This window comes from Manacus candei, unplaced genomic scaffold (assembly GCF_025592945.1).
Source record: "Manacus candei isolate 608988 ecotype Guabito, Panama unplaced genomic scaffold, ASM2559294v1 h1tg000043l, whole genome shotgun sequence".
Taxonomy (NCBI): Eukaryota; Metazoa; Chordata; class Aves; order Passeriformes; family Pipridae; genus Manacus; species Manacus candei.
Window position 1 is genome coordinate 2348346 of NW_026138091.1, and position 144179 is coordinate 2492524.

A 144179-nucleotide genomic window follows, 5' to 3' on the forward strand; every position below is an offset into this window, starting at 1 on the left:
CACTGTGAAGGAGCTTTGGTCACAGCAGTTAAAGTCTCTGGCATTGGGAGTGTGACCACCAGAGAGTCTTGTGAATGGGCTGGGAAGTTTCCTTAACACTTGCTTGCCTCTTCAATGTGATTGGATCATCCAGAGACTGAAGAAAGACAGTAAGAGAGGTAGGATGACAAGAGAAATTAAGTGCTACCAGATCTCTATGGCAGACCTTTTTCTACGCAGATTTGTTTCAGAGTCTCAAACAGCTAGCAACAGAGTCAGAGTTGTTGTACATGCATGTACAAAGCAGCTCATGGAAATCTTGGAAGTCTGTTCCCTCAATATGTGCAGATCGATGCAACAAACTATACTACTCTCACAGCCTCCTAGAAGAAAAGAGAAGGAAGAAAGTGAAGGGAGGACATCTGCAGCATATTGATGTGTGGGCTCAGTTGTGGAACTATTTTTCAACTTCAGATCTTACCCTAGCTAATCTCTTGCCCATCTGTCCACAGCAGAGTCACTGAGGTTAATCTCCTTTTCCTCTGTAGTATCCTCTAGACTGGATAGTGTATATCAGGAATGTGTCAGCACTGGGCTGACTCACTGCACCAAATCATACGACCAACAGAATTAACCATAACTTGTGAGCTTTCCATAGACAAAATTTCATAGATCCTGACTTTCATGTCAAAATGAAAGTTTTGGAGTGCCTAGATTATTCACCCAAGGCTTCCTGTGCATCCAGTTAGAGACAGGCACCCTGAAAGAGTAATTTAGGTTGTAGGAGGACTAAATTGCATTCCTTGACTATGGGAATAAGAGAACTTAAGATATTTGGATCCTTAATTTAGCTGCCTCATTAAGTGCCTATGAGGTAATGGAATGAATTTGGGCAAAAGTGTTCATGTCACTGCAACAACAGGAGCCTGGGAGGGTTGCTGCTTGGAGAAAGTCTAGCTCATCATTTTCCCACAAGCCTTTGATCTCATCTCAGTGGCTCTGCTCAAGTCACTAATCCCCAAAAGCACAAAGCATCCATTTCCAATTTAGAAAGAGAGTGGGCGTATAAATGAGTGTACCAAAATGGGTTTGGGAAAACCAGAGCAAGATGGAGAATATAATTTCAAAACCCTGTTCTCTGCAAGGGATGCGCTTCCTTCTCCTCTTAGATGATTTAGAGGAGAACATCAGACTTTCCGCTACTGTTGCAGAGGCTGAGTGTTTAACAAAACATACTGTTGTCTTGCCTGAGGATCTCTGCAACACACAAAGTGCATTTTAAGACATCATTGCTTTTATTGACTGCAATTATTCAGGCCAGTAAAGAAAACTGGAAAGGACTATTACCCAGTACCTCCCAGCTATCAAGATTCATAACAATCAGCACCAATTAACTAAGCTCTAAAGCAGATAGTTTTAAGACAGCCAGAAATATCCAGGGTAGGAGCGTAATTGACCAAATTCTCAACTTTCACACAACACATTCATAACCTTCTGCTTGCCTCATGATTTCACACTAATTGATCTTGCCTAGGGAGGAAGATGACTCTGTATAGAAAACTGAAGTACTGTCTCAGTTTCACACTGATATATGTACTAGGGAGTGGAGTCTTTCTGTTATGGCCCTCACCACAAGGCAGAATTAACTTTTGTTTTTCTGCTAATAAATCCCTTGGAGTGAATTAAAGTAAATCAATACTAGATGATCAGTGTTTGCATATACATATATATGTGTGTGTGTATGTGTATATGATTTATTTTAGATTGCAAAGGAAAACATATATGTAGCCGGTTTGGTTGTTATTATCTATAGTAATATGGCACTATAAAAGTATAAAGATATCACCCAAGAAAGTGTGCAAGGGAAAAGAGAGAAAGAGAAAGAGTAAGAGTTAGAAAGACAGAAAGAAAGACAGGAAAAAAAAAGTAAGAGTTTATATTCACCACCCAGAGGTCTCTGATGAACTTACTTGTTGTCATCGGTGTCACCGATGTCTTGGTCTGTTGGGGAGTGGTGAGGGAAAGAAGCCCATGAAACATAAAATTCAATGGGTTTATATACCCTCAGAAACTCTCCTGGTACCTCCCCCACATGTGTGTGTGTGCATGAGGTGCTGTTTTTGCAGAGGCTGAAAGGCTGGTTTATCACAGTCATTTTAGGCTTGGGGGAGGGGGTGCTTTAGAGGCACCCCTGCTAAGAGAGAGGCCTCCTCCAGGGTAGAGGTGGGTGTGTGCACAGAGGGCCTCTTTTGACACAGCCTGGCTCATAGGAGATAAGCATCACTCACCCAGAGAGTGGTCACTGATCTTCTTTAGGCCCTCCACAAAGGTAACAGTTTGTGGGCTATGGCCTCCTCCCCTCAGCTTTTATTTTCTGTCTCCTGGTAGGAGGCTTTTTTGCACAGTAGCAATGTTTTAAGGAAATTAAAAAAATCCAATTCCTCACACTTCCATACGTATTTTCTGGGAAGAACCCAGTCATTTATTGAGAGACTAAGCTGCTGTTGAGATTGAAGCTGTAGGATCATGGAAATGTGGGTTGGAATATACCTTTAAATGTCATCTACTCCAGTCTCCTGCTCAAAGCAGGACTGTCGCCATCCCACCACTCTTCCTAATGGAAAGCTACATTAGGTCTTGTTTTATTTGCAAGTGAGATAGGGGTTGCCTTATTTGCAATGAGAGTGCCCTGTCAGCACCCATCCACCATAAACACCCAGAGCTTTTTGAGCAGGGCTACCACTAGTCAGTCACTTCGCAGTTTGTGCTGATACCTAGGGTTATTCTGCCACAGATGCAAAACTCTGCATTTCTCCTTGTTAAGTTATTTGAGCTGTTTAGGTTGGCCTTGTCCTCATGTTTAGCAAAGGTCTTTTAGATTGAAGGTCTGCCACTCATCTTGTCAAAGATTTATTCTAATTAAATATCTTCTCTAAATTCACTGATGGTTCATTCTGTGTTATCATTTAGGCTGTTGATGAACATGTCAAGCAACACTTGCAGTACTCCTTTCATAAGTGACCACCAACCAGATGTGAGCCACCCTTTGAGCCCAGAGGTCCAGCTGCTTTTCAGTCCATCAGGTGTTTTGTTTCTCCAGCCCATATTTCTTCAGATTCTAGGTGAGAATGCTGTAGGTGATGACATCAAAATCACTAATAAAGTGTATTGTACACATGGCTCTCACTTTCTCCACACAGACAGTCACACTTTTGTAGAAGGCAATCCATGTTGACTATCTCTGAGTATCTTCTTACCCATCACATGTCTTTGGATGGTTCCAGGAAGACACATGCCCTAATCTTTTCAGGAACAAAGTTAAAGTTGGCTAGCCTTCACACAGTGAGTTCCCTAGATCACTTTTTCCCCTTTCACTTCTTAAGGACTTACTACTCATTTTTTCGCTGTTGTCACAGACCTTTCCAAACCACCATGATTTGTCAGAGAGAATGGGCAACAGACTATGAAATTACATATGCCAATTCTTTCAGCACTTTTGGGAAAATATCATCCAGCCTCACAGGTCTGAATGCATCTAAGTTCTCCAAGCAGTACCTACTGTGTTGTTCCCCCACTGTTGCCTGTCCCTCCAGTTTCCAAATTGTGCTGATATACACAGTGCTCTGGGAGTAGGTTTTTCTTGTGCAAACCAAAGCACAAAGTTTTGTTTCTCATCCTTTTCCATATCATCCAATACTAACTCATCTCCTCCAACAGACCTGCATCTGCTTTTGTAACCAGTTCACTTGTAGGATTCCTGGTATCCTTAAGATCTCTCACTAATATCAGCTCCATGACTTTGACCATTTCTTTAGTCAGAAAAAATACGGGAGTATAATAGAAGTAAGGGCTCTGCCTCTGCTATATACTCAAACAGTTGCTTTTTCATTGAGACTAAAATCCTTTTGTTTTGCTTGTAGCCTGCACCTTAGATTGGGAAAATCAGAATCCCATTACCCTTGGAAGAAGGGTCTCCTGCAGCCTTAACAGCTTTTTGAATCTTCTTCCTGTATCTTAAATCACTCCCAGCACTTTCAACAGTGCTGTGTTTGTTGGCCTGCTTCCTTATCTTACACACACACTGAGTTTCCGTAACTCCTTTCAAATGAGTTTTTGAGGTTTTCTTCAGCACTTTGGATATCAAGTTATCCATTAACACTCCTTGCTGAGGCTAAGACTCAGTGGTTATACTTAGCGTTGTTTCTCCAGCCTCCCTCCCTGACCCGGATGTTTATTTTCCATAAGACTCTTACAAGTTTAATCTTCTCAGTGGAATTTGCGTTTGTCTAGTGAACACAAATTCCCTCCCACTGGCACTCGCTAGCCTCTAACAAGGTATGCCGTTCTTACAGGATGTCTAGCTCTCAAGCAATAGACAAAATCTCTTCTACTTAAGATCCCTTTGGCTTTTGGAATGTGCTAGTTCTGGAAACATGTTGATGGGGGTGCTTTTTGAAGAGACTTGAGGGTGCTCAGTTTGAAGAAACAGTACCAGCTAGCTTAGCCTGCTTCAGCCAGCTGCTTGTGACTTTTGCCAAGAGGAGTGGCTGTTTGCCAAGAATTACCCTTCTTAGCAAAATTTTTATAAGGACTTACCAATAACGGGGATTAGTCCTCATCTGATCTCTCAGGAGACCAGACTCCAGTACAGACACATCCATGCAGTCCCCAGTGCACAGGAAGAACCAGCTCCTTTGGCACCCAAAGCCTGTCCCTGTTTGAAGGTGCAACCTGCCCCACCAGTGGGAAGCACTGGTTTATGAGGCTGTGCTCAGGACAGCAGCAGTAGCCCCCAGCATCCCCCAGCATATGTGTTATGCCCAGTTTGGAGCCAATAACTCTGCCTCCAAGGCCTCAGCTCAGCAACTTGCACAAGAAGACCTAGTTCAATTCCCCAGGTAGATGCCAAGCGCTGGAAAGGGAGTTGCTGTTATACTTTGTATACGCTGTACTGGCAAAAGCACTTTTGTTTGCATGTCTGCATCTACACTATGGCAGTTGCTGGCACCAATCTTTCTATTAAAACACATGCCTCTACCCCAGCCAGCATTCCTGTTGCAGCCAATGTTTCCAGTGTAATCCTAGCTGGAGCTCCCAGCCAGCTGTGATCATATGCAACCGGCAGCATCTGTCTGCTCTTTGGTGAAAGGTCTGTTCTGGAGCACGATGATCTAGCAATGGCTCATTGGTAATACTTATCCAGGCATGGAAATGCTGCTGAGTTTTTCCATCTTTCAGCCTAAAGAAATGATCTCAGAGTAATGGTAGATTTATAGTCATTATATTGCTACCTTTCCCAGTATTCCTGCTTCACTGGAAACCTTTTCTGGACCTCAGAGAGAATGGAAAGTTTGGAAGAGAGTTGTTTTTAAAGCAAAACCTCTGAAATACCCATCTTCAGCCAAACAGTAGAGGTTTGGCACCATCCATCAGAGTCTAGCCAGCTTCCAGCTGCATCTGAGCATGCTTGCAAGAAACAGCCATACAGAGAGACAGCTACTGTCACATACAGTTAAGGAAAATGAAATACAGGGAAAAGCTCCATTTCTCACCTCCCACTGATTCCTCAATGATAAATTCTTCCAGAAAATTAATTAAAGTCATTTGTGTATTGAATTCTATATTTGGCAGCAATTCTTTACACTTACGTATTCTGTAAGTGTCACAGGGAAGAAAAGTGTTGTAAGTTGTTGTATGTTACATTGCAGGAACCCTTTCTTCCCAAGGCAGTAAAAATTACACTTACTTGAGCTTAATCAAGCTATCTTGTAGGTCTCGCATTACCAGAAAACCTTCCTGAGGTTAAGCCAATGTTCTAATGAGATTAAATATGTGCTGCAATGATGGGTATGGACAGGCAGTATGAACAAGTCCAGGACACCCCTCTGGGGAGTACCCATTTCAGAGGACAAGGACAAAGAGATAGATCAGTCAAACAACAGCAACCCCTGGCTGTCAGGCAGGGGTAAGAAAAGTTGGGAACTATGTGTCTTAGAGGGTCTCCAGCTGTTCCACTTGTGCTGGACTCAATGTAGGTCTTCTCCCAGTGAAGATGATAATTTTGGTGGCAAGACTTTACACCCCATACAGGAGAGCAGTGAGAGGTGCTCTGGGGAGTCATTCTGAGCTGCTATTTATGGCTGCTTTATGCCACTGCCAAAGGGCTACCACCAAGCTCACAGGCACGAGGACAAACTGTTGTCCAAGCCCATAGGGAGACCTTGCTTTGAAGAGGAAGCACAGCTGAATGGCAATGATGTTCAGGGAAAATGGAAGGGAACCAATCCATTTAACACTCAGGATATAAGACAATAAACTACTTAAGGAAATTTTGTTTTACATTTCCAGGATTTTCTGTTTTTTCTTTTTTGATAGTCTCTTAGTCCCTGCCTAGTGTTAGTGTGCATAACACCATTCACCTAATTCTGGCTGGGATTTAGCATTTTTCCACAAAATCTGGGCCGCTGTCTGTGGAGCAGAGCTGCCAGTAGCGTCTTCTGAACAAGCAAACAGACCTAAAGTCACAAAGATCTGCTGCAGCATGACCAGCTTTCAGCTGGCTGCCTTCCAGAGTAGGATTTACAGTCTCTGACTAAGCCAGCATTGAAGGGTAAGAGGCAGAAACCTGAGCTAGCCAAAAGGAAATGCTTAAAGGAAGGGTGTAATACAACCTCACCCTGCCACACTCCTCCTGGGCTTGGATGTTTTCCCATAGGCTTCTTGAACTGGACTTCCAGCCCAATCCTCTCTAGGCTCGCTGTCTGGCCAGGGGTGCATATCCCTCTCTCAGACACAGTACTTCATGTACAGCAACGATGTTGCCTCCTCTTTCCAAACCATGTCTAAGCAACTCATGCACTCAGCTCTGACCTCCCTTTAATTTCTTCTGCCCCTACTGCTCACATTTGGTACTTTGTTCTGCCGTCCTTTGCAGCACTCTGGCAGTGCACTCTTGGGAGAAGCTGGTCTGTGCCAGGGGTGGTACCTCAGAGGGATCATGACCCACATCAGGGCAGGGACACTCCTGCAGCTGGTGAACAGATGAAAAAAGTAAGATGGGACAAGTAGTTGAAAGAAACCCTTATGCACAGGTCCATCATCCAGCAGCGCCCACCACCTCACTGGAGGAGCTGGAAGGGACTGGTTGTGAGTGCTGGCAGAAACAAGGGAATCTGAGGCTTGAGAGATGCCTGGCTTAAGCTGAGTCAGGGAATGGAGAGAAAAGGTGTTTCCCTATGTGTTTGTTTAATTGTCTTTTCCTCAAAATTTAAATCAGTAATTAAAATTTTATGTTGATCTGCCAAAAATTAAATTAATAAAATTCCCAAAGTCAAGACTATTTTGGCAGTGACACATTGAAAACTGCCCTTGTACTAGAGATAGATTTGAAAAATAGTTAAAAGCCCCCTAGATGACTCAATTCCTTGAAAAAGCCATTTAACCCTTTTACCTACTTCTGTTCTTCGCAGATCTTTCAGTTTCTGAGTCCATAATTATTCCTCTTAAAATGTATGGTTCACTTCCTCTGTTATTGCATGCTGCCTCAATCTCAACAGCTTGATGCACATAGGTTGGAGTCAGCTAAGCCGGGTTTCATTTGAGAACGGCCTACACACACATACACACATGCTCAGTGACTGCAGTAGCAGGTCTTTTCCTGTTCTCTTTTTTTTTTGAGGGAAAAGCTGTTGAACAGACCAAAACCCATCACTTCCAATGGACATCTCTGCATGCTAAAGCTTGTTCCCTTCTACAAGTTCACTCCTCTCATACCCTCACCTGTTGCACAGTGATGAAGGTACAGCCCACCTCACCAGGTAGGAGGTATTTCAGTGTGTACAAAGAACAGAATCACCACACACACCAATACCTCATTTTATGCAGAAAATGGGGAAATAGTTGTGCAAACCACTTATGCATATGGAAACTATCATCCCCAAACCTTGGCTAGCTTCACTGAAATACCAAAAGTCTTGTCACCTCTCCAAGGACTATTTTCCTGTAGTGTTTCAGTCTTTACTTGCTCCCACCCATCTTGACACCAAAGCTGTTCAAAACAATCCATCACTGTCTTCTTTTTTCCTTCCACTGAAGGGAGAATATTTTCCCTGCCTACAAGAATAGCTGCGTTTTGTTACTCAGGCATTTAAACGAAATTAATCCAGGGTAGAAACCTGGTCTAGAAAGTTTAAGCTCAGAGGCTGAAAGTTTCAGCAAGTAATTAGCATCTGAAAATAGAGCCATTAAACAGGAACAGTTTGACTGTGATATTCCAAATATACATCCCAATTAAGAATGAGGGGAAGAAGCACTCTGCTCCAGGCTGAGCACAGATACCTATCCCAGTGGAGAAATGGGGGGAAAAAAAGCCTCTAGTGAATAGTGCCACTTCCTCATGAGCTCAAGCCTGGGGAAGGACTATGCCTGCAACAGCTCTGGCATTCCTTAATTGGTGGATTTTAGGTACTTTTATTCCTTTCCATTTCTATTGTTGAACAACTCCTCCCTCTTCAGCATACTTAGCATATCTGAAGCAGAAAGCACTATTTTTTTCCCCCTTTAGAGACAGAGTACTCTAGGACAGGGATACTGAGATCGGAGCCCTCAAAGGTATTCTGGTTCCTAATTCAAAGGAGATTCAACAACTTAAATGCATAAAAAAGTTTGGGATTAACCAGCCTTCAGAGGCTGGGTACCATCTCCACGGCCCTGTTGAGTTTTCTGAGCCCCGGGCTTGTGTTTCAACACCTAGAGATGCTTTCTCCTGTTACATCTGTTCCCAAATTCAGTGTACTTCCTTGCTGAGTAAGGGAGTGGGACCAGTGCAATACAATACAGACAGACAGGTACAGGGCACCCCTCCACTGCAGGTTTCCACCTTTGATGCTTTGGCCACAACTCTGCATCAGCTCCTCATCCACTGTAGTGCTCTGTCTCTTTGCCGACAGGGCAATAGGCTAGAGACAAGCACATGGACACACACACTGCCCTCACTGCCCCTGCTGACAGGGTGCCATTGTTTTGCCTGACCATAACCTCACACTGCAAGCAAAATTTGGCATTCTCTCCTTGAACCTCCTTCCCAAAAATAGAAGAAAGAGGTGTACTTCATCAACAAGCATTTCTTCTCCCCTCAAACTTCTACAACACAGTTAGACCCAATGGCAGCAGATTTTCAGAGAACTAGTTTAGGTGTTTTAGAACCGAGCCCTTTATAAATCTTGGAACTCCAAAAATTTATTCCTAAAATTGTTTCCTGAGAATCACACCTTGAACCTCCAAAGCACAAAAGGTTTCTTTTGTTAGAGGATTTAACTACTGCTTAGATTCATTAGTGAAGGTAATTTTGGCCTAATTAGTCTTCTCATTTCTATATTATCCCTTGTAGGAATATGCCCTCAGAAATTAATAAAATTACTTATATGCTAATCACTATAATCTGATTTGTCTTTAATTATACGTGTAATGGGAAAACTGATTGGAAGATAAAGGGTATTCTGAAGGGCCAAAATATGTAAATCAGGAAAAGAACAGAATATTATCAATAAGCAACCAAAAAAAATATGCTTTTGATTATGTGGAAGACTATTTGCTTCCTATAACAGAAATATCAGATTGCTTCACTTCTTTTATAGCTTCATATTGTAGCAAAACTGATTCATAAATCTAATAACAACTGAGGTTTTGGCCTTACAACATCTGCCTGGCCTGAGACAGAACACCTAATACAAGGACAAAAATATGGAAAACTTATTTTCAGAAGAGAAGACAAAGTATAAATAAAGTTGTAATTTATACTAGTGGTCTCTAAATGAAATTTTCTTAATTCTAGAATTTCCTGCTGGTAGAAAATATGTCACTGAAGTTTCCTCTGTGTTTAAAAACCAGATTGAGCTAGTGGGTCTTTTACCAACTTTGCAGTGTACTTTTTCCCCGTCCATAGATTTAATGGACAATAACAGTAAAAATAGCAATTTCCTGGGCATTTATTATTTCTGCTCTTGAAAAGTACATTTGGTATGAAATACTGTCAAATTCTGTTCATGCTTTAAATGTCGCAGTGTAATGTGACTTTACAAAGCACAGCACAGAAGGGAGAAAAGAAATTATAGCTCTTCTATAAAGTTATCAGAAGGGAGTAATTTAAAAATATCTTAATACACAAAAGGACATAAATCACCAAAAATGAAGATACTATAGCTATCCATGTCTTTTTACATAAATATTTTAAAGGGTAAGCGTTTTTTCATCTTCTGCTTTCTGACCATAAAAGAATTGAGATGTAGAATTTGTCTGGATGAAAACAAGGGTTTTGTTTAATAATGGATTTTATTAAGGGGTATTGTTCAACTGTTTCTTCCCTGTTGTTAGACTAATGTTGACAAATTGCACTTTGACTATTCCAGTTCAATAAGTACATCAGTTAACTCTGTCTTTATTAGTAGAGCCTACTAACGGGCTGTGACATGAATGGGGGAAGCTGATGCACATGCTCTGAGCCTCTCAACCCAACAGATTTGACAGGATTTGTCTCACAGTCTTACCTGTGCCTCTTGGCCTTGTGCCTGCCCTGGAATTGCATCTATAAAGTCTTTTCTGTTATAAAAGACCAGCTGCTAATATTTGCAATGATTTTCAAGCATTCAGTCCTTATCTTGGCTGATCTCATGGGTAAGATACACACCTTTGATCAATTATGGCATCCATATCAGATTTTCAGGTATTTTAGGAAACCTGAGTTATCATTGAATTGAATGTTCAAATACACAGTGAAATCTGGCACATCCATCTGGGCAGAATCTTTCAGAAACCAGAGAGACACCTTGGCTCTTCAGCTCTAGCCTGCAAACCAGCTTCTGTAACTTAATGCAGAGGGAAAACTGCTGTGCCCAGGAAGAGCACACTGGTACAGCCCGCTGCTCTACCTGGTCACGTTCTCATCCACAGAAAAATTAGACCAATACATCTGTGCTTTGCTTGGGTACAAGTTTGCTTTCATACAAAATTTCTCAAGGAAGCTTCACTGCATAACAAGCTGCATGTTATTTTTCAGAAAAAATACATTAGCATCTAACATTGTTCTACATTTCAAAACAGAGTGCATTTGAATTATAAGAGAATCAAACATTCAGAATTTCTGTTTGGTAACTTCAGTGGCCACACCAAAGTCATGAGATGGAGAGGACACCTTAAAGCAGAACACAGACAAACAACCTTACCTACATGGTTAACAAGTACAATGTATGATGCAAAAATCTCATTAGCGCTGACCTTTGGCATTTAAACACAAAATGATAATAGGTGATATTTTTATTTTGAAATAAAAAGTCTTTGCTAAAGGTCTTTCTAGATCATTAGAGTCTGTTGCATTTTTTTCTGCGGCTTTATATCAGCAAAGGATTTGAACTAATGACTATCATGTACATCTCCCAGTTTAGCCAATATCAGGACCTCTCCTAACTTAGCAACTTAAAATATCAACAACTATATTTTTTAATGACTCATGCATATGTGAGGGGAGATCCCAACCTTACAACAACTGGCAGTTGGGATCCCAGCACAGCTAGGACTAGAATGCCATCATGTCTGCTAATCTTCTTAAGAGAACTAATCACACAGTGGGACGTGCCTTAAAGCTTCTTTTTAATTTTTTAATATATTTTATTAAATAGGGAATTGAGGAATCAGAGCACATTCATGCTACTTCCTCTGTCAATAGGATAAAACCAGGCCAGCTACACAAAATAAATTAAACATGAACCAGTTGAAATATTAATTTAAAATAATATTCTGTACAGATGTGGACCTTTCATGATGACAAAATATTCAAAAGATTTTCTAATTGTCTGAGAACTTGCAACATTTGCTGAATAATTTGAATAATTAACCTTCCCATGAGGTATTACAGATTGTTTCAACTATCCACCAGTCTTTTTGTTTGTCTGATAATTCAAGTCATCTGGTATTGATTACTGCTGTTGGAACTCTTAAGTGGCAACAAATATAAGCAGAACCAACCTGTACCTGCTCAAAGTAATGAAACAGCATGATTAGAATTGAGAGGCCTTCAGCATAGCCTCACAAATAGCTGGCAATTTTCTGAACACGTACAGACAACAAACAACATAAGCAGCACTAGCCAAGCATGAAAAGGTTTGGGTTTTTTCTCAACAATCATATCACATTATTAAGTATTCCCTAGCACAGCATTGTAGACACTGACACAAGCCATCCCTGCGTGGTTCACCATGCAATCCAAATGCCATCACTGCTCATAACCTTGTTTGTTTCAAGAAAGTGTTGACTGAACATATTTAAACCCTTACATGGAAAGGGGTCTGTGAGGATGCAATCTGTCTACAAAAGAAGCCACAAGCCAGAAGATAACTTCGGTACTTTTAAAAGATGAGTCAAATGGGAAAGGTACTCACTCATCCCTGTGGCTTCATTTGACCTTCATCTAATGTTTTTCCGTGGGTGTATAATTGAGTGAGCCCAAATGTGGCCATACACCATAAATTATGAAAACATGCATAGAAAAGATGCAGTGGAGAGGAGAATGATATGAACAAATCTGGATGACATTTAACATACGAGTTAATGGTCATATTGTTCTTGGGTTTTACTGAAAATTACCAGGCGGTCTCTGGAAAATATGCACTGTTGGGAATCTGTTCAGAGTTCTTATCAAAGCTTTTTTGCAATTAGTGGCAAATTATTGTTCATTCCTCTGGAATTCCTTGAAATAAGAACACTCTGATTTCAGCCTTATGCTATTCATAGCCTGGTAATCTGCAGCTCTATGGGAAGTTTGTTTTAATAATAAATGGAATATCAAGTATTTGTGTGGCAAGCAGCAGTGATAAAGTGCTAGTGCCGTTCAATAGCATTTTCACTGTCAAGGGACTTGACTTGCCAACTTTAGTCTTTATAGCTCCCAGTGAGGTGGGTGTGATCAGTTTACTTCAGTAAATATAGTGATAGAGGCAGCTAATCTCTCCATCCCAAGGCTGGTGGGTCACACCCTTATAAGCACAGCCCTGGCATGGGCAACATTCGGCAACTCGCTCCGGCGTCGTGGAGGTAGGCTCAGTTGGATTTAGGTGCTGTTCAAATATGCTGCTCTTTTCTTGTTCAAGTACTTCACAGCCCTGTGAGTTAATTATTACACCTTTTTTTTCTGGCCAAAGTGAAGGCAAACACATGGGATTTGCTTGCCAGGGTGCTGGAGCTGAGCTGGGAGCCAGGAGTTTAGGGAGCCTGTCAGCCTTGTCCTCCCAGTGCTTGCAAAGGTCCCACTGTAAACCTGACAGATTTTGGGCTGTTTCTCCACCATGCCTCAGAAAGGGGAAAGATTTGACTTTCCAAGTCCAATTTCTCCCACGTGGTCACCTGACTTCCTGTGTGGGATTGGAATTTTGGGAACAGGCTGGTGCAGCCTGGCCAAGCTATGGAGGGTGAACGTCCTTGCTGGAGTTGAAGTGGAGCCCAGGTGCAGCTCTGCTCCACCCTTACTCCTTTCTTCCCACCACCATTGCTATCAAGGATGGCAGGCAAAGGTATGGAAGAAGGAAAGCAGAGACATCTGGCCAACCTTTCTTACTAGGGGAATGTTTCCTTGTGAGTGTCATCCATGGGCTGTGCCACTTTCTTTCCAAGAGGACACTGCAAAGCCATTTCAGTGCAAGAGAAAATTGGAATTACATGTTCCTCTATTGCAGAGCTGCACAAAATCTTGATGTAGCAACATCTACCTCATCTACAAGCATGATGCTGATAGGCCATAAGGGTACACTAATAGATTATTATTATTAGCTACACCATTGAGGAAAAAGCTGCCATTAAAAGTATTATAAATATCTGGGTTTGTTTTTTTTTTCAAAGCAAAGGGGTATGAAGCAAAGAAAATTAACCATGAGGGAAATAGTTGGAGTGGTGTCACTACTTTCATGGTTATTCCTAGCAGCATAATTGCCAATAGCATGAACAATGGGAAAGCATTGTTAATTGCAAATATTTTCAAGCAATTCAGTGAGCAAAAAAACAGCCAGAGTGAAGGCATGCAGTGATTTTAAAGGTAAAGATGTTACTAACAGTTCCTTTGAATGGATGGGATGCATACTGTTTCTTTTCCTCAAATAACAAAAAAATGTTACTAATTTGATTAATTATGAACCTTCAGAAATAAAAAATGCAGCATGGAAATCTTGATTAGTAATCATTGCTACCCAAAGTTAATGACTGCTAATGATTAATTAAAAATTGCTCAAATGAGTTCCTGCAGCATTTGGATGAAATTATATAGGAAATTACTGTGCTATGGTACACTAGACAAATGATTCCCCTAGTGTGTATTTATAGAAGTAAATTGCACAAAGCAAGCAGCAGAACAATTATCAAAACTAATCACTCCTGGAGCTTGGGATCTTGTTTACCTTTTATCTGGGGCTGTGCAACAGTCAGATAATAACCATGAAAACCATATCACCCATGGCAAGACAGCATCTGGTGATGGATGCTCACCCAGAGTGCCAGCATTACAACAACATATGCTTTTCATGCTCCCTTGTAACCTTCTGGTTTTGAAGGAAAGTATAAAAACTGTGGAGGCTGATTTCTACAGTGATCAGGGTCAGGGACTGAAATGATGGCTTTTTTCTCTTTAAGGACTTTATCCATCAGAAAAATGCAGTCAGGCAACTTTATGTACAGTGTGACCACTGGTTTCAAGGAGCACTACAGATCTATTTGCACTCATCCCACTGCCTGATCAGTCTTGGTCACTGATTTTACTGAGGTGTGCTTGCAACAAAGTGAGGATGGAAACTGCTTTATATTACACTGAAAAGAAAAGGAAGAGGGGGTAAAGAGAAAAACCAATGCAATCATTAGAAAATTATTTGAAGCAGCAATAAAACATTAATAATCTAATGGAAAGGGGTGACAAACCTACAAAACTTTTGACATGGTTGTATTTTGTTTAGTAAGAGAATTTAGTTTTAAGTGAATGGATGATTCACATGGAAAAATATGTCCTAAGTATTCGTCATCTGTGGGAGAGTACTGTTACAACATGCATAATGTGGTTTCAAAGAGAACAGTTTGGCTTTGTAATAAAGATGTGGGCTTCAGTGGCAAGAAAAGTCTATGGTACTTTAAAAATCTGTCAAAGTTCCAGAAATTAAACTTTCATTAATGGAAAAACATACCATCGTTATTCCCAAGCTGTTATTACAACTTGGTCTTGTCGTGCAGAGAAATCTGCAGTCAGTTATCCATGCTACTCAATCATTTGATAGTCTCCTTGAAAGATACCATCCCATCCATTTTATAACATTATAGCAACACAGCTATAGTGTAATCATATTCCCTTTCACAATATATGAGAGTTGTAACACTGTAGTGGGGAAAAATGTCCATGTCCGAAAACTTTCATTGCTCCTTCTGGACTATAGACTTCTTGCTTACAACTGCTGTTGTATTCACTTCTGCTTACTTCCTGCGTTCATTTGTTCAAAATTGAAATCTACTGGCAAATAAGCTTCTTAGTCAGTTTTCCAAAGGCAAAAGCTTGTTTTGTGGATGCAAAGGGAGGCCCAAATTCACTGCCTCATCCAAAACCAGTTCAGTCAATGATTGCATTTGATGGAAACCCTTGGACCAGTGTTTATTCACCATAGGACGTTTGTACACAGTACATGGGGAAGGTATGTGTGGTCCTAGGCATATATCAGCACATTAGTGTGATGTAACCACCAGTGCTTTCAGCTGGGGTGACATACTGAAATGGGTATCAGAGACACAAGTAGGATGCAGCTTCTCCATAACTCAGAAATGAACTCAGATGAGTACTGAATTGGAAATAGATGTACAAAGTCTTTTTTAAATACCCTTTTCTGAGAAAAAAAAATGTAAAAGCATGACATTTATCACTTTAGTTGCTTGTTCATTTAAAACATTGCAAATGAAGTGATTTTCTGCAGCAGGAGTACAGTTATTGCTTCTACAGCATAACCTGAGCCAATTTGAATTTCCATTCCTAACTATACTACTACCTGGAAACAGATAACTTTTCAATTTTGCAATTAATCCGAGTTACAAGTACTTAGAGAAATGGATCAATAATCTGAAATGAATAGGTGAGATGGGAAAAGAAAAATAGAGAAAAGGAATCTGTTACTGCAAAACAGCTATTACCAGATCCATGCATTTCAGGTTGCCAGAGCCCAAGATGGGAGAAAATAACTTGTTGAATTCATTAAGAAAGAAAGCAAAGATGAAGCATCATTTCTGCTCTTTGATCCCAACTTTCTGAGGAGTATGCTGGTTTTGGCTGGACTAGAGTTAATTTTCTTCACAGTGGCTAGTTATGGGGCTCTATTTTGGATTTATGCTGAACAGAGTGTTGAAACTATAGAGATGTTTTTGTTATTGCTGAGCAGGGCTTACACAGAGCCAAGGCCTTTTCTGCCATGCTGGCAAGGAAGTTGGGGGTGCATGCGAAGCTGGGAGGTGACACAGCCAGACAGGTGACCCAAACTTACTAAAGGGATATTCCATACCATATGACATCATGCTCAGTATATAAAGTAGGGGGAGGAAAAGGAAGAATGAGGGGAACATTTGAAGTGATGACTTTTGTCTTCCCAAGTAACTGTTATGTGTGATGGGGCCCTGCTCTCCTAGATATGGCTGAACACCTGTCTGCCCATGGGAAAAAGTGAATTAATTCCTTGTTGTGCTTTGCTTGTATGCATGGCTTTTGCTTTCCCTATCAAACCCCCTTTCTCTCAACCCATGAGTTTTCTAGCTTTAATCCCTCATATTCTCTCCCTGATCCCACTGGTAGGGGAATGAGCAAGTGGCTGCATGGTGCCTGGTTGCTGACTGGGGTTAAACCACGACAGAGAGTAATGCTAACAACTAGAGCAAAGATTAAAATGTCCATATGCCTCTCATCCCATCTGAAAAATCTAATACATTTAATTTCCCCACAAAAATGAGATGCTAAGAAATCTTCATAGGAAAATGCATCCATTTCCAGGTACTGTAGAATAGTGACTATATTTCTTCAACATTATTTTCCTATTAAAAGGGATAAAGAATGCACACTTCTAATTTTGCATCACTTTTGATCCAAGTTGTAGCTTTGTTTGATAAACATCACTGACAGCCCCATAAAATATCTATCTGGCAAAAAAGGCAACCCACTCAATGTGTATATCTTGTAAGTAATAATCGGGAAAAAAATATGAAACTGAAAACTCCAGAACACTAGCAGCCATGCTAAAGGAGAAAAATTAACCTTTTAGCAGTGCTTATTCTAGTGACTTGTATCAACAATCTTGATCCAGACTGCTAACTCTAATACATGTTGCATAGAATTTGGAAAGATCAATATTTTGACACCTTTCTTTGGCTAAACTGCAATTAAGACCCAAATCCTATGCATTACAGAACATTCCCATACCATATGGAATGCTCCCACTTGCCCCTGCTCTCAGTAATTTAAAGCCCCCTTTAAGATAGATGTTTGTGCAGATCTATTTAAATTAAAAGAAACACAGGTTCCAGAGTCCTCTTGGGTATCATTCTAGGCCTGGGGAAATTCAAGTCAGGTAGAAAACTTTTCTTCTACAGACAGGAGAAATTCCATGAAATGAAGCTGCGCACAAGTTCCCAAACATCGGACAGCTGCACCAGATTTGGCATGTAACCAGGGTGCACAAACTGAGCACTGTCCCTAATGATGAAGTTCAAGGAAATGGCCTTAATTACGCCCTTTGAAAATGCCAAAGAATTGAGTAAAGTTGATGAGCCAATGAAGACCATGGAAACAAGCTGCTACAGCCAAAAACAAAGTGAAGAGTTGGCCAAAACTCTGAATAAAAAGGCAGCTGAGTCTTCTTGTACCCGCAATGCTCTTCTGTGTTAAAACCCATTTTAGCTATAAGTCAAGAGACCTGCCTTCCTGTCCAACCTCTAATCTCCCTTTTGCCCTTCAAATTGTTTTTTTAAAGCATATTCTTTTGTAGAGTATTACATCTCCCTCCCTGGCTGTAAAACATCAAATACTGATGCTCTCATTCTCTATATACCTCACCTCATACAGACAAGCCCTCTGATGTTAACTGCCTGTTAGAACAGATAGTAGCATGAGGACTTCAAGCTCTGGCCAGGAATAGCATACACACGTACCTTTCAAGCCCTCATTGATATGTTGCTCACCAGCCTGCCCCCATCAGCTAACTGCTGCTCTCTTTGGATGACCTCTCTTTTTTCCATCCAACGCTCCCTGTCCTATCACCTCACATGAATTACAAGCAAACCAAATGACATCTCCAAGATTTCAGAATTAGGGAGTTAAATACAAGGATGGTGGATCATGTCCTCCCTCTCAGGCCCTCCAGAAGGTGGGGGTACAGTCAGGAGTCCATGCCTCAGGAGAACAGAGACATGAGGGTACTGCACATACTTGTGACACAGCACTGTCCACATCAGCACCTTCAGCTGAGTTTTGGAAGATCCAGATGCCTAAGCCTCAGGCAACCACTGATGGAAGACTACAAAGTACAGCTCTACATTTAAAGCAATGCTGCAAGCTGACATTTAGCCATCTAAATTGTACAGACTGGGCACATGCTGGATAAAAATTTATCTATTGCTGAAACATATTTTCATCCACAACAGAGTTCACAGCTCTCACTCTTTCTCATTCATCTAAAAATAATTTAAACTTTTGTTATCAGAGCACCTGCAGCACAGGGCACCAGTGACACCCACCTGCTTCTTTCCTGAGGACTGGAGTGAGATCCATGTTCTGCTGGAGTGACACTTCCAAACAAATGCTGTCAAACCATTATAAGTATTTCCAATACCAAAACACTGTGTTCCGGCTTTTCAAACACATGCTAATGCAAGCCAGAATTGTACTCAGTGAGGCTCCCTTGAGACTTTAAGTAAAATTGTGGGTTTGTGTTTGCTGAGTTGGGTCTTTTGCAGTGTAACTTGGTACTCATGATGAATGAGGAGCCGTCTCCTGGAAAACTGAATTCCTGGGGACATTTTCATTGATTGGCATTTTAGTAAGTGCCTTGAGAAAACATGGAAGTGCTTCAGTTCAAAAGGCTGAGGAGTGCAATATATTTTATAAGCCTCAAATGAAAAAATGTTTTAAGTCTACCACCTCTGTTGAACTGTCTAGAAAACATGCTGTGGTGGGAGAGTACAGAAAGACAGCACAATGTCATTACTGTACTATACATCCAAAGGGGTGATCATGTCTTCTGCAAAGAATCAAAGCCTGAAATACTCACTCAGCTCCAAGACCCGAGCCATGGTGTGGCAATACCAGCCCTTTCACCCACTGATTCTGATACCTGAGCAGGGGCAGTGAAATCAGGTCCCGAGGTCACAGCTCTGTTTTGCAAAGCCACTATGGGGAATCTACTTAAAATTCATTCAAGCTGATGGAACTTAAGGTATGTCCTTAAGTGGGTATTTTAACAGGGATCTTATTTCATCCCTAACCAAATGAAATATTGTTGACAACTTCTGCAATAAAAATAATCCAGCAAACTGCTCTGGACTGTAAATCAACAGAGCCCACTGACCTCCTGAGCTTCACAAAAGTCTGTCCCAGCTGTGTAACAGGATGAAAGTCTCAGCTGGGATCAGCCCACAGACCTGGGACTGGCACAGATGCTCAGACCCCTTTGGGTGCTCTTACAGGGAGTAGTCCCTGGGTGATGAACTAAAGCAGTTCTTGGCATAAGGAAGCTCAGGGTGGATAATCCATCATCCCAACAGCGTAAGCTCTCCCCTTCCTTCTGCATCCACAAGTGGCAGTCTCGCTCTCACAGGGCAGCTTGGAGCCTGGCAAGGGGACTGCTGGCATACTTTCTGCCTGGAAAGAGAACTAAATCCACGTTTCCCAGACTCTTGTTAACGGCTCTAATTGCAAGGTTATCGCACACAATAGCACCACAAGTTGCCTTCAGGGAAGCTGGCAATGGTATTTCTGCAAGAACAATCCTGCCTGTGTACTAAGTACGGCAATGGCTGTTAAGCAGGAACATTATGCTTAGGATCCCAGCTGGTCTTGGGTATCCTCCACACCCTGAGGTATGTGTGCCAGAGTTGGGGCAGCTCTGGGTCTGCATAAACATATATATCCAGTAACCTTAAAATCAGGAACTGAGGAAGCTTTGCAGTCAGGTAAAAACACACTTTTCCTTTAACTGTCCAAGTCTTCTACCGGATTTGACTCCAAGTTGTACAATGTACAATGAGGTAACACTTACACGTGGAAAAAAATATGATTCAACTTCTTCAGATACTATTATATAATATGAAAATCATATCTGACTTCTAGTGAACATCAGCAACAGTGATGGCTGCTGGTTTTAGACAAATTCAGGAGTGCTGACACTGCAATGTACAAACACAGTATTGTACAATATCTGCATGTGTCCCCCTCCCACCCACCTGAAATTAAGCCTTCTGGGAAGACATCCAAGAAAGGGTACACCTAATACTCAGGCCTCTTGTCTCCTTTGACAAAACCCCATAGACTGGAGTAGATTTAAGAAGAACAGAAAATCTTAAACAAAACAAAGAAAACCATTTTTAAGAGCTACAGTGAGTGCCAGAAGGCTAAACAACAGCTTTATCTACTCCTAAAATAACAAATTGGTCCAGTGCCATGAGTCGTCTAGCGGTTCTAGAAAGCATATCATTTAATGCCAACAATAACAGACACCTTCAATCAAATATGACCCTTTTACAGAAATTTACCATATATGACTAATTCAGACAGACAGTAGTAAATCAGAAATCTGTTCCTCATCTATACAAGAAGTTATTTATAACATAGTGAAATTCTAACATTAGAGTGGTATATTGCACAATAATGGTCTTTCATATATATTTATTTTTCCAACATTTCTTCCCTGAAGTATAGTTGAACAAGGGAGAAAAGAATCAAACTATAAAATACTGTGTAAATTCAACTGCAAACATGCTGCTAAGACAAACTAAAACAATACTGAAACTTCACATGAGTTATTCAAAAAGGTCAGGGCAATAGGTGTGAGAAGACATAAACCATGTTGTCCTCCCAGTCCACATAAAAGTAATATGTTTGTATGTAGATACATATATGTGTGCACATGTATCTGTCCACATGTGTGCATTCTGCACCAACTTGTGGAAAGCTCAAGCAAGGAGGAGTAAAATAAGCAGACAGAGGCTTTGTGGTGGAAGGTGCAGGAAGACTGCAAGGCAAAGGGGGAGAAAAAAAGGATTAAGCAACATGGTATGTCTTGCATTTTCCATACAATCAGGGCAGGAGGAGCAGAGAGACAACGAAAGCAAAATGAGTATCAGAAAATGTTTGTATAAGTTAGTGAGTAACCCCTGGAAACTATTTCCATACAAATTACCAAGGTGATTGGCATAGAAAACACTAAGAAAAGATTGCATTCACACAGATTTGATTTTCATACAAAGTTACAGCAGCTAAAACAACTCCAAGAATCACTGATTTTTTCTCATTTAAAAAGGGCTTGCCTGGTTGTACAAGTCTGAAGCAACAAGAGCACTGCCCTAATGGTAGCCAAGCTGTCAATGGTCTCCACTTGCAGGATCAGGCAACCTATTGTTTCCTCAATTATGTAAGTTTATTTCAAACAAAAACGCCCCAGTGATGTGCTGACACCCCACAAACATCCAGACAAGTGCAGGATCTCTGTCCCCAGTGGCGAAAGCCATACTGAGCTGGCACAGGCTTGAGCATGTATAGTCTGATCCTGAGCTACCACCACAGTGAACAAAACACAGGCAAACAGGATAGAAAATGTCTGGCTGAGTGCCCTGCCAGCCCTGGACTTATTGTTGGGCTGTGAACCGGTGGGCTGGAAGCAAGGAAAGAAACTGATAGGAATCCCATACACCTCCAAGGTGTCCAGGTGCTCTACAGTTTATAGGATTTGGTGTAAAATGACCGAAAACTCATTTAGTGTCTAACCAACCTGCTTGTCATCTTTCCAAACAACAGTTGTACTCCTGAAGCACACCAGCACTTAGGTGTGCTTCAGGAGTACACCAAATGGGTAAGAGCAACCCGGATGAGGTGAGAGACAAGGCAATTTATGCCTAAGAAGTCTTCTGCTGTGCGCCCTGAATTTGGCAAGTCCTCCGCGCAAGGAAAACAGCCACAGGCTGCTGGAAACTACCAGCGTTTGTTATACCAAATGTGTAATTGGCAGCAAGAGTCTCATTCAATAGTTAAGTGAACTGATTTTCCTATTGGTCACAAGAATCCAAATGCACCAGGGCAATGGGATTGCCCCATTCCCTTCTCTGAGTTTTAAAGACCATCGCCAAGTCTTTCGGAAGTATCATCATACAGTAAAAACTGTGCTAACCAACAAAGCACTTTTATTTGACCTTGCATCTTTTGCAAAAATAAAAATCCTCTTCTGGTTGTCATAAAATAAGTGCTTTTTAGGAGAGCTAATTACTTTTGATTTCTGTTAACTTTTTGCTGGGAACACAACATGTAACTGAAAACAGTATCTGGTTGCATGACAACAATTACATTTAAATAAATCAAAACAAATTTTAGTTGTGGATTTTAGGCCAACATAATTATTCTTAGGACATTAAAAGTCAGGTTTGGAAGAATCAGTACAATGCCAAGAGGCCTTTAAAAGGCCAGTTCTCACCAAACGACCACAGGCTAGCAAGAAAAGTCTTTTATTTCAGTTGTAAAGCAAACACAAAGGTTAGATTTTGGAATGCAAAATGAATATGAAGACTTTTAATGCTGCAATACCTGCTGAAATTTTTCCATGCTTGTTACACTTTTGTTCCCTTGCTGTTTCTGCAGGGTTTGGCCTCAGTTGTGCTTAAAATTTGCTGTTGGAGAAACTGAAGTTGTGGCTCACTTCAGGAATAAGACTGAAACCATGTATGGTGGAGAGAGACAGACAGCAGGTTGCTTGCTAAATGACCAGCACCACAACAGTAATGCCTAGCATTTCTTCTTCAGACTGGTATGTTGTTGACCTTTAATTAGTGACCTTTAATTATAGTTGCAACCAGCTGTTCCGGCGATATGGCTCTCAGTAGTTAAAACTTATTGTGCCTGTTCAGCTCCCACAATGCTGGCTGCTGTTATTCTCACTTTAGAGGGGGATAAGACTGCCAAGGAGAAAGAGTGAAAAATGATCCAGGCCTCAGTGAAATTCATGGGCCTCTTTTAGTTACCATGGCAGGGGGCTTGGAACTAGGTGAGCTTAAAGTTGCCTTCCAATCCAAACCGTTTTATGATTCTATGAGTAGTAGGTTCTTGATTTGGCCTCAGCCTTGGCTAGACAAGGGCATCATCTACTCTTAGGAGGGCTTTGCAGCCCAACAACACCATCAGAGCCCTACCAGCACAATAGCCAGAAGCCAGAGCTGCTCTAGCACAGCCTACACCAGCCACAGGTAGAGAGAAATGCCAAAAAATCTTTTGCTGTTCCTCCCACTCTGGACCATGTCACTGAGGCTGTTATATTCACACAAAGCATACTATTACTGCAGAGCACAACATTCATGGGGTTTCAATTGACAGTGGAAACTTTTAGGTGATTTACACTGGACTGGTGGTGTGTAGTTGCACTGAGAAAATGATAGAGAATAAATAATAATATGTGTAACTAAGGACCAAAAATGACACAGACATCACTATCATAGAATAGTTTGAGTTGGAATAGACTTTCAAAGGTCATCTACATCCCCTGCAATGAGTAGGGACATCTTCCACTACACCAGGTTGGTCAGAGCCCCATCAAATCTGCCCTTGAACAACTCCAGGGCAAATCTGCCCTTGAACAACTCCAGGGATGGGGCATCCACAACTCTGGGCAACCTGTTCCAGTCCCTCATCACCCTCACAGTCAAGAATTTCTTCCTAATATCTAATCTAAACCTATCCAGCTCTCTCAGCCTGTTTTCACAGAAGATATACTCCAGGCCTCTGATCACTGTTGTGGCCCTCCTCTGGATCTGTTCCAACAGGTATATTGACATATACAGAGAGAGAGAGAGAGAGAGAGATACATTTCTGACTTAAAATTCAGTATCTGAAAAAATGCACTAATTATTTTGAGTTGGGAGAATAAGCCTTTTGGTGGTAAAGAAAGACTACCATTAAATCCTAACATTTCAATTAATGTATTCTTTATTAAACCTTTTGAACATATGGACTGCTGCAGGAAAAAAGATTTTAGGACAAAAAAATAAAATCTAACGGTACAAGAAGTACTGTAAGGAATACAGAAAATACACATATTTCTGCATCTCATAGCCAGTCTGGAGTTAATAAACTTATGAAATTTAAAATCATTTTTTAACCTAATTCTAAAACCTCTCTCTCATGGTGATGACTGTCTCCCTAGCTCAGTCTTCAGTCTGAAACATCAGTTCTTCTCCTCCAGAGACCTTTTCCACTAGGACCTTTCATATTATCTTCCTACTTATCATAGAATCAGTTGGGTTGGAAGGGACCTTCGAGGTCATCAAGTCCAACCCTTGATCCACTACCACTGTGGTTGATAGACCATGGCACTAAGTGCCACATCCAGTCTTATCTTAAAAAGACTTATCTCTGTTCAAGTCTCCCTTAATACCACTCGTTTCCCCCATTTAACCTTTTTACTCTCTTTGCTTCCTATGCTCACTGTGAGCTTCACACTTACATCTACAAAACAACATCCAAAACCTTTTTTTTTTTTTAATCCTTTTTTCATCCCTTCCTTTTAGGCAATAAATCTCAACCACCTCCCCTTCAATCTCTGTTAGTATGGTTTCTCACATGTTAACTTTTGGTTTAAGCAGGCTGTGTTCTCAACCTCCATACAACCTCTTTCAAGGTATAATGTGTCTCTTAGTTAGCTGTTTGGAAGAATCTAGCTTTCAAGCAAGACTAGATATGAACTAATTTTTAAAGTTTGTGCAGATAGCTATCTCATCTGTACTAGAAAAAATTTGCTGTTGCCTAACATCTAGATCTGCTTTGATCACAAAGCAGAATCAATAAGAAGCACAGCAGCCTCATTTCATTGCCTTGCTTAATGAAGTGTAAAAAACAAACTGACAGCACAACAAAGAGAAAAGGATAATTGATTTTTAAATGTATTCCAAAAGTGACATTTGTAATCCAATTAAGGAAAAAATTGGAAATTGTTTGGGCTTTTTCCTGACCATAGAATTCCACTGTTGTTGATGCTCTGTCTTCCTTTCTGAGTGGTAAAATTTCTGTAGGTGTTGCAGTTCGAGGGGTTTCTGGGGGGTCACTGCCGGCCGCTCTGTGAAGGTTTTCAGGGCTGGAATCACACCCCGCTGCCCGTCCCTCATGGCAGGGACAGGCAGCAAAGGTACTTAAGCCAGGAGACAGAGACCATGCAGGGAATCCAGCAGCAAAGAAGAGCCTTTATTCAATTTTCCCACAGCTTATAAGGGCTGCTGGGCCAAAGAGGGGATTGGCCATTTGGCTAGCCAATGCAAGGAGACAATATAATAACTATGGCAACACAGAAACCAATGGTAGACAAGTCAGTTAGCAACTTCCAAACCCCAGCATGTAGGAATCCTTTCAGCTCTTGCACTGCTTTTTTACACCCATATTTCTTGGCAAAAGAGATTTGTGTTTTACAGACGCTGGTCTATCTTAGCAGGACGGTGTGTGGCTGTTACAGACCACGTGCTACCTGATGATGGTTGTCATAATCTGAATGCAGCATTAACAATAATGACTAAGCCAAGCACTGAAAACTGACCATTGGTGCCATGCAGACGAAGTTCTGACACCCTGTAGCCTCCTAGTGCTTCTGTATTTGTGCCAAGAAAAAGGGCTCATTGCCAAGATTGTGTGATGTGCAAGAGCTGGCCAATGTGCTCTTCTTAAGCACAGTTGTTTTCACTCGCTGTGTGTGGAAGGGGGTCATAAATTTCTATCCAAAGAAACCACAGAAAAGCAGAGTGCCTCACAATGATTTGTTGGTGATGATGCAGCATTGCCTCTAGGTATGATTTTTGCACAGTTAGTTTTAACTGGGAACCATCGAGCACCCTGATGAATGCTGTGGGTCATAAGAGGGACAAAGTCTGGGCAGGAATGGGAGTAGGAAAGAGCACTGGGGCAAAAGGACAAAGTGCTGGTTGATGGATATCTCTGCTGATGTTGGGAAGCAGCATCCCAGATGAGCAGTTTCTGCTGGGCAGCTCACATCAGGTGCTCACTGTGCACTACAATGGCCCTTATGTTAATACAATCACAAACACATCTCCAAGTACCCTTGCATATAATCAGCATTTCGGTGGTACTGTTATTATCTAGTTTTACTGGTTCAAATAATTCAAATAATTATTTAGTGATAGAGGTAATTAAAACACTGCAACCAGTGATGATAACTGGATTAATTAATAGCCAGCATTATCTAATTCAACTCATGAGGTATTCTTTCCTCTTCAGATGGCACTGAGGTGAGCAGTTCAGCTTCAAAACGCAGATATGAGGTATAACTGTTGTGTCACACAGCTGCTGCCATGGATCCTGCACACCAGGGATATGTCAGAGACAGAAACAGGTCCATCCAGAGCTAATGGAAACTTGCTTTGGTAGCAGGAGCTAATGCTGCCTCACCTGTAGCTGGTATCCACTGGAGACAGACACCAGAAGTGCTGCTTCTGGTTCACTGCAGTGGCTCAGACTGACAACTGCTATGCACCAAACCAGGAAGTCCGTAGGCTGGGAATCTCGGGCACAGGTCTCACTTGGCAAGATGCCAGCAGCCAAAATACCCTTTTTTGGACAGACTGCTGCAGATGTCTCGTTTTCAGGTAAAGGAAACAGAGGGGGGCTGTAGCCTATGGCTGGCTCCTGTTCCTGCTACAACATCCAGTCTTAGAAGCATCACTTAGCTGGTGACCAGGGTTACCTATTACCCCTGAAAAGGCTGTTAATGAAGCCCAATCACATTTATGGAGAGTCCTGTCTTTCTCCGACCAGGACACTCAATGTGAGATGAGTTATACCTACCCTTTCCTTTTCTATTGCTGGAAAAAACAGGCTTAACTGTAGGCTCACACACTCCCAAATAACACGTGATTATCATTGGCATTACAGTCAGCTGCACAGTAGCAGTCTGATGCTCATGTTTTGTTTATGAGAACAAAATCCCACCAAGCCCCTCTGCAGACAGTCAGGGTAATTAAAGCATTGCTGGCTGCAAGGCGACATGTTAAAAGTTACCAGCCCAACTACACTCAATAGCTTATTCTCCTTCAGGCTGGGTAGGTTTTCTGTCAGATTTTTTAATCCCTCTCCCTCAATCTGATGTTCCTAGTCTGAGAAAGGTGAAGCATCATTGCATCTTAGCATTTTCTGGTGTCAGGGGGAGGGACGCCAAAGACACAATGGTTTCCAGCAAGCATCAGCACGTTGCTGGGTTTACTGCTGACCATCCTCTAGCTGTTTCTGTGGAGTCTGAAATGCTTTTCCTTTGATGTAAGGATGCCAGGAACTTCACACAATGGCAACACAATAAAGCTTGGAAACAATCCACCCTCTTCTTTCTCACAACAGTTAGCAAGGAGCTCTGGCACAAGACTGCTAGTGACTCTGATGAAGGTTGTTTGCAGGTGTTGTAACATCCTGACATGATTTGCCTTTGAGCTTCCTCTTCTTATCAGGACAAGTAGCTACATGCAGAGGTGCTGATGTGGTGGAGAAGAGTTTAGAGTCCTAACTATTACTGGGAAAGGGGACAATGGGAAAAAATATCACATGAACTCAACAAGCACTGCTTTTTGACATTATGTATTTGGCAAGATTGCCATCTGCTATCTGGGTAATTCCCTCAGCAGCCTGATGGAGCTGGGAAGCTTTACAAAAACAGCAGAGTCAGACCATTTCACCTTGTGATCCCCTCTGCGCCTGCTATCTAATACTAAACACATTTCCTTGCCCTCCTCAAAATCAGTAACAGTATTATTGGAAAAAGCTGTGTGGGTCCTCAAATTTTGTCCTGCAGTAATGATACCCTGTCAGTCAGCAACAGAACTTGTACATGGTTGAGCTTACTGAAGCTCTTGCCTGCAGGTTTTTCCATGGCACAACACAAGGGATAATCTGGCCTTGTGAGCGTATGGTGAATAAATCGAGCTTTATTAAAGAAATCAATACTTTCAGCCTAAGTTATCCCTCCTGCCAGCAAGGTGACATCATAACTAGTCCAGGTACTAGTGTTCTGCTGAGCTGGCATCTGAAATAGAGCTCGCATTTCGCAAGCCTTTTCAGAAACCTCTATTCAAAACCCCAGAACTTCAATGTAGTAATTTCAAGTTTTGCTGTGGTTTTACAGTGCTGTCACCAGATAACTGCATCACCAGCACCCTACACTGTGCTTTACCTCACTAAATGTATTTAGGATTAGATGCAAACCATGCATTTCTTTCATTTAGATAAAACTCACATCAGGCTGAAGTGTTGCATGCAAAACCCTGGGAATGAATGGATCCATCCCCCTCGGGGACCAGGAACACATTGAGTCCCGAAAACTTTGCTGAGCTGGAGAGAAATCTGAGAGCCTGTGAGTCAAAATCCACTGCTCAGCCTTCTTAAAATCCCACTAGCACCTATACTTCCAGTAGTGGGCAGCTCCACAGCTGCCTCCATTTCTGCTTGGAGACACTAAAGCAAAGTAAAATAATTTATAAATATGGCAAATAATAAAGCAATCCATAAGCTTAGAAAGCACAGTCTTCTCCTACCTAATGTCTTCTGGATCTGTACTTTGGACTTAAAGAGCTGACTAAAAAAAAAAAAAAATCACAGCTCTGGTAAACTCTAGAATTGTCTGCTGCATTTTCATTAATTTGTGCAAATTTCATTGATTTATCATTATCATATTTATAGTAGAATAAATGTATAGCACTCTTGAGATGCATGAACATTTAGATAAGGAAATTAGCTCAACATATTGCCTTCTAGGATAGGGCAAATCTGGGTAATGCTGGGCACAAATTAATTTTTCACTAGCTGATATTGCATATAAGTCACTTGAAAATCCCTTTTATTAGGGGCAAGTTAGAGGGATGGCCAGCGAGAAATTAACCAAGTACCATGGGGACTACTGCAAGGCGGTTTACCTTGCAGGCTGGCAAACAATAAACTCTAATGCTAGCTTCAAAACACCTCTCCTGACAGGAAAAATAGCTAAAATTATGCTCTTCCACAAACATAATTAAGGGAGGTCTATAAGTTGTGGTAGCATTTGGATAAAACTAGGTATGACAAAAACAGTGTCAAACTATGACTGGAACCCCTGTAAAGTAAAATCTAAACTAACTAGAGTAAACTTTCATAAAACAATAGCAAGGATTATCAGCAGAGCAAGTAGACTGACTGCCATAAGCAGACATGGGACTATGCCTACAAGATCAAACAAGGATAAGATAATCCCAGGTGACTGGAAGGTATTTAGTGGCTGTAAAAGGCCTGAATAACTGATGTGTGACAAGTCTTTTGAAAATTAACTAGGTCAGACAAGCTGACAATTTACTCAGCTCTCCAAAACATGGAAAACAACTTTTGCATAAAAGTTGCATAGCTAAAACCTTGAAAATTTTGCTCCGAGATGATGAACATACTTTGGGTCAATTTTACAAGTGAAGGGAGAACTAGTTTTGTGTAGTGCCTCTGGGCTTTCCCATGGCCAAGGAAGCAGAAGAACAGAGAGGCAAACACCCTGGGTCACAGAGCTGCCAAATCAGCAGGGGAAATTAACGGGAGCTGCTAACACACTTGAACACTGTTTCTCAGAAATAAACTGTCTTAATTATACTTTGTGGAGCTCAGAATGGCAGAAGCCAGACAAAAAGCTGCAGAAGCCTGGCTGCCTACAGGGACCTGGCACAGTGAGTGGTTAGGTGGGAGCTCCTCCCCAGACCAGTGAGAAGAAGCATCATCTGAGATTTTGGGCAAATAAGTCAGAAAGAGGAATTTATGGAAGGTGTCAGGCAGGAACAGAGGGAAGGATAGGGTCAGGAGGATGACAAGGAGGGTGAATTGGGTAGTGGGGCTGCTCGATGAATGACAGGGATTCTCAGGGTGCCAGGATGAAGGACTGCAGAATGGCAAGGAGCAATGCAGCAGGGTTGGATTCAGGCTTTATCTTACATAAATTCTGAACTATGCCCTCAGGAAAGACAGACAGAGAAGAAGAGATATGCTGACGAGACAGAATAAGTATGCTTATAAATAAAATAACTATGTATTTAGAGATATACACATGCATACTTATATTTATAAAATGTATTTATGGAAATAGTCCTTATCAATAAAGTATGTGATGAAAGTTTTCATTCTTGGTTTTGTTTTCATTCATTACTAGGTATTAGTCCCAAGTGTTGCAGTAATGTATTCCTTATTGTTCCTATAGTAATGTATTTAATGATATATTTATGTTTGAACCTCATAGTTACTCTGTTTCTGACAGACTAAGTACTAAACATGAGTAAAATAAATGTTGGATGTCAGACTGTCTTTTAGCTCAGTCAGCAGCGCCTCAACACTGAAGATCGTTTTATTTCATACCAGCACGGACCCTTAGCTGCAGTGAGAATTTCCTTTTTTTGTGTACAGTCAGTCCTCACTAGGACTGCGATGCTTCTCCCTTCCCTTTATGATCTCTGCTGTTTATTTTTTATAGTCTGTAGGAAATGCTGTCAAAAGGGAAAATCTAATAGCTTTGGAGGCTACCTGAGGAGACACGGTAAATAACAGCATCATCACATGCAGCTCCAGCAGAGCTGGGTGTAGGACAGGTTGGACAAGAGAGCATAGGCCTTTCATGCAATAAATGTGGTCAGCCTGCTGTGACTCATACGCCTCTTACTTGTCTGACTGCAAGAGATCCTCTCCTTCCAATTCGAGAAACAACATTGCTAATACTTCTGCTTCTCATAGTGCTCGCTTCCCTCAAAACATAGACTAAAATTGTTGCTATGATGCTTGAGGTCAGACTTTTGGTTTTGCTTACAGCAAACACCACCACGTTCCACAGGAACCAATACTGGCTTCACTTATGGAGCAGGGCTCCAGGATGCGCATAAATCATGCACAATCTGGTCATTCATGATTCATTGCAAATAGAAAAAGAAAATTATAAACAGGAAGGAAAAAATCTCAACAAGTTGCAGCTGTCAGCACACAGGCTGCAGCAGGCTGGAAGAACATTTTAAAAGGAGAGGACAGCTAACCTTTTTCATTCCCAGGCTTGGTATGGAGGTAATGTGTGGCCTCACAGCACAGGCAGTTTGGCCCCATATATCAGTCATTGGACAAGGCAGGTTTCATTCCATGCAGCTGCCTGCACCAGCAGCCCCACAGCATAGATTTCGCACCCAACCTGCTGTCAGCCCATCTCACTGTACCATGCTTGCACTGGAGGGGTTTTTTGTGAGGTGCTGAGGAGGCCACTCCTGTTGCTGAAACAGAACAACCTGGCACTCCTACAAGCAATGAGTAGATTATTTGGTATTGGGTTAATAGAGGGGTTAAACCTGCATCTCCCTCTAGACACAGGGAGCATAATCCTGAACCGATCCAGTCAGCACACAACAGCCCTGGGAAACTGGGAGATGGGGACGCTTTTAAAAAGCAGCTCAAGCTCTGCATTGTTTTCTCCAGCAGGAGCTGGCTGGTGTGGACAGCGTTAATTGCTGGCCTTCTGTGAAAACTGTTTAAGGCCCATCCTAATGAGTCCCCGCTGGAGCAGTGGTTCAGCGGGAGCTGCAGTGCCGACTCCCTGAAGGCTCCCACGGCCCGGACAGCAGCTCCCGCCCCAGACCGCTCCTCACGTCCACGTAAAGCTCTTTCCGAGCCCGGCACGCCTTCGCCGTGCTCCGGAGAAACACGGTCACGGTGCCTGCAAGAAGTTTAAAATGTAAATCAAAATCCTAAAAATGGATAAAACCACGGGCTGGGGTCCTGCAGTCCGAGGCTGCAGCTTGGACGTCCCCGGGGTGGCCAGGGCAGGGGCGAACCCTTGTGCCTCCTCGCTCTCGGATGCCCCGGCGGTGGGGCGAGAGCGGGGCTGCCCCGCGGGGCCGGGGCTGGGCCGGGAGCGGGCGGCGGGGCTGGGCCGGGGCCCGCAAGGCTCCGCCCCGGCTCTTTAAGCGCCGCGGGGCCGCGCTGGGCTGAGACGCGCCGAGTGGAGCCGAGCCTTGCGGTGAGTGCGGGGCTGGCAGCGGGAGGGCGGGGGCTGCAGGGGCTGGGCTAGAGCAGACCCTCTCCCGGGGCAGGGCCAGAGCAGACCCTCTCCCGGGGCAGGGCCGGGGGTAGTGAGCGCCACAACGGGACCCGGCGCCGGCGGGAGGGGAAGCGGCGGGCGGGGGGCGATGCTCACCCCGTCCGTGCTGCTCGGCTTGTTGTAATGATCGAGCTGCCACGCACAGGGCTTCGCCGGCTGGCCGCCGAAAAAGCCGTCCAGGGTAATTGAATAGCCTGGAATTTCTCAATATCTGTCTTGGGATGGTTTAGGCCCCTTGTGTTTAGAGCTGCTGTTAACAAACGGGTTGGAAAGGACCTGGCGGCTGCCGTGGCTTGCCCGAATAACGTGCTCCCCTCTTGGCTGGGTTCAAGCAGCTGCCAACAAAGCTGTTACCGACAGTCAGAATTGTTGGTGCTGGTAATGAGGTCACCTGGATGTTTAATTACTGCTCTTGAGCTCCCCAGAGGCCTGCCTGAACTAGCCAAAAAGTCTTCAGGGAGCAGGGAAGGCTTAAGGCAGCACATGAGGTCTGAATCTGCTACCTGTGGAGCTCTGGGAGGAGATCAGGGCAGTGTGAGGCTGTGGTGCTGAGAGAGTGGCTTGTGGGCAGGGGACAGGTTTGTGCACTGTCCTGTAGCAGAGCTGCTTCAGGTCACCAGCCCTGTTCCCCTAAGGTGCCTCCTGGGCACTGCTGCCGTAAGGGCAGCTCTTGCTGTTGGGTGATTGAGAAAATATTGTCATTCTTCCCATGCAAGCTGTCATGGGAACATCAAGGGGAGGCTAAATGGAAATACTTCCTGTGGAAGACAGTACGGTCACCTTGAAGTAATTACTTCAGTTCCTTTTTGTTTTTCATTTAATGAATTCTCAGAGTCCTTATCAGACAATTTGAGTCAGCTAAAGGTTGCTGGATCACCTAATATTTTGTCTCCCTTGGGAAGAAAGGGTGGAGCTGCACCCTGTGTTGCCCAATATTACATGGGAAATCTGGGGAAAAGCTGAAAACCTGATTCAGGTCCTTGGCTCTAGTGTGCATGAAAACTATTGTTTACTAACAAAATGGTTAAAATTATTTAGGCTCATGTAAATACCCAAAAGAACATGAGTGGGGATGGTGAGAGGAAAAGACATAAGTACTTCTTGTACCAAACGCTATTTACATTTTGGAAAGAATACAGAGTGAAAAGGAATCTCTTCTCCATTTTTCTTTTTTTCCAGTCCATGCATTCCTTTTCCAAAGCTTTGTGCAGCCTATATTCGCTTTAACCAAGGACGCTCTTTGCCATGATTAATGTCAGCTGCTGTGCAGTAGCACAGCCAAGCACTTGAATAAAAGAAATGGAATCTTAATTTTTAGACTCTACAGTTGTGCCAAGAATGACAAAAGCAAAGTGGGAAATGTCATAAAACTAATTTTATGAGCTCGGTCAGGGTATTAGTGCTAAACCATGGAGCAGTAATGATGCTAATCCTGTGGAAGTATTAAACAAAGGGCTATCTCAGTAATTGGTGTCAGTGTGCAAATAGCACTGCTCAGCCAATCTGAGGAAGTTTCCTAAGCTATTGCTTAGGAATGTACCTAAGATGCCCCGATTTAGGTTAATAAACTAATCTTATTTTGCCACATGCCATGAATGGCTGGCTGCTTGTCTTGGACAAAGGTCTTGTAGCAGCTACCTGGCAGCATGTCTTGGGAACCACACAACCTACCATGCATCCCTAAAACTGCTGAACTGCTGGTCATGCTGCTTGGACAGGAGGCTTGTTTTACCAAGCCATATGGGTCACATAATTCAGCCAAAACTGCTGCTCTCAGTTGTTATTTATGAGTCTGCTCTACCTTGCCTGAGGAGCACAAGGTGCCTCGCTCTGCACTGAGGCCTGTCCCACACATTACTTCAAGATCCCCTTTCTTTAAGGGGCTTTTCTCACCAAAGTGCTCCTGTCTGGATCCCTGTGGTGGAGCTTCCAGTTCCTCTTTGTAGGCCAGTGGGATGACTGGAGATTGGTAGTCCTCTGCTTCTGGCTCAGAGGGATGAGTGGCAAAGCTGATAAAGGCAGCAGACTGTGGGAATTGCGTGTGGATGCTGTTGTGTGTATCTTCTCCCTGTCTGGCCAGTATAGGAGAGCTTCTAGAGGTGAGTTTTCCAGAGAAATGTCAGAAGCTCACAACAAATTCCTTCCCTCCCTCCCTTCCTGATAGTTGACCTGTACTGCAGTGCTGCTGTGGGGAGTCTGCAGGGAGGGAATGGTGGTGCTGGTGGGGTAGGGTGGCAGTGGGCAAACCCATGGTCCTCTTCCAGAAACCTTCTCTGAAACGAGGATCAGTAAGGAGCAGTGAGGGTGATGAGCCCTAAGCAGCTCCGCGGGGTTAAGCTCGCTGAATCGGTAACCCTGTCTCTGGCTGCTGTTGGCCTCTGTGCTTGCGAGAGGTGGTCCTTTGGTGGTGAGCTGCAGGAGAGCAAACCAGCATTACCCAGCAGTCACAAGTTAAGGGCAGTTCAGGGATGACTAGGAGATAAGTGTTCAACAAACACTGCAGTGTTATCTCATGGTGGTGGCGGGAGGAGGAAAACCCCAGAAAAGCCAAAGGTGACGGGCAGTGCTTGGCTTTGGTACTTTAACCCGGGATGGTTAATGGGAGGAGCAGGAGGAGCTCCCAGTCAAGCTGAGTGGGAGCGGCTGGTGGTGGTGTTGGGAGTGCAGGGGAGCTGGGGAGGGGGCAGCTCAGCTTGAGATGGGACGGTCACTGCTTCTGGCTTTATGTAGGAGACTGTCGGTTCGCACAATGGGTGAGGTGCCTGTCCCTGCACACTAGCCATCTGAGCGTCCATTCCAAGTAACATGTAATGTGTGAGAGGGAGTTTTACTTCCTTTTAAAGCAGCTGTGGCTCCTTGAGCAGTTTGGTTTGGTTTATATACCTGTCTGGTAAAGGTACAGTTGATGTAATAGCAGTGAGTCCCTGGGAAATAATCTCCCTTAAACTTCTTTGAAGTACAGGTGTGATCTCAAAGGAGTTCACAATGTTCCTACAGCCCTGATAAGTGGTTTTCTGGTGAGGTGAACTTTGGCTCGTACCACATCCCAAATGACAGGCCCTGCAATAAAACTAAATGCTATTGTTGGCACAATTGGTTTGCTTCTATCAGATGAGAGGCCCAGCATTAATGAAGCATAGAAACTGAAATTATATCGGTCTAGGGGGCATTCATTCAAGGTACAGTAAAGCCCTTGTGCATGGAACTGTAATTTGGGCATATCCAATTTATTCAGCTTTCAAAATCCGCAGGCAGGGACAGAGGACATGTCTCGTGAAGACTGTGTCTCGGTTTTTCTTGCTGTTCAGCAGCAGCAGTCTCTGTTCCCCTTGCCAGTTCATCTGCTCTTACAAATAGCCATAGAGAGCCCATCTAAGCCTTTAAGTCTGGTCTGGGATCTGAAGAGCGGGGAAGTTGAATTGATCCCAAAAACTTCTCATGCAGTGGAAGGTCACATTTTTAAACAGTTGGTGAAATCTCAGGGTTGTGCTCTGATACATTAACTTTGCAGATCTGGTTTAAAGGAGCCTGTTACACCAACAGTCCTGGGGCCAGGGTGGTGGAGGACACTGTATTTAACAAATCTCTCCCCTTCTCCCTTCCTTCCTGGCTGGGTACACAGAACCACCATGCCGAACTGGGGAGGTGGCAACAAATGCGGTGCCTGTGGCCGCACTGTCTACCATGCTGAGGAGGTGCAGTGTGATGGGAGGAGCTTCCACCGGTGCTGCTTCCTCTGCAGTAAGTATTCCCCTCCAAAATCTCTGCTGGCATAGCTGGGGGGGATCACAGCAGCAGGGTGCTGGTCCACAGGAGATATCCCAGGCTCAGCTGGCACCCATGATGGGGATGGCAGTGCCCTGAGATGTCTTTGTTTATCACATGTTGGGCTTAATTCCTGCTTCCTCACATGCTTCCTGGGCCTGGCATCCCAAAGGGAGAGCGCGTCTCCTGGAGAGGTATTATCCTACCTATCCAGTGTGTAAGGAGTGGGATGCACCTCTCGGAGCACATCATGATTTTTCTCTTCCATTTGCACTCTTGCCAGCCTTTTCCTCAAGAGTCTGAGGGTTCTTTAGGTTGGAAACTTAGCTTAAGTGTTGCTCATGCAGAGGAAAAAGCCCAGTGGCAGAGCTCCATTTGCACTGATCTGAGCTCAGCTGGGCTTCTCCTGGTGGTCTTGGGGCTGGCAGTAGCTGAAGGAACAGTTATCAAACTGCTGCCCTGGTGTCCTGCACAGACCAGGACACCAGCGTGCTTGAGCACAGCTGAGTTGTTGATGCTTTAGCTCAGCCAAAAGCCTAAATTTTCTTGGCACAGGAGCCTGTGGTTTATTTCAGATGAAAGGAGTCCAAAGCATTATTTTCCAGTCCAACCAACAAGCCTAGCGAGGCATTGAAAACTGCTTTCTCTGCTGAAAAGACCTCTGCTTAGATGAAGGGAACAAAGGGTCCCTGTGAATCAGAGGCTCCTACTTTGCAAACAGACAGCCTGTCTGTCTGAATCAGAGAATTTTACCTTGTTGCGAACATGAAGTAGTGTTTTGCCCCACTTGCTGGTGATTAATACATATGGGCAGAGCTTGGGTTTAGGTCTCTTCATCTAAGCTGCAGTTACAACTGTCCCCCTCAAGCAAGTTTACTGTTAGTCTGCTGCCCAATGTCAGCACGCTGTGCTGGCACTGAGAGCCTCAGCACACCTATGCTCCTTTCCCTTAGCTCTACTGCAGTCACAAAAAACAAAGATTAGATGTCTTGGCTGCCTCATTTTCAGCCTTTTATGGGAGTTACTATTAAAAGAAACCTGGAACTTACAGTCAAACAATGGCTCTACTGTGTCTGAATATATGCTTTTCCTTAGTGCATAGTTCTGTTGGGGTTAAAGTCTGTAGACTTAACAAACATGCATTAGTTGATTTATTTATTGGATATTTTTGTCTTATAAAAAGAACCTTGGAGCTAATGAATGCCATAAGCAAAGGTCAGCCAGTGTTTTGAAGACACTAAAATTCTTTTTAAACAAAAAATTCATAAGGCCATTTCTTTATTTTCATCCCAAATTCTTTATCACGGGCATAATGCTGTTGCAGATGGAAAGAGCATGCAGTTGGCACACAAAAGGAGGTTTAAGAAGGAAATAGTTCTCCCTTCTACTGTAACCTTGAGTAGAGTGCTTGCATTGTGCCGAAGGACAATGTAGGAATGCCAGAAAAGCACAGCCCCTCCGGTGACAGCTGTGAACCAGCCCCAGCTCAGTCCAGAAGCAGAACTGAGGCAGATGAGGGTGGGGGAACCTTGAAGGTTTGGTTTTTTTCCCCAGCCCCACCCTGGCAAAAAGGGCAGGACAGGGGTTCTTCTGTACTGATAGGCTTTTGCTTCATGCTGTATGGCATCTGTCAAGGGAAACTGCTGACTGCCCTCTCTGGATTTCTGAGCAGCCTCATTCATCAAACCACAGCAAGTTTCCAGGCTTTAAATGTCATGGTCATGAAGAGGTGGGAGGGAATACAGCCCTTTACAGAGCTAAGCATAATTCACAAATTCAAAGGGCAACTTGCTCCCTCTAATCTCTGGTGGTCCCACAGCCCAATGAGAAGAATTGTGGACAGGGAAACCCATAACATCACTTCTCACTTGATTTTTGGCTTACTATGTGTGCTGATGGAAACTGCCTTAAGGCAGTTTAACTCTTTTTTTCTTCCAGTGGTCTGCCGGAAAAACTTGGACAGCACAACTGTAGCGATTCATGATGCCGAAGTTTACTGCAAATCTTGCTATGGGAAAAAGTATGGCCCAAAAGGTTATGGATATGGTCAAGGAGCAGGAACACTGAACATGGATAGGGGAGAGCGACTAGGCATCAAGCCTGAGAGGTGAGTGAACTGAGTTCAGAGGCGCCCTTGTCCTTTAGTACTGTTTTCAGAGGAGTCTTTCAAGCTGGATTTTGTTTACTTCATGTTGTTTGGAATTGGAATGCTGCAAAATACACCAGTCTAGCTCAATGCAGGGCATTTAACCTGTGCTACACAAAGCTCCCACTGGTGACTATGTGAGTAGGAACAGTACAAGCAGGAGTTAGTGCAGGCAAGGATGCACTAATCCTATGCATGAGCTATAGGGGACTGGATTACGGAGCTGCTGATTGCTCTGCATGAGCCCACAGAGGTGACTCCCAGTGTCGGGGCACTCTCCTAAATAAGCTGGAAATGCGAATGTTCAGCATTGGACATGGATTTGGACAGCTGGGAATCTGGGGCTACAAGAAGAATGAATTTTTAACTGGCAAATGAAGAACCATTTGTGCTTAATGGTAGCCAAAGTCAAAAGGCCCATTAAATAGTAAACATTCCTAGTCTGATTAAGTTCTTGCTGTAAAGCAAAGCATGTGGAAAGAAGCTGAGGTATGCCTGACAACTTGCTTCATGCAAGTTCTCAAATTATTGCTTAGTGTTTGTATGATGCATGCTCACCAGCCAGGTTCAGTGATCCGTTCAGGTTCCAGATTATGATCAGTAGACAGAAATTTAACAGAATTATTTGTAGTTTACTATGTGAAAAATCCATGTCCTAATACAGAATTCAGCACTTCTAGATAAGTGAAAAGGGGAAGGTTCCTCAGAAAACTAGCCTTTACAGGAGCTTCTTTTTATCCTCTGAAGCATGGCCATTCTCTTTTTGTTGTTGTGGTTTTGGCTTTTCTTCCCACCAGGTGTAATTGAATAGCCTTGCTGCTAACTTACTCCTCCTGTTTTGCAAAAGTACTACAGCACTTGTTGGATGCTGCAACACGTATTTGTGTTGCTAAAAAGAGCAAGAGGTCATTTAGTAAAAGAGTAGAGACAACAAATGTCCTATTTCTTTCAGCACACCTTCTCCTCACCGGCCCACTACAAATCCAAACCCTTCAAAGTTTGCTCAGAAGTTTGGAGGGGCAGAGAAATGCTCAAGGTGTGGTGATTCTGTTTATGCAGCAGAGAAAGTAATAGGAGCTGGAAAGGTAAGGAACTGCTTGTGCTGTTTTGTACTTGCTGCATGGACTTAAAGTGAGCAAGGTGTGTTATGTGGGTCCCAGTAGGGAACCAACTGCAGGGCTGTTACCTTAAAATCACATTTCTTAGCATCGGAAACAGTCAAATCAATCAACTTCATGGAACAAAAAGTACTTGAAATGCAGGTTGATGAGTGATTTCAAAGGTGAAGATTCAATATCATCTCATGCCAGACTTGAAGCAGACTGCAGAAGCCCTCTCCCTCAGAAGAGGGAACAGTCCTGTGGGGTGTGCAGCTTGTGAAGGAGGCTGAATGTTTCAGCAGAAAGGGAATGTTCTCTGAAAATACCATGTAAAACCATGTGTCAGGCTGCCAGCTGTCTGACTCACTTGCTACGGAGAGCCAAGATCTGCTCTGAATTGATCAGAGCAAGCCCAAACCTTTCAAAATGCTGCTCTGAGCAGGATGCTGTGTGGAATTTGAGGCTTTGGGCCACTCACAGAAATGCAGATGCTCTTGTCTGCTACTGGTGCACTTCAACTGGTTTTTATTGTACCAGTCATATAAAAAGAACACTGATGCAGATATTTCCAGTTAATATGGGGTTTTTACCAATTCAGATATCATGTGTACTTATACTATCTTTCTGCTTTTTATTTTTTCCCTAGCCATGGCACAAAAACTGCTTCCGATGTGCCAAGTGTGGAAAAAGCCTAGAATCTACAACCCTAACTGAAAAAGAGGGAGAAATCTATTGTAAAGGTGAGGAAAGAAACAAAGGTCACTTGTTTATGGTTCAAGGTAATATGTTACAGGGATGGATTGTTAGTTTAGTCCTGGTATAAGAAACTTTCAGGCTCATGTCAAGATGGAAGTGCTCTGTAAGTCATAGGAATAGAGCTGAAAAATGAAATAAATATTACTGAAGCTGCTGATGCTGACATCTGCATCAAGCAAAACATCCCATACTGAGTGATGCAGCAGCTTGTGCCCTGTGCCTGGGTCAGAGAGCAGATCACAGTAAGGAGACAAACCAGCAAGCATCCTGCCATGCCTTCTTGCATGATATTGTGGATATAAACTTGATATGTGATATTAGATACTGTGGTTTGATGACAACAAATGCCTTAACAGATAACGAGCACAGAACCAACATGTGAGTTACCTTCACAGAGTGGGTTGAGAGCTACATGGACTGAACAGGCCTGGCTACTGAGTTCAGTCAGGGCAGTTAATGCAGTTTAACAAAATGTTTTTAAGTGTTGCGTCCCACGGGGATGTTCTAGTGACTAGGGGGAAGCAGCTGAGGGCTTAGCCTAGACAGTGCTGTTCTTAATTAACGTGCCAGAGAAGACTCAGTTACTACATGTTCATCTTTCTTGCAGGTTGCTACGCAAAGAACTTTGGCCCCAAGGGATTTGGGTATGGCCAGGGAGCGGGTGCCCTTGTTCACGCCCAGTGAGGGGGCTAAAAACCCCTTACTGCTCTGCTGAGATCCTGCTAGAAGGAACAAGAGGGTTTCCTTTCCTAACTACTAACTACTGTGAAACAGATACTAGTTACTGTAGTGCTTGGGTATAACATTCTGAAGATGATTTTAAAAAAACCCACAACCACTGCTTTTTTCCTTGCTTTGTGTATCACACTGTAACACTTTTAATACTGAGTATCAATTCAATAAAGCTTTGCTTGTTGATATATCCTAAAGTGGAGTGTTGCTTGCTTTGTCAGCAACAAAGGTGAGGGGAGTGTTGCTGGGGCAGCTCAGGGGTGGAGATACAATGCTTACAGACTTGGTGCAGACCTTTGCTGAAAGCTGGACATACAGAGCAGGGGTCGTGGTCTTCAGAGGTGAATGCCTGTCCTCCAGTATCACACCATTATATATGCACGTGCAAGGCAACGAGCTGCTCACTGCACAGTAGTAAATCTTAATCTACTGCTCTGTACAGTGACATAGCTCTGAAAGTGATAGATAATGGGTAGCTGTGTGCCTGAACTGCTGCATGTCTCTGCCACAGTCTCTAGTAAATGAAAAACAAACCATTTGCACCATAATATTCTGTGGGGTTGCATGTGCTTCAGTATTGAGGTGCTGCTATGCACATAATACTCCACCAAGACAGCTGCAGATTAATACCATCCCTCCTCAGCAGCTGGCCAAGCTCTGGGCTATCATATCCAACTTGGGTCTAAGAGCAACTTTTGACCTTTTCTTGGTAGTGCTAGGACTCCTAGCTCCCTGAAAATGGGGGAGGGTTTTGGCCTCTTGAAGACAATACCTGACAAAGCAACTGCAGCCCAACAACAGAGCAGAAGAAAATTCTGCCTTCAAAACGTGACTTGAACTGAAGGTGATGAGCAAGGAGTAATTGCAATTAAATGCATTGAAGGCAGTGTAGATCTGCTCCCTGTGAACACAGCAGGTGGGTGAAAGCCAAACTAGGGCCTTCACCCTTCACTCTGCTAACCCAACGCTTTAGGAACTGTTGCCAATAAAGGTCTATGAGTAGGGGACAACTACTTGTGCCTTAGCCAGATCTCGAGTGGAAAGCTCACAGAAGAGCTTGGCTTCTTTTAGCAGCTGGAGCAGCCCCCACCCGTAAGGCCTGACTGAGCTCACAGCACCCACACTTGAACTTCTTGTGAAGCAAGCAGGAGCCACCTTCTCAACAGGAGAGAAGTTTCAACCCTCATTGTGCAAAACAGAAGTTAGTTAAAAAAAAAAAAAAGAAAAAAGATTCTTTTTTTTTTTAGGAAAAAAAAGAACCCTTCACAAGTGAATTTATGGAAACACATTCAAGACTGGGAATGCTGCAAGAAAACATTAAGCAAGTGAACAAGTGTGTCAGTGTGGTCTAAGGCAGTTTCCAGCAACCGTGGTCTGAGGCAGTGAAGCAATGGAAGCCAAAAGCCTAATCAGAAAAATACATATTACTCAAAATAATACATGAAAAGCATTCTGTACAGGTTACAAAGGAACCATGTGGATAGGAGGAAAAACAGACTCAGTTCACAGAGAGGGAAAGATCAGAACTGGAAAAGACAGGCAGAAGCAGCACACATTTCAGGTGGGAGCAAGCAAAGGCACAGCCTAGGAAACCTGGGCAGAAACCTTTGACCCTGCTACTCATACTGCAGGCATTGCTTTCATAGCAAAACCATCTGATTTTACTTAAAGGCAGCTAATGGGAGGTCAAGGCACTGAACTCTAATCAAGCCATAATGAGGATGCAGAGGGCAGGCTTCTTCCCAAGTAAAACAAACCCAAGAACCACCTTTCAAGTCATCAGGAGCCCACCCATATCTCCCAAGCGCAGCAACTGTTCTGATGGAGCACTGCAAATCTTAAATGGAGACCTTCAGCACAGAAGGTAAAATGTCTTTTTTTTTTTTAAAAGTACCTTCCCTGGTCTTTACCAGACAAGCCAAAAGGGTGGTCAGCAGAGGTGAGCCTGGACACAGCCTCACCAGGAACATTGCTTGGGGGAGAACAGCACCAACAATTCTCAGTGTCAACACTGAAACCACACTCAGTAGAAAACAGACTTTTTTCTCCCCTTTAGGTGTGCTCTTAAGTCCTAGCCTTATACTTTAATATATGTTCCTGATTATAAATATCTTGATTAAATTCCAACTTGGACTGTTACCTTGTTTCTATTCAAACAGCATGGACCAGAAGAGTCAGGGTAATTGGTAGTCTGTCTCTTGTAAGTGCCACCTAGAAGCATACATCTTGGTAACACCTCCTAGCCTTATGTGGATGTCTCTTTTACCCTTAGAATACCTCAAATGTCATTAAATACATACCTTTGGCCACCTGAAACATTCCCTAGATGGAATTCTCCCTTCAGAAACATTACCTTGCCAGCATACTTTGCTCAAAAGACAGGAATATCTAATTAGTGAATGGTAACTTTAACTGGTAGTACAAAGGTATACTTTACCAAAATCCAGGGTAGTAGCTCACAGGATCTCACATCTGCACAGAACTGGGTGCATGCTATCTGCAAGAAACCTGTATGTCTTTCAGAAAGACTTTACTAAAATAAGCTGCAAGACGACAGCTATTTTTTCACGGTACGGCTTCTGAAACTGGGCAGAAACAACACTGTATGAAATCACATCCCAAGTCAAGACAAACACTGCATCTAAGAGTCAATATTTATTTGATTAATAACTTACAAAATTTAACAGATTTAATTTATGTAAGGAGAGCTAATTTATTAAACATTTTACAGATTTTTTTTTGTTCACAATGTAATACACATCAAGATCCTGACAGTATTAAAATAATACTTGGCACAGTTATAAATAAAGAATATACAAAAGAATCCATAGCTTAAAATGTAGTGATGCTGTTTTACACATTATTTGAAAAAAAAAAAAAATCTGGTGAACATCAAAGAATACAAAAACCTGCAAAGAAACAGCACATGTTTAGGGCCAAGACAAAATTCCTATTTATTCTACCTATGTCAGATTAAGTTGGTCTGATCTGCTGTTGGTCTGGATCAACTTTGTTAAGTTTCAGAAGCAATGCAGTTTTGGTTCAACAAGTGAATTTTAAGTTTGATAACTTGACAGAAAAATGCATAGTTGGCTCCGCCCTGCTTGCTTTACGATTTCATAAACAATTCAGTGTTACTCAAGACAAGTTCTATTTTGCACTGGAAACATCATACATCCCAAATCCATATATGCATGTTACTTTTCACAATTACCTACTATTGTTCAAATTCTGCAGGTCTCAACAAAACTGTCACCAGAGAGCTACTGATAAGTAAATAGTGCAGAACTTACTATGTGCTTCCAAAGGTCACCTCTTCTTTTAAAACATATTTGACATGGAGTGCATGACACAATTCATGGCAGTTAATGCTACTGGGCAACTAAAACCAAAACTTGTATCATGTACTGAACTGCTCTCCTGGTGGCTAGGCAATATTTAATAAAGTGTATTGAAACTCCTCAAGTCAACCGACCCCCAACAGAAATGTGGAAATAAAGAATAAAAAAAGAACAAATATGCAGAAGATCATTGGTGATTTAAAGAAACTACACTGTAAAGTCTTCATGCTTTTTTCTGATTAGGAAAAAATATGAATAACTGAAGTCAACTGTTTTCACTGAAATAGGACGTGTTCTTCGTTAGGATTACAAATTTTGTCTGACAACAATAGCAAAAGCTTTTTGCCACCCCTATACCCAAACCTCTCCTGTTAAAACTGTGTCCAAGAATGATGTTGATTTTTCCAGTATTAAACATTCAAGTACTGTAATGCTGCACTTCTGTAAATCCTGATATCTGGTACTTGCAAACTAAGTGTGTGTCTTGAGATCAATGAACAACTACAGAAAAAATGTTTACTTGCAAATACTGAACATCAACTATTTACAGTTTCACTGCTTCTCTTACTAAGGCAAGGGCCGGGAATACCACTAGATTGCTTTATTACCTGTAATCTGCATATTACAGAAAACGCTAATTTTGCCAAGCATCAAACATGCAGTGAATTTGCAGGGCATAATGCCTATTAACAGCAATACTGAACATCACTAAAAGCTCATTAGATATCTTCCTACACTTTTTTGGTTGAATAAAATGAAAATGAGCAGCTTTAAATACACTAAACACACACTCACAGAGAGAAAACTATTTGATAAATTATTTATATACAGATACACATTCTTTACACTGGTCTCAGACATCTGTTTTCAGGTCCCTCCCCAAACTCCCCTCACAGGTTCCTCGAACCACTGGGTTGCTACAGCACTTATAAGAGAACTAACCTGATTCTCAGTCTCTGTCTCTCTGTAAACAATAGTTAAGGAAGCAGTGAACAATTCACTATGAGTATATGAAAACACCATAACAAAAATCAGTGCATCACATTCAGGAAAAGCCCCTTTGGAATGCAATTTCAGATCATTCCTTACCTTCCAAATCTATCTGTAGCATGAGAACTTAAAAATAGAAATTAAGAGTGATTTCCACGTGCCAGTACACCATCTTCTTCAGAATGCTGGTTTGCATTTTCTGTGCGTGTGTGCAATTATGGGGATTCTTAATTTATTTTTTTTTAAAGCTTGGTTTCTGTTATTTCGCATCCAAACGAAGTAAGCATTTCAGGCTACTTTGGGTTCTTCTTCTGCAGTTGCATTCGATTTAAAACTATCTTGTATTTTTATAACTGAGACTTTTGCTTTCACATCTGTGGTATCCTCCATGCAATTTCTCTTCCAACATGTCTCCAAATACACTACACTGTACTGTGTGAGGACCAAACTTAACACTAAAACATTGCTAGCTTGTAAGTCGCTCATACAATTACTTCAAAGATAATGATTTCTTCCCCACTTTTTTTCCCTGAACATTATATACTGTAAACTAATTTTACAGGTGTATCATGCATTTAAGCAGGGCTTTAACTTTGACAGAAAAGCTTTCCTTATTGGCACAGTTGTTTATTTCAGACTACATTATTTCAGAACAGGGTTAATACAAGTATTTAGTTTTACCACTAACCGGTGGCAATAACAATCACCAAAAAAAGTGGGCAATATATTTTTTCTCAACATTACCTGACGTGCCCTACTGCTATAACTTTACATGTTACAGGGGATCCCCACCATACAATGTTTTTAACAGTACTAAAAAGCACATTTTTCAATGTACATCATACTACAGAAAATCTGTATTAAAAAAAAATCACATTACAGGAACTACAACATAGCGATCAGTGAACTCTGTAAAATGAAATTTAGTTTTATATTCTAGATTCTTGTTTCAGTGGAATTATTGATATTGGGATACAAATTTTTTTGCTCAGCACAACATAACTACTTATGTCAATACTTCAATAATCTCATGCTCCATTGTGAAAGACCTTAAATAAAAAACCCAACAACAAATACTGTGAATATGCTGTCATGAATAATTCTCATGTTATGAACTGTTAAAATCCCTTTTTGATCTTCCTCCTCTTCCGTATCAGGTTTGGCAGTTTATTCTGTCCATTTTTACTTTTGTTAATAAAATTCTGATGAAGAGAAGGTACCTTTATGATTCATCATCAGCCCTACACATAGCATGCTACTCTTCAAGGGATGCGGATTCGAGAGAGAGAGAAAATTTTTCAGGCACCACTCAGTATGATATGCGCACAGGATGAAGGTGGTGCTACACTAGCTGGTAGCCTGATCCTGAAGTTTGGTCATATTCTATTGTATACTGCCTTGTCCAGTCCACAATAACAGGCCGAAAAAGACCACAGCATCTGAATTCAAAGAAGTCTATAATGTTCCTTATACATCCATGGCTAAAAACAAAACAAAAATACACGTCAGTAAGCAATATCATGGCTCATCTAACAAAGTACAACATCTTTTGCCTACCTACAAATTTGATTATTCACCCTTTAAGTTCTTAAATTCAGAAAACCATTTCAGTTCAGAATCATCTTTATTGATGAGCAAGTTCTGAAACAACAAGTAGTCACCAGACTGGTTAATGTTTGATCGTTGGACATAATCAAGACACCAACTTTCTTTCACTATCTACCAAAATTGTATGGAGAAATGTAACATGTTATTAGCAGTACACCATCATGTAGCACAGCATGGTAATTCAGATCCCTAAGAGGAAAGTTGCATTTTACAGATGGATAAGACAAAACAGCATGAAGTAATGTCTTCCTAGAATAATTTCCATCTTTATTAATATCTATTTTTGCATACATACTGGTTCACCAGCTGCAGGTCTAGGATCAACCAAGTCCCTTGACAACACAAAATTAAGGAAGCATTATCTGAATTAAATGAACTATTCAAGCACTTTCTGTGGCTGAATGAATTGTCAAATATTTAGGAAACCTATATAAAAATTCCAACATGTTGGGGGTTTTTCACTTAATTAAACATGGGCTGAATAGATCACGGTTTTCTGGAAGAGAAGCTCATGTTATGACATATGCAAAAGCAGGTCTAAGCAAAGAGGAGATGACAACTATTTGATGTCAATGCTTCATGTGACAGGTAATGCCAAGTCAGTTATTTTGGATATCTGGTGTTATTTTCAGGAGCCATTTTTATAATAGTAGCTATTTCAGTGAAAATGGTTTGTGAATGTGACATTAATTTGGGGATCAAACCAGCAGTTTTTTCCAACCCTGTGCACCACCTTGTGTTCTTCAGGAAAAATAACTATCCAGTTTTGCTACAACTCTAATCTGTAGGAACATTGCAACCACACAGAGATGCTTGTCTGCTTCTTACTACAAGTTTTGTATGAAGAGATACTAAAAAAAGAGATTTATTATTTATTATTTCTAGCACAGAAATCCATCTGCAACATAACAGAATCATAGAACGGGTCAGGTTGAAAGGGACCACAGTCGGTCATCTGGTCCAAACTCCCTGCTCAAGCAGGGTCATTCTAGAGCACATTGCACGGGACTGCATGAATCCATGCTGACTATCCTGATCACAACTCCTACCTCCTTTTCAGGTGGCACCTGAAAGGCCGTCGGTTCCCACAGGAGACATAGCATATCCAGCAGGATGGCGCGTGCTTCTGTCTTTCCCAGCTCCTTTTGTAACACACTCTCAACCCACCAATATACCAGCCTCATGCCTTCATTTATTTCCTGCCTTGGCTCCACAAGCTGCTCCATGTCACTGTATTCCCATCCCAGTGCTACTTCACCTCTGAGCTCCACTCTTTCCTCTTGCACCCTCACCCCTACAGAAATTAGAATCCAAACCTACCCTTTTACATACAGGCCAAAAGCCCATGTCTCACCTATGCAACACCCACTTCAGTTCCTGGGGCATCCTGCTCCAAATAGCTTTGCCCATGCTCTTCCTCTTGAACAGGAAGAAAGTGAAGCCTCTTTTCTCACAGAAAAGAGAGAAAGAGGAGCAAACTCAACAGCACATTAAGTATTAATCAGGACAAAGTGCCCAGTGTGGAAGTGAAGATCCAGGTCAACATCAACATGCTGCAGTAAGCAATCACCTTTGGTCTGAGCATTTGCTTTATAAAAAGGATATTTACTTCCCCATAAACTCTACAGCAAAATACAAGCACATTCTTTTCTGTGTTTATGCATCTCTACACTACAAAACTGGAGAGAATGTGTTACTGTAAAAACAGTTAGATTCAGCACTCCCAAGTAGAGAAAATACTCTAAAAGTATTTAGCTGTATTCTCTTTCAACAAGCAGCACAATTCAAGTGTATGTAAGGTTACACATAAGAAATGTGTCATAATAAAGTGTATCCGCTTTAAAACTTACTTGAATGGGCTTTCAATAGATGTGGTTGTAACTTTAAAGTGCTTATATCTTCTTGCATTCATTCTTTCATTTGTCGTGATACCCAAGCAAGATATCTGAAGACAGGAAGAATAAGTAATTTAGCTCACATAAAAACATGCAACCAAGTCCTGCATGAGCCAGACTAAAAAAGAACCAAATTTATTAGTTTAAATTCTTTCTTCTGAAACAGCAATTTTTGACTGGGGAAATTATTAGGTCCAAACATAAAATTTTGAAATTGATATATGTTGTACGTGATGAATATTGTAGAAAAAGCAGGACAAAACTTAAATTTACTGAAAAGTTTTACCTAAGTCTTAGAGGATAATTTCTATTTCTAGGACCTCTGGAAAGATTAAATCTCATGGTTCATTAATGACAAGACAAACTGAAAGTCTTTCATGTCATACTTGAAGGCTTTCAGTATGACTTCTCTTAGAAAGCATAAAGAAAATTTGAGTTTGGTACAGTAATGTGGCCTCAACTCACACTGAGGCAGTGCGAGAAATTATTGCATTTTCTTTGAAGCTACCACTCTCTTTCTGCTAATGACATACAGCATTATTCCAAGCTGGCCCCACAGATCTTAACCTCTATTATTCTTTATTGCCTTTCTCTGGTCTGTTTTACCTTTTTGTCATTCTGAGAATGGAAGGCAGGAGGCAGGTAGAAAAAAGAAAGTCCAAGTGAATGAGAAGTGAATGATGCCTAAGATCGAGAGAACAGATGCTTGCCTACAAGAGTGAGGCTGAGAGACCAAACACTTGGTCTTGCACAATGCACAAGAAAATTTAAATGACAGAACTATTTCATATTCTTATGTCACTCCCAAGGCTCAGCATTGAAAGTGAAGTGCTCTGCCATACCTGATACATCTGACACATGAGTAACACAGCCACCCACATGAAGTGAAACACACTGTTTAGAAACATCCAAAACATCCATGGAGAACAGGTAGCAATCTGTGTAACATAGGTCCAAAATCCATCCTTTGTGTAACTTGTCTCACAGTGGAAACCCCAGTCTAGAGAGAAAAAGTGTCAAAAAATATACAGGAGATTTAAGGTATGTTTATTGTACATCAACATAATGTTCACATTAGAATGTGATAAATTAAATAAGAAAATAACAATGTGCCAAAATAGTTTTACTTGCTCTCTTTTCCTTTCCCACCTCCTTGAATACATGCCATATGCACATACTTGGCTCTTATGAATTAAAAAAAAGATCTTGGACAAAGAAAACATCATCATCTAAATTAAAACACCCAATATAGTCAAATATTAATGTGCAGTTCAATTACAGAGTAAAAATATCCACCACTCTGATAAGGCAAAAATTTGTAAAAATCCCTACAAGGAGATGAAGTATTTAGAAGCAATTTAAAAACCAAAACAAAACATCACATTTACTCACAAGAGATACATCCATAAATCATCCAGCAGATCATAAAAAGCAAGAAGAACAGGTATCCCATAAAATAGCGATGGTTCCCTGCTCCTAAAGTTGTACAACAGGGATCAAATTACTATACTTTCAACAGAAAGACAAGAAAATTTCATTACTTGCTTAGAAGTACCGCTTATTTTATACACAGAAACATTATTCTCCAACATTAAGCCCATATAGTTTCAAGACAGTGAAATTAGCTGGTGTATGGGGTTTTTTTACTTCTCAGACAACAAAGCAACGTTTCTTCAATTTTCTTCAATTTCCATCACATTACAACTGCAATTCACTAATTCATTTGTAACCTCTTCCAGGAACTAATAAAATTTTTGATAGAAATATTTAGAACAATGTTGGTGCCAGCTGTTGCAGAGCCCTCAACAGCCAGGAATTACACATCAAAATATTATTTTAAAAGCCATTAAAAAATCGTCAGACTTCAGAGTTCACTTTCTTAGAAGAAAGAGAAATACGAACAAATACATAAACTTCCTTGTATATTTGTTAATAAGCTAGATTACACCTTAGGTTTTACCTGCTTCATAAAGCTAGCTAAAAATAAAGTATCTAGCAGAACTTGTAAAACAGATACATGTAACTGAACAGATGAGGCCTAAGAACCTGGTTATAATAATGAATGAGATAAAAACTACTCTGCTTTAGACAATTTAAATGCAAGAAAATTCAGTTACTAAAAGACTGATCTATTTTTAACATTAATAGAGCTAAATAAGCTTCTTATGTGAGTACATCATAATACTGAAGTACTCAGCCTTCCTTCTGGATGTAAAATATGTCCAGTGCTGCAACGTTCCAACAGCTCCAGGCTGTAAACTAAACCCACAGAGATGATAATGACTACAAAAGACTTGGCTGTCATCATCTACCACAGCATTTACTTCTTCATTATGTCAAATGTTTTCCCTGCTAAAACAAGAGCATCCTCTGGAGGCAGAAAATAATCAAGTGCTTTTAGCAAGTGAGCTGAAAGATTGTATAAATAAGAGATGAGGAAAAACACACATACAACCCAAGCTAGACTAAACACAAGACATTTCCTTGAAAATCAAACAAGTTCCTGCAGACATAAAATTATGTTGTAACATTGCCTTAATCACCTAAGGGCATATGAGAAAGTGCTGGGAATTTCCCTGAGGTATCATTTTCATTTGCATTCTAAATTTCAGAACTGTTAAGTTTCATAAAAGACATTTTTTTAAAAACATAGAAGTTAAATAGTGACCCAGAAGTCCATCTGAGAGGCAACTGATGCGATGTTTCTTTTAGCAACATCTTCAATGATACTAGACCAAATTCTGCCTAACAGGAAATCCATATGTGGGGGTAAAAACATAGGTGTAGCATTTAAAACTATAAATGAAACAGGTACAATCTTTATCACAGTTAAAACAAAAAAAGTCTTCAGAAAAAGAAAGCAGAGAAACTGTATTTTTGAATAAGACTGGACAAAACACAGCACTATGCTCTACAGTTTCATTCTGGACTGGCAGGAACAGAGTGAGTTATTCTCCACACTTAAAACAATGCTGTAAGAATTTTTGTTAATTTATTTTATATGCTTGTGCTTATATATAAGTAATAACATAAAATAAAGATAACTGATTTCTTACTGATGGAGCTATACTGTAGGATTTAGACAGTTTGCTAATTTCATAATTTTTCCAACTTTTAACTCCTTACAGGAGGGGAAAGTGATCATTTTTCTAAACCATGCAACAATTTCTCAGGTACACAAGAACCTAACTTCTGAGTCACTGCTATCAGAAAAATAATTCAGTACAATGTCAGAATATATTGTGATATTACAGCTTAAAATTTGGCTCTAGAGATTTTCATGCTACTATTTGAAAACTACATTTCTGTTGCAAGTCTGCAGTTTGTGTTTGAAATGCAACTACAAGTTTACTAAAGCTTGTTATTTTTAATTTAAAAAAACCTGTAAAAAAATAATGCTATTTTGATACTTTATTTAAAAAATAAATATAATCACTTGTAGAGACTTGCTTGCTGTATTTTTAACTATAATTCTGCAGGTATGAGGAAAATAACTTGCCCCAGTTGCCAATTTATTTATTTTTCAAATAGTCTGCACTTTTTGTCACCCTCTTCAGAATGGTAAAAATATTCTAAGTCTCTTTATGTGTGAAGTTTTATCCCCAAAGGATTTATTTTAGAGTGTCTGTAAGCACTCTTACAAGATTTCTCGATCCTATCTTTAGCAACATTCTTATCTTTCTAACACATTCCACATGCATCCAAATTCCACCTTTCCAGAAAGGCATGATTCATGTTTCCCTTTTTGGCAAACATACCACGAATGCTGTTTTAAGAATGGATTCTATTTTGCAATCCTATGCTTAGAGTGACCATGTACCAATCTGAGAGACAGAGAAGCCATATAAGGTTGTTCAGACCATCACTCCCTCCAGTTCAGCTCCACCTCCCATACTGTGATTCCTAATGCTTTTTTCCCAGCATACTTTCAAGGGCCCCAATGTTTATTTTTACCTCCAGTTATCCCACTCACACCACTATAAGACAGATTCTGCTTTTCCATTATCACTGTTATTTAAAAACCATTTCCTCCACCTAACCTAATCTCATTACTCACATACTTTCATGACACACAAACTAAGGTCCTTCCTCCCCCATTTGTTTTTTGGTTTTCCAGTTATTGATAAAAATACTGGTTCTGTCACACTGACATGTATTCCTCAGCGCTCTTGCAAAACAAACTATGACTAAAGTGTCTCCAAAACCTGAGCCCATGCTCCCCTGCCTGTTTAAATTAAAAATTTCTTAGTTCTTCATTGTTAATCATCCAAAATATAAATCACAAGTATCTCAGGTAGTAACATCTGTAGGAAAAATAAAATAGAAGGGGATGATATAAGTCGATCTCAATGAGACTTTAGGAATGTTCTATTAAAATTCAAATGCCAGGACTGACTACTTTACTCTTGATTTTCAGGTTAAACTACTCTGATTATGCATTATCATATCTACTGGAAAGACTGCAATAAAGCATTTATTGGCTGCCAGCTGTCAGTGAAGCCAGGTCCTAATTCCTCCCTAAGATTAAAGTTACCTCAGCCTGTGTCCTAAAAAATTAAGCCAGTGAAGCAAGAAGCACTCATTTCCTAACTGTGAAGTCTTCAGTGCTCCTTGCATAAATAATGGCTTTCAAATAAGTTTCTTAAAACTGACAGGGAATAGCAGCATTTAGAGGCTTTATTCCTGTTCTATATCCATTCCTTCCATAATCACTGGGGAGAATAAAAGACAACCTGGATGGTCAAAAAGAGGAGAATACCTCAATAGGAAGTCATTCTGTATCTAACCGCTATAATCATGACATTTTTCAATACGTATACATTCCCATTAAATTACTGAATTTTATTGGTGAAAATGTAATGGATAATAGTTGTGGAATTCGCACATGCCTTTCCAGCAGTTAAGCTTTGCATCTTTTCATTACTCAAGTTTATGTTAATAAAAATACATATATAGGAAACTGAATTAGACACAGAACAATTTTAAGGAAAGACAATACAAATCAGAATAAAGCAGAAAACCACACATAGAAAAAGAATTAAGCTCAATACTGAAAATTTTTTTCTTCTACCTAAAGTCCTCGACTGCTTTTCTCAGACTTTGGCAGAAGTCAAGTCACTTTCACTGTGAAACAAGAAGAGACAAAACCTTGCACAGTATTTTAGCAAATTACTCACCTACACAGTTACCCACCCATGGGCAGTGGTGATCAAACTTTGCTATACATCGATTGCAAACACCACAGTGTTTGGACCTCACTGGCTTCCGTATCTGTAATAGTTATTGACACTTGTTTAGAAAAGCAAATTACCCTGATATACTTTAAACAGAAAAACCCCAAACCCTCAATTTAAATGTAAATTGATTCGCTATTGTTAATTCCTTAGAGAACTTCAAACTTGATGCTAATTCTTAAAGCAATCCTAGCTATTAAACTTAATGTATACATTGTTTAACACAAACATCTTTACAACCACGCTGAAATGATTTTCACACTGTTTTTGTTACACAAAGGATTATTTTCTCCATACAAAGTTCTTCTATCACCCCCAGCTATTGAGCTTTGTATAGCAACCAGCTTCATTTCAGCTTTTTAACAATGAAAATACAGAATGAGCTTGAGTTCCATGATTCTGTCAGTATCATTCGTAACTGAGCTCTAATATAAGTCCTTCAGGTTATTTTCTAAAGACAGAAATACAACCCAACAAGCAGAACTTGGTGGAACTTAAAATGCTAAATTACTCTCAATTTTTCTTGAAAGGTTATGTTTTGAAAGAAGTGGTCTTATATATATATATATATATATATGTATATATATATACACACCCCCATCTATCTATGTATGTACACACATAGGTTTTAAGGCGCCAAATCTGTCTATAATTTACCAGCTTCAAAACTAGGAATATTAACATCACTCATGTTCTATATAGGTCAGAGCTTTGCAGTGTAACACTGATAATCTTGAGAATTTTATATTTACTAGTTAACTTCCAAAGAAGAAACATATTGCATTTCCTTATGAAAATTAAGATTTTTTCCCCCTCCTGACTACTGCCAAATAGAGAAATGCACCTAATTTTTGAACAAAGTATTTTATTAGAAGCACAACATAATTTTTGCTGTGAGTTACAGAGGCAGTGGAATGTCACCTGTGATTTTCATAACTTGTTAGATGTATAACCAAACATCTTAGTAGACATATTGAATACTTGGATTTTGACACTGGCAAGTTATTTCCACAGTGATCTTTTTTTTCCTCTTACTGTTGCATTGTTTTTTTGTGTACAGACATATTATTTATTGAAAACACAAATTAAATATTAGAAATAAACCCTGCCCTTGAAACTGCATTATTAAGGTCAAATATGTGCTCAGTATTGGAAGATTAATTTTGGCTTAACATTAAAGGAAAAAAATAATAGTAAATGCTGAAATTTAGTTAAAAAAACACTACCAAGCAGGTACTGCAGAATATACTGAGGTCCAGACTTCCTGTCTCTGCAAGTTCTACTATTGTCTGCAGCAAAACAAAAAAAAAAAAAGAAAAAAAGAAAAAATTATAATTTAGCACATAAATAAATGCTGATAAATCATTTTCAGACCCATAGCTGTGAACTCTTTATGTCAGGTAATTTCTACACACAGCAACAAATTAAATTCAGATGAAACTGATTTTTAATATCTTTATTAAACCAATAAACACATTTTTCTTCTAAATTCACTTCTACATTAATTCTAGTTTATACTTACTCCTATAGTCTATTTAGGTTTAACTAGAGAAAAAGCTAGCTTATAGTAACTTTGATACATCCAGAGTGATTAGCAACAGTTTGACTAACATGTTAAACCTATTAACATTAATGCAGTTGAATTTCCAAACAAGAACATAAGTAAAACTAGCTATCAGGATCTGCCACTCTAAAAACAGGCTTTCTTTACAGAAGTCCCTCAGATGTTGAAGCTTCAAGAAAGAAAATAAATAATGCAAACCAAACCTCCTCTTACAGATATTCTTAAGTCGTCACACTAAATGACGGCATTTTTATTTTGTACACTCCTTCAGTACCCACTTCATTGTTGGAAAAGAAGGAACCTATTACTCCATTAAATGGTTTCCTAAAATTTTTAAAATTAGGCAGCTGAAAACATGCCATATGAGACATAAATGACATTTGCAACATATGGAAAATATCCCCAAAACATCTTTTGCCAGCATAGCCTTCCTTGAACTAGAAGGAATTCTCTCAGCATAAATAGCTTAATGGCAAATAGATTAATCTACTTCTCCCTTTCAAACCACATATATTGTTTCATCAAGCTTCTTTCTCATTGCACAAGCAATAAAATAGTCCTTACAATTATTTTCTCATCATAGCAATACAAAGATAACTTCCTTAATTAGCTGATGAACACTAACGTACCTTGACTGAAATCACAGTTTTCCTCTAAAATACTAAACTGGTTAGGAAAAATTTATAGAAACTTTTTCTCAAAGTAACCAGTAAAAGCTGGCTGATACTAAAGTCTGAAAGCTACACTATTTTTTTTCCCCTTGATTATTATATTTCCACCTACTATTTGCACAGTATCCTTGCCCCCCCACTGTAACCCTTCATAGTCCCTCTCCAAGCAACCACTGACATTCATAAGCCCTTCCAGGTCCCTCTTGTAACTTGCCAACTTCCAGTTCTTTGCATCCCTTTCTCACCCTTTCTCCCATCACTGCTCCAACATTTCCCAGTACAGGACTTGAAAATAAAGGGCTCCCTCACAAGAGGGACTTTTGTATATTATCCAGATGAATAGACAGCAAAAACCCCATGAAGACATACCTACTCTGATTTTAATGCTGCTGGCATTACTTTTGATACCTTGGACAATTTCATACAATACATTTTGGACAATTTCATAAATAGTCCATCTGATTTCAGTGGGAGTATACCACTACACTACAGACTCACAAAAGGATGCACAAAGGAATGTACATGGCGTGTTGCACAACACTGGAGTTCAGTACTGTCCACAAGCAAAATCCCAAAGCTCAGAAGAACAGAACAAGAGCAGATGAACAGCTTTTAAATATAGCTTTCATGCAGACCCAGAAGTACTCAAGGTAGAGCTGTAAACCTTTGTCTATTTTCTATGCTTTTGAACTATATTAAGAGTGACTTGGGTTATTTTGTAACAAAGAAGAAAGAATTAGAATAACAAACATCTGAAACTGTTGCTTACTACACATTTCCAAACATACTTGGTCATCTGGAATTAAAAGAATTTTTTTGCTTACTTATTCCAAAGCTAAAGGCTAACTCAGCATTAAATACTTGGAGAAAAATTATGAAAACATTAGGAAGTGCTACACTGCACGAAGGTAAGGCACGTCCTACAGTGGTTCATACCCGTGACAAGAGAACATTTTACAATGTGGTTAGCTGCAATGTAAGAAATCCAAAACATTCACAGCCATATGCATCTGCCTGAAGAAACTGCATTTTGCAATTCCTACCAGTTCAACAAGGCTTTTGTAACCACACTTAACTACTTAAGCAAGTAGATCAAATGAATTGCATATTTGTGCAATTTGCTGAATGCAAATCAAAGTGCCATTGCTGACTGTTCTATTTAATTTAGTCCAATTGAAGAAAGAGAACTTAGTTTGGAATTTACTTTGGCAAAATTGCCATAGCAGAAATGGAATTTGCAGAGTAAATCTAAAATCTGCACACTGACTAATGACTTAGTTATAACCTATTGGAGAATACAAAAATCATTTAATCTACCACAACCATCCTTTTAATGGCTATTATAATTTCAGTCCTACATAAGGACATAATTCCAAACGGTCTGACGTTGATCCACACGGGTGTTTTCACAAGTAACCATGAAGTAAAAACTCAAAACTCGTTTTTGGTGCAATGCAGTCTAGGAAACTTAAAACAAACCAAAACAAACAAAACGCTTCTGCTGCTTGTATAATTGCGGCATATTTGATGCTCACTTTGGTTGCTGAGAACAAGACACTTCAATTAAAAAAAAATCTGAAATGCTAAAAATAATGATATAATGTCCTAGAAAGGAATCATTAGATCATCCATATTTTCTCTAATACTTATGCCAGAGCAAAAGCCCACCTCAAACCACTATGGGTTTTGGTTGTTTTAGCCTCAAAATGTTTGTCAACCTAATAGTTTTAGACACAAAGCTAAGGAAAATTAGAGATGCTTAAAAGTCTGGAAAACTTTTATAAAATTAACTAACACTTTTCCTGTAATGGGTTATATGTTTCAGCAGGGCAGAAGTCTGAAACTTCACATTTTCTCTTTCACCCAAATGCTTTTCAAACCTTTTATCTTGAAAATTCAAGTCACAATTTTATTTTGCTACTTAAAATGACCAATATGCAATTTTGCATCAGTAAGACTTGAAATATATTCCATACTTAAAAAGAAGAAATCTGGAAGACTTTGCAACATTTTAAACATTTTGTTATACAACTTATTGAAATTTAATGTACTGGACAGCAAACTACTCTGATCGGCTGCTGGAAGGCTGCTGAAGAACAAGTTTCACATATCTCATGGTTTTACCTTTTTCTTTTGTTCTTCCGTGGCTTTGATGATTCCTGGATCAGATTTCCAGGATTTTCCAAAATTGTAGAAAAGTGCAACGCTATTAGCAAGGAATGGAAGATGTATAAAGAAAAAATTGAGATGTGTTTACAGTCAAGGAATCTAAAGTATAAAACTAAATTTCCTCCTGAACATACCCACTGACAATTCTAAAATAAAATTAAATTTAGTTACGTTTTTACTAGAGCCCTCGAGTCACTGTCTTCTGAATTAATAAAATTCAGCCCTGCTGTAAGAACTAGTTTGGTACTTACTATTTTCTATTGCTCAAACTTCAAAACTTACTTTCAAGAATGCTGTACTCCATTAGGCATTTCTAAAGCATTTATCTTTCTAAAGAATGAGTAACAATAGTTCAGTTTTTGCAATTATTTTCTCTTTTAATTAAATTAAATCCCATGAAATTTATTTTCTTAATAACTATTTCCTGTTTTCACAAAGATTTCAGAGCTCTATTTATAAGACAGACATTTGACTGCCTATGTTTTCAGTGGCTTGACATTCCTGTGAGATCACAGGATGGACTGTTTCTAGCCATAGAAGGAATTGTGCTGCAATGACCAGTGTTGCGTGGCAATCTTCTCCCAACACCACTTATCTCCAAGAAAGGTGGTGTCTGAAACCTGGTCCTATAATAAGGCAGTACCCATATTTTGCATCAATGACATAAAATATGCCTTAGAGCATAGTCTTAGAGCACTTGACATTTCTTCAGAGAATTAAAACATTTCTTAGCAATGATGTTGAAAAACCAAATACTTCAGATATGCTTCTTCCACAAAAGGTGGAAAATTATGTATTCTGATAAACCCACAAAAGACTTGACTAAACCTGACTAAAGATACCTGCTGTAAGTCATAAGTGCAAGGAGATGCCCTATACTTGACAAAGTTGTGGTGGCAGAAGCCTCTACAGCACTGTCCAAGCAAAAAGGACATCTATTACTCATGCACAAATCACTGCACACTCAAATTACACTACATTTTGAGAAAGTTAAATAAATACATACAGATCTAAGTAACCTGTGATGAGAAAGAACTCTGAAATGCGAACAAATACAAGCAGGCCTCTTTTTACTTCTGAAATGCTAACAAAGTCTCAGTCACGTGAAGTGTATCCCAAATAATTTTTGTTCTCCTCCTGTTCAGGGGAGGAACTGGCTGTGAATTGGTAATAAAAAATATTAGCAAGTTAAATTAAAATTTTAATAATGTATCTTATATGTAGAATATTAGTATTATCTCACTAAAGGCTAATTAATCTTTCCTCTAACAAGCTGCTTCCTGCTAGTTTATAATAGGGGGAAAAAACATAGCTATACTATAACCTTAACACTCATAATTCTATTTTATACATTACAGATGAAAAGCTCTGACTTCAAAATTTATACAGTCCAACTTCTTCCTACTTTTTTTCTAAAACTATCTGCTGCCAAGAATAAGCCAGTTCAACTGATTTGTCTAGCTAGATAGATTACATTTTCTTTACAATACTAAAATAATCACTAGGGGGTTTACTGCAACAGTTAAAACTGTTTTTTCACTAAAAGTACCTTAATCAGACACCTGTTACAAACAATAAAGATACAATTGAAAATAATGATATGACCCATTCCTAATTACCATGCATCATGTCTAGACTTTTAAAGAAGATATAGGGAAAGACGGTTTATTTTCTATCTAGTAAGAGGGTTTTATAACCTTAACGCTTTGGAATTGTTTTTTTACTGAGTAAAATTTGCACAACCTGTGTGATAAAGAAGTTGTTCATTTTCTGAACTTACATTCCCCCATTTTATTCCATTAAATATAGAGAGAATATAAAAGATATCCCACAGGGTTTGTTTTTCCTGTCCTTTCATCACAGTAGTGTAAGATGAGTGCAGTGCTGACAATGTAAATGGTGGCAGATAAGGTACTTCTGTGCTGAGGATGGGTGTAGGAATAGTTGTGCTTTCGGAAGAATTTGTAATGGGAAAGCTGGAAACTCATTTTCGCTTAGGAAGCCTGCAAAATGCCTTCTCAAGAAGGCACTTTTTTTCCCCCCTTCTGCAGTCCAGAGGGGGTTGCAGAGAGCTGTGTTATCTCTCCCTCTGCTACGCTGGAGAAAGACAACCCTAACAGACATGTACAGAGGCCTTGGGAAGGTGGGGGAAAAAGAGAGAGTATACTAAAGGCCCTGGAGAGGGTGGGAACTTGCCTTTTCTCCCTGGGGCCTGGTGCTTCAATAGCAGTGTCAGGTATTTTTAAGATTCTCGTGTTCTGGTCTTCTAAATAAACTTTTGAATTCTTTCCACTGCCTTGGCATTGCTGGGGATACCTGCATATATTACTTTGCAACGGGAGATGTCGGGAGACTACACAAGAAGTTAAAAGTTGTCTTCTCCAGCATATTTCTGGTATGTGATGTGAATAAACAACTCCAGCTGTAGGATTCATCTCACCCACTGTAAATCACTCAGTATGCCTTCATACACATCAGAAAGGAAAAAAGCCATGTCCCACCTACCTTCAGTATCAAAATATTTAAATTAGGTCAGAGAGGCAGAACCCTACAAGTGGTTATTTTTTGTCATTGCTTAAACATTAAACATTAAACTTCAATACAGATGTTCACCCTCGAGGTATCTAAAATCATGCTGAACTCCCCTGTGAAGTTATCATCTTGCATCACAGACATCTCTCAAAACTCTCCATATGTAAGCAACCCTTGTAGGTTTGCAATAGCTTCAGAGTAGGGAATTGGTTCTCCAGAGAGTGCCTCGTTTTGCCCTGCCATCCTCATTTATAACTACAAGGAAAAATACATTACTACATTATTAAAGGCTGAAAAATGCACGATACAGCAAGCATTCACCTTCTGCCTTGCCACCAGTTTGCTGTCTTTTATGCAGTTCCCCCAGTTTTCACTGAGACAAAATAGAAACACCCCATTAAAACTTCTTACTTCTAGTCCTGATCAATATCCTTTAATTATCAGAATAAATACAAGAGACTTCCTCATATTCAGATGGAACTTTCTGTGGATCAGTTTCTGTCTGTTGCCTCTTGTCCCATCGCTTAGCACCATTAGAAGAGCCTGGCTCCATCCTCTTGCCATCCTCCCTTCACATACTTATAGACATTGATGAGGTTCCCTTTTGGTCATCTCTTCTCAAGGCTGAACAGGCCCAACCCCCTCAGCCTGTCCTCATTAGAGAGATGCTCCAGAACCTCAACTCATAACAGTTGTACATCTGGATCCAAGAGTCCAGGTAGACAACATCAGATAGCTACATGAGAAGCCTCATTTTACTGGGCATTTATTAGACAAAATCCATCTGTAATTAACTGAAGCTCTGCAAAAGCCCTCTACCTCCATTTCTATCTAACATAAAAAAATCCCTTAGCTTGCAAATAAATTTGCAAATAAATTGCAAATATCTCCTTTAACTGAGATTTTTTTTTTTTATTTTTTTTACTTTAGAAAAAGTATTTAGACATGGGAACAGAAGTTCTGGATAGCTGGACCCAGAGTTTGGATTTTTTGGGTCTTCGGTTCCTCTAGAAACACGGCCGCTGGTTTCTTTCTTTCTGCATGCAAGGTTTTTTACTGTTTTCCTGAAACTAATTTTGGTAATAGGAATTTTTTTAAAACTGCTTAACTGTACCAATTAGCTTGTTACAGGTTTTAAAATCCTGTGCTATTGTATCAGCTTTGTGAAAGCATGAAAATCATCATGAATTCTCTTATACCCAGTTTTAAAATGATGCCTAACTGAAAAAGTGTGCAAAACCTAAAACCCATCAATACATGAAGTATATTTGAAATAAAATAATCAATACAGTATTAGTCAATTATGAATTATTTTTAAAAATATAAATTGGTTTATATCATCTCATTATCTCAGCATTGCAAGTAGTATGCTATAACAAAAAAAGCTTACTTAATCAAAACTGCACACTGCCATTTGCACCAAATAGAAGTGGCAGAAACAAAACAAAATACAGTGAATATTTTGGGTTACAGCAAACTCTGACATCTTAGAAAAACAGAGCAGTGTAGGCATGTTCTGACATAACAGGCACTGTTTGTTCAGTTGGAACTGAAAAGGCTGCAAGAACAACTGAGATATGAACTCCGTACACAGGCCCTGGACTTCTACAGGACACGAGAAAACATTCTACCTATAGATGCTAATGAAAAAGCACAAAATGTGAAATTCTAGTCTCACATTATTAAAAGTGCAATTTTAAATAAGGTTTTTTTCTTTTAACAATAAGACTAAATTAAAATATAGTGATTTAGTGTGGGGGATTTTTGAGGGCATTTTCCCCCTACTCTCCAAACAGTAGAAGACTAGAATACATTAACAGAGCAAGACATAACTATCATTTGTTATGGGCAAAATATAGTTACAAGGAAGCAGCAAAACAGAGGTATGGAAACACAGGACAATAAACTCATCTACAGACTCATAAATACATAAAGCATAACTTCCTGATTCCCTGCAAGAATAGGATTTCTATTTTAACAAATACACCAGATTCAGAAGCTGCTGAGAAAAATCCAACAAAATAGAAACATTTACAAAAAAAATTCAGTACACTTTCAAGATTAGTCTTTTGGAAGGCACATCATTAAACCTTAGAATTTAGAGCCTTATTTTTCATGTGACCACCCTGAAATTCAAGAAAATGCACTGCTAATCTTTGGGTTTATTTGTTCTTTATGATACGTTTTATCAACTACCTTTTTTTGTCCCATTAGGATTAAAACCACAAGACCTGATGATCTTCAAGACACCTTCAACATATCTACAAAAAAAGGAAATTCTTACCAAACACACAAAGATTAAAGTAGCACTTGCAGCAGTTAAGATCTTTATGTTATTTATAACATGAAGTTCCAGCAAGGCAATTCCTGATAGTTCTTTAAGGTTAGAAACTTTTTTCCCTGAGCAAAAGACAGTCAGAATTCATGAAAACTATCAGGGCAGGTTTTATCACTTGAACATTATAGAATATAAGTAGTACTCTAGCCTGCTGTAAGCAATCCTATGAAGCTGTAAAAATGCAAGAATTTTTTCTCCAACCACAACGCTGTGCCTCATGCTATAAAATTTAGCAGGCATGCAATTTCTTTTATCCAATAAAGCTACAGGGCAATTTTCCAGAAGAAGAATGAATTTGGAATCTTATTGCAAAGACTTCCAATTAAAAATCACCAATTAAAGGAAGATGGCCTCAGGCACTCAAGTCTCTAAAAGTGCTTGTCAGAGAATTGTGTCAGCCCTAATGAAAGCAATTAGTAACTGAAGGTTTTAGACTACTACTTCTGTGTACAAAAAGACTGTTGCAAAGGTTTTGAGACACCAGCTCAGGACAGAAGCAGGACAGTATTTTATTGACATTCTGAAGTCAGGCTTTATTAAGGTAACCAATAGTCTATGGTTACTACTCCTAGTGGGCAATTAACATTATTCTAGGACCAAAAAAATATGCCGAGCTTCAAGCTGTTTAATCTGAACACTAGCATAAATAAAAATCTAAGCAAGTTGGGACACTTATGAAGGAAATATGAGCTTCAGGATAAAAGCCTCACAATTTGACAGCCATAATACAGGCCACCATTGAGTTGCATTGACTGTCTAGCCATTATAATGTAGTCAAGGACTTTAAATCAAAGTTGGACACCTTCTTAGATTTGTTTTAAGCTGATGTTACGTTAGCACAAGAAAGAATTTCACAGTAGATCAACATTTGCAACCCAAAACATGTAGTAGCATTGGCAAACATAAGTTTCTATTTTTAACTACTACTTTTTAAAATGTTTTTCATATTCATTTTGTACTCGCTTTCTCATTCTGCAGCCAGTAAGTAAATTTGAGTTAAAACATAGAAAATCAGACCAGGCAGAGAGACTGGTAGTAGGACCAGCATTTCTAAATAACTGTTTCAAGACACATTTACATTAATATTGATATAATTTTTTAATTTTTAAGGTTTTTTTTTAAACATGACATAGCAGTCATTTCCATTCACGTGGGACTCCTATTCACAGCAGCACCTTTGCAAACACTGTCAGAATTGAAGCCAAAGGTAGCATGGACGCAGGGTCTCCTCTCTGCTCTCAACCCAAAAATACAAGGCTCATTTAGCTAAGGATGTAAAACATATTAACAAGATGCCACAAGGTATGCTCTGTTACGATCCTATTTCATGGCGATTCCTTCCATAATGGAAAAAACCCCAGTTTCTAGAAAATCCAAGCCAGGATCCTCATAAAGTTCACTTCAACAATTTACAGCTGTAAGAATTGTATTAAGCACCAAATCTCTATTTTGTTTTCTTGGTTACTGAAATTACAACACCCAAGAAAGTTATTTAAAAATCTGTGGTGGAAAACGGATATTCCTCAGTGAACTCTGAATCAACTTCTACCTCCATGAGTACAAAAAGTTCGTATCTAGACAGAAAATCAAAGTAAGAAAAAGATGGGCATATGCAGAATCTCTAATCTAGTGTTGTTTATACATACATTTTCAAACATATCTAAAGTTTGTATGGGATTTGCAAAATCTTTAGGAAGAACTAAATATGAAACCAATTCCATTGGAATTAATGCAGACCATGAAATGGCCTACTAATTTTCTGAAAAGTACAGTCTAGAAAATACAGTCAATTATACCGTGTCACCTCACAGCTAGAGAATATTTTGTAGAGTTGGTAATATTCTCTCCACATAAGACATGGTGTAAAGCTCAGGAAATATTGCAGACTACTGTAAGCCAATTTTGAGGAAAATCTTCCACTTACCGAAACAAAGAAATAAAATAATTACCATTAATATAGAAAGCGATGTTTAATGGAGATCCCCTTTTTAAAATTTTTATTGGCTTACTTACTGTTATAAGTAGGATATAGCTGGGTAGTTCCTTATACTATTAACATAAAAAAAATTAGTGTACACAAAGAAAGGATATCATTCCAAAACCAGAAGAACCACGTCACGTACATCCAGAATTTCGTAGCCAAATATATTCCAAGAGGCAGTGCACTGTGCATGGAGTGATCAAAGAATGACCTGTAAAGTAGGAAAAATGTCACATGGTATATTTCTACTTATAAAAAGTAAATCCTGAACTGCTGCTTTAGAAAAACAGTTCCTGTTTAAATATATACCTCATGGGATATTGCAAAATACATTTTCCTCACTTTTCCCTTCAAAGTTCGAGAGAATTTCCTTTTCTCAACCTGTCAAGAACTGGCCAATAAAGGCAGAATAAGTAAATACTCATGCTAAAACTACACTGTGAAAGCAGTTAGGAACCTGTGAGATTCCTAGCCACATGGACAGTGGCTGCAAACTATATTTACTTTTGAGATTCCAATGCTAAAGACATTTTGGAAACCCATACAATGAAAATGGCATGTTAAAACTACTTCAGTAAGAAAAACTAAAGAGATCACAGTGGTATCAGTCTTGAAATATTTTAGATTACTGAATATTTTGCTTCTGTTACAGTTGCCAACAAAAAAACCCCAGATTAAATCATTTCCCATATCACTATATTTGCCAAGTTCTAAGATAGAATGCTGCTACTTTAATTAAAAAAAAAAAGTGACTAGGTTACTCCACATACAAGAAAAAATTGCTATGAACCATAGGAGAAGCCACACTCTAAACAGGTAAACTCCCAAAAATAAAACTTCTTGTATTGTCTGTCTAAACATTGTTATATTAATCCACTCTGCTTTTTGTGCTGGTGGTGCTCTCAGGGCTGCCACAAACGTGTGCAGGGAGTAGGTTCCATTTTGCTTCTTTACTTCCTTGCAGTACCTCTCTCTAATAGAAGTTCCTTAGGTCTTTTGAGAAAACCCTATAAGGAATATGAGCTAACATGATGAGTAATTAGTGAATATACATTTGGACACACAGGAGTTACTCTGCACTAATCTTTCAGTGAGTTCTGTGCATTTTTGTGTGTGTGAAAGCAGGGAGAAAAACACAGCTAAGCAGATTAGTTAAAATTCAACAGGGAAAGAAAGCACTACTAGAACAACAGCAGAAGTTTAATTTGAACCTGGATTTTGTGAAAAACATTTCAAAAAGGATTTATATTAAATATTAAGCAAAGGATAAGAGAAAGTTATCCTTTCTCTTATGTTAGTAAGAGAAAGAGAATGTTAATCCTGAACATGTCAGGTAGGCCAAAAATATAAAACTTCACAATAAGATTTTTTTTGTCTCTGAAGATCTGTGTTTTGTCCCTTTCTGTAGGAGGCACGGTTGAGGATTTGCATTGCCAAATGATTTTTGTGGGAGGAAGTCAGCAAATTGCACAGCCTCAGAGATGACAAAAACACTAAACAGATCATCTCCAAGATCCTGCAAAAGCTTGATGACCCTCCACCTACCTTGCGGTGTATTAAGTTGACTAAAATCTTCTTTCACTAAAATCTTCTGAACTTGGTTTAAGCAAGAGATATATTTTCCTCTTGATACAGAAAGGAAAGAAAACCAAGTGATTCTAATAAACATGACATCCAATGCCAGAAAAGCAGAATGTTCTAAGCATGGAGGTACAAAAAGGGCTCCTATCCATGTTACGCGTGATAAAAAAAAGCAAAGGATAGATGAAGTATTCTACGGATCTTGAAAATCCGCTGGAACATGGTTATATGTGCATGTGTGTGCGTATGTGTGCACATATACTTGTAGGAGCATTTACATATATTTAAAGTAATCATAACTAAAATTCTTTATGATCGGTAACAAAATGTACAAAAAACACTATTGGAAAGTAGCCACCCCTTTCCGCAAAAACAGAAGCTACAAAATCCGACTCTGACTTAATTTCTCTCTTTAGATGTCTTTGGGTATCTAAATTCTTAACTAGCAAAAAAGTTGTAATAGTACACTTGAACATTATCTTTCTTCTATTACTTTGCAGTAACTTTCCCACTGAGTGCTTTCTGCAAAATTCATACTGATAACTCTTTGTAGACAGACATTCAGCACCCTCCTCTGGATAATGACTGAATTTCTCTTCTGCTGTTAGCTTCTGTTAGCTCAGTGGTATTCACCAAAGGTAATTCCATATGTTTTGCAAGACAACAGAGCATCACACGAGCTAAAGTTGCACAAGATCTTTCCCACAAATAGTAATAAAAAACAATTCCAACAGGTAGAAATTTAAGACTATCAAGTAAAAATGCCAGCAAAATACATGCACACTAAACAGATAGTGTCCTAGTAAAACACTTACTTGGAAAGGAACTGCACCATAGCCCAAACGCCACCATACATCAGCCCTTTAATGAGCCAAGAATCAATGTCTAGGTCTGCTATAAACCCAACCAGCCAAATAACTAGGAAAGGAGTTCCCAGCATAACCTTCTGACGGAATTCCTACATAGAAACAAATACCAGTAAGTAACTCTATTTTTAGGAAGAGACTTATAATATTTTCTAATAAACAGGACAGGCATAAAACCTTAAATTTTCAGGAAGCTTGACATTGGGGAATGAATATTCATAAATTTTTCATTTCTTGTATTTACATATCTTTAAAGAATTTGCAAGGAAAATAAGCCTTCCTAGAATTTTATAACAAATCAGTAACTTTGGTCTTCTAGAACTGCCTTCTAAAGATTTTGCTGTTAATGCAGAATCAAGGCAACATTAGGGGTTTTTTAAGAGTCTGTCAGTGTATAAACTGCTACACAGCACACAGCAATCTCAGTGAACTCTAAAGACTACACTTGTATAAGTAATAAAGTCATACTGAAGCACTATGAAGATAGGACCTTTTTTTGTCTTATACTATATGGGTACAACTCCTGATGAGGGCAGAGAACTCTTTCCAGATATTCAAAGCACAGTGATAATGCACATGTACACACAATGCAATGTACAAATCACTTCAGGTCAATAATCACTGCACTGTTACAGTTCCACAGGGTTAAAGCACAGGCTGTAGCCAGTACTTCAAGCACCTTGATGCAATACATCTTTAAATCAAGAAGTTATAACAAATCAGTATTAGTAAAACTTAATATCCAGCACAACACTCTACCTGAGTGTTGTGATGAATACTAAGAAAACGTTACCTCTGTAGAAGTCACCAAACAATAGGCAGGAGAGCAGTTCTTCATGCTAAAGCAGTGTATTACCCCTTACACCCTCATTTCCTGCCTCCTCCTATCTGCAGTATTAAGTAATAACCTGAGAAGCAAAAGGCCTCCACATTAGAGATTCATATATTACATTATATTACCAAGACTGACTGCTTCTTTCATTCAAGACAAAATAATACATAATTAGAGAGGAGATCAGAGTTCAGGATACCCAAAATGCTTCTTACTCAGCTACTTGACAGTCAGCTGTGGAAAGTTCTGGCTAACTCCAAAAATACCAAATCACTTCGTGCTTTCCTAGCATTCGGTTAGCATAAAACTAAAGGTGTGTGGAGGCTTAGGGGTTTTTTTTCCACCTGCCTTGAATAAAGCACATTTTTCTTCTTCTGTAATTACTTTTGTCATGACAAAAAGACATTTCTTAAAGCTGAAATGTGGGGAAAACACAGTCCTGAACTGCTTCCCTTAAACAAACACGCGTCTCCAAACCAAAAGCAGCAGTAAGACTGATTTACGCAACTGTTATACTACTACTTACCTTATCAGCTTTTAGTTTTCTCAGAAAGGATGGACTGTCATATCCCTTTGCCTGCCTTGCTTCTTGTAGGTGATTGATCATCCAAACGTTCTTCCTCTGTTTTGCGAGATCAAGTGGTGATTCTCCCTGTCAAGGGTTTAAAAGTGGGAAACATCCAATTTAAAAAGAAAATGCATTCAGAGCACTTTTGAAACAGAAGATTGGTTGGTAAAAATAATACATTTTAAATCAGTTTAAGATACAATCTGGCATACTTGACACCAAACATCATTCATTCCTTTTGGTTTTTTTCCACTCTCTCATAACTACACATGCGTGGACAAGTCGAATATTAAATGTGTGATCCTCACAAGATGTATGTCCTTACATAGCAGTAATTGTTGCCTTTGGCATAACACATCTATGTTTCACTATTGTACACACAGTCTACTAGTCCGTAAATGAAAGACTGTGCTTCCCCCTCAGCAATTGACAGGCAGCAGAAATCAAGCAAAGAATAAGAACTTGTGACCCACTGGATCATGGTAACTCTCCCAAGTCTAAAGCCTCACTTCCCAATTAATTCTCTGCCTTTTTGGCAGATTGACGTCACTTGTATTATGGAACACTTCTGTAAAGATTTTTTCCCCACAAGCTTCATGTTCCTATGTTCATCTCAGTTACTGAAGTCCCAGGAAGAAAACAGAAAAGAATAAACTGATTGCTCATATCCAACTATTTTCAAAACTCTGAGCTTTTATGCTGAGCTTGGGCTTCATGGACTTTGGGTGCTAAGCCAGCAATGGTCCATGTTTCTTCTTCCATACTTTCAGAGAGGACTGACAGATGAAGCAAAAGAGAAACACAGAGAGAGATACAGGGGCCAAAGGTGCCTACCAAACTGACTTGATTTTATTGTTTTTTAAACATTTAGCAAGAGAGCTAAATGAAAGTTATTGACTGAACCTAAAATTATAGAGGAGGCAAGAGACAACCAATTGCAGGTACCTCCAGCTTCAGTTTTGCATTTGACTCTTCCTCTCTTCTACTGGAGTTAACTCCCCTCCTAAACAAACCATTCATGGAGGCTTGAAAAATGGCTGAATCCTCCATCGCTCGGCCCCCTCCTAAAAAAAAAGTACAGACAGGTACCAGAAACTGAAATTACCCAGAAAGGGCAATAATTACTACAGACAGAAGCGATTTCAAAGATTAAAAACTACAGTTAAGACAATAGGAATTGAATACTTAACTGTCATTTTTGCCTTTGAAATCTTGCTCCACATCTTTAGGAGAGTAAATAGCACAGTCTACAGATTATGAAGTGAAGATTTTTGCTACTTAACAGGACCTTGCACTTCTTCTGTGTGAGAAGTTCAACTAACAAAATCAGTTAAAAAAGAATAACCTTTTGACTTAACGTGGCTTCAAAGTTATTTAGCCAGATGTTTAAAAAACAGATTAAGTTAACTCCATCCTCAACAGAAATGCCTGAAATCAAACTATGGTGCCTGCTTCATCACAAGTTTAATAGCTAATATATGGGAAACTCCAGAGATGCTGTTGTTTTGATATCACCTTGTATATCCAGACTGTAAAGATTACCTGTGGACAAGCAATCCCCTCTGGGAGTTGATCTCCCAAGTAAATCCTGAAGTTGTCTTGGGGTCCAGCTGAGCATCCCTTCCACTAGAGGGCCATGAGACACCTAGGAACTGCCTAGATAAAAAAATTGAGGGAGCTTTAAAGAAGTCTTTGACTACACTGGCCATTTTAATACTCTAGTACCTTCCTTGTATTTACAGTGGATGGCTGTCTTGCTTAGACAGAAAAAAAAACAAAACAAAACAAAATCATATGTAGGGGAACTTAATCTAGTAACACACTTAAGTTTGCCAACAAGCCATAAGGCTTCAATAGTATATATTTGAAGTATTTCAGATTATTCTTTCTATCTAAGAGTCATTACCATAGTGAACTTTACATGTAGACTTCCATGGACAAGCCTAAGATACACTGCATAATCAAGAAACTACATCTAAAGTTCAATAAATGATTCATTAACAGATTTTTAAAAAAAAAAATCTTCCTTAAACCATAAGAGCTCTTTCAGATCTCTATCTCTCTCTAGTAAAAAAAGGAGTTTCTGCTTATATTAAAATAAGATTTACAAACTTCTACCAAGCCCCCTGTGAGAACACAAATCCCTGGGAAATCCTGTCCTCATCTGCTCAATCTGTCTGCTGGTATAAGATAATTTCCTTAACAAAAAATTCAACCAAATAAAAAAATCCCACTCTACTTTGATTACTGGAAAGCAGTTTCCAACTCAAACATTAATCTAGTTCTCAAAAAGAAAAAAAAATATCTTACTACCAAAAGGAAAGTATTATTTGCTTGTACAGCATAATACAAAGAGGGTAAATACACAAACAGGACAAACTCATTCCTTATAGCAAGCTTCACTCTAGAATTAAAATGCTATTGTTCAAATACTTCACAAACTGTCATGCAAAGTAAATAACACCTTACTGAGATGACTGGTCCCAATCTTGTGCAAGCCTAGGCAGCCAGCAGCACGTGCCTTTCTAACACAGACTGCCTAGCACTGATAACAACAGAGCTCACTTTTAATATTTCAATCACTTCATAATTTGAAAAAGATGAATGGCTTTCAGCCAATGTATTTCCTTAACCTTAGCTGTCTTACCACCGTTCTTGGTCAATTCTGTGGGCTACCTGAGGAAAGGACTTCACTAGAGAGTGCTACAGAAATCTGGAAGTGACTGCATCAGAAAGGAGCCTTTCACAGTTCCTTTTATTTCTGAGGGAACATGACACAAACATTTTAACAACTGGGTTTTGGCTCAAAGAAAACTTTTTTGCTGAACAGTCAAAGGAAGGTCACAAAACTGAGTTTATACCTATAAACATCAACCAAATTTTTATGTTTCCTATATATTTATTACCACTTAAATCAGCATCTCTTGTAAAACCACTGGCTGGATGGCAAAACTGCCTCTGCTTGCATGATTCTGATCCTCAAGAAACCTGGATTCCACTGCAGAAGATAGGCAGTGGTTAAACAAACTAGGTACATGTCTTCTGGCATGACTGGAAAGATCATGATCCAGCAGGTTCAAAAATGTATTCTTCTACTGACTGCTGCTGTCTGTCAATAAAGAAGGTAAGACCATGAACTGCTTCAGGCTAGCAGATACTTTTTCACTTGGTCAAGCACAGGAATTTCTGTTACAGATTTCATAAGAGTCCAGCAATGTAAGTAAGGTGATGATTTTAAAACTCTAATCACACTAATCAGTCTGTGAGAAGAATCAGTATGACACATTGACTTTTTTTCCCACAAAAATATCTTAATTTTTTACCATTAGGTGGCATAGGAAAAAAGCCTTTCAACACAAGAAGTGAGCCTAGAAGCATAATTCATCCACACAACTGACCTTACAGACCAGGAATAATTATTATTTATTCATACCACTGCATGCAAGAGGCTAGCTGATTTGTTTCAAACATGTGAAAAGCCATGTGATTCCTTCTAATGAGTTTTCATTAATGATCATGAGTATTTCTGATATTTTAAAGTGCATTTAGGACCTAGAAGCTACTAACAAAATTTGACTGCACTCTTAAAAGGCTGTTCCATGTTCTTAATGAAAATTGGTGTGTATGTTAGTTTTTTGCGTATTTCTACCACTTGTGGCCTAGTAAAATAGGCCTTGGCCATTTTAATCAGTAGGAAAAATGGCAAAAGGTCAAACAAATTTATTTAAGTATTTAATATTTTATAAATGTAGATTTATAGCTCTGTTTTCAAGTGTAACCACTCCATCTGTAACACTCTTTAAGTGTAAAATACGAATGTTTGAAGAGAATTGAGTAGAGAAATTTTTTTCTAAAAGTGAATTCTTCTCCAACACCACAGAAGAAAACAGCTTAGGTAGCAAAATGCATCTGATTTGATACATAGAATATCCAGAGGCAATGGACAAAACCACATTCAAAAGGTACAACTTCCAAGGTTGGAGAAGCCTTATAGACTCCAAGTCTATAGCAGAAATTTTAACAGCTGTCTTGCTGGTCTAACATACACAAGAGATGGGCTCTGTTAATGCAGAATCTAGCTTCATTGTTAAGAAGTTCTGGTAATCAGGCAACTTAGAGTTCAGATGCAAAAAAAAAAAAAAAGAGAGTCCATTTTCTTATTTTACTCCTACTGGTATTTTCAGGCCTCCAACTTCCTTACTGACACTTGGTGATAGACTAGAGCATTTGCCAGCTCTCTGAAGAGAACAGAGATGTTGTCTCACATCTCAGTCCAAAAAACAGTCACCTCAGAAGTTCACTAGAAGAAAGTCAGTCAGGTTTCCAATTTTGCATCCAAATGCACAGGTCTTCATACATGCAGTCTAATTGCACGCCTCACTCCCATATATTTACACATAATCATTGATACATTATTTTAAAGTGCAGATCTAGTGGTTATGTGTCACTTTTAGGAAAAACTGATTTCCAAATGACATATTAGTGGCATTGTTTTTGCTCCATCTTCATGATCCCATCATACCCACAACAATAACCTATTCTTGGGATTTATCATAGGTTCTGTTATTTCTGCCTCAAACCACTTACAATAAAAACAGACCAAGTGTTTACCTTAATATTTTGAGCATCAACATTAGCTCCAGCTTCTAACAGAAGACTAATAACTGTAGTATTTCCTGCTAGCACAGCCCAGTGCAATGCTGTGTTTTTGTGGTATTTGTCTCCAAGATTAACAGAAACATTAAATGTAAGTAGTAATCGCGTTGGATCCACACTAGAAAAGAAAATTCTTGTTAGATCTACAGAAGATGAACTCAAATACATACCAGCTTACTGTTCATGCATTCAATTTCTTCAAAGATCATTGATCAGGTACACTATACAATAGCAAAGTTACATTGCTGCTGATTATGAATGGCCCAAATTCTCTTCCCTCCAAAGAGTAACCACAATTCTCTTGACTTATAGAGGAGGTCAGTAAGACAGCTTGTTCTGGGATGTCACGAAACACATTTGCTATGCAATTCTGGTTTTGTGTTTACCAAAATCTAACACTACTAACAAATTTGTAAAAAAGGCAAATGATCGTATACTTAGACAACCGAAGTTCAAACCATGTTATATTTCCACTTCACAATCCATAAGATGAAAAGAAAAACAGGATGATAAGCTTGGTAATGGCAGGTATTGGTAAAAGCTAGTCTACCAACAATCAGTGGAGACACGTCCTTTCAAACAGGAATTTAATTAAAACGAATTTGCTCTTTGGAGAAGTGTTATTCTTCACCAACTTTTTCCAATCATCTCCACAGGAAGATGTGGATTACTTAGTACTTCTTCATAATGTCTTCTCTCTTTAATAAGCCATTGTACTGGGTCTGTACTGAAATCCAGTTAATCTCTGAAGTAGTTCCTATGGCACTGTGCTTTGGATTTGTGACCAAAACAGTGTTGATAACACACCAGTGTTTTAGCTATTCCTGAGCAGTGCTTACAGGTTGGGGGTGAACAAGCAGTTGGGAGGGAACACTGGGACAGCCGACCCCAACTGCCAAAAGGAAATTTCAGACCATATAATGTGCTCAGCAATAAAAGCTGAAGGAAAGAAGGAGGAAGCAGGGGACATTAAGAATTAGAGTATCTGCCCTGGCAAGTAACCATCACAGGTAACCTGGAAATGGCTAAACTTCTGCCTACCAATGGAAAGCAGTGAATGAATGCCTTATTTTGCTTATCTATTAAACTGTCTTCATTTCAACTCATGAGTTTTCTCACTTTTACCCTCATGATTCTCATCCCCATCCCACTTGGAGGGAGTGAGGAAGTGGCTGTGTGGGGCTGAGCTGCCAACTGGGATAAACTCACAATAAGCATAAATGAAGAAAGATAAAATGGCAACTGTGGAAAGAACACTGACTAATTAAACAACAACAGAAAAAACCCTTCCAAATAAAAATCAGAAACAGTCACTACTATATGCCGCTTGGTTAACAAGAAGAGAAAGTCAAAACTGCACATATTACCTATGTGTTCTGTAAGCTGCCCACATTAAAGGTGTCATTCCATTTTGATCCATCATATCTACATCCTAAAAAAAAGGAAAAGAAAAAAATGTTGCTGAGAAAAGTAAGCATACTCAAGATCCAGTAGCTACAAGGTTTGCAATGAGAAGTAGTATTTTAAGACAAACCATCTGAATTGCAGAAAAACTGGCAAGCTTTTAGTGCATAATCAAATAGTACTTAAAAAAAATAAAAACAAACATTAACACCACCATTGCCAAAATATGACCATTCCAATCTATTTTGGAAACTAAGGAACAGTCATACTGTATAAGACCGGTCATTTCTAAATTACTATTAATCTTCAACATAAAAGATATATGTAGATGGTGTATTATTGCATTCAAAAGCAGGAGAAAACTAAAATAATGCACCAATATTTAAAAAAAAACTTGATAAATTAATATAAATACCACCATCCTACATCCTACTAAATGATAGCTGCCCCTATTTTTCAAATTGCAAAGCAATTTTCCTTAGTTTCCTCAGTTTCAATGGTATTTATATATCTGGATATCAAGTTAATGGATGCCAGAGTTTAAACAAAAGCCATTAATAAAAATAACCTACTCAGAAATAAAACTGATCTACAATTGATGAGTGACTAAATTGATGAGTGAAAATAAATAAATAAATAAATAAATAAATAAATAAATAAAATAAATAAATAAAACCATTATTACATTTAACAGAAGATAGCCACAGAACAACCAAACAGCACCACCCAGACAATTCTTTTAAATCCTTCAGAAAGGATTTAATATTTACAGCATTTTTATCTCTTTCCTCCCCTGCCTGACGAACGTGGAAGTTGGCAATTCCTAAATACTCTGAGACAGATTAGACTCTCAAGCACATTCACAGACCAGCACTAACAAAATCACCCTAAACTAACTTCATGCATCACCTGAAGAGTTTTCCTTAGAGGCAATAGAGATGTCAATATTTCCTATGCCACTCCCCTCAGTCCTTACTAGGAAAAATTAGATTGAAAGTGTTTCAATAAAGTCTTTTGCTAGAGACTCCTGACAGAAACCCAGAAAATTAATTATGTTGCCTTGTATCACCCCCAGAACCTTCTTCCTTGCTCCAGTAGTCTGCCAAATGCCCAGCACCCTGGGATCCCTGTTCATGCTGCCGTTAGCCTCACCCAGGCAGTTGTTTTCCAGAAAATCCAACTTAGTTCTTCCAAATAATTACTTTTAAAACATCTCTAGCCTGCAGATAACTTTATATTGCTGAGTTTTTACTCTGTTGCCTAATTTAAAAAAAAAAAAAAAAGGAAATTTAAAATCCACAATTGATGGAGACGAAAGAGAACTGTTACTTGATTGCACTGTTTGTTCAGAAAAGAGTTACATGGTTTGAGACCAGAATCCAATTCTGTTTGTTCACAGTATTTGTACAGATTAGATCCTTTCGAGCCTACTAAGACTGCACAACTGCTGGAACTCTCTTTAACCTCCTGTGGTTGAGGTAATAAAGGAAATTAGAACCACAGCCCAACCTCGAGTTCATTCATTCTTGAGAAGCACTACTTTGATTCACAGGTCACATTGTGTAAACAACATACTTGGAAGACTGTACCAATTACTGTGACAGGAACAATCCCTCTTTCATCTTTAGATTTTATACAGAAAAGCACTTCTTTGTGACAGTAGGGACCTGCCTGGATGTAAGTAAAACAATGCCTTCAATGATTCCCTTGACAAATCAAAACTAAGTGACACTCCACTAAATAAAAAAAACAAAATCCATGAGCTCCAGACTATTCTCTACACATAATTTAACAAAGCAGGCTACAGCTATTACTTACATTAGGCTGCTATGTTGGCTGAGGCAGATCCCTTCTCACAAAGGAACTTTAACAAGAGGCAAAGCAACTAAAATTGACTTGAGTACTGTTGTATAGATGTAACAAAGATGATGTAGCTGTGCATAGCAGAGACGTGCTCCAGCAAACCTCTCATCATATATTCCTTGATATTTCCAGTACCATAACCAGGCAACAAGTGAGACATTTTAAAAAGGAAGCTCTGTTCCTGCTTTTTGCCAAAGAAAAGGCTGAGGCAAAAAAGTAAACCTTCAGCAACTGGTACATATTAAGGGATGGTTCTTCTATTCTAGTGTGCACCCAACAGGTGCACTTTGGAATGAATTTTTTCTTTAGCTCTTAATGACAGATCAGTGCTCATGGAGGGGTGTACCTGTGCTGTTAGGACATGGTACAAGCACTGCAGGAAACAAAGATTGCAACAATAAGTGACACAACGATCAAAAATTGCACATATTGCTGCCCTCTGTATGTGGTTCAAGTGTGAACTCTGTGGACTGCAACTGGCAAAATTTTCAGTTGTTTCTAAAGTACAACAACTCTTAATCCTAGGACACTAATAGAAGATCCCACAAAAAGCTTTTGGAGAGGCAAAAATACCAGGGAGAAAGCTTTCTTCATGAAAAGGAACTATTCTGCTGCTTAATACTACTTTCTGAAAGCAATATATGTTTGACAAGGTAGGATTCTGAATAGCAGCTAGAGATCAGAGCAGCATTAGGCTTACGAGGACATTTAACAAGCAATGGTCAAACCAGTACTGTGATACAATACAGCCTCTTCAAAAGCACAGAAAGCATGAAGAGATTCCACTCAAAAGTACATTCAGTTGCACAGAAAGGAACCAGGAATTTCATCCTCTTTAGAACCATTACTGCTTATTTCACAAAACACAGACCTTCATAGAAAAGACTCATCGTATTCTTATTCAGAATCCTATTCTCCATGAGGAAAAGATCTCTTTCCCATGGAATGCCCAGGGAAAGGGAAATGGGCTTTAAAAGCATATAGTAAAGAAGATTTATTAGAAAGGGAAATACAGTAAGTCTGGCAATATTTCTTAATTTAGGAAAGATGTGTGCTAGTTATTCAACAAAAGCAGAGATTTTGTAGGATTCCCATGGAATGTACCAAGGGTAGACCAACAAGCAAGGTAACACAGAGAACTAAACCAACCTCAATCTTTCAAATAAAAGCTCTGTTCTGTACACTCCAGTCCATCAAACTCAGAGTCTTGACAAGCATGAGGAAGAACACAGTTGGACTTATAATTTTGTAAAGTAGTGTGCTGTGAGTTGGGTCTAAATAAAACACCTGGTTTAATGGCCTGCACGCGGTGGAGAGGAGGCTCGGTGTCAACAGAGGTAACAGTGCTTAGGAGCACTGCTTGTGGACCGCAGCACCGAAATAACCAAAACTGCTGGTACCAGAAAACTGCAACTCTGAGAATAAAAGATTACATATTTGATGAATAAGTGCCACTTAAACTATAAAAGTGATAGCTGAACTGTAAGTATGAAATAGTTAAACTATAATTTTAGAACTAGAATATTTCTTACAAAATGATTTTACCTGACTAGCAACTTTATAGTCACTCAATATCTGTGACTGAGGTAAGTTACCTCACACATGCCATAGGATGAGAACATATTATTCAACAATTTGACATACTACATCCATATCTTAACTTACTCCAGGTGAATGTTTGTGTATGCTAGGTCCTGATGTGCCTTTGGCATTTTAAGTAGTGCAAGCACAGTGCCAAGCAGTCAAACTGTACACTGAACTATTTTAAGTGCCTTCAAGTTCTTTTCAGTTTTTCTTTCCTGTATTTCTTAAAAATAATGATCTTACCTAAACTTGAACTGTGCTACAGATTCTGTAACTTTATATCTGATTATATTTATATCATGTACTTGCCCCTGGCTTAATTTTGACCCAGGCAACCCACTGACACAAACGACGTGAGCAAATTAGGATACAGCCAGGTATCAGTCTCTCAAAATTCAGTAAGAGACATGACTAAATAAAAAGCAACAGCTATCAGCCACAGCTGCCTCTTAACCGAGTAATACTTGTTGGCATGAAAGCAGGTTCACTTCCAACTTAAGCCAGAGGGCATCTGACCAAGAGTTCTTCCCCTACACTACACTCCAGAAACTAGAGGACTGGACTCAAGTCTCAGATTGGAAATTTTACCATTGGCTGCTGCAGCCCAGAAGAGAGTGAAGCAGCAAGACAGAAGCTCTGTTCCAGCTCTGCCTCAAAAAGGGACAAGAAGCAATTAGGATTTCTTAATCCACCTGTCAGTCCTCTACAAAGTTATGAAAGTTGGTTCTTCTCAGACCATACTCATCCACAAAGGCATCAGGACCAAAATAACAAAGCACAACAGCCTACAGTGACTTTTATTTGGACATTTATTTAGCTGTCATTTACCACACTGGTACTACAATTAGCTTCAGAACAAGGGCAAGCCTACTCTTTGCATGTAAGAGAACTTGGTCTCTATAAAGACGGAAGGCAAAAAAGTAGTAGTAGCTCAAGTTTCCAGATCCAAATCATGGCATCACAAAGAAGATAGGGAAAAAAATAGAGATTAATGGCCTCATATGTAGGAATTAAAGGAGGATTAAAAAATAGAATCGTGTATTTCCCATAGCTTCTAGAGAAACCATGTAGTTTCTGTAGTTGTATGTAGTACAGCTAGAGAACTAGGAGTTTAGGGATTATTACAATGCTATTAATATTACTATATTTTAAACATACAAATCAATATATAATTTTAAAGTTGAACTTTCTGAAGTGCTATGAAAAATTACTGTTAAATTCAAACTTACATCACAGAAAGGATATAAAAATCATACTTGATAACATTTGAGGGATTTAATAAGAATCAGCCTTTTAAAAGCTATTGATAGCGAGAGCTGTTTCCACAATAACAGGTTTTAAATTTTAAGGCAATTTTTGTGTATCTATGTATGTACTCATGTAAAGACACACCGCTTCTTTTGCACTGAAGTATTATAAGCTCGAATAAGTTGGGCAAATCTGTATATAAACATGAGGACAAACAACATTTACAGGGAGATTTCATAATCAGAGTAGAACACTTTAAAAGTCACTAATACTTCACCAACACTATGCTTTAAACAAGTTCGTACTTGTATAATATCAGCAAGATGTTTCTAGTAACATAAAACCCACATACAATTATATGTAATTTGTGAAGAAAATACAAAACTTGTTCCTCATGAAAACACGTTCCTCTCCAATCATTATTTCTCACAAAATAGCAATTATACAAAATAGGATCAGACTCTTGTTTTGCCTAGCTTACTCTCTATCATACACTAAATACCGTTTTACCAAACAGTTATCAGATACAAACTGAATACTGCACGGAGCAACAGCTTGGGGGTTTTCACAGGTACAGGCATAATTTTCCACAGCAAATTTAGTATTTGTTTTACACAGACCAAACCCACTGATTTCATATTCTACATGACTCACTGGATCGTATCTCACTTGGTATTTGAGAAAATATGCAGAATACAGAAGTGTGAACAGCATTAGTAGGACAGTCATAAGAGGAGGGCTTTGACTTTTCTGTATGGTTTACACAGTAAATCAAGTTTGTGCTTCAGGCACATACCTGCAGGTGAGTAAATCAACAAATTACAATGCAGGATGAGTAGCAAAAACATGAACAAGTTTTTGAGCAGACAGAATGACAGATGGGACACAACAGGAACAGTAATGAATACACATTATATACACACTTTACAGCTCTAGCAGTAATATGAGGGTAGTAAGAAGGTTTGGAGTTGTTTGATTTCATTTCTATTTACACATGCAAGTAATTAGGAAAACAGCAATAAATTAAAAGTTGTTGACTGATGTGTCACTAGATTCTTTATCCATGTATAACTGATGATTCTGAGAAGAATTGTACAATACTTCCTATCATTGTCAGAGTTACAACTAAAGATTAAATTAATTAGAAATAAAGAATGGTAAAAGAATAACTGCTAGAATTTCCATATACTACACTTGACAAGTGTGAATTAAAGTCAAAGTACTCAGACCATTGTTAGAGGAAATTAATTTAGTAGGTGGCACATCAACACTGTAGTCTACAATAAAGGACATGGCATTAGTTTTATATTTATTCAGGCAAATATTTTGCATTTCCTGAATGTTTCAATTGTTTTCCTACTCTAAATCTGAGTAGAATCTATTTAAATATGATATTACTTAAAATTTACCTGTCCCTTTGCTATCAGGTAAGCAACAATCGAAGTATGTCCAAACTGGGCAGCCAAATGAATACAGCTACATCCTTCTCCATCAATTAGCGACGGATCTGCCCCATATTTCATCAGCTGTACAACCATGGATAAGTGACCCTGTCTAAACGTAACAAAACACAAAAAACAAACAACTGAATAACTATATACAGAAAAACTATTGAAATTTGAATACTGGAATACAACAAGTATGTTTAGCAGTAATTACACTACCAGAGCTCCTGCACTTTAACTCATACTTTCAAAACAACAACTGTAACGATCTGATTCTCCAACAGAGCAAGCAAATTCATTTACATGAGCATATTCTATGCAGACAATGCATTAATCACATGCCATTTGCTTAAGTGTACTGTACAGCAAAAAAGACAATTAACAAAAAACCCAACTTATAGTTTAGATCTAGTCTACTGTAACTTCTTCCAACCCACCTTTGAAACGTGCTATTTTAAGAGATGTCAAATTGGCTAGCTACTCACTTTTTTGTGGGGCTTGTGGTTTATCTTTCTACTATTAAAAACTGCAGTGAAACAAAAAGTAAGAAAAAACCAGGAAAACTGAAGGTCTACATTTCTTCCACACTACGTTAAAAGCTTAAGCATCTTTTTGCCATAACGAGCATGGGAATATCCTTCTTTTAGACGAGATGCCTAACTGTCAGTACACAGTTCCTGAGATGAGCAAAAAGATCTCTTCTATTTGTCAGAAGCAGCTTCACACAATGCTTCACAGAGTAACAGATTCCAAGTATAAATGAACACCAGGAAATTTAATCAAGCTTTTGTGCTGTAAACACAGAATCACAGAGTGTGATCTGTAACAAAAAGAAATATAGATGCTAAAATCTTTAATGGAAGCTAACAAGCATTCCTCATCTTTAGTAAGCACATTCTTTTGATATACTGAATCTTCTAAAAGCTAATTTTCTAAGTCTCCTTTTGCCATCTACAGGTAAAAATATTAATATGGATAGTGTTTCTTTCCTGCCTATTTCTAGGTGGTTGTCTGAAGGAGCAGGACTGCTCAAAGGCTGTCTTCAATTCTTCTAGCCATTCATCATCTCTGACCATCTCGTACATAATAAATCAGATTTTAAGTACATCTTAAAAAATAGAACACTGCAAGGACAATGTCACAAAAAAATCATCCAAAGACCCATCTGCAGAAGTGTTGCTGAACTTCAGAAGACTTGACAAAAATAAGATCTCCAAAGTAAGAGTAAGCCAAGGTGCCTACAGACTCTGATTTTACTTGTTTTCCTATCATAGTAATCATCTTCCTTTACATCAGAAAGAGGTAAGACAAAAACTGAACATTATGGTGAAAGCTCCCTTAGCTCAAACATACCACATTCACAGTGAGCTCAGTTATCAGACTGAATTAATTCTAGTACAAAGTATTTCCAAAAGTATAGCAATTTCATAAAACTATCAGTGGCAGACTACGTGTTAAGCAAAGAAACAGAGAAGAAAATTTCAAAAGACTTTTTCCCACCTTGTTGCCCAGTGAAGTGGGGTAGAATTTAAATCTCCTCCAAGCTGATCAACGATAGCACCCTTTGATATATAGTATCTGGAATAATACAAATAATAAACATTATTGCTTGTCTTGGTTAAATTGAAAGGACACACAGTAAAAGCATGTTTGATGTTACGCAAAACAGGCAGTTAAGAGACCAGAAGACCAGAACTTTTTCTTGTCTTCATATAACCTTCCTTTTGCCTTTCTTATATGGGTTGGGAGAGCAGGGATGCCTCCTACTGCATTTTAAACATGATGCTATTTCCTAGTTTGATTCTAATGTAAAACAGAATAATTGCTATATAAAGTAGCACAAACTGTGTTACCACAAAAGTATTTAATAAACTATTTCTTCTTAAATATTTAGGGTCTGTTGCATTAAATAGAACCCTGAATTACTGGTAAAGAATATGCTGCTAGAAGACGATAATTTTTAGAGCATTTTGGCTAAATGGCAAAAGTATATACCATTAGACATGCATCTTGTGTCATCCCTGGAATGGCCCAGCTGAAATCATTGGTCCCAGAGATCACACTTAAGTTACACATTTGCCAAAGGACTAAGATTTGTACATACTTCTCAACTGTTATTAATCAAAGGACAAAACCCATCCAAGTATTTTAAAAATATTTCAAAATGATGGGCTAGAAATTACTTTTCCCTCAAGAATATCAGTGCTGGTCACTTTTCAAACATCACCTCTTGATGTTTGAAGGCGCAAGGGCACAGGAGCAGGCAATTCCCAAATGTCAGAAGTCAAGCAGGTGAGGCAGAAGGCCAGCTTGGCTGAGCAGAGATCTCTTGGAAATAAGGCAAAAAAGAAAGGTGTATGCCCAGTGGAAGCCAGGTCAAGTGATATGGGAAGAATTCAGAGATGCCGCTTGTTGCTGCAGGGAGAAAATTTGTGAGGCCAAAGCTCAACTGCTGAAGCTGGACAGAAATGTGGGGAACAATAAAAAGAATTTTTTCAAATACAGTAATGGTAACAGGCAGTATAGAAATACTATTGGCCCATTACAGGATGAGGATGGTCACCTCACAAACAGGGACAGAGACAAGGCAGAGGTGTTTAACACTTTCTTTGCCTCTGCCTTCAACAAAGAGGACAGACCAAGGGAGTCTCAGCACCCTGAGCTGGAGAACCATGACTGTGAGAATGATCAACTCGCAGTTGACCCTGAAATTGCGTGGAATCTGCTGCTCCAGCTGGATCCCTACAAATCTCTGGGGTCTGATGGGATTTGTCCCAGAATCCTCAAAGAGTTTTCTGATGTCATCGCAAAACCTCTCTCAATGATTTTTGAGCAGTATTGGGAATCTGGAGAGGTCCTAGTTGACAGGAAGCTGGAGAACATTGTCCCAATTTTCAAGTAGAGCAAGGAGCAGGACCTTGGAAACTACAGGCCTGTCAGACTCTCTTCAGTGCCTGGTAAAGTTATGGACAAGATTATTCTGGGAGTTATTGAAAAACGCTGCACTCCTGCCCTCAACAAGTTGTCCTTCAAATCCTCAGGTGCTGAGTTTCTGGCATGTCAAATTCCTCTAAGTGTTTCAAGACATGACAAGAAAAAGGTCAACAAATAGAACAACTTGAAAAACAATATTCCTAATTTTCTTTAATGCTTATTGATTCAGAGAGTGAAATTTCAAAAATAGCCCTTATAGGAACCTTTAGGAGCAGAAGAATGCATTAACTATACATGTCCACACTAAAAACATCTAAAGTAAAAGTTCTTTTATACAGTTGCTTTAGAGACATCAGACACAATCGAGTACTTCATCAGATTTGCCAAGGTAAAAACCTGTTTGTATGACAAACAAGATCTGCTCTGATAAATGCAGGACAGTCCACTCCTCTGGCGTCCAATACTAAAAGAACAAAACTTCAACATCTCTCTGCTAAAGTTAAGCTTTTGGATTTCTCCATGAGAACAACCAAATATTTGGTCCCATATAGGTGAAAACACAGAGTACATGTAAGCTAAAGAGATAATGTAGTTTTGTTAGAATGAAGTATCAGTTACCAACAAATGAATTTGAAAAAGACACTGAGAAACTATTTAGTCCCCCTTGGAAAGGAGTTCCAAAGGAAATCTTGTCCAGATAAAAAGACAGCACAGAGAAATTCACAGTCAAAGTTTGGATTCATTTCTCTGATGTGACAGCCGCTCATAGGGAGGTGAACACTAAACAGATTGCCTTCATTCAAACACTGGTCCTTGCAGAAACACAGAATATGTTCAGATTCTGCTGAGCAGCAGAAGCACACTGGTTAGTAGGTTTTATTTAGATGGAAGAACTTGCAGTTTGACAACTGGAAAAAGACAAGGCGACAATCTCCTGCCAGATGGTGCATTGAAATAACATTTTATGTTTCTTTAAGCATGTTCTTAGACTAAGTTGAGATTTATCACTGCATTTCAGTTTCAGTACACATAAACGGTGAGGTTTGCTGCAAAATCAGACTGAGAACTTAATCTCCTTGTCTAAGTAGATCTTGCAGAAGGAATTTTGTGCTCAGTGAGAATGCCCCTGAACAAAGAAAGAACTGGGCAATTCTACTCTCGGTGATTCATCTAAGCTTCCACCAGAAGACACCAGGTATGCAAGTCCTATTTAAGCAAGCTACTTACATTCAAAGCAAGCAGATTTGATAAGAGGTTGCCTTAAGAAGAAAATACTTCCACTGATCTCTGCATTAAGATCACTAAGTCTTTGCCAGGCATTTAAAAACTACCCCAGCTTGCATTCAGTGCTTGTGGAATCAAAGTGCATGCAGTCACTGTTGCTGGAAGCAGGAAAAGTAGAAGAGAAATCCTTGTCTGGAGAAAGTTCAACATGGGGAAGGAGAAATGCAGGCAATAGGTAACTGCAGAGATATAAGGCCATTTTTCGCTTTCTTACAAATCTGAGTTGAAGAGATACTAATAGATCAGTGTCATGATGAAAACAGAATTGTGCTGTTGACACTTAACCCTGATCCTACAGAAATATGAAAAGGTTCAGTAGTTTTCCTTATCCATGTGTTTCACTGTTATCTATGCTGAATCTCATGTCTCACAATAGATGGGATGAAGAAACACTAAAAATAAGAGAAGTCTAATTCCAAGCCTGCACTCTCAACAGACAAGCTGCTAAGCTACTTAATTGGGAAGGTCTTACATAGTCAATACCCACTAAGCAAGACACTGAGATCTTGTATCATGAGAGCAGACGACTTATATTCTATCTCTGTAGTACCAAGCTTAATAGCCAACATTTTAAATGAAATTATCCACTGCATATAATGGGGAAATAGTGAAGACCTCGGGAAAGCTATGATAGGCTTAAAAAAAAAACAACAAACAAAACCACAACAGAATAATTTCATTTTAAGGAAAAAAAATGAACTAGTGTCTTGCAAAGAAACAGTGAGAGAGAGCACAATATAGTGAATTACATAAACCAAAATAAACAAGATCCCCTAAAGACAGAGGAACTTAAGTTTGTAAGAACTGCATCAGGTGAAAGGAATTTTAGATACAGCTAAACACGTCGAGAGTCACATGCACTCTAGTAAACAGCAGGAAGAAAACGCAGTGCTGTCTGTCACAGTGACAGAGATGCATCAAGAAGGGACAAGAGCTCTGACATACTGTCATGGAAAAAGGACAAATTAGACACATTAGATTTAAAGACATTCAGTTCAAGACTTTTAAGAATGCAAATAATTTTTGTTTAACTTAAAGTGTAATACATACTTCACCAGATCTATCCTGTTGTTGATTGCAGCCCAGTGGAGAAGTGTTACGTTTTCTTTGTCTGGTTGTCGTACATCATATCCAGCTTCCACCAACTCTCTACATCGTTCATATATTCCATACCTTCAAGAATAAAATAACATTTGTCAAAGCTCTCACCTTAGATAAAAATGTATTCGTCAAACATCACACTTGTGATCACAACACAAAATTTTCAACAGAAGAGAAAGGAAGAAGAAAATTTACTTTCTGTTTCTATTTGATTACAAATCTCTTGCAACAAGAAGCTTCCACTGAAGTTACATTAACCAATTCAAGATTTTACAGAAAACTTGTGTCCCTAGCAAATTGCACTGCAGAGCAAGGCAAAATATCTATCAATACTATACCAAATTTAGATAACTCTTCAGTTCCTGGGAACTCCACTACATGTGTTTCTCTCACCCTGTTTTAATTCCTTTCCAGTTCTTGAAGACCAAAAAAAAAGCTTAATCAGCTGATTTGACAGTATCTTCCTAAAATTCAGCAAGTAAGATCATCAAGTCAATTACAAACACGAACAGTTCAAATATTTTCCACTTTTCTTCTCAGACAACAAATAGCGATCTTCCCGATACAAGTTAGTACTATTTTCTCCTTGAGACCACTTCAAAATTCATATTATTATGAAATTTATTCTTTCATTAAAGAGGACTATTAAATGTCATCTACCGTCATTTGAAAAAAAATTCTGCATACATTTTTAAAGTTGAAACAAATCAGGAAGCATAAACATCACTTATGCATCTCATGTAGGAGTAACTTCAACATTAAATAATGTTTGTCTTGATGTTTATGCTGTTTTGCCACCTTTTTTTAGTGTCAATTAAAACAATGCAGAAGAGCAAGTAAACACTACATTTCAATATCTGCACAACCCATAAGGGTTTCTCAAGTCTCAAGGAGAAGATTGACATGGGGGCATGCCTTGAAATCAAGGTCAGTGCCTTGTGACATCTGACTTCTGCTAAAGGAGAACTTTAACAGCCTCTCAAAGTTGAAATTTAACAAAGTTTTTCATGTGCTGTTTCTACATTCTACTTTCTGCAGAAGAAACAGCCTCAGACAAGGCCCTTCTGCGACACTTGATCAGTTTGCATAACTGATGCAGAAACCTTTTTCCTGGGTAGTTGCCATTCTTACTCTTTCTTTCATGCATTTGAATGCAACCTCAATCTGGACAGTGTTCCCATAATGAATCCTCAAATGACTCAATCCAACAAAACTCAAGAGTGCTTTCAAGTGTATCACAGGTTTGAAGCATAAAAACTAGTTGGACACTACTAAAAAAGGAATACTAGACATAACTAGCCTACTTAGATCGCATTGTTTTCAATTTCTTAAGTAAGTTCCACTAGAAATCACGAAAAATGCTGGGAATTGCTGTCATACCTATTATCTTTTTCAAACATTACAGGAAACCAGAACTAAAACTATTGTGTGCAGTACACACCAAGTGGCACCACACCTGTAAAATCTGGTCCCTCAGACTGAGTAAAAAAGCAGCAGTAGGGAATAATTCTGACAGCAAAACTTTGGTTTTAATCAGTTGGGGGTAGTGGAAAGAAGATGTTTGGTTTATGACGACTGAAAAATATGCAACCAGCTAGACAAGACACACACACTCAAACAAACATAACTGCCAAGAAAACTGAGCCAACCTTCAGGCACACTATCTCTCAAGTCCCAACCTACATGAGCGACGTAGCCTGATGAGTGCTTGTACAAGTGGCTTAACACTTATGTATCATTCCTGATTTCCCATCCCAGTTGGAAGGGCCACTGAAACAGGTTAAGACTACAAAAGGCAGGTCAGTCAAGAACAAGGAGTAAAAAGACACAGTAGAAGAGATGGGGAAGTACATACTTCCAAAAGCAGGACAGCAAATTTTGATCTTATTACAGTACAATATCACACTAGCATATTACAGCATCTGAAGGTAGCCTGGAAAGGGATTCATACAGAATGGTAAAACAACCATTTGTTGACAAGCTGTCCTACTCCAGTCAGCTGTTAGGACACTCCTTCCTACTGCAGACAAGCCTGCTGCCTTCATTTAAACTACCAATTGAAGCCATAATGTAGGAAACTATTGACTTAAAGTCCTGCTATTAGATTTAACAGTCACCAGCTAAAAAAAAATTCTACTGCCTGAGGCTGAGTTTACCTGACTCTTATCCTGCTTTAGTAAGTAAAAGTACACAACAAGTAGGAATTATATTAATACAATATTCTAACTTATTGTAAAGATACAAAGAACAGGGATACAACAATGCTAACTTCCTATGAAGTTTAAGAGGCAATCATGTAAAGCTTTCATGCAACAGATTAGGATTTTCATTATATGTACTTGTTTCAGCTGGGATCAAGTTAATCTTTTTCACAGTGGCTCCTAGGTAGCTGTGTTTAACATTTGTGAGTAAAAGTGTTGATTAATATACCAATATTTTAGCTATTGCTGAATGGTGCTTGACACACGGCCAAGGCGTTTGCTGTTCCTCATTCTGCCCTGAGGGCACAGAGGTTGGAGGTGCACAAGAAGTTGGGAGGGGACACAGCCGGGACAGCTGACCCCAACTGATCAAAGAGATATGCAATATTACATGACAGTGTGCTCAGCAGTAAAAGCTGAGGGAAGGAGACATTCAGAGTCAAGGTGCTTGTCCTCCCAAGTAACCACGGCACGTGATGGACATGGTCGAACACCCGCCTACCCATGGGAAGTGGTGACTGAATTCCTTGTTTTGCTTTACTTGCATGTGCAGCTTTTGCTTTGTTTATCTCCACTCCTAAGTTCTCACTTTTACCCTTTTGATTGACTCCTTCTTCAGGCTTAGCATCATAGACTTCCCATTCTACCCAATGGAAGGCAAATTGCAAGTCACAAGTACTTAGTACTACCTGGCCACAGAACAAAACATGAAGTACTGTAATACATCAGAAGAGCCTTTCCAGGGAAACAAAAGTCTTTCCAAAAGTGATACTGAGAGTGATGTATATAGCAATTGTTCAATTTAAGTCACCATCAGTTTGTCTGTTCCTAGCAATTCATTTTGGTATCTTGAACTCAATCATAACTGATTACAAAAAATGTAAAACACAAGGTGTAATTTAATGAATCTTCAATTTATTAAATTGTCACAAGAGGACTCAAGGAACTTGACACACAGAACTGGCCTGGCAAAAAAAAAGCCAGGAATTTACAACAATTTGCTCCTCTTCCTGGAAACAGCAGGTTCTCAACAATTAAATAAAACCCTGAACCTGCAGCAGTTATGGTTTCTTGAGCTCTGTCCTAGAAACGCAGCATCCTTCTCTCACATACAACTACAGTCTTCTTCCATCAATTTGCTGAAGCTGATTTCACCTTGCCTTTTTCCAAAGCTTCATGATGCACTGTTAGGTTACAAAATGACAAAGTCACCCATTTCAGACACTCAGCATAATTGTGCTTGTAATGTTGTTATAAAGGGCTCTATGCCCTTCAAAAGGCATGGAGGGAAAGATTCAAATCCTCACAAGACATGATGTATTAATCTAACAAATATTTCAGCATCTGAAATGCTGAATATTTCAGCATTCTAGAGGGTGACGCTGTAAACATTGATACGGAGCATAATTAAAGCATATTTTTGAGCTTGTCTTGAAAGAAATAGGACTAGTCCATGCACAGCAAAAATACCACTGTGGTAGCTCATTTTGCTATCACAGTCTGAGCTATTTCAGTAACTAACCTGCAACATTTTATTTGTCATCACACGTTAAAGATATTCTGACCTTAATACTTCGAAAAACAGTAGTACCCTATTGCCTTTTGTAATTTTAAATACATAATCCATTTTTTAATCTTTTGTCTACAAACACATAGACACTTCCAGCTTTGCTGCATGATTAACATGAAATTTGGCCAGAATAATAGGAAGGAATATCTCTACAGTGAGCACATCACCATGCCAACAAAGAGTAGGTAAGCCAGGAGCTCACTCCCTCATCTTATCATTGTAACTCACATCAAAGCTGTTTTAACTGGAAGTGCAATTAACAGAAAAATGATCTTTTTTAGCTTTTGAAATCTCATTCCCATGAATGATGGTTGTTAAATACTAAAAAAGCCTTTAACACATTCGCAAGGTTTTTTGTGTTAAACAGTAAGACATTTCTGTTTTCAACAGAAAAGGTATAACTCAAGAGCTACTTAAAGAACCATTAACAGCAACGTTGAAAGATGAGAAATTTGGCTTTTAAATATGTTCCAAAGCCTTAAATTGTCTGGACAGTTGTGGCTATATTACTAACGTGGTTAAAAAAGTTCCACCCTTCCACATGAACTTTAGGTACATTTCACTGTCAGCAATATAATCAAACCCCATGGGCACAAATGATCAGGAATAATGGATGTGTACCTATGTCATAGTCTGCCCACTCTCCCCTGTAAGCAGCTGAAAGAAGTCAGAAGTAATCATTCCTTTGGCTAACTCTTACCAACTTGGATTATTCCAAATATATCTTTTTTTTAATCAGTTACCCTATGACTGATGAGCAATAGTGATGAAAAAAGCTATTCTCAAATACATCCAATAATTTCTTTCCTTGGCAAGATTCAGCATATTTCGTATTTTATGCTGCACTATTTCACAAAGCACACAACTTCATTTTGAATGAAATTATCTCAGTGAATAAAACTAATAGAAAAGTTAATCTTGCAATAATGAAATTGTAACACTTGAGAACAAGGAATCAATCTTCCAGATGTCACAAAAGCACTTGTTAATATCACTAATGTTTAATATCCATGTTCATAATGGTATCATAATTCATTATTTAACATACTTTCAGAATTTGCTCAAGCTCACTACAAGCCAAAGGCTTCACTCTCAACTGAACTGAAGAATACAATGCAATGATTAGTACGTCTCAGATTTTGTTCTCCTACTGATAACCTATCATATACTTCTGTACCTGGGAACATTAGCTACTGTTCCTCAGTTTCATGGCTTTAAAGATTTAAAACAAAACAGAAGCAGCAACTTTAGGTTGTTAACACAGTATCCTTTCCAAGACATCATATTAAAAGTTAATGACTCCCGCCTAGGATGACAGAGGGCTACTGCTGCCAAACGAGATAGAAATAAACACATCCAACATATCACCATTAAATTTCACTTCTAAATCACTTATGATTTTTTTTTCCTCTTTTGTGACAAGACTCCTTTCCCTTGGAGCTCCAGCAAGAACACTGATTATCACAGAGGAATAAAACCAAAGGTAAGCATGGATGATTTTTTTCATTGCTCCTTTGAAAACAGTTTTTCAAATGTAGATGAGTGGCCTGCTTCTGCTTTCAGAAACACAGTGAAACTTTCTATGAATGAAACAATTTTGCTGTAACCAAATACAAGATGCCAAAAAAATTACACACATATCCTAACATCTGCAAGATGAAGAGCTGAGAACACTACTACTTTTAAAGCTACCTAGATGCTCTTGGACATGTTTATAACAAAGCCAGTGAAAAGTGGTCCTCATATTCATAGGTACTAAAACCAAACACTATGATTTTTACTCCAGCAAATGTTTCTGCAAAATAAAAACAGAGAGAGACTATTTTTTATATAAAGCATGCCTAGGGCCCCAGAGAGAGAACTTCTCCCACTCGGAGAACCCATGAGGAGTATCATGGGGAAAAAATACTGATAAGCTGTTTTCAATGAGAAAATTAGCTGAACCACTGTTTTCTATACAGTCTTAACGTGATTGTAAGAGGCTATTAGATTTGTAGCTCTTAGTGTATAAGCATGTTAATTTAATGTGTCCAATCTACAGATTAAGAAGATAAGAGCACCGAAACAGTTCAATCAGATAGGAAACAACATATAAATACTTATGGGAAAACACGTGGAGTTTGCAAGCCCTTATTTTTCCTTGCTGGAAAACATAAAATCAAATGCATTATTTTACAAACATTGTTTTATTTCTCTGTAATCTAGTGTCAATAAAAATATCTCAAAATATAATTCTACAGCCAAATAGCATATATAAAACATAAAAGAGTTTTAAACGTTCTCATCCCATTTTTTTTTCATCATCATCTTGCATAACTAGTTACTTTCATGGGAGAAACTGGACTTGGGGAAAAAAACCCACCCAAACCAAGAGACTTAAAATGATTCTTATTGTATTTTGCTATATTTTGATTGAACTTACTGAACTGCTTGGGGGAACTATTCTGGGAGACTGATGAGTGGTCCTTTTTTTACAAAAACTTTTTATGGCATTATTACATTGACACTGAACTAAAAAGTAAAGAAAGTCAGCAGATATTTTAATCTGAGTATTGATTTTTGAGGACAAAAGGTAGAGGATAAGATCAGTTATTTTCATACATACATATGGTATGTTATATTTCTATAACTGTAAATACACCGTTTTAGTAGAAAAAGTATATATTTTTAAATAACACTGATATAATATATTAGTAGCATTATTTATTTTACTGCAAGCCTTATGATATTTGGTGGGTTTACTTTCTGCCTTAAATTTCAGAGATATTTCCCTTTATAACAGACATTTTATATTAAGTCCCCTTCATATTCTAGCAAATACTTAAAATAAAGGTGAATTCTCCCCTCTAGTCAGGGAAATGCTGCCTGTGTACCACAACTTCAAGCTGACACTCCCCCTTCCTTGTAATATTAACCATTAGGGCTATGATAAGAAACTGTAATGCTCCTTGGTGAGATGTCATCCTCTGCGTAAATCACATCTTATCATGACTGGGAAGGAACAAAAAAGTAACTCAGATCCATTGATTCTTGTTTGAGGAGACCAGAAAAGAACTGTAACAACTCAGCTGAAAGTACAGTCTAAATTTGAGAGTTAATGGGGAGGAAGGTGTTTTAGGTTTTCAAATATGCAGTGAGTATATAAGAATACAAGCAAGTAACATGTAAAATCACTTCTGCTGCCACACTTCCATGCTTTTATAAGAAGCAGTTGGTTTGATACAGTGCCAATATTTTAACTTCTAAAAATCCCCTAATGTATTATAGGTTGTAGTATTACTATTAAAGTATTTAGAGCAACAATTGCAGAGTCAGTCAACATCTGTTTCAGGAAGCTAAACTCTTTACAACTCAAAACAAAAAGTGAAGGAAAGAACATACTTCCTAAACCTAAACTGGGCCTATGTCACATGCAGAGCTGCTTCTTTCAATTGGGGGAGGTGTCTTTTAGGAAAAAAAGGAAAGAAAAATTTTCTTTTAAGAAGAAAAAGGCAAATAGCTCTGCAAGATACATAATGGTTTAAGCATTCAAATTAACAATACATTAAAAATAAAAATCTTACAAATCTCCATATCAGCTCATTGCAAAAAAGCAACAGTGGTTTCTGAATGGCAAACAATAACAAACTAAAAAGTAGCATCATGACAACACTCCAGAAAGTCTTGTGAATTAGTATGTTACTACTGTGTAACAAATTTGTGTAATTCATGTACATTAAGAACACAATTACTAAATTTACACAGTTTACTCCTACAGTCCTTTTTCAGCAATAAACTCGGTGTCATAGCAGCTCTGAAAGTGCAGAATCAGAGATAATGAAGCAAGTTACAGAGACATTCTTCCTACCCTATAAATCAATTAAACCGTTATATTTGCATATAAATGTTATCTACTTACCTCTTAATCATCACCTACAGAAAATAAATATTAGTACCAACAGGAAGAAAATGTCCTGCTCTCTTCCAACAATCTGTCCTACAACCATCTATATTTACCACTTACCATAATTCCTCCCATACATTTTCATACAACACTCATAAATTTGTCATAACAGTAATCACTTCTGAAATTTTCCACTCTTGTATTGACAAGTACAGTTTACCTTCCACTTTACACAAATAATACAATCCATTTTACTGTTTCTAACTAATACAGACACAGACAAATCTAATGCTCAAAAATAAACTTACTGTGTGGCTTTAACAATGTCCCAAGTGCTGTAATCATCGATGTGGCTTTTCCGTCCAAGAGATTCACTATATCCGTGGTTGTAATGGCTTTGAGGTTTTAATTCCTAAAAAAGACAAACTTGCTTTTAGAACACCCAACCAGCAAGTTTCTCAGGAAAAAAAAAAATTATAAGCAAAACTAAAGCTACCTAAACATGAGGATGGTACATTTCTACATTTTGGAAAGCAGGTTGCCACATTTCCCAGTGTAGAATTGAAATACTTTACAGAGAACACAACTTGTAATTGCAGAGGTCTGTCAAATCCTGGACTAAGGTAACTTTATAGAATGTTAACAAAATGTAACAGCAATTTTCTTTGGTTGGTTTTGGGTATGGTTTTTTTGTTTTGCTTTACTTTGCTTTTATAAATAAAACATAGCATGGCTAAAAAACCTATTTGCCATAAACTGACAAAGTCTCACTCTGTTTCTACAAATAAATGTTGTATTTCAAATAGCATAGTCAAATACCTTCTATAAAAAAGTAACTGGGAATGATTAATAACACTGACTAAAATCTACTGATGCTTTATTGATTCTTCAGTTCCAGCCCAAGCTTCAGAGGTTATCTGTGTATGTTTAACCTACAGGCCTCAGAAATAAATGGCATGACCATGACACGTTCTTCACCAGATACAACTCCTCGCCTTAATTCCATTGATGAAGGGCAACACTTCTAGGTTCAATGTTTCCCTTGTGGAATCCATATTCAAACACTGTATTGATAGATCACTAGGGCAGCAACACACCACTTTTCTCTACAAAATTCCTGCATGTGAAAGCTCTTCAAGCTGAAACTGAATGATGAATTTTATGCAGCTTCTGGACAATTTTCGATTTGTTACACATACTGTAGCTGATTGCCTCTTTGTATTAGCCATGCAACTCAGCATAGCTACACAAAATGTGAAAACGTGCATGAATAAACAAGAAAAGTAGTAAGCTTTCTGGGAATTCTAAAAATTAGTTTCAACTGGTTTCATTAAAATGTATTATTTACTTTCAGTCAGTTTTCCCCAACATATCCTTCCAGTAACAAATTTTTTTTTCTTTACTCTAAACGTGGAAACACTTTTAAACACCTTATGAAAGGTGTTTAATTAAATGATTCCAACTTCTTCTCAGTTACTGAAATGAGTGATCAACTTGTTCGTTATTGTACTAGACAGACTTTTAATTTTTTTTTTAATAAAGATAAATGAGTTAAGACAATGATCACGTAGTGCACCTAACCTTAACAAGGATTCACAGTCACAAATCCCCACCACTACCTCTCCCAAGAGGTGTACGCTGAACTGATACCTTAAGTGACTAAGATATATTAGGGCTAGGGAGACTTCCTATTGCCAAGATGAGCAGGCCTCCCTATCTCTCACGTTCTCTCAGCTGTGCAGTAATTTCTGCAAAAGGAATTGTTGGTCACAATGAGCTGTAACTTCTTAATGAGCCCAGTTGTGGCTAATCAGCCAAAGTGTTTTCTTCCTTCCCGGGAAAACGTTAACCAGCTCTCTGTTGACTGGATGGGAGCTTAAGGGAACTGCTCTCTGACTCTCAATCCAGACATTACTCATCTTGGCTGTATAAATACAATGCCTCCTGGTAGCTGGATACTGGAAATCAAATCTGTCATTACAAAGTTTTATCATTAAAGTTATTTTAAAATAAGTATCTCTACCCTAAAATTATTACATACATTATCTATGTCTTTTAGACATAGAAGAAGACTTAAGTCCAAAAACCACATTTTAAATATTTCCAGATTTCAACACCCTGAAGTACTTCTTTGGCAGAAGTCTAAAAGCTTTGGATACCACTTATAATCTCAGAGTAAACTATCAAGAAGTTAGTCTAATTGCAAATCTGAAAACTCTCAGTAATTACTTAAAAACTGAGTAACTTCAGTAGATCACATTTGTAGTGGTTACATACAATATACCTATTTCAGACAGGAGGAAAAAAAAAATCTAAGTATGAGACATTCTACTGCATTAAGTATATTTTGTGGTACTGAATTTATATAGTAATTTATATAGTTAGAAAAATTATGAAATTTTATACACTAAAAAAATCTTTCAAGAAATTCAACCATTTAGGACTTTAAAACTAGAACACAGTAACACTGACAACTAATGTAACAAAAGTCTTCATTTTGAAAAGAGATTTATTCTCATGCATGACTTTTCTTCAGAAAAGCAAATTTTTCCATTTCACACAGTACCTAAGTGATTGCCAGATTATATCTTTCCTTGACCACATCATTATTCTGTGTCACTTAATTTTCTTTCCAAGCCTGAAAAACTAACTAGATGAACCAATTAAGCATTGCCAGCCCAGCAGAAAGGTTGCTCTGTTGCCATCTCTACAGGAGAGACAACCTAAAAATGTAACAGGGCATCTGCCGCCGTCCAATTGTCTCCTACAATTCAGAAACACAGCTTCACTTTGTTTTGAAGAACAACAGCTTATCCAAATCTTTTTTTCCCCAGCTACTAGATAGGCCAGAGCGTTATTCTGAGTACAGGATGCTGGAAAAGATACCAGACATCATTACAATTAAAAAAAAAAAAAGAAAGTATAAGAGAAAGCTAAATTCATTATTTTGTCCCACATCATTTCCTCTTTTCAAAAGCAGGATTTAGATATCTCTGTTAACCCATTATTACACCACACAACTGCAGCAGGATTTTATATATCCAATTGTAATCCTCAGACCATGAAAAGCTAAAGGATAAGTAGGCAGAGACCAGAACAAAAAAAATTCACTGTTCTGGAGCATCTTGATGAGGAGACAGTAGTTTGATGTATTTCTTAGCCTTCCACAGCTACTGGGAGGGGGAAAAGTCTCTCTTCTTATCTAATAATTATTAAAAGCAAACTGAGAAACTTGGGCTATTTTTCAGCCAGGTATTACTGTACCAGAGAACACTATTTTTCTTAAACTGCATTTTCCTGACCACTTCAAGCATGCAAATCAGGTTTCTGTTCCCTTGAGCCTGCACTAGCCAGTCAAGAGAACATTTCCTGGTAGTGTAAATTTATGTCAGCCTAGAGTGATCACGAAATCACAGCCTTATGATACTAATGTTTTCATAAAAAGATTTATGGGAATACAACAAAACCTCACATTTTAACTATTAACCATGTAAATTCAAAAAAGTGAGAGAGTATATTCCTTACCTCCTCCTACACCATATCTTCTACTTTTCTAATGACTTAAAGTTAATGACAGTACCCCTAACTTGAAAAAATATATCATTTTTAATTTCCTTTTGTACTGATAGTGTCTCTGAAATACTGTTTTTAACAAAATTTGAATGTTTCAGTATACATTAATGCAAAATAGCTGAAGTGATAAAAAAGTTAGATTTGAGGCAATGGCAGGTGATGCATGACATGACTAAGCAAAAAGCAGTTCTCCTTCTTTCCCTCAGACATACATGAGCAGCTACAATCCATTTGTTTAATATAAAGACTCACAACAAATATGAAGTGAACCCGATGTTTCATGATTTACTAAGAGAGTTGAGTTCATATTTTACATTTAAGAATAGTTGAAACAATTCCTAAAATTCTGAAATGTGTATGAGCTTCACATTCTCCAACATCATACCACAAAATTCTTCTATGCTGTAATGTGAACTGTGGAAAAAAGAATAACTTCAGATGTGCCTGAAAAGAAGATGCAAACTCCGCTCATTTTGGAAGTAAATCTTTTAGGACAAATCACAGGAAAGCCTATAAAATCTGAATTCTCATCCAGTACAGTCAGGTCTCTGCAGCCTGGACACAGACTCCCAATCTTAGACTAAAAATTTATCACTCAGTATTATCGAAGCAACTTGGCAGTTGCATGTTGGCTCATAGCAGAATGCTGGCTTCTGTAAGTGCCATTACACTGTGTTTAACTCTTACCTGGCATTATAAGTGCCTGGTTGATGACTGTGATCTGCAGAGTAGCTTCTGAGTTATTAAGTCAAAAAGCTGCCAGGAATCAAGAGAAAAGAGAACCTGGATTTTGTGAATCACAGTAATACTTGACTCACCCCGTGACAGGTGATTTGATCAAGGCAGTGCAAATAATGCTGTTACACACTACACTTGGCTGACAAGGGAAAAATGAAAGAAGCAAGGCAGCAGTTAGGAACTGCAAATCCTGGGCAGGGCTAGGACACAGTACTATAAATGCAGAAAAGTAATTTCTTCTAGTTATTCTAGACAGAATTATTTAGAAAGAAATAATCAAATACTGACATTAACAGAATGTAATCTGGGTTTTCACCATTTTAACTGGGCAAGTTACCAGGAACAGGAAATCAACTGATAGCCTCAAGTACGAGACCATTAGAAGACCTACAAGGAGCGAATGCAAGCCAGCTACCTGCTCAGGGTGTTATCACTGTGTCTACCAAACACAGCTAGCAAATTCTCTCCTTGAACCTCGAGCTTTTGATTTCACAGTCCGTATCAGTCTTAGGCAATTCTCAGAACACTTTGGTTATTTATGTCTCTGCTTAGAAAGCCTACTAGTTTGATTAAATATTAACTTTGTAGGAAACCAAAACTACTGCATTCAACACTTAAGCTTCCCAAATGTCATGGCTTGTGATATACTTAGTCAACAGAACTCGATCACCAGAATTAGCCATCTTTGCTTTTACAGTGGCTATATATACCCACTAATGGAAAAAATGGAAATAATCAGACTTCAAATTACTTCAACCAAACTAGTATAATCTTATGACTGACATGTATTTGGTCCTATCAGTAAAGTCACTTCCAAATGAAGTGCAAAGCTCTTAGTTACTCAATGAACAGCACTGAAAGTCAAAAGCACATTCCTAAAACTCATAAGAAGTCCTTTTAAAAGAAAAAAAATCCTACAATTGAAACCCATGTTTTCTAATACTTATACTAGAGACAAATAAATGTTTTCTGAAGCATCTGTTGTTCAAATGAGAAAAGAGTAAATGTAAACTCTTCTTTGTATCTGCCCAGCCAGCGGTCAAGCTTTGCCCTGTGGCTCTGCAGATAGTTGAAAAGAAAGAATCAGAAAAGGGGAGTATCATGATTGTTTCATTTGACTACACTACACTGTTACAAACATTATCAGAAAGGAGAGGAGATTTTCAAATGCCATTATGGAAAGTAATTAGTCTCTGGGACTATAACAGTATATTTAAACCATTAAGTTTGCAAGAAGGACTCAGCAGTAAGACAAGCCAACATTTAAAAAGTGAAAAAGCTAAGCCTAAATATGCAAGGATGTCAACTCAATTACTTAATAAAACTTGTATAGACACCAAAATTCCAAATGCTTGCACATTATAGGCCACGTAAAAGACATGGCTTAGAACAAAACCACATCAAAGCTTAAGAACTAGCAAATATTTAACGTTTCTAACACATTCTTTGGCAAGTTCTCTATTTTTAAACGTTTAGCATAGCAATTTAAAAGACTGCCATTTAAAAAGCTGAGGATGTTAAACACAATCTCTTTTTATATGCATTGCTACCAAATAAAATGGTTTCAACGCAGGCACAACCATCACTGCTGCCATAGCACACGCAGGCACATCCCTAAGCCAGCAGCAGGCTGCCCGAACAGAGTTGAGTGCCCAGGCATCACACAGCCTGTACTGCCCCAGCAGGATCAACTGCAGTGGGGATACACCAGGGGGGAGTTTGCCCAACGTCAGTCATTCTGAATCTGCAGCTAAGCTAGAAAGAAATCACAAGTACGACATTCAGACAGCATCTCTTTCTGGAGTTTAACAGAAAATTAAATCAGACAAAATAGGGATTACTTCCTAGAACCTGCTGGACAGAAGATAAAGCCCAACGCTATCCTATGCTAACCTAGATTACCTGCCCCCCCAGTATTAAAGGAACAGAAATAAACATAAAAAGGTGAAAAATAATGATTTTAGACTTTTTAAGTTCTCACCTAAGAGAATGAACCTCCTCTAAATTCATATGCCCTCACAAAAATTTTAGGAAAATACTTAAAATTCTTGAAAATATTGACTTTCTTTAAACATACGATACGACAGATTGATAATACAGTAACGACATAATATTTTGAGCCTAGAATATAAACCACATTCACAAACGGCTTCAACAGCATTCCCAAGTGTTAAAATATTTTTCCTCTTATGATGAAAATATTTATTCCAGGAAAATTCAATTTTTCAATGATCATCCACTGTTAAAAAACACTAACAGCTAATTAAAGGATGAAAAATTAATTGAAACCCAAGCACATTTGTTCTTCACTATTTTGGTCTTTAGTGACAATGGCTCTTCCCCAGCTGAAAGTCAGGAAAACTCAGCAGAAGGTAGCAGAGCAGAGCCTGATTTCACTGATTTACAATAAGCAGGCTGCAAACACTAAATCTCTACTTATTTCATTCTGTTTCAAGGAGACATGTCCAAGCATGACTTGAGCCAAATTAGCGGTTTACCATTACCAGAAGAGAAAGGTCATTTCTCTGCCCACTCTCCCCCACTGCTCTTGGCTCCTGCTCCTGCTGCCTGACTCAAGCCAGGTTTGGTGCTCAGAGCTGTCATCACACTGTGCCCACTCAATTCATTACGGTGAGGGGGCAGGGGGGATCAACAAGAAACAGAAAAAACTCAACCTTTTACTAGGACAGCAAGTTGAATCTGTTTCGCCTGTGAAAACACAGGTTCCAGAGCCACTGACAGAGGGAAAGCAAGTAAACAGAAGGTAGCAGGAACTTTTTGGCAGCTGTTAATTGTTAATTTGACTAAGTAATCATGGAACAACACATTCCAGCTTTTAAATATTCAAGGAAGTCAGGCTGACAGGCTGAAGAAAATTATTCTACTTAGAAACTGCTTGAGTTGGTTGGCTTAGAAGGTTGCAAGAAAGACAGATTTTGCTTATTTATAAGAATCAAATTTGGTTCTCCAATTACTACAAAGGGTCACTTCTAGATGAGCTTCCCACTTCGGTGACTATCCCTTGACAGTGCTGTATTCACTCTTACGCATCTGTGACTAGTTTGTCATCACTCATTAGCCACAAAATGTGCAGACTGTTTGCACAGATGCACAAGTAATGCAGTGTAGAAAAAAAAAGAACCACAAAAGAGTGAGAATAATGTTTTAAAGAAAAAAAAAAAAGGTGTTTTGGAAAAAAGAAACAACACAAAGAAAAGGAAACCTCCTCTGCCAAACAGGACCAATAAGATGCAGAAAGAGAAGATACAGCAAAACATGAAATATAACTCCAAAGGAAAAAAGACAAAGTGCAGGGGAGAAAGGGGGGAAAAATAAGTGTTAATTTTTGAAGGTATGCTAATACCAGCATTCCCAATCAATCCTCCTCATAACCAAATGCACAAATAAAGTTATGCTCATTTCCCCATAATACTCAAAGCTTTTAATCTTTTCTAATAAAAAAGCCTAAATTAAATAAGATTAAGGAAAATTCTGAGAATAGTATTCTCAGAAAAAAATTAAGAAGTTTAATGCATTAAAGAACAAGATGACTAAGACTGAATTATTCTGAGAGAGCAATTTTATAATTCACAATTATATATAGCAGGAGGATATGAATAGGTCAATATGCCTGCTTGGACATAAAGAAGGGAGGAAAAAACTGCTGCTTACAGCTGCTACACATGGCTCTGGTAGCATTAACAGATGGCCAGGACTGCTTTTCCTTTAACGTTATGCAATATCACTGCAAGGAAGCGACACCATGATCAAAATCAGACACTTAAATTCTGAATGGTGACCAAGATAATTGAGACTTAAAGAGAAAATACTATGAAGTTTTAAAATAAAAACTTAGCAACAAAAGCATTACTTTCTATAAAATATTGCATACTATTGCCTCTGTTTCTTAATAGAAACAAAGTAAATTCTTTTTTAATTGATGACGACACTATTTTAATATCTGGCTGCAGTCAAAAGAATCATAATAAAACTGGAAGTGACTGCAACTATTTCATGGAAGCTAAATAATAAAATAATCCTCATGCATGTGTGTTACATTTAGCAGGGACTACTGGAGGTTAGTATTAAAGAATTCCTTCCCCCATATTTGGGTGTTCAATTTCCCTGTTTGTCATTTACTACAATAGAATGCTTTTTAGTTTGCTCTCCCCATCCTCCTCCTACTTTTAAAAAGGTGCAAGAATCTATACAGATAAATTTATATATAGTTATTTACACATTATAAACACCCACGTTCATTTATATACACATAAAGACTAGTCATTCATGAACTAGCATTAATAGAAAAATGCTCAAACCAATTAATCACAAAGAAAAGAGAAATACTGTTGTTATTTTAACATTTTTAATGAAAGATCCTCTTCTGAAGTTTATGATCACTTTCCTGCCCCTACCCCTTCACCTAATCTGCAACACAGAGAGTCACAGAAACAGAGGTGAAAATGATCATGTCTTCATTTTGGAGAGAATCCCATTTAATTCTTTACAGGCATAAGAAGAATAGCTTTTCCTTCTCTAGAAACTGTTTTCTCCCTACATTTACTGCTGTAACAGCTAATCTGTCTAGCTGTTGGCTGTCATCAAGTGGGAGTAGTCTGATCCTTCTCATACTCACATGAAGCCCTAGCCAACGAAAGAGGAATTCTGTATTGCCATGTGGGTTCATCCATTTGAGGAGCCAAAGCGTTCAGCATCTCTGAGTTCCTAAGATTGTCTGAACTGGAATGATTCATACACACCTTCACTGTAGCTAATACATCCTAGAAGACTTCCACCTAAACCAGATTACATTCTCCATGAGGAAAAAAAGCGTGCAATTCTGCTTTTTCTTTCTAACTGCTCAAATTATGCCTTTTTTTTTTTAAAGTTCAGTGTCTGATTTGCAAATATATACCATCAGACTTGCCTTACTTTGACCCATACAATTTCTGCTAGGATTCTCCCTGCCCCCATCACAGCATTAAATTACACAAAATGAGTATGACATGACAAAATAAACTTCCATTCAATGGTAATTTTGTCACTGCTTTCAATTACATTTGCCATTTTGCTGCAAAGTCTGTTTGGTTTACCTCCCAAACTTTTGGTCTACCTGCATGGTTTCTTGACATGCTAAAAGATGCATTTATGAACATCCCTGGCAAAGCTAATTATAGAATACATAAACTATGGGAAAAAACCTGCACCTAATACTCAGATTTTTTTTTCAAAGCAAGCTACAGTAAAAATTGACAATGCCTTCTTTAAAAAGCAGCAAAAGAGACTAATAAAAGCCCCATTTCAAACACCATAAAGTGGTTCCTTTTGCTGACACACTGTTCCACCCACAAGCAAGTCAGCCATCACACAGAGAGCATAATCCCACTCTCCAACATAGATTTAATTTTTTACATAACGAGTTAGAGATGCTCAACCAAGAGCCCTTAATCCAACCACTCTATGCAGAGGTCAGAGCTCATGTGATTTAAAGCACAGCTGGTAATGAGTAAGTTTTGTTTCTTCAAAACAACTATCCACAAACAACCACTTTCTAGTCATTTCCTTACAGATGCTCCTAAATTGAACAGTGTTGTACTTCAGGAAGCCACAGCTTCACAAATAGACTTTTTGGAAAGCCTTGTATTTGCACACATAGCATCACCAGCAAGTGTTATTTAAAACGGCTGCGTTTACTACCATTTGTAAAGGTTAAAAAAATTAAAAGTTTAAAATACTATGGTTTGAAGCTCACTTTAAAGCTTTCATTCAGTCAGCAACTTACATTAACACATACATGTTTTTGGCTTTCTTTTAAAGGAATGTTGCATTGTGTTCTCAGGATTTCAGCAGAAATGAAACTTTTTCCAACTGAAAGTTTGCAGATCACTCAACACACACACACAAAAAAAAAATCCCTGAGAGACTTAGCACAAGTAGTCAGTCATGAGATTAATGTAAAACTAATTTCATATTTCACTCTTGAAAAGCGCTAAACTTAAAAAATGCACTCAGCTAGAAAAACCAGTCCTCTTTTTAAAATTCACAAAAAAGGATATTCTGAATATTCTTTTTCAAAAATCAAGACTTTTCATTCAATTTTCAAACCTACTAGCATCACAACAGTAGAAAGATTAAATCAAGAATTTGAGCACTGGCAAGTGCACATGACAGAACGAGCAGTCAGCCTAGCTATGGATGCTCTTTTCTCCTTGGTAGATACAGAGAAAAAGTTACTGCAAGTTGTGCATAATCATTATAAAAAATTTCAATTCACCATTCCCCACCACAACCTTGAAGCAGCAAATGGAGCTTCAAATCAACAGCCAGCAAAGCAAACTCCCATTACCACTTACAATAAACACTGGCTGGTTTACCCACTTCAACTAGGAAGTGCATGAAAGGTGCTTCTAGACATGCTAAGAGTCAATCTTCTGCAGCAAATGAGACGGTGTAGTATAAATTCATGGTCTGACAATTAAGAACACTCCTATTCTATCCAACTCCTTGCCTTCTAAACCAGTCCTGCCAGCTCACCATCTACCTTCTGTTAGTACTGTAGTGGACATGATTCTACCACGAGTAGTTTTAGTGAACTGGTAAAAAGTTATTCACAGGGTTTTTTTACTGGATGCATTTTCTATTGATTTACTTCCCTGAACTGGTTCATCCTGGGACCAGATAAGCATCACTGGCAGATGAGTGCAGCTGGAAGCATTTAAAGGTAGGTTTCACAATCAGCTTAAGACAAGCTAAAACTGACCTGCCATTAGCCAGGTGGTCACACTCATGGGCCCAGCTGTACCTCCTCCATTAACTCTTACTAGTTCTCACAACAGCACAGTAATGGTTCCAGTTAGATCAGGTCACAGACTCAGGACGTAAGTACCTCCCCAATTCACCTACCGGCCACACAATTGCAGGAAGGGGCTAGGGCTGTGCCTGGGTTCCACCAGGGCTTAAACCCAATCATAAAAATCACATCCCTCAGAGCCAGCAAATACAAGTGTTTTCAAAGCACACTGTGATGTCCTCTCTCTCTTGCTACTGTGCTTCCTCCTTCTTAGTCATCTTACCCTGATCTTGAGCAGCTTTCCAACCTCTGACCACAGCATTCCCACTACTCTCATTTTTGGTGCCTCCCCCCTTACAGCTACAATTAAGAAAACCCTTCTACAGACCTCAGGGCGTCCTAAAACTGTAGGAAGAAATCACTAGATTTCAAAATTGCACAAGACAAATTGTTGTTCAATGTTACACCACATACTGGGCATGACAGACCCAAGGCTTCAATTCAGCCACACTCCCTCTGATTCAGAAAAAGCCTTCTGCTTTGCTCTACAGTCTCATTTGTCATAGAGCCCAGTTTTCTCTCAACTACAAGGATACCATGAAAATCAAATCTTTGTTATACTCATAGAGAACAGTGTGCATGCTGAAATATCAATTATTGAGGCTGTTCCTACCTAAACATGTCAGTACCAACGGCAATATTGTTCAATTTTCAAGCAAACAGCAAACATTTTCCTCTTTAATTCCCTAAACCCTCTTCCACATTTATAAAGTCTCATTACTTTTCTGAGCAAACAGGCAAACACAGTGAAACAAATGCTGCTGAAAGACTAATCTTCTGTGAAATCTAAAAGAAATAAAGCCTGTGCTTAACAAGGCTTAACAAGACAAACTGAATCAACACAAATTTGGGTCAAATCAGACATTTATCACTGATGTTTTAAGAGGGTATGTCTCAGAAAGTTAAAAATCAATTACTGCCCAAATCAAAACAAAATATGTAAAAAACCCCCTGTAAATAGTTGAAATCTATTTTAAGTGTTTTACTAGATGCCCAAGAACCCACAATTTTATCATTGAGAAAAAGCCCAGTGGTGAAAAACTGCAGTTTACAAGGGAAGTGAAAACAACTGTAAAAAAAAAAAAACTTATAAAAACAGCAAGAGAAGCATTGACAATGACCATGACAAATTAGAAAAATACCAAAACCTGAAATGCTAGCAAAAGAATACAATACATCCCTATCCCTAGAAGGGCAAGCATCATCCTAGCAACAAAAGAAATTAACAAAAGTTGTGAAGATTACAAAGTAAGAATGATAGAACTATAATAAAAACACCCCCACAAATTTGGAAATGTTCAATAAGTGCAGAACAAAAACAGTCTAGACAAAAAATTTAAATCATATCTTGCTGCCATAACAAAATGCTTTCTAACAGAACAACAAATATTACACTTCTTTAAAATATAGGTTGCTTAGGCCAACCACATAGTCCAAAAGATGTGAATATTTGAATGAACCGAACATGTGAATGAATGGCTTTTCATTACGCCAAAAGAAACTCAAGTCATCTGGATAGAAGACAACATGAATTATGTACGATTAGCATTTTAAGCTGTTGCTGGCTTTTCTAGTTCTTGATACAGAACTGACAAAAAAGCAAATACTAGTAATGTAGTAGACTAGCAAGGACTAATACTATGGCTTCACAGGAAATTAAATCTGGCACTTTCAGTTGATAAAGTAGTAGTAATGGTCAAGCACAGTTAGTGTCCAAAGTGTTTGATTTAGTATTGTCTGATATTTTAATTAAGAAATTAGAATATAAAGAAATTTAATTGGTGTGTGTCACATGTACTAAAACTAGAGGTGAACAAGTTTTATGCTTATGGTTTGTTTTGTGACTGTTATACATACTGTCCTAGTTAAGGATTATGCCGTTCAAAAATATCCTCTTGGTCTTTTCAGTAGCTCCCATTTTTAAAACCTCAGAGAAGTGTTAATATGAAAACACTACTGAGAGGACACTAAGCATTCTTCAGAGCTTGTACCTTAACCCCACCATATTTCATCATTGTCTGCAACCCAGAAGTAAACAGCAGACAGACGTAAATTCTACTGCGGGGGTGGGGAAAGGCGGGGGAGAGCAAGGGAAAGCAGTAATACTGTGTTTCTGATACAATGTTGTGTATCGGTATTCTGATACAACTTGGAGAGGGTTGGGACAGGCCAGACTAAGGTTTTTTAAAAATAAACAAGAGCAAAGTCCTATCTAAAAATGAAGGCCAATCCTAGAAATTATCTCGAAAGGATGGAAAAGACTTGGAGGTGGGTCATTATCTGGGCACAAGTTTCCAGTGTGATGCAGTTCCCAACAAGACCAGTATAAATATATGTATGAGCAATCAGCAATGGCGTGGGTTGGAAGGGACCTTAAAGTTCCAACCTCCCTGCCATGGGCAGGAGCACCAGGCTGGTCAAAGCTCCATCCAGCCTGGCCTTGAAACACTTCTAAGGATGGGGTATCCAGAGGGTGCTTTACTACAGCAACTGTGTGACTGCTACAACAGCGCTCGGTTCTCAAGCTCAGTCCTGCAAGAGCCACTAAAGAGAGAGCAAAGCCATGAAAACACTGAAAGAATACGAGAGACTCAAAAGGGTCATCAGGACTGCAGACTGTAACAGCAGCGTAGGGATCTATTACTGTAGGATTTTATTTTCTTTGATACTTTTAAGTAGTATTCTGGCAAAAAAGATTAAAAAAACCCCTCAGTGCCTGCAATATAAGGTTGGATTAGATCTGCAGTCCTCTCTGGCCTCAATCTCTAAAGCTACCCATGATACACAAAGTAAGGCTCAACCTTCAATATTAAGCATGCTAATTTGTCTGAGACTTCACAGTTCCATTCTCCTTTTTAAATAATATAACAAATGATACCTGATCTTTGAACGAGCTCACAAATGTTAAGACTAATCCCTGGAGTGATCCTGACTAAACGACAGAGTAACTCCTGTACCTGTACATGACAATTAAGAATAATTTGCACTCCAGTACACCTCCAACAATATCTGTGGAACTCCATAGAGAATAGAGTTGGACTGTAAAGTCAGGCCTTTCACTGACATTTTAAACAGAAGAAATTAGAGTCAAAGCTATCTACAATAGGTTTATTTGTTTTCTTCAAACCACCAACAAGGAATACAAGAAGATATCATGCTTCCTAGGTAGTTACAAATTGAACCACAGGGAGAGAAACAAAGATAAAAATGAAGGCTTCCATCTGGAAAAATCCCTGTCAGACAGAGCCCATAACTCTTAAAATTTTCTTCCAACTTTGTAGAAAGACTGTTCTCAGCCAAAACTTTTCTAATGGCAAAAGAGATCTGTAATAACCAATAACTTCAATCTTTCTTAAATATATCCCACACCACTTGACACTGGTGGATGCATTACACTGCAGTGACAAAACAGATCTTCCTCCCCAGTAATAGTTTCTCACCATGTAGGAAGGGACGCAGCCCTCAACAGCTGAAATACCTCTGACAGTTCAGCCCATATTTGGCCACACATATAGAATATCTTCCAAACACAAAGAAGCAATATAAACAAAATCTATTTCCTAAAGATTTCCCCCTTTCCCACCCTTTGGACTTCAGAATAAAACATCCAAGTCTTTCATCACCTACCACAGCACAGTCAGGAAGTCGTTCTTATTTAGAAGGCCCAAGTAATTTAAAGTCAGAAGGCCCACTGGCCTATTAAAATAGTTTAGTCAAAGGATAACAAGCACAAACAGCATGAGTAGAATTCCCCTCCTAAGGCTACACTGCATAAAAGGAAGCAGACTTGCCATTCTGTCACCAGAAACATGAACACCGGGAGAAGGAAACAAACCAACAGGGACTACTTAGTCCAGTGTTACTGTGCCATCCTAGGGTGCTCTGCATGTCTCATAACGGAGCTACCATATCACACTGCAGGGCAGCCAATGCCAGGTCCACACTGAGACCAACATCCACAGGGCTCCCTTTGGTCATCCATGCACTTAACAATCCTGCAGAAGAATTCATGTATGAAATTTCATATGAAAAAGATGGTACATCAATCACAGAATTAGAGTCACTCCAACACAATCTACACTCCTCTGTATTGACATATTTGAGGAGTTATCCATTTGTGGAATTCAAAAACTTGCATTTGGTCCCTAGAAAGACATCCAAACTCAAGAAACATGATCCAGCCCTTGATGAAAACATCAAGAGCTGGATAATCTATCACTGCCCTCCTTTCTTTGTTACAATGATTACTCACCTTCAGCATTTACCACTTGTGGCTTTCAATTTGATCCCATTCAACTTCACTTTCTAGTCATTGGATCTTGTTAAGTATAAACTGAATAAAGCACTAGATCTCAGTAGAAAAATATTCAGATGGGGGGAAATAAGATGCTTCTCACTATTTCAAACAATGTGAACGAGGTTTTTGCAAGCCTTTTACCATAAGGCATTATTATTTTTAACCCTTCATCATTTAACAATGACTTTTAAAGACAAAACTTCATCATTAGCATTACCACAGAGCAAAAAGTCATCTCCTTGTTCCTACATATTTTTAATCAAAGCATTATACTGGGAACTTCTGCTGAACTGATGGTTCATATTTGCATCTACCAGTCAATAAATTTTGGGACAGAATCCCATGCCTATGTTCGCTATCTTCAATGCATTATTTTGAATACAGCTGCACTAAGGTGGACCTTGGTTTACTGGCATAACTTCACATGAATTCCAGACAGTTTTGTACAGTTCTGTCCTCTCTGCTTAGCACCTACCTGTCTTGTTCATCTGCAAGTTTTATTAATGGTAATTTTGACATAACTGCCAAATACTAATGAAAAAATCTGAGTCTAGTAGACTACTTCCTCCAAGACTTCTAGCAACAATGACATCCAGGAATAATCCTTTCTAACAACCAGATGTATCAGCTAACCAGCAGTTCTCCATGCATTTATCACATACTATAAGATCATTCTACAAACATTACATGAGTAATTGATTTTATTTGTTATACTTCACCACTAAAATTATCTTCATAAGCTTTGTTGTTCCACTAGTAATCTTGCAACAATCTTACAACTGGAAGAAAAGAGTGGGACCTACACTCAAAAATTTTGAAAGTAATCTAAATTACTCAGCACAGTAAGTCAACACAAAACAGTAAGAAGCAAGTCTCATAAAAGAAAAAGGCACAGAAAAAATACCTGGAAAAGACAGACAACACAGACAACAGTAGCATGAAACATAAAAAAAAACTGGTGGAAATTTTGATAGCCCTGTAAAAATCAGTTTTAAATGTATAAAAATGTTGGAACTGATTATATGCTCCAATATAACTACTTGCATAAAGACATAGTGATATTTTCTTAAAAAATGGAAATCACTGGGTATCAAGGCCCCTGACCTTCAAAAGTGACTGAACACAGATGCACTTCATTGTTCAGCAGGCAGATCTGTGACAATAATACTCTGCTATGGCACAGAATCCTTAAGTTTTTAAAAGAGCATTTCTGGAGTGTCTGTTAAAACCCGGTCTGTCTCACCACCACCATGAAAAACATCCTTCTCTTTTAAAGCTTATCTGCACAAACAGATTTTAAGGAATAAGGAAACGCCCACTGAAATCCATGTAAACACTACCCTGTGAATAAGGCCTATCCAGAGACTCAGCATTTCTGGAAAAATCAAATAAAATTCCCTCCAAACTAGTTAGACAAGCGATATTTATTGCATATTAAAAGACTCAGGTTGATGTTACAGCACACAATATATATTAACTTCCTTCCCCATCTTTTGTACACACATTCAACTTTATACATCAAGGGAATATTACAAAATTCTACCACATTAACTAGTTAAAATCACCAATTTAAACTACTCAAAGTTAATTTAACAAATACTATTCTTCAATCTTTAAAACACAATGGTTTTCTGACAGTCTGTAGATGCTTTTTATTCCATTTTATACTTTTAGACTAGCCATCTAAAGTTTCTGCAAGTTAAGAACAGTTTCTTTCAAAGAACATCAACATCGCACAGTCTGGATCCTTACTGAAAACTTGTGTCACTTCTGAAAAACATCAGACACTGCTAACAAGGGTATTTCTCCAGTTAGTCTGAAGAAACATGTAGCAAGAGTCGACACGTGTCACTTAAAATAAATCCCCCCCCCAAAAAAAAATCAAGACACTTATTTGGGGCTTATTGCTTTGCTATTTAACAGATGGGTCTATTCTAAAGTCACGAGCACAATTTAGAGAGCTGGAGTGGGTAGGATACACAACCGCACATAGAGTCCCATAGAGCCTCTTCAGTCACCAAATAAACTAAAAGTGTCTTTTAGGATGCTGTTTAAGGAAAAAAGTACCATCTGCTTAGCAAAAACTGGAGCCTAGCATATGCACTTATCTGTTTTGTAGGCTGAAAAATCAATTCTTACAGTCCTTAATGTATCAGATGACAAATCCACACGTAAAAGCTTTTCTAAACTATTTAAAATACATTTCAAAACAATCATACTATTGCTCAAGAATGCACGCATACTGCTGTCAAAGGTGGGCGGCATAACAGAAGGGTAAAAAAAAATGTCACGAAACGACCTCTACATGTTACCTGTAACCATTCTCGCACAGCGAGGCCCATATATTGGCCAAGACAGACCGTTTGCTCTCAAAATAAAGCCACGGTACACGAGATGGACTGGACAGGGCCAGGCCCGACCCGCGGGCCAGTACCAGCCAAAACCAAGGGGAAACATTTATTTCTCCACCTCCGAACCGCCGCCTCCCGGGTTGCCGGGGGCCGGGCACCGAGCGCTGCTGCTCCGGGGCCGGAACCGCGGCACCTCCCAGGGCGGCTCTGCCCCCGCCACCGCCTCGCCCCCGGCCCGGGGCGGGCGGGACCGCCGGGGAGGGCGCACGGGAGGGCCCGCGGCGGACCCTGCCCCGCTTCCTGACACCCGCACCCGCTACCCCGCCTGGCCGCCTCCCCGCCCTGCCCTGCCCTGCCCTGCCCTGCCCACCCCGGCCCGCCGCCGCGCACACCCAGGCCGGCGGCGTGGGACGGCGGCGCACCTCCCGCCCTGCGCGTACCCCGCCCGCCCGCCTCGCCCCGCTGCCCCCCGCGGCGGGGGCGCCGTCCCGGCCGCGCCCTGAGCCCCGCTCCCGCGCCTCAAGCCCGCCTGGCGGGTCGCTCCCACCTCCGGGTGCAGGATGGGGACGCAGCCCGCCTCCTTCTCGTACTCCTCCAGCGGCGCCGCCATCTTCCTGCCAGCCCCGCGCCCGCTGCATGCCGGGTACTGTGCGCGCGCCCGCCGCGCACACGCGCACCCGCGCACCCCCTTCCCCTCACGGCCCGAGATAGCGGAGAGAAATCCGCCTGTTCGTGTGTGTGTGTGTGTGTAAGTGTGTGTGTGTATGTAAGTGTGTGTAAGAGTGTGTGTGTGTGTGTGTGTGTGTGTGTGTGTGTGTGTGTGTGTGTGTGTGTGTGTGTGTGTGTGTATGTAAGAGTGTGTGTGTGTGTGTGTGTGTAAGAGTGTGTGTGTGTGTGTGTGTGTGTGTGTGTGTGTGTGTGTATGTAAGAGTGTGTGTGTGTGTGTGTATGTAAGAGTGTGTGTGTGTATGTAAGAGTGTGTGTGTGTGTGTGTGTGTGTGTATGTAAGAGTGTGTGTGTGTGTGTGTATGTAAGAGTGTGTGTGTGTGTGTATGTATGTACGTGTATGTATGTATGTGTTTGTGTGTGTCTGTGTATATGTGTATGTGTGTGTACATATATGTGTGTGTGTATATGGGTCTGTGTGTGTACGTGTATGTGTTTGTGTATATGTGTGTGTACATATATGTGTTTATGTATATGTGTGTGTACATATATGTGTGTGTGTGTATGTATGGGTCTGTGTGTGTACATATATGTGTTTGTGTATATGTGTGTGTGTATACTAGATATGGTATATGCATATATGTATGTACATACCCCATATATTTGGAGATACCAGTCTCAGTACTCCTGGAATCAATGTTTACTACAGTTTATGTTGGGGAAGACAGCTTAATTAAGTTCATTACAAGTTGGAATGTAAGCGAAAGGAGAGCTCCCATGTACACTTACTGTAGATTTGGTTCCAGGCTAAGCAATGTCTGTCCATTCTTCTTTGGGAATTATCTTCATGCCTGCTAGGTAGCAAAGAGAGCATGGGAAGAAACCCAGAAGGTTTTAATAAGGTTTTTGCTCTCAGATGCAGGAATGTTCGAAACCCCCAAGAGTCCTGAGGATGCCTGGAAGCGATTCCTTCCAATCATTTGTACCTAACTGGGGCACGCTGCTACCCAAACTGGTGGTTTCTTACATCCCAACACACGCAACACTGTCCAGATGGCCGAGTCTCTGCTGCAGATTCAGGGGACAAATTATAAAATAGGTTTGGTTATGTTTAACTGGTCATTTCTGTTCTTACAGGCTGTGTCATGCACATACAGCCAAGATTAGAAATCCCAAAGGTCTTTATTTCAATTTATTTTTTTAATAAATTACATTTTAATAAAAAATGTTTTTGCAATTGCAGAATGTTATCACTGGTTTGACTGCTGCTTTGTATTGCTATATCTATGGTGGTTCCATTAGCCTTTGTGAGAAAGGGACCTTTAGATAATACATTTTGTTGTATCATAATACGTTAAGCTCATAAGCCTAAAACCCTGCAATGATATTCTCTTCATTACTCTTTCCTATCTCATGCAAAATGTAACAGAGGAGCACTAATAAAATCTGACTGCAGCATTATTAAAATGTTAAACCATAAATATCTTTTTTTTGCAGTATATTTAAATTCAAAATTGCCAAGAAGAAGAATGACATAGGATCTAGAAACTGGGGGTGTGAAACAGGTCTCAAAGCACATATTTGAAACCATAAGGACTGAAGTGCTAAAAGAGCAGAACAAGACACAGAGTATACAGGAGAGGATCTTTTTTTAACTGTCTATATTATTAAACGTACTAGGGTTTAGATATAATTTGCAATTTGATTTGCATAAGGAAGAGGGTTTTCAACCCCCTGCAAACCCCAGAAATAGACATCCTATCAATCACGACAGTTCATCACTCCTATTTATAATAAAAGTGTGATAAAATAACCAAAAACCATTATAGTATTTTTACTACACAGATCAGTTTTCCTTGCAAATCTGAAGAATGTATGCTTCATCCCATGGCTCTGAACTACATTGTAAACACATACTCTGACATCTGTCTAGGTATTTATAGCCTGTTCTTCACAGGTCTACACATTTCAAAACCAGTTCTGTTCCCAGATATATCTGTACACAAAATTTTTGCCATAAAACTGAGGCCTTGTCTGTGTATATAGTTCATGTGCAACCTATTATATCCTTCTTAGAACCAAGTGTCCCTTTTACCACCAAGGAACAGCAGAACTAGAATACGGGAATGTGCTAAGGTGTCTCTGCACTAGAGCTTTTCATTCAAAAGCTAGCAGTGGTTCAGAAGTTTAAAACGTTTTCCACACTTCAAGCATTCCCTGCCTTCTCCTAATCTGTAATACAATTACATGGAAACGGTTCTTCACTGTCTTGCTTTGTCATTACAGACAAGTTAACATCAGTGCAGAGTAAGCAAATGGCAGATACAAACCCAGCAATCTGCTACTGTAACAAAGTTTACCCCTATTTTCCACAAATCTAAAAGGTTGTAAGGATAGATGTTTTTCTGGCCTCTACCAGAAAATTCACTATCTGACCTTTAACAATTATTTTACTCCTCTGTGATTTACTTTGCTCATTTGTAAATCAAATACTTTTTCCTCTAAGTCAGGGGAGTACTTTGGGAATTTATTATCATTGCAGAGCAATTTTATCTCTCTGATTAAAGATGCCTTATAAATGTCAGGAATTATTGTTGATCAATGGCAGAAAATGCTCTTCTATGTGATTGCATTGAATGGTCCATAACTGATGTGTGAAGTGCTTTTCATATTGACCAAAGAGTTTTATCCAGTTCTACTTACTAGGCATGCAATAAAGACAGGTCTATAATATTGGTTAAACACCATAACCACTAGAAAGTTATTTTAGGTTCTATTACCACAAAAGGAAAACAATTCACCAGTACCACGGACACAGAGATTTTCTTCCATTACTTTTACTTTACATAAATCAATGTGAAAAGGGGCACAAGGTCTGGATACCTTTTAATTTTCAGATAAGCCAAAAGACAGCCAAACTGGGAAGTAAGTAGCACGAAGTCTTAGGATTCTCTATTCTACAACATGAATTTTATCTTCTTTAACAAATCATCAGGGAAAAAAACCACCTTTGGCAGAGATAAGACATATTTATAGAATACACATCTGTACACGTTGTTCAGTATTAGGGATGACTGTGCAGCTATTTTAGATTCTATCTTCTACTAAACTGTGAAGTGTGACAGTGAAATGAAAAACATTTAGCATACATGTCTTAGTAGTAGTTTTGTATTATGCTATTACTGTATTATGCTATTACCACTACCACAACTAGAAGTGCGAGCAAATTATGTTTACCTTTGCAAGTAAATATAATGATTAAAGCTAAGTATTTATTCTCATGCAGACCAAAACTTTAAGTGAAAGTATTGGACTGTCTCAGTACAAAAGTAGGTGATAAGTCAAAAGTACCCTACCTAGCCCTACGAGAATGAATATCTTTAGAAGAGATAATATTTCAGGGCTCTGACAATTGTGTGGATATGAATGAAACCTGAGTGACTAATCTTGTCTACTGGTCCACAAATGATAGGTGTTTTGCAGGACTATTAGTATGGAACAGGATGTCTATGCCCAAGGAAGTCTGTTCTTTCGTTACATAGTCTCTTGCTCCCTTGGAAACACTCTGTGAGGTTGCTAGTCTTAAAAGAGGCCTAATGATGATATTTGATAGGAAACATCAGAAAAATAATGTATTTGTGCTATTTCTCTCACTTTCCTAGGGAGAACAAACTTTCCATTTGACCACTGGAAGAAGGAAATGCCCTTGCAGTGTGAAATTGTCACCCATTTCATTTAAAGGGAGCCTTTTCTACATGTAGTTTCCCATAGTATAATTGTATCCCAAATCTCTATATTAAATTGCATGTAGGGAGCATTCCCCATAAAATTAGTAAAATATAATGCTGGTGAAATAAGCACATATATAAACCTGGGAAAAATATAAAGGAGGTAAACTTTTATCAAAAGTAATAGAAAGGGAAATTAAATATTAAAACCAGAAAGTTTCTGATATCGGGAAGGTTTGGGAAGGTTTGGGGAGGTCTGTAAAGGGAAGGTTTGGGAAGAGAAGAGAAGAGAAGAGAAGAGAAGAGAGAAGAGAGAAGAGAAGAGAAGAGAGAAGAGAGAAGAGAAGAGAAGAGAAGAGAAGAGAAGAGAAGAGAAGAGAAGAGAAGAGAAGAGAAGAGAAGAGAAGAGAAGAGAAGAGAAGAGAAGAGAAGAGAAGAGAAGAGAAGAGAAGAGAAGAGAAGAGAAGAGAAGAGAAGAGAAGAGAAGAGAAGAGAAGAGAAGAGAAGAGAAGAGAAGAGAAGAGAAGAGAAGAGAAGAGAAGAGAAGAGAAGAGAAGAGAAGAGAAGAGAAGAGAAGAGAAGAGAAGAGCTCAGTTGGAAGGGACCTACAACCATCATCTAATCCAACTGCCAGATCACTTCAGGGGTGACTATTTGCTTTTCATGGGAGATGTTTTACTTCTCTGTGGTTGGGTTTTCGGTTGTTTTGTTTGTTTGTTTTGTTTTGTTGGTTTTGTTTTTTGTTTTCTTTGTTGGTTTTTGTTTTGTTTTTGTAGAAAACAACTAATTGGCTGATTGAAGTACTTAAAGATGCCATGCAGATATTTTAGATTTATTATACTATTGGAATTAAGGATAGACAAAATAAGCCAACAGCATTCATTATAAGCTTTCAAAATTGTGATGGAAAGTGTTGCATGAATTATCATCTGATTTAGGTTTTTGCTGAATTTATGATGAATAACCATTACACACAGGCAAGTACTCTAACAATGGGGGCCAACATAAATTAGGCTGTGCTTTAATGAGAAAGAGTAGTAACACCAACAGTTTTCTGTCCATAACTAATCAATAAGAATTAGCAGCCTCTTTTATTGACTCAGTGATATGGTGAGGGGGAAATGGACATAGTTTTAGGGCTGTATTTCCTTTATTAGATTCATGTAATGATTGCCAGAATAGTAAAGCCACTAAATGAAGAAATAAGCCCCACAATCAGTCTTTAAAATAATAAAGTAAGTAAAATATATGAAACATTCAGAAGTCTTGGATGAAAATGGCTAATCTGAACTGCAAACTCAAACATGCATCCCTAATATACAATACACAATGCTAGACATCATGCTGCATGATAATATTTTAATTCTTAAAAAAAAACCCCAAACCAGTGGTTCAGAAAGCTGTATGTTTAGACTGTGGATTTGGGAATCACTAAAGACATCAAAATGTATAGGAGGTGCATAGCTGGTATATTCAAGTCAAGGAGCTGTAGGAGATAAACCAGATGAACCAGGGCACTGTTTTTGGAATAAATGCAGGAGAACTGAGCTGTCACATTAAAGCTGACAGTCCTGTTATGCATCTCTAATTTGCTGAGAAAATCTGGGTTAGGAGAGGATGGAAATCTACAGATGCATTATTCCAAGTCTGCTTTTCTGAGCTTGCAGATGAAAGTCAAAAACCATGCCTGATCAGAAACATCAGAAAACATGGGCAATGTAGATAATTCCAGAAAGAATTGGATGATTTAACCCTCTTTCACAAGTTTTTCTAAAAAAATCTCTAGATCCTAAGACATTTTCAGTGTAATGGCTGTGTTATCTCCCTTCAGATGCTGAGGTAACACAGTTAAAATAGCATCGATGATTCCTACAGCTTGATGAGACAGACGCCCCTTGAATTACTGCAAAGTTTAAGACTCTTTCAGCCCCTGTTCTCAAAAGTGTCACCACTTAAAGAGATTTTGCAGCACTCTAACTGCACATCTTGATGGTAATGGGAAGTGGCAACACTTGGGAACTTGCAGGTGCTTGCTCACCTTGGGCTTCATTTACTGCTGGGGCTTTTAGTGGTCCTAAAAATAAAAAGGAAAAGAAAAAAAGGCTCACTCACACTTTAATACAGAGGAACTAAAAGGCTTGACACACAGAATGTATTTAAAAGATGAGTGTGTAGCTGGGCTTTAAAACTGTTACAAATGGTCGCATATTACATAGTAACAAAAAAGTAAGCATTTTACTATACTTTAACATACTGTTGCTAATTTATAAGCTATTTTTCTTAGGTTTCAGCATTTGCTAGAAGCACATATATGTTTCCATCATGTCTCGGAAACAAATGACAAAACATGTCCACAGGGATTGTTACACCATAAAATTGAATTTTAATAGAGCAGGAGAGGGCTGACAGCAAAAATAATCAATTTCATCTGCGAAGCTGCAGGTCGGCACATTGCAACTGAGAATACTCTGGCAATTACATAGATGTGAGCTCCCCTGTGGAACACTAACCCAGTCCCTGCCTGTCTCAGAAGGAGAAGGGATAATTCCATGAAGGTGAAATGAAATGTATTACAGACCTAGTAGCCATATGCGTAGTTTCTTAAGAATATCTTCATTTTTCTTGACAGCTAATGTCTGGCATTCTCAGCTTTTAACCCAGTAATTCTTCCTAGCACAATGCCCCACATCCCCAGGCAAAGGAGCAGAGCTGCTGCTGCCTGGGCACCCAGTGGACCAGGGAGGGGGGCAGTGGGAGGCCACCAGGCCAGCTTAGGCCCAGCATTGGTCACTGCCCTGGAGATGAAGACAGGATGGGCAGAGCTGTGGGGAGCTGGAGACTGGCCATGCCATGGCATCTCTGGAGCAGGGGCTCATGGCCTGAGGGGGCTGACATGGGGTGGGCAGTGTGGGAGGAGCCCCAGGAGTGTGGGCAGAGGCAGACAGAGCTGGTGGTGCCATTGGGGCTCCTCTCATAGACTGAGTAGATCTATAAAATCCTTTCTTCTGACTCCATGGTTCATTTTCCCTCACAGTTGTGTGGTAAATATTTTCCTACCCTTCCTGCCCCAAGGTAGTCTACTGAAGCAAACAAGAACATAGATACCCACAATCTAAATGATAGCCTGCACCTTCTGCAGATAATTATCCATCATCACAAAGTTGGTTCTAACACTCACACAATATTAAAACTAAAAAAAAAAGAGAACCAAACCCAACTAAACTGCTTAAAAGCCTCTCTGTGCATTACTGTGTCAAGGAGGGACAAGCAGTGCTCTGCAGGATGGAGTGGAACACAGAGACCTCGGCATGGGTTGACCTGAGGTCCAGCATCCCACAGGTGCAGCATGGAGGCATTGTGTTGACTGAGTGGCAGAATGAGTAACTGAGCAGCATTGCTGCAGATGCCAGCTGGGTAATACCCTAAGGCTCCCATCTCCAGAATTAGCAGAGCCAGTTCATGTGAACCCAGCTCAGGGTCGGGATCATGCAGAGCCAGCTGCACACATGGTCAGAGATGCACATTAGAACCAAGTTCAAAGGATTTTTACAATATTGGTTTTACAAGAAAGAGACAACAAATCAAAACAGATCTTCAGTTTAAAGGAGAAAATGAAGAGACTTCAGACAGTGTAATGCAGAGTCACCACACAGAAGCACAACTCATAGCAAGCTATGTTGTATAAGCACTGTGCTGTTTGGTTGTAAACTCAATCAGTCCTCATAGTTTGCCATTTGCAAATGTTCAGTTCCTATCCTAAACCCTGGGTAGATCCAAATAGAAGGCAGATCAGAAATGCAAAATGCAGCAAATGGAGCCACCTGCAACTGTGTTATTCTTTTAAAGAAGCAATACAAGAAGACCCACAACATTGGGGTTGTGGTCATTCTAAATCTGCAAGCTATCTCTTATCAGGCTTTAGCACTTCAAATCTATGGCTGTGAGCTCCTTTCTTACAAAGACATGGGTTTTCCTACACACAGGCAGATACCAGAATTGGAAAGTAGGCAGTTGGTAACCTTTGCAAGAAATTGGGTGGAAAAAAACCCCAAACCAGTGAATTTGAAACATGAAATATTTTACTCTTGACCATGAATATTTATGTCCTTCTCAAATTTGCTGCCTGGCGAGAATGAAGCCCTTCAGACTTTTACTGGTGAGATAGGTGATTAATGAGGGAGCCAATCCGACTTCTCCCATGCACCCTAAGTAAATAAAAGCCAGTTTCTCTGGCTGGTGGAAGAGACGCTACATCCTGCCTGTGAAAGCTGTTGCCCTGTTCAGGCATAAACCTAAGAGACACTGTGTTAGCCTGGGAGAGTATGAGTGACCCCAACAGAGTCTACTGCCTTTGGCACTCCCTTGGGGAATGATATCATTTCACCCTCTCACTCCTCTGAGAGACATTTTTAAAAATTACCTTGGCTCCAGAGTAATGTATGTGTTTCTGAAGATAATACTTTTATGCTGAAGGATGCTGGCTTTAATTTGTGTGCATTTGTTTTGTAGTGGTATTTCAAGTGCTTGTCAAATGCATAGGGAAGAAGGCATTCAGAATGACAGGACCAGTAAACGAAAAAACTTGGCAGTAATACCCTCAAATTGTGATACCTTTGCAGACATAAATCCAACATTTTTTTCAGCAAAATTAGTAAAATTATTGTAGTGATTAGCCTTTTAGTGAAAAACCTAATGCTACTGTCTTAAATGCTTGTGTAAGGACTTACTGGAATTATGCTAAGAAAGTCTATTGTGATAGTCCTGCTATTTCATTTCTCAAAGTATTGTTGTCTTCCAGGTTCCCCATCTTCTCCTTTGATCCTAAAGTATGTCAGCAGTCTGTAGTCTTGGGAATTTCATAGCAGCCACCTGGTAAGACATCTCCCAAATACTGAGACTGAAAAGTCTAGCCTGATTCCTTCACATCCTGTCCTTTTAATTCATTAATACATGTATTCCTTAAAATATATATTTGAAAATGCCTACTATATGAATAAAATATGTAATGTACAATGCTTCTAAGAAGTCTTATGTATCTATGACACTGCTACTGTGATGACTAGAGAAAAGACAATGAAAGTTTAGACTTCATATTAATTAGAAAGCTGATTGATGAATTTCACACCTTTATCTGAAAGATGGGAATATATTCCTGTGTGATTTTGCTGTGGCAAATGCAGATCACAACATACAGATATGAAGTATCATGTTCTGGGGACAGCATTAACATGCTTTTTCAGTGGTGATCTTTTGGGGGGTTAGGGTTACCTGTGATGTATGGAGTTTTTCAGGATATGAAGAGGACTAGGTGAAAGGCTTGTGCAAAAAGAACAGCCAAAATATAAAAGATTGCAAAATTATCTGCCTCCCTGTAGCTTGTTATTCTGCAGCAAAAAGTCTGTATAAGAGAGGAGCCTGGCCTCTCTGATGCATTAAAACAGAGGAAAAAAGTGATACATGTTCTGTTTATCTGCCATGAATCAACAAGGAGGAGGTCAGCAGGAACACGAAATGAATTTTTATGAGAATTTTGGACAACAAAAACTGCTCTCTCTCTTTCCTGAATTATCACTTCAGCTTTTCTTTCTTTATTTATGTTTTTCACTTCTAGTGGGAACAATTAAGAAGAAACAAGGAGCCTCTGCTGTCCTGACATATAATGTGCAATAAAATCTAGCCTCTGGAAGAAAAGCTTAGAATCCATGAGGGAGAAAATACATCCTCCTGGTAGTTGTTTAGCAATGGTAGAGCACTGAGAACCCTCTGTGGATACGAGGCATGAGATTATAGATCTAATAAAAATGTCTGTAAAATAGAAAGTAATTGAGATGTTTTAGAACACACTCAGCCACCATGAACTACACAATAGGACAAAAAGCTATCAGTCTGCTTGAAAGAACAGAACCAGCAGACTTGCAATGTTTCCTTCAAGGACAATAGCAGGGTTTTGAGTTTTTTTCTGTACTATACCTTGGAGGAGTTTTCAGTTTTTAAAGCACAATACTGCCAGAGTAGGTTCTGCCAAATGTGAATAAGTGAATTTGAACAGAAATGCAGAGATTCTCAAAACAGAACTGAAGACTTGGGAAAGCACTCACAGAAAATATGCAGGCTAGGTTTGCTACTCCTGGTCTCATTTATCATAAAACTTGGCCTATCCACAGAGAGCAGTGAAGTTCTGCTGGTGCAAAACTTCAGCAAAGATAGCTGAGAATCAGGCCCATATTTGCAGGGGTCATCTCTTAACCAAAAGTATCTTTGCAAGCACTGGTGTAGACAGTATGATATAATGAATATCAATGAAATTACTTAAGACTTCCATCAGTCAGTGCTCTGAGATCAGCATCTGCTCTTCCAGTGACACATTGTCACTCTGTGACATTAGGCTGTCTCCAGGGGCACAGTGCAGATTACTAAATCTAATGACTTCCCAGATTGTTCCTTGAAGAGCTCACCTATGGAGTGAAGCCAGATCCTGCCCTCTGCCAGTAGCCTTGTCTTAAGCTGGTAGTGTTCTCACAATAAATAGGCTGAGAAATAAAAAGAGGAACAGACAAGGTGCAAATTAAGGGGTGGGCTACAGGGGATGGGGCACATAAGAAACCAGAGAAAGACCCTTGAGTAGAAAGGAAAAAATATGAGTCAGTAAGGCTTTGGAGGAAAGAGAGAAAATGACAGACAAACCATTACAGTAGGAAGTAAATGGCAGAGAAAGAGGGTACTAAAGAAGCAAAAGAAGGGTGGCTGGGGAAAGAATAGGGGATTTCTTACCATCGTCTCTTGAAACAAAGTTTTCTTTTTCATCAAGTGTTTGTTAATCATAAAGGCACTGCTTTTCATTCTTCAGTTGCACTAAATCTTCTGCTACTGAATGTATACAGCCTGCAGGCTGGGGCAAGGGAATGAGGCCATGGGGTCTCATGCATCTGAAGTGGAATACTAGCCATAATTTTGGCTAATAATTTGGAAATACTGGCTTCAAAGCTAATTCAGGAATTTAAAGTTATGGGTGAGAATTATCAGAATAGCAATTTCCAAGGATGCTGTCACTAACCATATTCAATTCTTTTGGAAATGTTCTGTTGAGACTGCTAAGTAGTCTCATATGCAGGTAGAGAAGCATATATGTAAAGAAGAGAATATTAAAGAGAAGCAGATAAACAGGGAAATGAAGCAAAAAGGGGGACACATGGTACCTGTGAGCTGGCAGGGGGTGAGGCAGTAGGTGGGACTGGGAAGGAACTACTAGGTCATTGAATTCAACTCCCTGCAATCACACTGTCATGGCATCAGCACTATGATCAGATGGATCCTCAGAGTATCTGCTCCCCCACCTAAACCTCATATTGTAAAGCAGACTCTGAGACCATTGCAAGACCGATAGCACAAAAGGAAAAAAGGCTCAAAAATTACACCATAGCATTGCTTTAAAGAGAATATAAGAGAGGCACAGCATTGCCATTAGCTGAGACATCCCTGGAGAATTTCTAGCAGATGGACTCTGCACCATGCCCCACCAGAAATCAAAAGCTGCTCAGCCTCTGACAATCTGACATGAAGAAAAAATTTCCTTCCTTGTGAAATAAACACCAAAACTGGCAATTAGTTCAGCCCTGGGAATGTGAGCAAGTTATGTCAGCCAGCAACCTGAGAGATTTGTCAGACTGTGGTCGTGACCTAGCTGTTGTTGCGGTCAATTCTAATAGATGTCACAGCTTTTTCTCTGCCCATCTCTGGTGGTGCAATTGCCAAATATCTAGTAAAATAGAGGGTATCAGGAATAAGAAGCTCAAATTTTGTGGCATATACAAGATAGTGCTTTCCCTCCTTTGTCCTCTGCTTTCCTGCTCAAAGTCAGACCTCAGAGATGCAGCACACCCACAAGCCCGGCAAGGGATTGGGAGATCTGTGCATTGGTCCCCAAATCCTGATTTAGTCACACGATAATGTAATGGCTACCATGCCATCCCTACATCTGACCAAGCCCAGAAGGAGATTTCCATCTCCTATATAGAGCCACAGTCTTTGGCTTTCAATGAGTAAAACTGAAATTAATAAATTTAATGTCTGTGTTCACCTTACACCATTATACCCCGTCAGCTGAGGACTTAAATCCATCCAAGTAGCCCATCCCAGTGTTCACCCAAAAGCCAGTCTGAAGACCCTCCATCTCAAAGGCTACTCTCCTCTCCCACTAGCAATATCCCTCCTCCAACAGTTGTAGTTCCAATTCCAGTCAAATTCTAGCAGGATAACCTTCAAAAATAGCTAAAAGGGCCGGAGTCCATTTCCAATTCCCTAAATTTGAAAAAAAAATTAAGACTCAAACACTACAGTTCTATTCTAAACTACTTTTTGCTTCTTGTTTCTTTAACTGGTGGTGTTCAAACAAGGTCAAGAGAGATGAGGTCATTGATCATAAGTATAGATAAAGAGATACAGGATCAGTGCACAAACAATGCATTTTTCCAACAGCACCTGGAGTTAAATGTTCTTGTCAATAGAGTCAATATTTTCACTTGTAAGGAATAGCTCAAGCAAGTCTGTCTGAGACTTAAGTTGTAGACAGAACCAAAGTTGAAGTATTGCTCCAGTAACTGAACCACAGGCAAGGATAACGCTGTAGAAGGGGCTGGTTTAATTATAGGGACCCTAGAAGTTCATATTTTATCTCAAAAAATGTCAGGAATGTAAAGATATTATTTCATTTAACTTTGTTCAGTTTTGAACAATTTCACCATCCAATCTCCAAGGAACTTGCTTGTCATTAAATAAATGTATTGGTCTCTAGATTGTTTCACCAAATTCACAAAGTAAATTTAATGAGTAGTGTTAACATAGACATAGGGAGTCAGTACTGCGTTATTCCATTGGGGAGCACATATAGCACCAGCAAGTATTAATACCCTTTGGAAGTCTAATAAATCCCATAGCCCTAGTTAGAGGTAGCCCAGTTCCACCAGTTCTAAGTTTTAAAGAGACGTGTGTTTGCTTAGGGGAAGGCAGAGCAAGGAGTAATTCATTGGATGGACAAAAAAAGCTGATGCCACACTTCCTCAAGGACTTTTGTGACTGACTCTCCCCAGACAATGACTTCTACTCAGCAGGACCACAGAAAGAAATCTACATTGAAAAGCCTATCAGTGTAGATGTAGTGTCTTGTCAATGAATCTTAGCAATGCAACAGGAAAATAGGACTGAACAAGAAAGGAGTAAGTTGTAGACTGAAAGTGAAACTTTCCATCGTAATACACTCTGGAGGACTAGAATAAGTGCTTTCTAATTAGCTTGCATTTCACTTGGCATATTTATGGCTGTTGCTGCACAAGTAGACCATTATACAGGGCTATTTATTAAAGGGTCTCCAGAGAGAAGCATCCAAACCTGCCAGCAACCATGTTTCAGAGGTTTAACCTCTCTAACCTTTATGGTTCAGTTTAAGTTCTTCCTTCACACGTGCCAAATATATACCATTCTTCCAAGTGAACTATAAGCTTGACTTAGGCAAATAGCTTCTGCATTCCTTTTTATTTATGGTTACCTTTTGTATAATTTGCTCATAAAATTTGCCTAATTATATAAAGACATAGTAACAGAAATGCTAAATCTAGCTATTGAGTTACAGAAAGCAGATGCAGCAAGCAGACACTGTGTTCATGACCAGGAGACCACTGTACATTGATGCACAAGTGATCCACACAACATTTCACACGAGGAGGTGTGCTCCACTACTGCTTAGTTTTCTAACCCATGCTGTGCTGCACAGATCTCTTCGCTGCAGGGCAAACTTCCGTGGTTGCTTGTAACAGAGGAGCCTGCAAGCAGCTCCCACTTGGTCACCACCTGCATGTCCTTGCCTTTATCTGAAACTGCATCAACAAGTTCTCCTGTGAAAATCCTTTTTATATGAGAGCACAAATTATGAATAGAGTTGTTTGGTTTTAAGAAAATCCTGAAAGAGCTCAAATTAAGAAAAAATAAATGGTGGTGTAACGCCTACGTGGATGGGATCTGGAGGCCTGTCTGAAGCTGCACAACACAGCGTTACCAGCATCTGAAAGGACATAAGATTATCTACACTAGCCTATCATTCTCTATAACACTGATTGTAATAAATAGCATTTTAAACACAGCTTGTCAGACTCTAAATGGCTTTCTTACTGGGATCATAAAAAAGCAGCACCTCTTGGTGCAAAACAGCAGCTAAGAAAGCAGTGATCAAGTCTGTCCTCTTCTTTATCTACGGGACTGGTGTCATTGCTCCTGTAGTTTTCCTCTCAGAAAGTGCTTAATTAGACTGGAAAAGCTGTATATTGCTTGAAATTCTTTTTCCTCATCAATTGAGAGAACCATCCAGTTTGACTTTCATAATCCTAATTTTAGTGGCTTTTATTTGCCTTGTTCTGTCCAATACAGGTGGTTGAGACTCTCATACTACCCTAACAATCCCTCTTTTTTCCTTTTCTTGATGTTTAGCATCATTTGATTCTAACAAAGAATTTTCAGGTCATCAACGTACGTGTCACCAACCTCTTCGATCCTCAGCTCAGTGTTTTCCTGACAGACCCTCACTTGTCCACGGATGTTCATCTTGGTTGCTCAGAAGCTTCTTGAGCATTGACTAGCTACTAAGCAAATAAGACAGCTGCACATTTACATCAGAGTGAACATTTTTCAGCCTGTTTCTTTTCCTATTCTCCACTGAACTGAAATACACAGATGTTAGATATTTGTATCTGGTGTTAATTAACAAGTACCACCCATCAGAGTTGGTAAACATAACCTTGGTTTTATCCTGTGGAGAGATTCACTGATTTTGTCTCATGTAGGTGCTGTGTTTTCCTTCCTGATAGTTCCTTCCTTTTCTCCTTAGGTAGAACATCATCTTTTTTATCATTTGCTTTCAGCCAGAGATTCCTTAAGGGAATCCCTCAGCTATTTCTTTGGACATCTCCCTTGTGCCTATAACACAAGGAGTGTGATAACATCATGGGGTGTGATGTATCAGTGATGACTTGGAATCAGCTTAACAGAGCACAGCTCCCTTCCTGAAGGTGCTCACTCAGCCAATTAGCTCTGCTGAGAAATCGCTAGGATTAAATCCCTGGCAAATGGCACAGTGATGCCTCTACTTTGTTTTCAACACCTAAACTGTGCATTGTGCATTTTTTTTCCCCCAGGGTTCATACTCTTTTTCTGCTTGCACTACCATTTTGAGTATCTGAACATATGAAAGCATGCTTTGAGTATTGTCACTATGCTATTCCCACACCTGTCTATATGTATTGGACACTTCTTTCTCCAAACCGAAATTTTGCTTTTTTCTTGTTTTGGGTCGTGTGGGGTTTTTTTATTTGTATCTCTTCATGGACTGTCCACATTAAAAACTTATCCACAGTAGAATATGTTCTTCTCTTGCATGTCCTCATGATGAACATCCTGAGTTATTGACAAGAAAATTAAGAAAGTTCATTAACTTTGTTTCCACTGTTTATGTTCAAGCAAAGGGGAAATAAAAATGCTTACAAAGCATAACTGTGGTGGTTTGACCCTGGCTGAAGGACAGGTACCCACCAAAGCTGCTCTAGCACTCCCTTCCTCAGCTGCACAGGGGAGAAAAAATATGACAAAAGCCTCATGAGTGGAGATAAGGACAGCAAGAGATCACTCACTGATTACTGTCATGGGCAAAACAGACTCAATTTAGGGAAATTAGTTGAATTTATTACCAATCAAAATCAAAGTAGGATAATGAGAAGTAAAATAAATCTTCCATCCATCCCTCCCTTCTTTCTGGGCTAAACTTTACTCCTGATTCTCTACCTCCTCCCCCACAGCAGCACAGGGAGTCAGGGAATGGAGATTATGGCCAGTTCATCACACGTTGTTTCTGCCACTGCTTCCTCCTCAGGGACAGGAGTCCTTCTCCTGCCCCAGTGTGGTCTCTCCCATGGGAGGCAGTCCTCCACAAACTTCTCCAAGTGACTCCTTCCCATGGGTTACAGTTCTCCATGAACTGCTTCAGGATGGGTTCTCTTTGCAGGGTGCAGTCCTTCAGGAACAGATTGCTCCAGTGTTCACTCCTCTCCCTATGGTTCCACAGGTCCCTGCCAGGAACCTGCTTCGGCGTCAGTTTCCCACTGGGTCACAACATTCTTTTGAGCATCCATCTGCTCTGGCGTGCATCTCCTCCACAGGCTGCAGGTGGATCGCTGTTCGCCCATGGACCTCCATGGACAGCTTCCCCATGGTCTGCACCATGGGCTGCAGGGGAATCACTGCTCCAGTGCCTGGAGCGCTCCTATCCCTCCTTCCTCACTGACATTGGTGTCTGCAAAGACTTTTCTCACATGTTCTCACTCCGCTCTTCTCTGGTTGAAACTACTTCTGTGCAATAACATTTTTTTCCTTCTCAAATATGTTATCACAGAGGAAGTACTACCATCACTGATGAGCTCAGCCTTGGTCAGCAGTGGGTCCATCTTGGAGCTGGCTGACATTGGCTCTTGTCAGACATAGGGAAAGCTTCTGGCAGAATCTCAGAGAAGTCACCCTTGGATAATTATGTGGTCTGAGGAGAAGGGGGGTGCGACTAAAGTCACCTTCTCTGGGCCTCTATGCTCCCCTGATACCATAACCTTGCCACGCAAATGCAATAAAATAACCAACAAAAAAAAAACAGACCCAAAAGATAGCTTTGTTCTGTAGTAACTCAATAAAAAAGAAATTATAATAGATGCATGATATTCAGATAAGATAAAAATAATCCTTAAGCTGTGGAAGAAAATCAATGTAATCAAAATGAGCATGATCAGAACCCATATGGAATTAATACATCATTATTTGTACTGGGTAAATATTTTTCATTTAAACAAGAAGTTTCAGCATTTCATTGCAAGAATTGGGCTAAATCCAAATTGCTTATTGACAAGTGGTAGTAACTGTGTTCAAACAAGAGATGAAAGATTTTAGCTTGTCATTCGTGATATATCCTGAAAACATATAAATGAAGCATTCTCAAGTAAGCCCTATGCTGACTAAAGCAAAAAGGGGAATCTAGCCTTCATTTCCATAAAATAAATTTTAAGAAGTACCTAGAACTTTTATCTTTGACGTTGGTTTACTGCTTAATACTGGTTTGGAAATTCTCAGAGATTAAAGATTGCTTCCTTGGTTGCTTCCTTGCAACAAGGAATTATTAGGGAAGCATAAATATTAATTTTTTTGAGAGGGGAAAAGGAAGGGAAATGGATTTCAGGAAATATTATTTATTTTGTAAATTGAAACAAGGATTGAAAAATTTGAATAAATTTAGGATCTCATTATCTAAAATTAAATGTGTCTGTTGGTATACAGTTTGGGAAACAACCTAGCAATTGAGGTCAAATCCCATTAATAGTTCTGGAAAAATTGGATGGGTGAAACTGCTCTGTGGGACACATAAGCAGAGACAGAAGCTGTGTGAACACAGGGCAGCTGCAGGGTCCCCATATGCAAGGGAATTGCTGGCTGAGGAGATTACGTTGCTGATGTCATTCTTTGGCTGTACAAAAATATAACCAAGGAAAGGAAGTGCTCTTCCTATTGATGAGGCTGCACCACTTTACGCTATCTAAATCTTGCAAGACTGGGTAACTGCATGCAATAGCCAGTAATTTCACTTTAGTTTTGCTGGCAAAAATCAGGCTGCAGCTATCAGATGTCTCTTAGGTTGATACTGAAGGACTTTTAATAATACCTTTACCAAATAATTTACCTTTTTTTTCTTTAAAGTATAGAACACAGGGATTTGTCATGTTGTTGCATATATAAGCCTAGTGTGATTGCGTACGTACATAAACACATGTATAAGTTCATACACACAGACTTCTCTATATCTTGATAATGCTTAGGCTACTGTAGTAAGGATGAGCTAGAGACATGGGGATGCATTAAAGCATCTTAATCAATTCCAGCCTTCCAATCCTCCACTTTGCTGATTATGGTCTTCTAAATTGCACATTTGAGGTGAATTGCCTTAAAAGTACTGGACTTTGGGAGAAATTTGGGGGGGGAGAAAAAAACAGAATAATGTTCCTTTAAAACTATTACCTCAAGTCTTGGAATAATTTATTTTTTTTTTGTAAAATGCTTCATTATAACTCAGAAGCAATTGTCTACCCAGGTTACTGTAATTATGTTGATTGTCATTATTGTCATTAACCATGCAATATGGAATTGTGTTTATTAATGAAGTGCAATCCTGTAAATAACACAGACATAGCTCATGAATACTGTATACTTAATTGGGGTCTTGGTTTGAAATATTCCCCAGCTGACAGTGAAAGATGGACAGCATTATCCTAGATGCGACCCAACTGAAGGATGCAGCACAAATATCTTACTCTTCCATACATTTAAGGGAATTGGAAATAGTTTACTGAACCTGATCTAAAGAATATGCACATCTTTCATGCTTTCAAAACCTGTGTCATTGATTCTCATAATGGTCTTGGACTCGAAGTAACTTTCACTGTATGCTTTAAATCATTTCCAGCCTGAGTACTGTTGTTAAAATGCCAAGAATTTCTTAAGAAAAACTCATTTGCTATTTCCCTTGCAGAGTTAGATAGCTTAGGACATAACCACTTGCATGCCCGGGTAAAGGAGAAAATTGGAAAAAGCTGCTAGCACCAGAGTATGAGCAACACAGGGTTTAAATTGAACAATGTATATGGATAGTGTTACTCAGAGAACTCTGTTAGCTATTCAGTGGGGTCAGACAAGTGTAGAGGTTGTTGAGAGTTACAGTAACAAGAAACCAACGTATTTCCAACAACTAAGGCAATAAAAGCATCTTTTATTAGCTATCTATAAATAATATAAATTTCCATGTATGACCCAGTAGAATGGGATTTTCTGCCAAGATAATAAAGTCACAGAATAATTCAAGCTAGAAGGGCCCTCTGGAGGTCACCTAGTTCAGCTGCCTGCTCAAAAAAGGTATGGCTAGAATAGATTGTTCAGAATCCCATCATGAGTAGAACACCTCCAGAGAGGGAGAGTCACTAATCTCTGAAGATCCTTTTTCCAGTGCCTGACCACCTTGACCCCCAGCCTCAGAGTCAAGCTTTTCAAAGCCTCTGGGTGACTGTAGTCTTTCTGTGTTATGGTGATTGTTTGAATGTCATCTTACATCCAGTGGTCCCTACAAAACCAGAGAAGTCCATGGTGGTGCAGAGGGTGGAGGTGGCTTGATCCTGCACCACCTGTCTCAGCAGTGCTCCAACTGCTGATGTAGCACTTTGAGGCTCCAGGGAGCTGCTACAGTGTAGGTTAATGGCAGAGACTACCATGGGGAAGGAAAGTGCACAATGCAGAACCACTGTTGTTCCCTCACTGACATTTTTGTTAAAAAAAATAAGAATATAAGAATTAAGCTAGTTATTTTTAGTGGAGATTTCTAAAAAGAAAACTCTAAGAAAAACTTTACTTTGCAACCTTCTTTGTAGCATAAAAAATATCTATTAAACTTTGGAACTAGCTTAATATTTACATTTATGTAGTACCTTAATGCTAAAATACAAACATAGGGTTTATAAATACAATACACAATATCTAAATATATAAATACAGTGTTTAACATGTATATGGTGCTTTTCATTCTCCAGACTTTCAGCTTGGCTCCTTTGCCTTAGTACATATTGTGCTGGTTTAAAGGTAAACCGGCAGGGGGAATGAACCCAACTCAAAAGAGATTATAAGTCAGAATAATAATTTAATAAAAATAATACAGTAAATACAATGACACAGACAAACAATTGGTTTTCACCCACAAAACTCAGATGCATAACCCAGCACCCTGGGGCATGAACAGACTGGTGTTCATTGGGGCCCCCTCTCCATGCTGAGCCCCACATGGTCCCCCTAAGGCCAAAAGTAAAAGGAGAGGGAAAACCTGTTGGTGAGAGTGCTGGTTGCAGTCCGGTTGAGGGTGGTGATTGCAGTCTGGTTGGGAGTGGTGATTGCAGTCTGGTTGAGAGTGGTGGTCACAGTCCAGTCCAAGTTCCGGTCCTTCTCTGGATCCCATGAGAGGTACCAGAAGTCCCAAAACCCCAAGATTATATATCCTCAGGTTCAGGTAGGAATGCCCAGTACCTCCCTTGTGGGGAGTACCTTGTGGCGAGTTCCACAATGGGAGGACAGGAACATCCTCCTATCTCACAGGCCTCTTAACACCCAGTTTATAGCCTGAGGTGTCAGGCGTGCTCTGGGCAGCTGCTGTAAATGGTTTATGGTTAACAGTTTCTGGGAAATGGCATGGAAGGGTATAGAATACACAGTTTTGGGTTACACCCACACAGTGATGAGCTGGTCCCAGCTGTTCTAATTAGGACACATATAAACAGGTCAAACCTTAATAAATGAACCAAACTCCTCACCAATCATTTCTGCTAAGGATGTGAGTTCATGGGCACTCATTTCCATGTGGGCATCACGAAAATCTCAATAGTTATCATGGCCCTTTCTTTTCTGGTATACATTTCACCAGGAACATGCAGACACTGATCATGCAGGGACAGAGGACCTGTAGAAGGGCTTCCAGAGACTTCACTCCTTTGTGCCTACAGTATACCTGTTGACTCCAGCTGACAACAGTCAGTCTTTGCATAGCAGCCCTTTTCCTCTTGGGCCTGGGTGTTGACAAGAAAATTCACTGATTTTGAAGAATAACTCAGCTCCTGGCACAAGGATTTGAATATGGTTCTCTCTATTCTCTACTGGTTTTCCCATGAAGCTGAATCACAGAATATATTGAGTTGGAAGGGATCCACAAGGATCATCAAGTCCAACTCTAAGCCCTGCACAAAATCATCCTCATGTGCCTGAGAGTATCATCCAAACACTTCTTGAACTCTGGCAGGCTTGGTGCTGTGACCACTTCCCTGGGGATGCTTTGCCTGATGCCCCTTAGGACACAGTTGGCCCTCCTGGCTGCCAGGGCACTGCTGACTCATATTCAACTTGCCATCGACCAGGACCCCCAGATCCCTTTCCACAGCACCGCTTTCCAGCATCTCATTCCCCAGTCTGTCTGTACATCTGGGGTTGCCTCATCCCAGGTGCAGAATCTCGCACTTCCTCTTGTTGAAATGATGTAGTGTCCCAGTCCCAAACCCTTCTCTTTACAAGAGAACCTGGGTTATGGCTTATATCCGGATAATGGGAGTGGTTCAAATATCTCATGCTTTCCCTGTATATCAAGCAACTGCATTCATACCTCAGGATAGTTTGTATCCAGCACAGATCTATCTGGCCACACCTCAAGGGATAAAAATGGACTGTGGCAGGCCTCAGTATCATCACTACTGAGCAACAGCATGAACTCTACTGGAAGCTGAGCTGATCTGGGCATTTGGCTTGTTCCCTACGCAGCATGTGCCAAGTGCACGAAGTGCATGAGTCAAGCAAGACATGAGTGCAGCATCTGCTGAAGAGACCAAGAGCGAAAAAGAGCAAAGGGCTACTGCAAACTGTTGCACCATGGTAGTGGTGAGGAATTAAGACTAGCAGGAACAAGCAGCCTGTCCCATCTAGACCACAAACCCCAGCCTTGCAGTGTGTGGGCACAAACCACACCACCTGGCTCAGGAATGAAGGCTTGCTCACTGCTGTGACTATCAAAACCAACCTAGAATCTAGTAGCCTTGATTCTTTCCTTCCTTCTGCTACCCTGCACTGTTTAATTATTGCATCCCAACACCCATTAGACTTTTCCAAGTGGCTGCTTTTTTTGCTGTGCTAAACCAGCACCACTGACAGCCTTGAATCTGTCACTCCACAAGAGCAGCTTCCCTGCCTGCTGAGTCAGGACAGATGGCAGAAGGGAACACAGCAAGGAAGTTAATAAGACCGGGGAGCAGAGGGAGGACAAACTGCCCCATGGCTTAAAAATAGCCAATTAATATTTTCAGAAAGGAAAACTGTGTTTGTGCATTGGAGAGGGCTATTTTACTTCTCCCAGCTTTCCCACCTATTTCAGTTACAGATACCTTTGCTGGTATGTCTCTGTTCCAAGCAGCCTCATTCCCCATCACCCTTGCCTTTTCCTTCCTTTATTGTCTCACCTGTGGTCATACATGGAGCTCAGCAGCTGGCTGGAGAGGGTACTTCCAGGCTACCAGCATTCTCAGTCACAGTGTGCATTTCTTGGCTTTTATTTACAAGGAAAGTTCTCTGGCTGATATGGTAGGAGAAATAGAAATTTCACTCACAGTATCCCAGAAGGCCCAAATAAGGAACAGTATAATTTTAGATAAGTCCTAGAGAATTAGATAAGGGATGTAACTCAAAAAACCAGGATGTAAACTAAGCTCTGTGTACCCAGATAAGATAAAGAACAAACGTTACAATTTTTGATGGTGAAACACAATGATGCTGTGCCTGCTCAAGATCTGAGGTCAAGACAACAAAGAAGACCTGGAAGGACAAAAAAAGGACTTCCAATAGGGCTGTGACTATGTAAAGCAAACTAATGAATATGTATTAAGTAAGCAAGCCTATTTAATGAATATATAAATATATGAATATGTGCAATAAAAAGCCCTGTCTATCATTTGGCACATTCAATTAGAGGAGCTATCCTCCAAGCATCCAGAATGCTGAAAAAAGAATGCCTTTTTTAACACCTACAAATTAGTGTAAGGAGTTTGTTTCTGCCACTTTTCGGTGTCAGATTCCGGAAGGAGCAATAACATTCTGCAGTTTATTGACAAAACTAAGCCTGACACTTCATCCCATCTGCCCTGCAGTCCCCAAAGTGTGAGATTTAAAAAAAGTTAAGTAAACCATTTTATCACTGGTCACTTGTTCAATTTCTTGAGGGAAAGTGTTAAAAATGCCCCATTCCTTGCTCTCATTACCCACATTTCTTCCTGGCTCCAAGCTTGTTTAAGAAACCAGCTACTTGCTCCAGGCTTATCTGGTTCTCACAGAGATTTCCAGGAAATAAACACTGATGAATAAGAGTTAAGGAAAGGCCACAGTTTTAAACCCAGCATAGTGGGGATTTGTTTGGACAAGTCGCAATACTAAGAGAAAGGAACAACACCTTGTGCATTAGAATTTGCCATATCCTGGTGACCACCTGCCAGATGTGTGCAGGAATTCCTACCTCATCTGCAATTTCCATTTCACCCCTTTTCAGAAAAAGAAGGGAAGAGAATTAGATAGGTTACAACAACCACAAGATAAGGTCATCTCACTTAAGTCCATCCTGGCAGAAACCCATTCTGAGAGACCTTCTCACACTCTTTCCCTGATTCCACTCTTGGCTTCAGGCAGACCCCTCTCCACTGTGTACCCACATAGTCACTTTTCTGCCCTGGTAGCTTTTATCCTGGGATCTCTCACTGCAGCTGCTCCTGAAGCTGATGATTTGATATCTTCTCTTTCCTGCCTGCTGGAGGCTCATGTGTCTCCAGTAGGGTGCAGGTTACACAGTCCTCCTCTTAGAAGCACGACGAGCCCCTTTCATTCCACTGTTCCTGCAGGATAATGTTCCTGCATTATCCTCTGCTTTTTGGCACAAGTGAACATCTGGTCCTCTTCTGTAAGCAATATTTCCCAGAAAATTAGAGCAACCTTTCTTGCACAGATCTATCAGCCAAAGGGTTGGAGGGGACAGCTGAAATGTGACATGGAAACATCTCCCAGTGAAAAGAAAAGCTGCATTTTAGTTGACTGAGTTATCAGATTGTGTTTAACAGCAACAGAGATGCTTGCGGTAGACAGCACGTTTTGGAGCAGATACTGCTGTAGCAGAACAATTTGCAAGTCATGCTGTGTGAATGAATACAAAGTCTAAATTCAGTTCTCCACCAATTAAAGGAGTGGATCAAGACTAAAAGCCATTACTATTAAGACCACTGTCTCCCAGGCTGTCTTTAGAAATATTCCACCAAAAGGCTCAGGATTCACCTCATGCAGTATGACTTCTCTGCTAAGTTAGCCACCCAATATTTCACTAATGACTCTTTCTTCTCCAGTCTCTTCCTTTTCTCTTCCTATTTCATAGAATCCTAGAATAGTTTGGGTTGGAAAGGGCCTTTAAAGGTCATCTAGTCAAAGTCCCCTGGAACGAGCGGGGATAGCATCAACTAGGTCAGGCTGCTGATATTTGCTAAATGTAAGTTAAATACCTCCACTCTTACTTACACTTATCACAGCTTTGCTCCTTTAGGAAGAAGAGGTCACCAAGAAGCTTTTAAGTATGACAATCTGGCATTTTGTTTAAGATTAATATAGTTATTTCTGTGAACTGTTCTCTATGGGACTTCTAGGCTGCTAAGGAGGTCCTGTATATCAAATGCTCTACTTGTAACAGAGTCCATATGCATCACAAACAGAGCCAAAATCATCCATTTATTAAGACCTAATCAGTAACTAAATATTTAATAGAATGATGTTAAAATTGCCTAAATAGTATTTTATACCTTTTCAAAGATAAAGCAAAAAGACTGTCAGAAAATCAGGAAATCAAGATTTAAGTGTGAAGTCCTAAATCTGATAACTCATCCAGACTCCTGTTTAACATAGGAGGAACATATGGAACACTAGAAAAATGCAGAAGTCCCAATTCTTCATATAGTTACATTGATAAATTATATCAGCTTCCTTCAAACACCACAATGCTGTCATAAAACCAGTATCATATTGGTTGGTTTGACAGATATCATTAATTTCAAATAAATTTTCAAATGAACCATTCTTTCTATGATCTTTGCTTTGTTGAGCACAAACTTGATCTTACCTGTTGAATTGCAAATTGGCCCACCTGAACCCCAGCTTGCAGTGACCAGCAAACTGGACGTGAAGCTTCCCTCACAGCCATAGGCTGCCATAGGAGATCCTGCCAAGCTCACATTATCTCCCTGTGTAATTACAGCTTTTTAGTTCAGTGGGGTGTGATTAGCTCAAGCTGTAACTCATTTAGTGCACTATAATTACAGTGTACTCAGCTTCACAGTTGGTTTTGACCTAGAAAGGGTGTGTTCCTGGGGTTGTTTTAACAATCTGTTGGCAGTGCTCATAGGCATCTCCGAGCCTCACAACTAAAACATCTGAAATTCGACAGGCATTTGACGGTCTCGTTACCGGCTGCCAGTGTCAAATGTGTCTGGATATGTCTGAGTGTTCTGCATGTTGGTTCCATTTGTGTGTCTTTACCTGACATTTCAAGACTGTCTCTTCTTTTAGCAACAGACGTCCAGTGGGAAAAAAAAAATGTTTATTTATTAACTATGAGGTTGTTAATTTGTTAATTTCTGATTAGAATAATCAAAAATATAAACATGCAGTAGGTGCTGGAGTTTTAAAAGGCAGTAAAAACTACAAGCTGTGCACAGGAAAAGTCTCATTTTATGGTGAGGAATTATATCAATGCAATTAGGGCAGCAGATGCTTAATGACTGCCCTGAAAAAAAATATACAGCTTCCACTAAAAATTTTTCATGACAATTTGCCATTACAGATATGTATAAAAGATCAGTGGTTTAGCCACATTCAAAAGATTGTTCTTGATTTTTTGCATGCTTTTTAACAAAGCATTTTATTTGAATTAAAGTTGCTAGGTATCGTTGCATCAATTTTACCACCCCCATGAAGAAAAGCTGCCAATTCATTTCCATTATGGTGGTGGCTTGGTGACATAAAACCTTGCCTGCTGGTCACATCAAATAATCTCTCTTTTTTTTTTTTTTTCCCTGTGTTAAAAAGAGTCTTTCTGAAAATCTCTCTCATCTGTGTTGCTTTCATCAGGTATTTCTGGACATATGAATGATAAAGTGATAAACTACTTCTGCAGGACCAGAATTGCTTTTCACTTAAGACAGAAGAATTGATTACATGAACTACAGAGGAAAGTCAAAACTAAATTGGATATTTATTTGATCAGTAAAGAAGGAGTATTTTCCATTCAAAAAAGTCTGGAGGATTGGTCAATGTTTTTAAATCACATGTAACTAAGCACAGTGGTCTGCAATATTGCGAAAGCTTGGTATGACCTTTTTTTGGTATTTTATACCCTTGGGTGGCAGAAAGGGATGCAGAAAAGCAACACTGGTACAGATGTGACTGAGAACAGCCTGTAGCATAATAGATAGACTATACTACTGTTGTAGAAAACAAAATTTTCAACTTTGATTCTATGAAAAATACCCTTGCTCTGCAAGAAGTGCTGTTCCCATCAGGGAGGCGTAGTGGAAGAGCTCAGAAGCATGCCTGATTCTGAGGACAGGTGGCTGCCAAAGATGTAACAGGCAGATTTTTCTCAACGGCAAGTTAACTTCACTCGTCTGTGCAAGACTGAGCTCTCTGAATTGCTCTGAAGCTCCCCTGTCACTTATGCCTTGCTGATCTGGTCTTTTAATCCAAAGGCCTCCAAGGCACCCTCAGCCAAAGCACGAAGAAACGTTCTCCCCTCTGGATGATGAAGGTGTCCCAGCAGATTAGCAGAGCACTGCTTGCAGCAGGCAGTATCTGTGTGAACTATGGATTACAAAGCCAAGTTACTGGGCTTTCTTACACAGAGAAATTGAAAAGAAACTATCAGCCAGGCCTGCTGAGGGAATCTGAAAGAGATGAAACCCAAGGACCTTCAAGAACTCCTTTTCTTTAAGCTCTGCATGCCTGCGTGTGTTGTACAGCCTCTGTGGCTAACAAACATAAATGATGCTGGTTAAAAGCAACAGGAAGTTAACGTAATCCTTCTAAAGTGACATTATTACAGATGGCGACTGTGGGAAAGGGATTAATTTACCATCTATCACAAACACAGAGGCTACACTTTACACATAACAGCACTATTCTTACATGTCCCAAAGGGTTGCGTAATTCTAACAAAAGCTTGTGCTGCTCTAGCCGAGGGTGGTTGGGATTTGAGGAAGTTTTCCCAAGGTTTCTTGTGGTTAAATGTGCATTTTATTAAAAGCCCAAGTCTGCTACTGTTTGCCATGCCGAGAAATGTTGTGGGCAGTCAGGACAAAGGAAAATTAGGCAATGGAAACTTTATAGGTTGACAGACTTGACTCAGAGTAAAAATATGTTACGCCCTTCTCTGTGTCATCTCTATATTTTCCCCTGTCATTTTTTTAAGACATTATTTCACAAATACAGTTTCTACAACCGGCACAGAAAACTGATTATAAGAGCAGTTACTTCTTCATGAAACTTTGTCCAGCTGATTTTATTATTAGGGGTCCTGCTAAAATAAATAAATAATTGTGCAGAAACTGAGTGTTTCCTTCCAAGCAGAGGGTGGAACATATGTCACGAGCTAGCTATTAAAACAACAATGTGCACAAATACAGATGGATTCGCTGATTAAGTGGCATTTTGATGACTGGCATTTCAATTACTTTATCAACACCTAACTTATTTTTTTTTAATTTTGTAGCAGTATTTCAACTGTTCCAGCTATCAAGTTAAAAAAAAAAAGATTAATCTTGTGTATACTGTGAAGTATAGTGAGAGAATTGGAGGTGATAACCTCCCTCCCAAATTAAGAATCCCAAATGTAAGACAAAGAAAAGAATGAACAGTACAGGTCTTTTTGTTAGATTACAACTTGAAGTGTCTTCTAATTCAACCTTCCATCTCTAAATCTTTGATCTGTCTATGGAAACACAAAAAAATCAGAAAGGATTAAAAGTCATTGAGAGAGACACGAGACACTTTTTGTAGATGATAATTAATTCTTTCATTGATTTTCTGTACTTATATTACACTCTCTTGTGCGTCTCAGTTTTAGTCCTGTGTCTGTAAGTTGAAATGAACATATTCTCCTTAGCTCTGTCAGCAGGGTAGCAGCTATCTCTCAGTGTCACATTTGTCTATTGCTCTGGTTATCACCCACCCAAATTTGTGCCCTATGAAGATGTCCTTTTGAGAGATGTGGCCTTCCTTTACTGACTACTCCTTGCAGACAATTACTGCTAATTTAGAAATAATTGTTCTTTTCAGGCATGCATGCCTCTTGCCTACTTTTCCAAGGTATTACCTTTTTTCTACTCCTTGGAAATCTATGCAGGTTTACAAGTGAATTTGTAGATTTGTGTAGATTTGAAAAAAAACCAAAGGGACCCTTTCTGTGTAGAGAGCAGCATAACAACATCATCCAGTGGACTCTGTTGATTTAAAATGGTTTCTATGGTATTAGGTCCACAGTAATTGCTATAATTGACACAAAACATTTAGTGCCAGGTGAACATATGTAGTCATAATAAAAAACAAACTACAAGGAGCTTTTCTTAAAAAAACCCCAACAAAACAAAACCAAACCCAAACAAAACCCCAACCAAACAAAAAACATTTTCATATAGTTCTACAGTATGAAATGAGATTTTGATTGCAGAGTGGTGGGCTAGACAGGAAGGACTGGGCTTGTTAAACACAAGCAAAGTTCCTTTGCTTGAGTAATTTGGTTTTGGTTTCTAGTCAAGGAGAAAATATTAGTAGAAGATGGTGCTGCTTAGGCAGAACAAACATGTATATGTCATTTTTTAAAGTCTAGAAAGGCCATTCAGGGGTCTGCTGAGAACACTACATTGCTCTTTATTGAATTGGGTAATACACACACATTCTAGTCCCATTTGTACCAGACTTCCAGAGATTAATATAGGACTGCAGCATTATAGTTGTCATTAAAGGCCTTTCCTCTAAAGATAAAAGAGCTTCAGAGTCATTAGTAAATGAGACCATACGGTATTCTGCAGAACCAAGCTTTGTAGAGATGAAACACAAAAGCAGCAGTGAAAAGGACTCCCAGAGTTTCTGCTTGCTTCGAGAGGTGTGATGGAGCTGTGTGTCCATTTGTGGTTTCTCACAGAGGCTTTCATCAACAGCAAACAAAAGACAATTGCTGCAGCAGAAGGTGCTGTACTTTGATCACAACAGTGACATGAATATTTTTGGAACCTCACTCAACTTCGGGAGGAATGGACAGCATTGTCCACCCGTACTCTCCTCAATCCCAGGCACTGTTGTGCTCCTCAAGTCCTGAAGTACACATTTTTGGCCAAGAGTTGGGCCTGGCACAAGGAGCAAAGTCTGCATTGGCTTCCAGGCAGCAGGAGTGAGAAAGACAGTCCTACACAGAAACTAACCACAGAAACAGTATCATTTTGGCAAGTCAGTATCATTTGACAAGTCAGTGGCAAAGCTAGAAACAGAATCTCATTTATCTTTTCTTCTATTTAATGTTCCCTACAAGGAAAACATAAGAGAGCCAAGGCTTTTTTCAATACTAATCTGTCTCCAGTAGTCAATAGATGGGCAGCAAGGATGAAATTTCTCTCGGTCTAACTCACAGTGTAAGAGGGTGCCTAATCAGATAGCTATTTGCTACAGAGTCCATTTTCACTTCTCTCTTTGTTCTTTTCCTTTCATTCTCCTCTTCCATTTCTGCGGTTAATCTTGTTCAGTCTTTCTGCAGGAGCTCTACAGACAAATAACGTAGCTACCAGTATCCTGGTAATTCAACTCCCTTCCTTTATTTATTGTGCCTGGAACACTCAGAAGTGAAGAGAGAATTTTGATAATTTTGTTCGTGACTGAACATTACCAGTTCCTCTAAATTGCCAACACTATAAAAGAAATCACAGGTATAACAGTCCTTCGACAATTAGTGTAGGAAGCTGGACTGTAAATTCTTCTAGAAAGAACAGTTGTATAAGACACCACATGAGATATGGTCTGTTAACTTACGTGGTAAAGTCTTGTAGATGTGCAGGAAATTGCTGTTTCTGGTTTTAAAGCTGGTCTGTAAAGCTTCCTGACAGCTCTTGTCATCTTCATGTTTATTTTGGTTATCTATCACGAGTTTCATATTTCAAATTACTTTTCCTATTCTCTTCCCTCTGCCCCTTCAGTATCCAAATGTTTCAAGCAATATCTTTGCAGGTCTATTTTATTGCTACTCCGTCTTCTGTTTCTTGTCTTCTCTACTTTCTAATTTCCATTACTAGGTAATTATTATGACTTTTGATTCCATTCTATTTGGAAATAGATTGTTGGTCTTTCATACTGTCACAATGTGGTTTCTTTTCCTTAGGAGAAACTAATTTTTCTTGCCACAAAGTTTTCATCAGCCAGAAGGAGCTGTTTCCCGCATTTCAGCTTGAGCAAGAATTGTGATTACTGCAGATCAGATTTCCTGGGAAAATGGGTACCAAACTCTGACAAGTCTTTATGGAGTTCACATTAACTGAGCTACTGGAGTGCTTTACAACCTTTTCAAAAATGGTCTATTGTCTGGAGACAAGGAAATAGCAAATTTATGACATGAGGGCATTACCCTGCCAAATATGAACTTCAATCTCTAAAGCAGCCTCCATGGCAACATGGACAACTTGTTTTAATATGAAGCAGCACTCACTCATGCCATGGAGACAAGTGAGGCTGCCAGGATGGAGAATTTTTGTGTGACCAGCAAGGTGGCAGCCAAAGAGTGTCCATGCCTTCCTGTTGCTCATAGCTGCTCTTCCTAAATTCAGTTGAATGAAAGGGTCCCTTCCATGAAGCGCCTCCTATGAGAGGCTGAAGTGTTAATGGTTAATGATGCAAAACAATTGTCCATTTGTGGAGATGAGGGGTGTTTTGATGAGGCTAGGTTTGCACCCCTGGCTGAGGAGGAGGAGGATCTATTGACAAGAGCCTGAGTTACCCTCTTCTTCGGGGGCAGATCATAACACCTCCTAACCTGGATGTTCACATTACCTGAAAGAGGCTCTGAAGATCACTGTGAGCGGCCAGATTATTACTCAACATGATATCAAATCAAATTATATTGACAACATTAATTGCTGTATCTCTACAGCACAAGATTCACAATACATCCCTAGCAAACCACATTCAGCTCCGCTCTGTTAAGAGTTTTGCTCTGCTCTACTCTGTTCTTCCTTTTGCACATTTTGGCTTCTGAAACTGGGGATGGATATCTCCCTCTCCAATTATCCCTCTTTCCTTCCTATCATTAGACTTAATCAGCCTCTCAGACTCACTTATAAAGCACCTTTCTCCTTACAGAGATATGGTTCCTGATGCTATCCCATCACTTCAACACAATCACATAATATCCCAATTCCTGCAGTCATTTACATAGAAAAGAAGCATTAGAAAACAACTGTTTGGCTGTTTATTGATGCACCTGAGTGCCTGGAGAAAAATAAGAATGAGCCCTCCAATACTGCTTTCTGTGAGTCACCAGTAATTTCTCTATGAAACATGGTTATGTGACTCTAGCTGTGACAGGGAAGCAGCTGTGAAAAGGAAGCACAGTAGCAATCTCCAGTTTTCCACTCACATTGATGCCTTAGAGTTTTTGATTTTTTAATTTTTATAGACTTTTGAAGTAGTTATGTAGTGAATGTAGATTTTAAATGTAGCTGTACTATGTTTCTCACAGCGTTATATCTTTTACCAGTAGAAGTAACGGCAGCAGCTTAACAGTTGCACATACCAAACCCCGTCTCATATCAATCCTTCAAAAGTCCCTTAGCTGTTTAGTCTTCTTTTCAATGTGGAATTGCAGAAAGCACCTTAACGTCTGCACCCCAGGAGATGTAAAAATAGGCACAACGACCTTCAAGCCCGGAACTTTGGAGGGCCTCCAAGGACTCAATGTGAGGAGAGGAGAATGAAGATGATGAAAGAGGGGTCCCAAACTCCCCAGACTCAATTCCCGAAGGGGTGTACTGAGAGGTGGAATGGGGCAGAACCGGGGGGTGGACGACCGGGGATTGGATGGACATAATT

At 39.3% G+C, this 144179-nt stretch overlaps 2 protein-coding genes across 4 annotated transcripts; one reads left to right on the top strand and one right to left on the bottom strand.

Annotated features, from left to right (window-relative positions):
* Positions 1-32204: 32204 nt before the first annotated feature.
* Positions 32205-41038, top strand: CSRP2 (cysteine and glycine rich protein 2). Its single transcript, XM_051795619.1, has 6 exons — positions 32205-32261; positions 35965-36083; positions 38046-38214; positions 39206-39338; positions 40000-40093; positions 40717-41038. The coding sequence occupies exons 2-6, from the start codon at positions 35972-35974 to the stop codon at positions 40791-40793; spliced, it is 585 nt and encodes a 194-aa protein (XP_051651579.1). The 5' UTR covers positions 32205-32261; positions 35965-35971; the 3' UTR covers positions 40794-41038.
* A 2439-nt stretch (positions 41039-43477) lies between these two features.
* Positions 43478-112640, bottom strand: ZDHHC17 (zinc finger DHHC-type palmitoyltransferase 17). 3 transcript variants are annotated; one of them, XR_007905880.1, is made up of 18 exons: positions 112541-112627; positions 94493-94596; positions 86480-86602; positions 82712-82789; positions 81176-81320; positions 75035-75099; positions 73623-73785; positions 68970-69095; positions 67561-67703; positions 65273-65375; positions 58269-58391; positions 55136-55198; positions 53853-53946; positions 50068-50151; positions 49518-49675; positions 48631-48725; positions 45272-46653; positions 43478-43750 (listed from the first exon to the last, which is right to left on the bottom strand). XR_007905880.1 is itself a non-coding variant. In XM_051795330.1 (17 exons), the coding sequence occupies exons 1-17, from the start codon at positions 112601-112603 to the stop codon at positions 46515-46517; spliced, it is 1869 nt and encodes a 622-aa protein (XP_051651290.1). In that variant the 5' UTR covers positions 112604-112640; the 3' UTR covers positions 43478-46514. The 3 variants fall into 3 exon arrangements, 2 of the variants coding, with proteins under 2 accessions (XP_051651290.1, XP_051651291.1); XM_051795330.1 differs by having other exon boundaries at positions 43478-46653; positions 112541-112640; XM_051795331.1 differs by lacking the exon at positions 112541-112627 and adding an exon at positions 111955-112382 and having other exon boundaries at positions 43478-46653.
* Between the last annotated feature and the right edge of the window lie 31539 nt (positions 112641-144179).

Excerpts from the sequence above, each read along its gene's own strand:
- CSRP2 (XM_051795619.1), top strand. The coding sequence starts at position 35,972 with ATGCCGAACTGGGGAGGTGGCAACAAATGCGGTGCCTGTGGCCGCACT. Across the intron at positions 38,215-39,205 it reads CTAGGCATCAAGCCTGAGAG|CACACCTTCTCCTCACCGGC; the intron begins GTGAGTGAACTG and ends TATTTCTTTCAG. Across the intron at positions 39,339-39,999 it reads AAGTAATAGGAGCTGGAAAG|CCATGGCACAAAAACTGCTT; the intron begins GTAAGGAACTGC and ends TTTTTTCCCTAG.
- ZDHHC17 (XM_051795330.1), bottom strand. The coding sequence starts at position 112,603 with ATGGCGGCGCCGCTGGAGGAGTACGAGAAGGAGGCGGGCTGCGTCCCC. Across the intron at positions 65,376-67,560 it reads ATGGTGCAGTTCCTTTCCAA|GTCATTCTTTGATCACTCCA; the intron begins GTAAGTGTTTTA and ends CCTACTTTACAG. Across the intron at positions 46,654-48,630 it reads TCTATTGAAAGCCCATTCAA|CCATGGATGTATAAGGAACA; the intron begins GTAAGTTTTAAA and ends TTTTGTTTTTAG.